At 52.3% G+C, this 121,896-nt stretch overlaps 7 protein-coding genes, 1 long non-coding RNA gene and 1 other non-coding gene across 19 annotated transcripts in view; 4 read left to right on the top strand and 5 right to left on the bottom strand.

The window, feature by feature from the left end:
• The first annotated feature begins 10,267 nt into the window (after positions 1–10,267).
• GPR61 (G protein-coupled receptor 61) lies at positions 10,268–16,760 on the top strand. 2 transcript variants are annotated; one of them, XM_036344990.1, is made up of 4 exons: positions 10,268–10,364; positions 13,552–15,702; positions 16,334–16,409; positions 16,529–16,760. In XM_036344990.1, the coding sequence occupies exon 2, from the start codon at positions 14,163–14,165 to the stop codon at positions 15,516–15,518; it is 1,356 nt and encodes a 451-aa protein (XP_036200883.1). In that variant the 5' UTR covers positions 10,268–10,364; positions 13,552–14,162; the 3' UTR covers positions 15,519–15,702; positions 16,334–16,409; positions 16,529–16,760. The 2 variants fall into 2 exon arrangements, with proteins under 2 accessions (XP_036200883.1, XP_036200882.1); XM_036344989.1 differs by having other exon boundaries at positions 16,334–16,760.
• A 2,994-nt stretch (positions 16,761–19,754) lies between these two features.
• Positions 19,755–67,445, top strand: GNAI3 (G protein subunit alpha i3). Of its 2 annotated transcripts, XM_036344380.1 has the most exons (9): positions 19,760–20,002; positions 41,055–41,097; positions 41,213–41,354; positions 43,528–43,685; positions 46,247–46,375; positions 50,130–50,259; positions 50,684–50,837; positions 56,236–56,449; positions 56,539–58,604. In XM_036344380.1, the coding sequence occupies exons 1-8, from the start codon at positions 19,885–19,887 to the stop codon at positions 56,424–56,426; spliced, it is 1,065 nt and encodes a 354-aa protein (XP_036200273.1). In that variant the 5' UTR covers positions 19,760–19,884; the 3' UTR covers positions 56,427–56,449; positions 56,539–58,604. The 2 variants fall into 2 exon arrangements, with proteins under 2 accessions (XP_036200272.1, XP_036200273.1); XM_036344379.1 differs by lacking the exons at positions 56,236–56,449; positions 56,539–58,604 and adding an exon at positions 65,015–67,445 and having other exon boundaries at positions 19,755–20,002.
• Positions 62,789–62,922, bottom strand: LOC118673825. Its single transcript, XR_004973497.1, has one exon. It is a non-coding gene; the product is annotated as a U11 spliceosomal RNA (small nuclear RNA).
• GNAT2 (G protein subunit alpha transducin 2) lies at positions 63,555–72,416 on the bottom strand. Its single transcript, XM_036344381.1, has 8 exons — positions 72,299–72,416; positions 70,837–70,879; positions 69,292–69,433; positions 68,228–68,385; positions 66,838–66,966; positions 66,517–66,646; positions 65,268–65,421; positions 63,555–64,622 (listed from the first exon to the last, which is right to left on the bottom strand). Exons 1-8 carry the CDS (start codon positions 72,414–72,416, stop codon positions 64,432–64,434), a joined length of 1,065 nt encoding a protein of 354 aa, XP_036200274.1. The 3' UTR covers positions 63,555–64,431.
• Positions 72,417–75,270: 2,854 nt separating this feature from the next.
• Positions 75,271–79,281, bottom strand: LOC118672654. 3 transcript variants are annotated; one of them, XR_004973165.1, is made up of 5 exons: positions 78,960–79,281; positions 77,550–77,739; positions 77,249–77,327; positions 76,145–76,266; positions 75,271–75,902 (listed from the first exon to the last, which is right to left on the bottom strand). It is a non-coding gene; the product is annotated as an uncharacterized LOC118672654 (long non-coding RNA). The 3 variants fall into 3 exon arrangements; XR_004973166.1 differs by having other exon boundaries at positions 75,271–76,266; positions 77,537–77,739; XR_004973164.1 differs by having other exon boundaries at positions 75,271–76,266.
• A 3,216-nt stretch (positions 79,282–82,497) lies between these two features.
• On the top strand, positions 82,498–96,767 carry AMPD2 (adenosine monophosphate deaminase 2). Of its 3 annotated transcripts, none has more exons than XM_036343851.1 (18): positions 82,498–82,920; positions 87,511–87,641; positions 87,827–87,957; positions 88,643–88,711; positions 88,800–88,911; positions 89,065–89,311; positions 89,535–89,676; positions 89,794–89,883; positions 90,044–90,173; positions 90,312–90,506; positions 90,587–90,718; positions 90,919–91,082; positions 91,347–91,473; positions 91,561–91,724; positions 91,950–92,070; positions 92,301–92,474; positions 92,632–92,742; positions 92,842–96,767. In XM_036343851.1, the coding sequence occupies exons 1-18, from the start codon at positions 82,911–82,913 to the stop codon at positions 93,049–93,051; spliced, it is 2,460 nt and encodes an 819-aa protein (XP_036199744.1). In that variant the 5' UTR covers positions 82,498–82,910; the 3' UTR covers positions 93,052–96,767. The 3 variants fall into 3 exon arrangements, with proteins under 3 accessions (XP_036199744.1, XP_036199742.1, XP_036199743.1); XM_036343849.1 differs by lacking the exon at positions 82,498–82,920 and adding an exon at positions 83,590–83,859; XM_036343850.1 differs by lacking the exon at positions 82,498–82,920 and adding an exon at positions 83,591–83,859 and having other exon boundaries at positions 89,125–89,311.
• Positions 96,768–99,011: 2,244 nt separating this feature from the next.
• On the top strand, positions 99,012–111,671 carry LOC118673261 (glutathione S-transferase Mu 1). 5 transcript variants are annotated; one of them, XM_036343857.1, is made up of 9 exons: positions 99,014–99,146; positions 99,445–99,520; positions 106,890–106,954; positions 107,243–107,326; positions 107,419–107,517; positions 108,563–108,658; positions 108,743–108,853; positions 111,038–111,132; positions 111,454–111,671. In XM_036343857.1, exons 1-8 carry the CDS (start codon positions 99,111–99,113, stop codon positions 111,125–111,127), a joined length of 657 nt encoding a protein of 218 aa, XP_036199750.1. In that variant the 5' UTR covers positions 99,014–99,110; the 3' UTR covers positions 111,128–111,132; positions 111,454–111,671. The 5 variants fall into 5 exon arrangements, with proteins under 5 accessions (XP_036199751.1, XP_036199750.1, XP_036199749.1 ...); XM_036343856.1 differs by lacking the exons at positions 106,890–106,954; positions 107,243–107,326 and adding exons at positions 99,933–99,997; positions 100,285–100,366; positions 100,461–100,510 and having other exon boundaries at positions 107,467–107,517; positions 111,038–111,671; XM_036343858.1 differs by lacking the exons at positions 106,890–106,954; positions 107,243–107,326; positions 107,419–107,517; ... (2 more) ...; positions 111,038–111,132; positions 111,454–111,671 and adding exons at positions 99,933–99,997; positions 100,285–100,366; positions 100,461–100,561; ... (1 more) ...; positions 101,529–101,639; positions 104,253–105,316 and having other exon boundaries at positions 99,012–99,146.
• Positions 111,672–117,594: 5,923 nt separating this feature from the next.
• On the bottom strand, positions 117,595–121,393 carry LOC118673259 (U4/U6 small nuclear ribonucleoprotein Prp3-like). The gene is given in 3 exon segments (XM_036343852.1): positions 117,595–119,776; positions 119,778–120,216; positions 120,219–121,393. Coding segments are annotated over 3 exon segments (1,965 nt in total). The 5' UTR covers positions 120,565–121,393; the 3' UTR covers positions 117,595–118,596.
• Positions 121,394–121,496: 103 nt separating this feature from the next.
• The window catches only part of PRPF31 (pre-mRNA processing factor 31), a 2,128-nt gene continuing 1,728 nt past the window's right edge, over positions 121,497–121,896 (bottom strand). The window contains 1 exon segment of the mRNA XM_036343853.1: positions 121,497–121,896. This exon segment is cut by the window's right edge and continues 813 nt beyond it. The gene's annotated coding sequence lies outside the window, so the exon portion shown is untranslated.

The following is a 121,896-nucleotide window of genomic DNA, read 5'->3' as shown; positions in this document are numbered from 1 at the left end:
CTGCAGGGGGGTCTGGGGGGTCTCATCGGGGAGGAAGGCCCTTCATCCATCCCTCCTGGAGCAATACTGTGTGCGCGGCGGCACAAACCGTGGGGTCCTCGCGCCACAGAGCGCAGCCGAGCTGATCGCCAGACGGCAGGGCGAGGTCATCAAAGCCATCACTGCTGCTTACACCCTTTCCGAAGCCTCTCGCCGACATGCCCTCCCGGGAGCCTTAACACCACAGCAACTCCTGCTCCTGGCACCTTCTCACAGCTCAGAACAGCCCAGTTGCCAGGGAGACAGGCCGGGACCCCCATCCCGGAGGCTAACTGCACTCCCATGGGAGATGGTCTGTCTTGGGCACCTCGCTCTTCCCTTTCCTGCCTCCAGGGGTCGCTGCTCCCGGTGCCCTGGCTTCTCAAGGGCATCCCTGCTGAAGCCCCCTCTGCTGGGCTCCCTCTCCCGGCAGCCTGGCGACCACGCTCCCCCCACACTCTGCCCACACCCCCAGGGGGTCAGCACCTGAGCCCCTGCTGCTCCAGGCTGCTCTGGAGCCAAGAGAGGGGACCGTGAGGGTGAGGCCTCCCACCCACGGCCTGGAGGAGCTGGCCCAGGAACCATGCACAGCGTCTCTGATTCCCAGGCCTGCTGCCGTGTCACCTTGTCCATGTGCACATTTCTTCTTTTGTTTTTGTCTTTTTAATATATTTTGGTTGATTTCAGAGAGGGAGAGAGAGAGAGAAACATCAATGATAAGAGAGAATCATGGATGGGCTGCCTCCTGACATCCCACCCTGGGGATCAAGCCTGCAACCCAGGCATGTGCCCTGACCGGGAATGGAACCGTGACCTCCTGGTTTATAGGTCGATGCTCAACCACTGAGCCACGAGCCCATTCATCCGTTAGCTCTGCCAGGGGGCCTCCTGGGGTCAGCCGCAGGGACAGCTTTCCCTGCCTCAGGTGCTGCTAGCTGACCTGCTTCCTGGGCCAGGGAAAGGGAGAAAGAGAGTGAGAACTGTTGTCTCTTTCCTCCCTCCTTCCACCATTGGCCATGCCCCCAAGGGTAGGAGCATCCCCTCCCATCTCCCTACCCTCAGGAAACCAAACCGCCTGCAGCAGGGGGCAGAGCCAGGGGGCAGAGCGTGGGCTGGGGGCCAGCAGAGCAGCTGCTGTCGTGTCATCTTGCTGTGGGGGTGGGAGGAGCCGGCCTTGCAAGGTCTCAGCTGAGACCAGGGGGGTAACCTGAACCTCCCTGCCGTCCTAGTTCCCTGAGGGAGAGGGTTCCTAGGGTCTGAGTGGGCCAGGTCAGGGTCGGCCTGGGAGCCAGGGGTCCGAGTCGGGCTGCCCGGGCTGCAGAACTGAAGGAGCTGAGCTCTCCTGTGTGAACTCCAGGCGGCTGAGCACAGGGCATCCCCGGAGAGGAGGGGAGCACAGCCCACAGCCAAAGGCGGCAGCCGCCAGCCTGCCCCACAGACAGGCATTGATCCCTGCACGCCCCTCCCTCTCTCCACTTCATGGCGCAGCTAATGGCCTGGAAAAAACTGGCCAGCTGTTCCTCAGCTGTGACATAACGAGCTCAGGACGATCAATGCCCCTTCCGGTCTCTAATTAGGCCTGGGAGCTGGCTGGGGCGAGTGTGGCCTGTTCCCAGAGGGCGCCGCTTCCACTCGGTCCCCAGCTGCTGTCTGCTGGCAGCCACCTGGGCCCTGCATCTGCGCCCTGGAGGAGGGGACAGGCCCGGAGAGCGGCCCTGGGGAGTCTTCTGACGCAGGGCCCGTCTCAGGCAGCAGAAGTAGGGACTCCGTAACCATGTCACGTGGGGGCAGACAGGCTGGTGGGGAGCACCGGGCCTGCATGCGGAGCTCTGTACCCCCAGCTTGCGGCCACCTCCTCTCTCTGCCTGGGTCTGTCACTCTGCACAGTGGCCTTCAGTCCCAAGCCTCAACTCCCGGCCCCTGAGACCCTGCCAGAACCCTCCCACCACTGGTCCTGGAGGCCCCAGTCCCAGGCTGCAGGGAAGGGGCTGGTAGCGCGCCTTTGGCGCCCAGCCCGGCCTCCCTCTGCTATTTTTACCCTCAGTCCAGGGAGGGATGGATCGGATTCTCTATGTGCTCACTGCAGAGGAGGAAGTGAGGGTGGAGAGAGATGGAGAGGGGAAGGTGCGCACTGAGCAGAGAGACAGAGGGGCCAGGGAGCAGAGGCCCCGGCAAGGAGGCTGAGACTCGGGAGTTCTGAGACCAGGACAGGAGAGCAGATGAGAGATCAAAGGAGCGACGCCAACTAAGAGACAGGAAAAGCAAGAAATGGGGCCATCAGGGAAGAAAGAGGAGATGGGACGCAAGGAGCAGGACACGCCCGGTGCTGGGTGGGGTCAGGCCCCAGGTGCCCGATCAGATGCCCCAGTGGGGAAGCTGAGGTGCTGGGCAGTGTCCAGAGTTCTGGGTGAGATGACAGGAGTCAGGGCAGGACGCTGCGTCACAGGCACAGGGGCTGGAGCTGTGTGGAGGGACAAGGGGGTGGGGTGGGGGCGTGTGGAGTTTAGAGATGGGAGGCCCGGCAGGGACCCTCCCTGGAATCAAGCCTCTGGGTCTGCTTTCCGGGGAGAGGGTGCCGGCTGGGAGCCGGAAGCAGGAGCCAGGGCGATGCGGGGAGAAGAGGAGGTGACTGCTGGGGGTGCTGGAGGGAAAGGCCAGCAAGAGGGGTCTAGGCTTTCTGCAGCCTCCAACCTCGGGCAGCCCGGCCTGGCCCTGGGCCTGAAGGGGACATTCTTCCTCCAGCCTCCCGTCCTGTTACCTGGCACATGGCCACACACAAGCCAAGCAGACAGAGCCCCTTGAAGGGGTCTTTCTGGGGCCCCTCCGACCCTGGTCATCCTTCCTGGTCCTAAGCCTGGATTTCTTCCTGATTGTGGTTCCCAGAGGAAAGGCCTGGTTTGTGGCGAGCAGAGGTGCCCACCGCTGTTTCCTGCCCCCATGCCCTGCCCCCCGGGCCTGAAACGGTCAAGCTGTCAGCACCCTGGAGAGAGAAGCCACTCAAGGTGTGGCTGACTCGGACTCCAGAGCCAGAGCCGCAGAGGACCTGAGCGAGCGTCCTCGGCCTCGTCCAGCCCTCCTTGGAGCTGGGCTCCAGGTGCTCTGCTCACATAGGCGGACGCAGCCTCTGGACTCCGAGCTCAGCGCTCCTTCCGGGACAGCTGCCTGCCCCTCTCTTCCCAACCACCTCCTACGAGTAGGAGGGACCTTCTCTTGGGAGCCTTGGCCCTGTTGCCCGGCCCTCCCAGCAGGAATGGTGGGGGACCAGAAGGTGAAATGTTGGGGCCCACAGGACAGCAAGTCCCCCAGGAGGGACAAAGCCTGTGGATTTGGAAAGAGAAGCATCCCCCTGCCCTGCCCCCCGCAGGTGACTCTTTGGTGCTCATTGGCCAACACTGCCCTCTTGTGGCTGCTGGTTGTCAGGGCCGCCCAGGGGCCCTGAAATGGAGCCGTTGGTTGGCTCCGCTTTCTCACCAGGTCCTCACCATCCAGGGACCCGCCTCTGCGCAGGGCTGATGTAGACCCTCCAGGGCTGCCCTTCCAGGCCAGGCCGTCCCAGAGACCCAGCCTCCATTCACCGTTCTCCAGTACGTCCTCAGGCACATGGGCGAGGGCTGGCCATCGCCCGCTCTGCAGGGCCACTCACGAGCCATCTCTCCGTCCCTAAGGAGCACTGGTCTGGGAGTCTGGCCCTTCCTGAGACAGAGGAGCATGAGAGTTGAATGGGGGGAGAGGGGAGTGTCCTGTTTTTAGGTGGGTCAGGAAACGAGGGGGGGGGCGGCTGTGGAGGACAGGACTGTCTGGGAGAGAGGCCACAGGCCCAGATCCCTGTGTCCAGGATACGGAAGGAAGGAGGGTCAGGCTGCCCAAGGGCGCAGAGGCTGGCCGGGCTGAGGACGGGTCATTTTGAGGGGACCGTCCCAGAGATGCAGAGCAGGGGTTTCCCCTAGAGTCAGAGACCAGCCATGCGGGGAGCGCCCGGGCAGGGAAAGCCAGCCCAGCTTGGCTCAGCTCACAGGCTGGAGCGGGGACCAGCGGGAGCTGGTGGCCGGTGCTGGAATGAGACGCTGGGTGGTCCAGGGTGCCATGTGCCTACAGATCAGGCTGGGCAACTTCTTGTGACCCCATGAATCTAGAGGGGAGAATTCCCAGACGCTCAAATTACCACTCCACCCTTGGCCTCCTCCCCACAGGATGGACGTGCGGGTCACTCTTGGGGACCTGAGCTGGTGCTCCGGGAGCCCCACCCCTCTGAGGGCCCCCCTTGGGGCCCCCCCTCCTTTGATCTCTATGTCTGTCATCCTGGCCTCCCCTTGCCTCTGAGTCCCTCTGACCGACGTGTGTTCAGAGGCACCATCTCCGTGATGGCCCATATGTTTGCTCCCCTCGCTCTGGGCCTGAGGGGCAAGGAGCACTCCCAGCCTCGCGTTCACCCCCTCACTCTGGAGCTTGTGGGTTCAGTAAATATTTATTGAAAGACAGGAGGTGAACACATCTGTGGCCCTACATTTCCCTGCTCAAAACACGGTACTGTGCTGACCTATCAGGCTGGCTTACCAGGCCTTCCACAGTCCAGCCAGTCTACCTCTCTGTCCTCGAGTCTGCCCTACACACAGATAATTTCTCAGTCAAACGGGACAGCTCACGGTGCCCTGATATTCTGTGAGCTTGCCTGTCTGTCTCCATGTGTTTGCTAGGCCTGCTCCTTCCACCTGGGCCACTCTCCTTCAAAGTCTCACTGACAGCCCTACCCTTCCTTTAAGACCTAGGACGCCTCCTTCATGAAGCCTGCCCAGATTTCCTGAGGGGGTGGGCTCACTTTTTCCTTTGAATCGCCACAGCACAGTGACTCTCCTTTGAAGATTATAACCCACGTCGTCTCTCTTCTAGATTATAAGCACCAAAAGGGCAAGGTTTGCATTGGTTTCATCTACGTATCCCTCCCTCTTACCCCCTGTACAGAGCTTTGCATATAGCAGGTGCTCAATAAACATATCTGGAATGGGGTGGCATGGGGCCTGCAGTCTGGGCTGCTGGGAGCTGAAGAAGGTGGGGAGGGGGTGCCCCGAGGAGTGTGCTCAGAATGGGGAGGCCAGTCATACTCAGGGAGATGAGCGGGGCGTCTGGGTCTCCTCGGAGCCTTGGCAGGAGGAGGAGCACTTTGCTGAAGAGAAGAGGCAGCCGGGAGGACCTTGGAGATGTGGGGGTTGAAGAAGGGCACCAGCCCTGGCCGGTGTGGCTCAGTAGATAGAGCGTCGGCCTGCGGACTGAAGGGTCCTGGGTTCGATTCCAGTCAAGGGCACATGCCCAGGTTGCCGGCTCGATCCCCCAGAGGGGGGCGTGCAAGAGGCAGCCAATCAATGGTCCTCTCTCATCATTGATGTTTCTATCTCTTGCTCTCCCTCTCCCTTCCTCTCTGAAAGGCAATAAATATATATATATGTGTATATATATATATGTGTGTGTGTGTGTGTATATATATATATATATATATATATATATATAAAAAGAAGGGCACCAGGTGTTGGGGGACTACAGGTGGGCTTCAGTGTCAAGTATGATGCACCCCAACAGCCTGCTTCCTTAGTGACAGGCAAAAAATGGGTAGGGATCCGGAGGCTTGGATTCTGGTCACATCCGCTTCACCCTCTAGCTGTGTAGCCTTGGGCCAGTTACTCTCCCTCTCTGGGCCTATTCATTTGTAATATAAGTATCTGACCTCCTATGACTCTTTCAGCTCTGCTCTCCTGACTCCATTTTGGGGTTCAGAAGTAGAGGGGTAAAGCTCCCTGGGGATTTCACCCCCCGCCCCAGGCCTGAGCACCTGGAATTACACCACCTAGGTCCTGGAGGTGACAGAGTTCAAGGCCATGATGGGACACGTGGCTGAGTCAGCTGTGGCTGGGCTCAGGGGATGAGGAGGGGGCTGGCAGGGGGAGACAGCACCTCCAATGCAGAGCAAGTAAAGCGCCCAGTTCTCAGGCTCCAGGAAAGGGTTTCGGGGGCCCCCTTTCCTTTGCCGTTTCTTGTCCTCTTCCTTGTCCCATTCCCAGACTCAGTAAACATAGACCTGGGATTTGATCCCCACCGATCGGCTGTGTGTCTCTGAGAAAGTCACTTAACCTCTCTGAGCCTCAGCTGTAAATAAAGTTACTGAAACGGACTCAGAAGACCCTTTTAAAACTACTCATGTGAAAGTGCCCTGTCCTGTGCCTACGGCGAGGTCTCCCTGCTGAGTGGGGAGGAAGACGGTGGGGACAGACCGCCTGGCAGGCCGCAGGACATGTGGCTCATGGTGCCTGGAGGTGGGGTGGGCATTCAGAAGGGCAGGCCGATGGGAGGGCGGTTGGATGCGAGGATGGGCAGAGGGCATTGTCCCAGCAGCCCCTGCCGCCAGGGAGGAAGGGCCGCTCTGCTGCAGCCTCTCCACTCTGTAGCTCTCAAGGACCCAGGAGCTGCCTGGGAGTTTTTCTTTGGGGTCCAGCCTTGAGCCCCCGCTGATGGATGGGGGCGGGCGGGCTGGGGAAGGCTCCCTGGTCGCATAGCGGCCTGGCCTGCACATGCACGGTGGGTGTTCCTGCCACTCTTCTGAGCCCGGTTCATCTGAGGCCCCCAGTTTCTAATCTGGTTGGGAAGGTTTATTTTTGGGTCCCTGTAACCTAGCAATGGGCTCACATGACCAGTGGCAGCTGCAGGCTGAATATACCGTTGGATCTTGGCTCCTGGCAGGGGGTGTCGGCCAGACTGTGGGGGAATAAAGGGGAAGAAACGGCTCTCACCTCTGCTTTCCTCATCTCCCCTCCTCCTCAGCCCGGCCCCCAGGTGGCGGGTGGCAGGGTGGCGCCTGGGCAGCTGGGGGCTGAGCTGCAGGGGGGCGGTCCCAGCTGCGAGCCTGCTCTTGGCCGGGAGGGCTGGGTGTCCGTGGAGATGGAGTGGGTGCAGGGAGGAGCCGACGTTGGCATCCTGGGGGGAGGCCGGGCTGGGAGGAGGCGTTTGAACAGACAGTCTGGGCCGTGGAGCGTCAGGAACCCTAGTCGGGGCCGGGATCCCAGCATCCGCTCCTCCCCTCTGCCCCCTGATAAATGGTTGATATTAAATTGTTAATATTCCTGGGAGAGAGGACACCTTAGGCTGCTCAGTGTGGACGGATGTGTCAGCCTCCTTCCTGGGAGCAGGCTCTGGCTGTGGCCGAGAGAGCGGAGGGGGGCGTGGGTGCCTCCAGCTAGCGAGGGCAGGAGGGAGGGGCTGTGGGCACACAAAGGGCGTTCCATAGGTATTTACTGAACAAATGGACATGGAAGGATGAACTTGGTCCACTTCAGGGTCTCATCTGAGGAGACGGGAAAGGGTGGGGTGTGTGGGGCGGGTGGACATAGCCCTGTTAGGAGGTGCTGCTGGGCAGGGGCGGGCAGGGCTGGCCAGGAGGAAGTCTGGGGTGGAGAGAGCAGACCTCAGCCGAGGGCTGCCACCGCCAGGGCCTGTGACGGGCGCCCACTCCCCGGCATGCATGCAGTGCGGGCCATGGGTCTCTGGGTGGTTCTCTGCCTTGGTCTTTCCCCCTCCTCCCTGGCGAGGCTCTGAAAGGACCGGCAGGGTGGGGCGGCGGGTTGTAATTTCAGTAGCTCTCCAGATTGAGGTAATTTAATGAGATACAGTAGGAGGGCCTCCCCAGATTGGGCCTTCAGTGACTCGTGTCACCATCATCATCACCATCATCCTCATCCTCATCGGCACCAGCTGCCTCCAGGCCAGGATGGGCAGTGTTTCCTCCCGCCAACCCCCACTCTTGAGCCACTGAGAGGATGCTCGAGGTCAGTGGTTCTCAACCTTCCTAACGCCGCGACCCTTTAATACAGTTCCTCATGTGGTGGTGACCCCAATGTCATTGTTACAAATTGAACATAATTAAAGCATAGTGATTAACCACAAAAACAATATGTAATTATATATGTGTTTTCCAATGGTCTTAGGTGACCCCTGTGAAAGGGTCGTTCAACCCCCAAAGGGGTCGCGACCCACAGGTTGAGAACCGCTGCTCTAGGTGGCCTCCTGGAGCCACCTGCCTTCCCGAAGACTCGCTGGGAGGGACCTCAGGACCTGGAGGCTTCCGCTGGCCAGGGTGCCTGTCCGACCTCCCCAAGGCCACCTTTGTATTGCAGGGTCCCTACCCCTATTAGATTAGCTGGAGAGCCAAGACCTTTGACCATTTTATAGAGAGAAAAACTAAGACACAGATGGCCACCCACCGAGAGAGGAGAGCGCGATCAGAACCAAGGTGTTTTTGTTTGTTGGTTTACTTTTTAAATACATTTCTATTGATTTCAGAGAAGAAGGGAGAGGGAGAGAGGGATGGAAACATCAGTGGTGAGAGAGAATCATTGATCAGCTGCCCCCTACTGGGGATCATGTGCCCTGTCCAGAATTGAACCATGACCTCCATGTTCATAGGTCAACACTCAACCACTGAGCCACACCGGCCGGGTCAGAAGCAAGGTGTTCTGACTGGCCCAGTGCTCTTCCTCTAATCCTGTTCCGATGAGCCTGAGTCCACTCTGGTCCTGCTGGACCCTTGGGAGGGGCCCTGCCAGTCCGGCTGGGCTCTGGGGGCAGATAGATGGTGCTGATCCGTGACAGGCTTTCCATGACCCCAAAGGGTTTGATTGACACCGAGATGATCCTGCCAGAATGACCGCACAGGGTTTGATGAAAGTCTCTGCTGTCTGCAGGGTTTAACTGGACATTTCGATTGGATTTCCCCGCACTCAGGCATCTCCAGTTCTGGCGGAGGCTGTGCCCTGGACAGCAGCGGCCACCACAGGGCTTCAGCCGGAGCCTCAGTCAGGCCCCCCGAGAGGCCTGGGGTGCGGGGGAAGGAGCAAATGCTTTGGCTTCAAACAGACCTGGGTTCAAATCCTGACTCTGGCATCTACCGCCGTGTGATGGGGGGAAGTCTCATACCTCAGAGACTCTTCTGGAAAACAAGGCGAGGAATGGCCGCTCATGGAACCGGCATGATCACTGGATGAACCGCATGGCAAGGGCCTGGCGCTTGGGAGGGCTCAGAAAGCACGCTGGGCACGAGATCACGGTGCAGGTCGGGCTGACAGCGGCCGCTTTGCTGTTGGCCGGGCGCCTGGGCAGCTGCCTTGCCCCCCTGAGCTCCTGAATGATGTGTTGTTCTCTGGCCCTGTGGGTTGGTCTGAGAAGTCATTCCGATTCCCCTCCTTTTCTGTTAGAGACGGGAGGAGGCTCTGGGTGGGCATGTCGAGGGCAGAGGGCTCCGGAGTGGGCATCGTGCCCAATTCCTGTCTCAGCTCATGGCTCTGCCTGTGTGGCTCTGAGCAATCTCTTCGCCTCTCCGGCCTCAGAGACATGGCTGCGTTGGCCGGAGGATGTCCGGGGGGTCAGTCCTGTATTAGGGGCGCTGACCCTTTTCTTCACAGCTGGGGGAGCCACACCCCTTCCTCTCGCCTCCAAAGGCTCCTCACTGGGCCTGGGACCCTCCAGTCCTACAGACCTAGACCCCTCGGAGCCTCCTGCCTGCGTGCCTGGCTCTGCCTTCAGGGAGCGGCTGGCCGGCACCACAGGGGGCTCCCAGGATGTCAGGCCCCCTATCCGTCAGCTCTCGCAGCCCCGCACCAAGTAACATACATCCCGAGAAAGCCATGATGACGTGCTGGTGAGGGGCAAGTGCAGAGCTAGGATGAGGCCTTGACACCCCCTCCAAGCTGCCCGCCACGCGGACCCCTGCCCTCTCCACCTATTCTGCAGCTTCCGAAGGAGCCAGCCCTGGGCCACCCCTGGAGCCTGGGCCCTGCCAGGCCTGGGCCGGGCTCTGCGCTGGCACCTGCACTGACTGGCTGGCTTACTCAGAACCACGCCAACCCAGCCTTCAGGAGCCTCGGGGAGCATCGCTCCTGCATCTCTTTGACCAGGCAGGAGACGCAGGCCCAGAGTGGGAGAGGCCCAAGGTCACAGCGCCGGTCAGTGCCGGCACCAGGCCTTCCACGCAGCTTTTCCGATGTCAGGTCCTCTCTTCACCTCGTCTGGCTGCCCGGGGCGGTCTCCCCTGCCTCCCATCACGCGCCCCACTGGGCTTTTGAGGTGCCACCCCAGCAGCCCGAGAGAGGTGGGCAGGGCAGGGCCGGCTCCTGGGTGCCCTGCGGGGGGCACTGGCGCCTGAGTGGCTCTGAGGGGCTGGGTGGGAAGTGGGAGGCCATTAGGACCCAGAAGCTCTGGGAGCATCCTCCCTGCCGCTGCCTCTCACGCTCACTGCAGTGGCTCCGGCGGCAGCAGCCTGGGAGCAGCCGGGAGGAGCTATCACATGGGACCGGAGCTGCCGGGCAAAGGTAGGAGTTGCCGACGAGGCCAGGAACAGGGGCAGACGGGGGCCTGGGGCTGGTGCCGAGGGTTCCGACGGGAGGCGGCTCTGTGTCCTGGGGACCAGCCCACCCTACCTCATGCCAGGGCTGGCTCCCAGGTATCCCGAAGGCAGCACTGGGGGTGGGCATCTCTGAAGCCTAGAGATGGGGCTGACCTCCTGCCAACAGGAGTGCCCACAGTCCGCAGGCAGAGAGGGTTCCCCATCTCTCTCCCCCCGGGTCACAGAGACGGGTCCCCACGTCCCAGGAATGGGTCCCTGGGCATCCAGGCCGATGGGCAACTCTGCATCCTGGGTGTGGGCAGCTGTGCCAGGGAGAGGGCTTGTGGGTCCCCGGAAAGGCCGGTGGCCCAGGCGGGCGTGCCTGTCTGAAGGAAGGCCGGGCTCGGTGCTGGGAAGGGCAGCCTGGGCTGGGAGACAGGTGCCTGTGAAGCCCACGGTGCCCTGTGGCCTCGGGCTGGGCACTGCTGGGCGTCTTGCACCCAGAAATGAGGATGTCTGTGACTTGACCATGTCCTTGCTTGAGGCCCAGACCTCGGCCCCGGGGGTGGCAGAGCCCTCAGGTCCTGAGGTGAGGGCGGGGGTGGGAAGGGAGCGGTGGATGAGAGCCTCCGAGAGGCAGAATGATGTGAGCGAGGAGGGGACGGAGGCCGGCTTGCCTCCCACACCGGTGCCCCCCAGCCCGCTGCTCCCATCAGCATCAGCGAGCGATGCCGGGCAGGTCCATCGCTCCATCTGTCAGGAGGGGGACCCCTGGGACTTAGGAGTCGGTGTGGAGACCCTGGCGAGGCCGAGGGAGCTGTGGCAAAGAGAGATGCCCAAAGCTTTCTTGTCTAGGGCTCCATTATGTCTGCACGGCGCCCACCCCCTGCCCCCATCTCCACGTGGCAACCATGTCTGCTTCCCTCCGTCCGGGATCCAGGGGGGCCCTGCTGGCAGCCCTGATGTCCATCAGCCCCGGGGGGCCTCTCCCCCTTCTGCTCCCAGGGCCTGGGAGCCACGTCTCCTGGGCCCCTCTCCCAGGTGGAAGGGCTGGGAGTCATGGCCTGGGAGGAAGGGGCAAGGATGCCCTCTATCTTTCCTTCTGCATTTTTCCCGGGAGACTGTCTTACGAGAAGCTGATGTCTCCACTTCGGGGCCCTCTCTCCCCCTTCTCTGCAGCCTCGGAATCTCTGTGGCCATTTTAGCTGTGAAGTGAGCTTCCGGAGGCCCCCGGGGACAGGCGCGTCTGCAGGCAGTTGTCCAAAGTTGGGGCTGCCTTGCGTCCAGGAGCCCAGGGCACCCTTTCCCGGAGCGGCTCCTGGCTGCCACACAGCTCACTGAGCCTTCTTGGAGGAGGCACTGGCGGCAGGGATTCAGACGATCGATTTGAGTTTGATTCCATCCACAGATTGCACTGAGCACCTGGTGCCTGCACGGTGTGCTAGCCGTCGAAGGGGTGCAAGGTTGGCGGTGATGCCCCGAACCAGGGGTGGTGTTGGCTGTAACTAGGCAGGGGGGTGGGGACCCATCTGTCCCAGGTGGTCCTCTTTACTACAGTCAGAGAAATGATGGTGCTGGTGGTGTTTTTTAAATGTTTGCAATCCTCACCCCAGGATATGTTTTTATTGAGGTTAGAGAGGATGGGAGAGAGATTGAGAAACATGGATGTGAGAGAGAGACATTGATCAATTGCCTCCCGTACACGCCCCGACCTGGAAGCGAACCTGCGGCCCTCCAATGTATGGGACAATCCTCCAACCACTGAGCCACCGGCCAGGGCCCAAATGACGGTGTTTTCACACTGAGCAACACCAGGCCCTCAGTAGCCCAGGAGCTCACAGTCATCACAGTTGTCACATGTGGAAACCTGGGAGGCCGGCTAGTCCAGTCCTCCCTTTTCACAGACGAGGAAAGTGGGACCCGGGCGACTGGTGACTTGTCCACAGAAAGCCCACGGGCTGCCTCTCGGCTGCACACTCAACACACTAGACAGAGGGGTCTGGACTGCGGGAATAGCATCTGGGGAGGAAAACAATGAAACTTACATCGGGCAACTATCCCAATTGTGTGCAAACACAGCAGGGCAAGGAGCACATGGAACCGCTCTGAGCTGCCATTGGATCCGGAGGCAGGGGAGATGCTGAAACCCCAGACTCCCTCTCCCAGTTTCTTCTCTGCTTCATGCTCACCGACCTTCACCATCTAAGTCATCTGCCCACTCTCACACCTACCCCCTTACCCAGATGCCCTGCTCCCCCTTGTCCCCCCAGTTCTGTGATGTGGTAACAGTCCCGGAACAAGAGGGCTTTGGGCTGGGGTCCTCCGGTGGCCATCTCCAGTGACCAGAGACCTGGGGCCCCGGGGGTTGGGCGGTTAGGGACAGCGCCCCTCCCACCTGCAGGGACACAGTGGCCGTGGGAAGTGACCGAGTGGGTGGGGAGGACAGCTTCCTAGTGACTTCGGCCCTTCCAGCTTTGGGGGTGACTCAAAGGGCTGAACGCCCAGCTTTGTTTTCTTCTTTTTTTTAATGTATTGATTTTAGACGGAGAATAATGGGGGGGGGGCGGAGAGAGGTTTGTTGCTCCACCATTTCTGCATTCTCTGGTTGACTCTCATATGTGCCCTGACTGGAGATCAAACCTGCAACCTTGGCGTATGGGGACGATGCTCCAACCAGCTGAGCTGCCCGGCCAGGGCCTGCTGTTCCTCCTTACCCTCCCCCAGTATCAGCCCTTTGTCTTGGGGACGGTGCATTAGAGCCGTTAGAGCCGTCTGTCCCCTTCGGGGATCTCCTTCCAGCCCCAGAGCAGGGAGAGACGTCTTTAGAGACGGTTCCCATTCGACAGCTACTCACTGAATGCCCACACGTTCCGGCCGCCCTGGAGGCACCACTGAATTCGGCGTGGCGCCTGGCCTTGCCGCGTGCTCGCTGTGTGACCTTCGGTAAGTCACCGGCCCTCTCGGGGCCTCCACGCCAGCGACGGCGGAACGGAGATCAGAATGACCCCTCCCGGACAGGGCTGCGTGAGGAGCCACTCCACAGCGTGCTCCGCACAGGGCCTGGCGGGCGGAAAGCCTCTCAGAACGTCGCTGCTCATTATCAGTCTCCTTATTACCGAACCTCAGGGCCCCCGACATGGTTGTGAAGTCGGTGTGATTCCCTTCCTTTGCAGATGCCTTGACGGGGAAACCGAAGTTCGGAAGAGTCACTGCGTTAGCCATTCCCAGACCTCGTGTTCTTTCTGCCCCCAACTGCACCTGCCGCTGCGAGGAGACGAGAAATCAGGAAACGTATGTGAACGGCCTTAAACCCGGGGCACTGTCCCGGCGCCCAGCAGGACCCTGGGAACGGGCACGGATCCAGACTCTCGGGATAAGGCGTCCTAGAGAGGGGAGAAGGGTATGGACCCCAGAGGAAAGAAGGTGGTGACGCAGGAGCCGGAGGCCAGTCAGCGGGTGGAGTGTTGAGTGGGCGAGGCCCCCCCATCCCTCCCGTCTGTCTCCTCCGAGGTCATGGTCACCGAGGCAGACCCTGAGCGACCTCCTGGCGGAGAGATGAGCTCCTGAGCCTGTTCCCGGCCCGGGCTCCGCACAGCCGCCCGCCTCCCTCCAAGGCTGGCCCCCGGAGCGTGTCTGAGAGACTCCAGCAGGGGGTGCCCTCTCCCGCCACCCCCGCTCACAGCGCTGGGAAGCCGGGGCCTGGGCCGGCCATCCCAGGGTCACTGGACTAGGATGGGGGATGGGCCTGTGACAGGAGGTGCCCTGGGTGTCCTCTTCCGGCCCCATGGAGTCCTCACCCATCCCCCAGTCATCAGGGAACTCTTCCACTCTGGGGAGGGCCCCCCAGCCCCCGGGTCCCTCTACCGCCAGCGGGGCCCCGGAGGTGGGGCTGCAGGACGTGGCCTCGGAGTCCGTGGCCCTCTTCTTCATGCTCCTGCTGGACCTGACCGCCGTGGCCGGCAATGCCGCTGTGATGGCCGTCATCGCCAAGACCCCCGCCCTCCGGAAATTCGTCTTCGTCTTCCACCTCTGCCTGGTGGACCTGCTGGCCGCCCTGACCCTCATGCCCCTGGCCATGCTCTCCAGCTCCGCCCTCTTTGACCATGACCTCTTCGGGGAGGTCGCCTGCCGCCTCTACGTGTTCCTGAGCGTGTGCTTTGTCAGCCTGGCCATCCTCTCCGTGTCGGCCATCAACGTGGAGCGCTACTATTACGTGGTCCACCCCATGCGCTACGAGGTGCGCATGACGCTGGGGCTGGTGGCCTCCGTGCTGGTGGGGGTGTGGGTGAAGGCCTTGGCCATGGCCGCCATGCCCGTGCTGGGGAGGGTCTCCCTGGAGGAGGGGGTGCCCAGCATCCCGCCAGGCTGCTCACTCCAATGGAGCCGCAGTGCCTACTGCCAGCTGTTCGTGGTGGTCTTTGCCATCCTCTACTTCCTGCTGCCCCTGCTCCTCATCCTGGTGGTCTACTGCAGCATGTTCCGGGTGGCCCGCGTGGCCGCCATGCAGCGCGGGCCGCTGCCCACGTGGATGGAGACGCCCCGGCAGCGCTCGGAGTCCCTCAGCAGCCGCTCCACCATGGTCACCAGCTCGGGGGCCCACCAGACCACCCCCCACCGGACGTTCGGGGGCGGGAAGGCGGCCGTGGTCCTCCTGGCCGTGGGGGGCCAGTTCCTGCTCTGCTGGTTGCCCTACTTTTCTTTCCACCTCTACGCGGCCCTGAGTGCTCAGCCCACGTCCACGCGGCAGGTGGAGAACGTGGTGACTTGGATCGGCTACTTCTGCTTCACTTCCAACCCCTTCTTCTATGGATGTCTCAACCGGCAGATCCGGGGGGAGCTCAGCAAGCAGTTCGTCTGCTTCTTCAAGCAGGCCCCCGAGGAGGAGCTGAGGCTGCCCAGCCGCGAGGGCTCCATCGAGGAGAACTTCCTGCAGTTCCTGCAGGGGACCGGCTGCTCCACGGAGTCCTGGGTGGCCCGGCCCCTCCCCAGCCCCAAGCAGGAGGCCGCGGCTGTGGACTTTCGAATCCCAGGCCAGATAGCTGAGGAGACCTCTGAGTTCCTGGAGCAACAACTCACCAGCGACATCATCATGTCAGACAGCTACCTCCGCCCGGCCCCCTCGCCTCGGCCTGAATCCTGACGGGCCGCTGGACTTGCGGAGGGAGGTGGGGCCGGGCCGGTCAGGGCTGCAAGGAGCGTTAGTGTTTTCTGGTTTGGGAACAGAGCCAACAGGATGGACATGTCTGCTTTGGACATGGCTGTGATCCTTGACTACTGGGGGAGGGGACCTGGTGAGATGGTGACGAGAGTCAAGGGTCACGAAGGTGAGAAGATTGATGTCTCTCCACCAGTGAACTTTCCCCGCCTGAGGAAGCGGGGGTGCTGTGAGGGTAGGAGCGGGAGGAGGGGGGGCAGCAGGCCGGGTTTGGAGTAGTCCTGGGGACCCTTTAGGATATTTCATTTTTCAGGGTAACTGTCCAGGGCAGTAACTGTCCAAGCAAGGTAAGAAATGACACACGTGGTCTCCTCTCCTGGCTAGGTTTAAAAAGAACTGTCTCAGCCCCGTGTTTCGATGTGAGTAAATAGACCTTTTTCTAGTTTTAGGCCTGCGGTTTCCTTAAGGTGAGAGGACCAGCTGGGCTTGATCCTTCCCTGAGTTCGGCCAGAAGCAAAGGGAAACAGCAGTCAGGGTGCTGCTCTCTCCTGCCCTCTGGGAACAGCCCTTCTGTCCTATTGCTCCGTCTCTCTCCCGCCCCGTGGGGCATCAAGCTGGGGCTTATCCCTGCAGAGGCAAGAACAGGACAGGATGGCTCTTCCTCCTTGTCTTTTAGGATGAAGAAGTGGAAAGATTGGGGGTTAGATGGCTGAAGGTGGGGGTTAGTATTTGAATTGCTAAGGTGGTTGGGTACAGAGGAGCTAGGTAATCTAATACCATAATTTTTTTTCCCCCCCTAGGACTGGCCTCCCTGATCTCTCTCCTCATGGCCGTGACCCACCTCCAGCCCCTGGACCATCGGGTACAGAGACCAAGGTTGGGAATGGGTTGGTCGGGTGGGGTTTCCGTGGTCCATTAAATGCCTCCCTGCTCCCATTCATCGCTCTCAAAATTAGCTTCAGTAACAAAGACTTAAATCTCTCTCCTATCGGCAGCCCTGGGTTGGAGAGAGGGCACAGGAGTGGGGCTCAGCTGTTCACTGGTTGAGACTGTAGGAACTGTGTTGGTTGGCATTGGTGGCGGTATTCTCACGGGCGGGGGACATCATTGCAGACTGGACAGGGCATCCACCTGGGACTACTTGTCCATCCACTTCCCTCAGCCGAATCAGGTAACATGACAGGGTGGAGGCAGGACCAAGGGGGTGGTGTGGTCTGTATTTGAACAAATGCCTGGCTCACTGAGCATCAAAGGGGAAGGTGGCCTGGTGGGAGTGGGATAGTTTCCCCTTTGAACAGCCAATAAATACTTTTTATTATAAAAGTTATACTGATATCAACATTGACTCCTTCGGTTCGATTCAGTGCATCAGAGTTGAATACCCACAGAGAGGATGTAAAGACACTGTCTTCAAGAAGTTCACAGTCTAATTTGACCAAGTACCTTGTATTTTTTTTTTAAATATATTTTATTGATGTTTTACAGAGAGGAAGGGAGAGAGAGTTAGAAACATCAATGAGAGAGAAACATCGATCAGCTGTCTCCTGCACAGGCCCTACTGGGGATGTGCCTGCAACCAAGGTACATGCCCTTGACTGGAATCAAACCTGGGACCCTTCAGTCCACAGGCCGACGCTCTATTCACTGAGCCAAACCGGTTAGGGCAGTACCTTGTATTTTTACAGACCATTTACCATCTGGTAAAGCCTTATAGAGTTCTGTGAAAAATATACTGGAGGCTAGATGAACATGGTTCTAACTTCTGAAAGTTCTGTCCGTTGCAGCAAGATACTGGCACAGAGGTTTCCTGCCGATTATGGAAAGTGTGTGGGTTGTAAATGAAAACTTAGTTGAAAAAAAAAATAATTGATTAAATGAAAATGGGCAAACAGCTTTCCCCCTTTAGATCTAGGAAAATTTCCAGGTTTTTGTCTTCCTAGTCTAACGCCTATTACATTGAAGAAATCCCTTAGATACTATATACACCCAGGAGTCTTTTGTGATTGCAACATATCCTCCCCTCCCTTCCCTTTTAAGATAAACTCCTAAGGGTGGAATCTCGTTCCTAGGTGAGGAAAAATCTCTTCCAACATCACGATCTGCAGTAGGCCCTGAGCACTGCCAGCAGGTGGCAGTGTGAGCCAGTGGAAATAGAAAAGGTGCCTCTGTGTATGGGGGTGGGGGGTGAGGGGGGTGTGCAGGGCAGAGGAAGGGGGCATTAAACATTGTCTGGGAGCCATCTTGTTAAATTATTTTGCCTTTTTCTTTGACTTTGCCCAGCAACCCTTCTTCCCCATACATCAAAGGAGAAAATTTTAAGTGCAAGGATAACTCTAATTCAGGTTGAAATTTTCTGACACCTGTGATCTCACTGGCGTTTATTACAGACTTTGACATCCGCTGGTTCGTTTGCCTTTGATTTTTCCCCAAGAGAATCATGAAGGAGATAAACATTTCTCTTCTCTTATGCTAAGAACTTTCCCAACAGTTTCTGCCCTGACCACCTTCCAGGAGTTTTCTCGACACCAGAATTGCTTGGTCTAGTTCGATATGTAATCCTTAGCTGGGAAGGCTGTTCCTGGAAACATTTGGCCCCTAATCCCCTGAAGAATCAGCAGGTTGAGACAACCCATCTGTCGCTGCTTTTTCCTGCACCCTGGTGGTGCTGGGCTAGCTCTCAAGCCTAGATGAAGACCTTCTGTTGTCAGGTCTCCCCAGGTAACACCTTACAGCGGCGAGAGAGAAAAGGGGTGAATCTGGGAGTCACACAGACCTACGTACTCACTGTGTGAACTAGGGAAAGATGCTTAACTTCTCTGAGCCTATTTCCTCATCTGCAAAAGTGGGGACAACATTACCTACCTCACAGGGTTGTTGTGAGATGACATAGGGAAGCACCTAGCCATACCTGGCAAGTAGGTCCTCAATAAACACTGGTTTTTCTTCCCTTTCCTCTTGCCCTTTCCCCCCATCAGTCCTGATTATAGGAAAACATGTCCCTTTTATTCTAACAGTCATTAGGGAATGAATAGGAGTCTTGTCAAACTTTGAAAAAGCTGGTATAAAGCTATGGGGGTGGAGGCTGTGTAAGGTGGCTCTCATGGAACCTTTCTAATTATTGAATCATCACCATAAAAACCTTTCTTATATTCTAAGGCTTAGGTTATATTAGGGAAATAACTTTTAACCACAGGGAAAAGCTTTTGGGGCTACAAGAGTTCCCCTCCCCAGACTGTATGGTGGAGAGTAGGTGTGGGGCTCTTGGGAGAAGAGGTAATGTCGGGTCACCTTCGAGGTAGTACCCAGATTATGAGTGGAAAAGGCTCTCAGCCTGGGACTTTCATGGGGGATTTATTAATTTTCAAGTGATCCTAGAACTGAAAGGCCAGTTTTACTAGAACTTCCCTTTTTGTGTGGCACCGCAACAGGAAATTTTAGGAGATTCACAGGGTGCACTGGTTTGTTTCGGGTGTGGGGCTGAGGTTGACTAGTCCGGGTAGAAGAGCTAAGGCCCCTAGCTGCGGGGCGACGACGGGCTCATCCCGGGAAAGGCAGCGAGGACATGCTATGGAGGAACTACCCGCTTACCTTCCAGGGAGAGTCTGCCAGCGACTTCAAGGAGCCCTTTGCCAACAGCGCAGTAACTGGACAGTTCTCAGGTCCACACAAACCTGCACGCAACGGCCCAAGGACCAGGAGCAGGAGGCGGCGGCCGGAGGGGGAGAAAGGGATCGCTCAGGTCCCAGGCACGGTCGGCCTGACAGATCGCAGCGGTGAAGCGTGGCCAGGACCCGGCTCTGAAGTCTGCTCCCATCCCACAGACCTGGCTGCGCAGACCCGGGTGGAGAACGCGTCCTACACTTGGCCAGGGACCCCGGGTTTGGCCAGTGAGAAATCCCCAGGCGGGTTGTGGGTTCTTAACAGGAGTCCACCCCCCCAACCCTCATCCAAAGCGGGGCTGTGCCCTGGGGAGGGCGCCATGAACTGAAGCCAGTCCCCGGTTTTTCTGCATTTATTTAAAAATGACAACCGAAAACATGCAAAGGGACTAAGGCGAGTTCCACGGGACCGGGGCAGCCCGCAGAACCACCGCCAGGAATCGCCATCCCCCACCCCGGTACTTCCGCTTCCGGTTGCTCCTCCAGTTTCCCCAGCAGGAACAGTTCTAGCCGTAACGGCCGCGGGGCGTTTCCGGAAGTGTCGTAAACGCCGGATATCCGGTTTCTCCGGGCGCTCCAGGAGCTGACCGAGAGGGCCGCCGCCCAGCAGCAGACGCCGACTCGGCCGGCCGACCCGCAGTCTCCGCGGTGCGTGAGTGAGCCCGGGCCTGGTCCCCTCTCCCGCCGCCGCCATGGGCTGCACGTTGAGCGCCGAGGACAAGGCGGCGGTGGAGCGGAGCAAGATGATCGACCGCAACTTGCGTGAGGACGGGGAGAAAGCGGCGAAAGAAGTGAAGCTGCTGCTCCTCGGTGAGGGCCTGTGGGCGGGGCCGGCGGGGAGGCCTGGGCACTTGGGGGCCGTGAGGGGCGTCCGGCCGGCTGGCGGGGAGGACCCCGAAGCGGGCGGAGGGCGTGGCGGGCAGGGGCTCGGGGGTGGGGTCGGCGGCTGGTCTCCGCCGGGCGGGGTGCGGGAATCGGGCTGGCGAGGGTGTGACTCCGAGCTGGGCTGCCTTTGGCGGAGAGAGTTGGGAGCGCGGGGGAATGGGACCGTGTTGGGTGCAGAGGAAAGGCTCCTACCGGAAGGGAAGGGGCTGGGGAAAGCTTGGCACGGGGGTTGGAGGGTGTGGGTAGCCAGGAGGACGGGGCACGGTGTGGGGGGCTTGCATATGGCTTGAGATTTCGGAGCGAGGTGATACTTGATGGCGGGGCAGAGCCTGGGGGCTTGAGTGGTGAGTGTAAATGGAAGGAGGGGCTGGGCCAGAGCGGTCGCAGCTGGCCCCGCGGGTGACGGAGAGGGGGCCTCTGAACAGCAGGGAAGGTGGAAGGCTTACCCAGTCACGCGAAGGTGTGCGGTCGAGCTAACTGACAAGTTCTCGGTACAAAGGAAGAGTTCGGTTGCAGAGGCTGTCTATGTTTTCCCACCCTTTTTACCCTCCTAAGGTTTTATCACCCCTTCCCTTGGTTTTGCAAAGGGGAGATGGTGTGAGCCGAGGAAATGTAAGGGCTGCCTGGCTTGAGGTTGGTGTCCACAGACGTGGTGGACCGTCCAGCCCGCGTTGGCGGCCGCTGAGTAGTGAGTGGGTAGGGATGTGGGTAGGGATGATGTGCGGTGGGAACGGGGTTACCTTAGGGTCCATTCAGGAGCCAGACACATTTACTGTCCAGACTGGGACAGGCTTCTGGCGAGCCGTTTTCTCTCTCTCTCTCTCTCTTTTGGTTCCTTCAAACTGAAAACATTGATTTCAGGACTTGCTGTTTATTTTACCCCACATTCGTTTTAAGTGGCTTTTAGGTGCAGTCAGATGCATTTTACTCAGCGTGATTAGTTTAAAAAATGTCTGAGAGGCTGGCTTCTAGAGGCTCAGTAAACGCTATAAAGAACCCTAGCGTCAGCTTGTCAATAAATCAAGCCAGTTGTTTCCATATAAGTATTTTCTAGGGATTTGTTGGAGAAGAAGTAGGAGTCATGGTTTCTGTAAGTGGTAGAACTTTATTTTTTAAAACAATTGATTTTTGAGGAAAAGACGTTGCTTTAAGAGAGGTGCTCCACCATCACCTAATTCTGTACTCCAGGCTGTGCTGGGTGCCCCGTTCCTCTCCTCCTGTCAACCTGTTGGTGGTTTGTAGGTTGAGAAGCTCTGGTAACAGCTTTCTGGATGGAGGGCGCAAGTTACACATGAGAGCTTGAGCTTCCAGACTGCTTACCTGATCTTTCAGGAAGCATGAATTCACATTGTAGTTCTAGACTGCCGCTCTCTGTGTAACAAGTATCATTGGGGAATGAGCATGGCCCCTGGCACATGCTCTTTAAATACTATTAATCCTGGGCAGACGTTCCTCCGTGGGGCTTTTCAGGTGTTTGATATAAATCACAATACTCAGGACATGGTCTGTATTGATCAGCTGGTTGTAAAATTAAAGGTGTCTCTCGTCTTCTGTGTGTGTTTTGATTTATATTGCCCATCCGAGATCCCCTCAGGGCATTAGCCTATTGCAGTGGTCGGCAAACTCATTAGTCAACAGAGCCAAATATCAACAGTACAACGATTGAAATTTCTTTTGAGAGCCAAATTTTTTAAACTTAAACTATATAGGTAGGTACATTGTTATTAACTTAATTAGGGTACTCCTAAGGCTTAGGAAGAGCCACACTCTAGGGGCCAAAGAGCCGCATGTGGCTCGTGAGCCTATTATAATACAGTTGCAAACTGGGAGGCTTTCCTCCAAGTGGCTGGAGTTGACAGGTGGAACTTGTCCAAATGTCTACAGAAATCTTTATTCAGGACTTTTAAATAGTGCATTTAATTAAGAACAAAATGAAACCTATGATGACTTAGGGAACCTCAAAAGCTGTAAGTAAAAATCGAAGTACTAAAGCATTTGCTTTCAATTTTTATCAATTTCATTGTTTTATGTGAGATTTTTTAATATTCTTGAGCAAGTTTAATCAACCACTTCAAGTAGGTGACAGATACAGATGCTCTTGCTGGAACCATATCATAATGCACATATGAAATGCTGTTTTCTTCCTTGCTGTTTCTATAAGCAAAATGCACCCATCACAGTATACAAAGAAAGGATTTTCCTTTTGCTGTAGAATACCTCCTGGATGTCCATGTAAGTCGTTTTTACTTCATCACTGTGAAGCTGTCAAGTGTAGTCTAAGTTGCGCTCTATTTACTTGCCCTTGTCTCTCCTGGCACATAATAGGTGCTCATTAAATATTACTGTATTTTCTTCCTCACAGGGATATAGTTTAGCACAGTGATTAACAACATGGGCTCTGCAGTCAGGCTGTTTCATGTTCTAATTGTCATTCACCAGCTCTAACCTTGGGAAAGTTATTTACGCAATTCTCTCTCAGCTTCCTCATCTTTTCAAATGGAGAAAATAGAGGTATTTCATAGCATTGCTGTGAGGATTAAATATCGTAATAATGTGAAGTAGAACACAGCTTGGTACACTGTATTAGCTCAGTGAATATTAGTTATTTTTGTTATTAAATCAAAATGAATGTTACAGATTACAGGTAGTATGAAATTCAGACTAAGAAACTAGTGTGGGCTGAATTAGTTAAGGAACACTTCTGTGTTATAATTTTTTATTACCTTTTATTTGAATTTCCTTTAGATATGTTATTGGAAGGATCTTGATATTCCGGATTAGTGTTTAATCATAATACTCTATAGAAAGACAAAATTATATTTTGCAAAGCTTTCCAATCAGAGTGCAGTGCATAGGATGGCAAACAGGTGTGCTGTTTGCAAACTTTTAAAATAGTTTTGAAATTTTAAATCATTTTTATAATTTTTCATTACAACCGTTGAAATGGTAATTTTGGTATGATTTCCTCTGTAAATTTTCTGAATTTGGTATTGAAAATATTTCATTTGGAAGATTTATACTAATTAGTATTTAATATCATCTGTAATACTTTGTGTTTGATTTTTCATGTCATAATTTTATGATATATAAAAAACATACCCAGCTTACCTCAATAAGCCTCACAAATATTATCATTTTCAGTGTGTGCCATGAGGTGGCACAGTTGGGACGCACTGGTATAATGGACAAGAGCACTGCTTTTGGAGTCACATAAAACCAAACTCAATTCCCACCTCCATTTATTAGCTGTGAGACCCAGATCATGTAACTTAACCATGTGTGTCTTAATTTTCACACATATAAAGTGGGAATGATGATGCCTATTTCATAATATGAAATGAGATGATGTATGTAAAATACTCAGCAAACAAATTTCAGTAAATGGTGACCTGTTATTACAATGTGAAGCTTATCATTTTAGCTACTTTTTTCAAAGGTGTTTCAGGCAGATATCGAATTATTTTTCAAATATTAATATACCCTTTTTAAAGATCTCCAAGGAAATTTAGTAAATATCAATCCTTTATGGTGAAGAAATTAAATATTATCACTTAGTTTTGTAAGTTCTTGCCTGATCTATTCCTGTGCTATCTCCAGATTTTCATTTCTTGTAGTTCCTCTTAGCAGATCTTGAGCAAACATACAAAAGAGGGTGATGCTTTATTCTTTAGGATTCTGCCAGTGGTGGCGTGGCAGAAATTAAGTTACATGCAGATAGTTGGAATCATCTAATTCACTTAAATCCCGTGTTATACAATCGATGATTCACATTTAAATATCGGCGTATCACTGACTGAATCTGCTCATTAAAACTTAGGCAGTCCTTTGATAAGTACCATATTACATTATGTCCTCATAGGATGATATCCTTTGCAGTGTTTGCCATTTTTTGGCATAAGATTCATAGACAGTTGTTAAATTTCTTGTGAGGATGCATCTTGTTTCTGAGAAAGAAAAAAAAACTGGCATAAAAAGTAGAAATTCACATTATAAAAATAGGTTTGTTTTTTTATAAGCACTTACTGTTCTTTGTGACTTTTATTTAAATGCACTCATCATTCTGCAGTCTGACAATGTGGTCCTTTTTAGGAATTACAAGATTGTAATCTTCCCTGAATAGGCTAATTCTGTAGTGATGACAGAGAGAGTAGGGTGCTTAGTACTTATTAGAATTTATAGGGTATGTAACCTTTTAATCAGGGCTGCATCGGTGTTGTTTTAAAAAGAATTTTTAGCCTATTAAACTTATTTGCAGTATTACCAAGAAGTCTTGTAGTTCTGTGGCAGTTGTCTCTATGAAAGTGGTTCCTCTTTTGGAGAAGGTTGTTGAAACCCGAAGACCTGTGTTCCTTACCCAGTTCCTCCCCATGGTGCTGAGCCTCATCCCCAGTTGCTGGGAAAGGAAAAGGGAGTGGATGGGTCTTGGCAGGTACTTCCTCTTTTCCCCCAACCCTCTCTTTTCCTTTCTGGTTTCTTCCATGGCATGCTTTAACTAACAAACAAACAAACAAACAAACAAACCTGGGGTTATGTGATTTTCCTGGGGAGAGGAGCCATGGATTCGATCACGTTCTTTTCCCACGATACTGTCTGCCCTCCATTCTTTAAAGTCCCTCATTGGGACCAGGAGAATCAGTAGCCGTGCAAAAATGGAAAGTTGAAAATGCAAAAGAAGAAACCTAGACACTGCGAAGAGTCTTTAGTTCCTCTTTTAGAGGACAGTTTTTTACTTGGAATTTTGAGAAATCTCTTTCCTGTACCTCAGATGGCTTGTCTTTCTCCTGTTTCCCCAATGAATTCGTTACCTACAGGCCCCCGCTTCCCTCAGGTGGATAAAACCCATATAGAACTTACCTCCCCATGCCCCTTATCTCCCCAAGTCCACCTGTCGGGAACTTGCCTGTTCTGGCATCATCGTTCTCAAGTCTTCTTGGCTGAAAACAGATCTAGATTTTTAACTCTTCTCTTGCTCTCATCCTTATAACCAGTCAGTCACCAAGTCCTATGACTCATTTGTTAACCAGATATTGGAGTTACTGGACCTGTAAAATTTTGTTGTTATTGACTGACTTAGGGTCCCATCATTTTCTTTTTCTTAGTAAATGCATTTTAAAAATATCCCAAAGTTCCATCTGTTGTCATTACTATGCAGTTCCCTTTCCTCCATGAAACCTTTTTGATGTTCTGTCCATCTCTTTGAAATATCATAGTACTTTTAAAGTCTCTTACAGTCTGTCTACCTTATATTATGATTATTTTTATACTTACCTGCTCCTAAGTACATGGTCCTTGAGAGCCAACAGGACTAGGTATTTCTCATCTTTATATTATAAATAATGCTAAGGTGTTTTGCCTGTAAGGAACAGGAACTTTCTCACACTTGTCCCAATCAAGGAGGAGTTTATTGAAAGGATACAGTGGGCAACTTCATAGGCATGAGACATCCAAAGACAGACAAGAAATGAATAGAGCCAGGTCCCGTGTGTAAGGATTGTGATGCGTGCTCTCTCCCCGATTCCTCCTAGGACAGAATAGTCATTTGTTCTGTTTTGTTGGTAAGTCACCTCTTCAGATCAGCTTTCTCTGCTCACTTATGACTTCTTTGGCCCTGCCCATCCCCACCCCCAATTTTCAGCTTTGGCTTACTCTGACACCTCTGGCTCACACACTGCCTGACCTGGTGGTTAAGTGCTTCATGTCATCCGAGTCAGGTTCCCATGATCCCCATTTCAGGTTCCTGGGAAAGAATGTCAGATTGGCTCAGCCATGTCAGGTGCCCACCACTATCTAGCCAGCTGTAGTGGGAATATGGCAGGATTGATGAAGTATTATGAGTTCCGTAAGTCTTACCCTTTTCAAGACTGGGGGGGTCAAATTCTCTATTAAAAAGGCACTAGGGGCCCAGCGCAAAATTGCGCGAGATCCAGGACCCTGAGTCCTGCAGCTTGGTGGGACCCAGAAACCCGCCCGCTGCCCTGGCGGGACCCAGAAACCCACCCTCGCCTCCGATCAAGTCCTTTAGAGTCGAGTCCCCGCCCACCTGTGCCCACCCCGCGCGCACAGCCTCCTGCTGACTGGTCCTTATGGTGTGATGACCACAGGCTTTTTATATAATAGATGGATAGAGAGTTAATGATTAATAGATGACAATCCTACGATGTAGTGGACACTCATTAAATACAAGTTGGAATGAGATGAAATATTGAAGAACTAACTGTATCCCTGCTTTAGCCCTAGCTGGTTGCTGAGTGGTTAGAGCGTCGGCCCACAGACTAAAGGGTCGTGGGTTTGATTCTGGTCTAGGGCACATACCTCGATTGCAGGCTTGATCCCTGGCCTTGGTCGGGGCGTGTCCAGAAGGCAACCAGTTGATGTTTCTCTCTATCTCTACTCCTCCCTTCCACTCTCTCCCAAAATCAATGGAAAAAATATCCTGTTTTTCATTAGTTCACAAGAACATGCCTGCTAATTCCCAATATTAAGTTGTCATTGTGTATGGTTGGCAGATGTAATTAAATTCAAACTTGAGGTAGGGTGCAGGATGTTAAACTCCCATTATCAACACATCCAACTCAGAATAGTTATTTAATTACTGTTAAATAACCGAATTCACCTGAATTTAATTACTTTCTATTTTAATTCAGGAGCTAATTTTTTAGTGCGTATAATCAGTACAGGACCTGTGCTTCATCATCCCCGCTTTTTCCTGACTTTTTTCCCTACTATTTTTATGAGCACCAGAAAATTGTCCAAAACTAAGGGAAGTGGTAAAACAGACGATTTTGCTCCTTGTTAATAATCTTGCTTATAGGTTTTTTGTTTGTTTGTTTGTTTGTTTAGGGAGCAGGTAAAAACATGGCAGGGCAGATTGCTCATAGATTTGAGCTGTCATGCTCTGTCTTATGTTTTGTTGGCTTAGTGTAGTTTTGTTTTATTAGGGATGGGGACTTGTCGGGGAAAGTGGGGAAGGGAAGAAGAGATAGATGCTTTAAGTACCCAGGAGCGAGAATGTTAGCACAGAGACAGATGTCTAGAGCAGTGGACTCTAAATTTGTTCAGATCACCAGAGCTTGTTTTAAAATTTAAACAGAATACAGAAATAAAGAGACTGAAAATTGGGAGATCAGTCCTAATCGCTGAGCTTCATTTTCCTTGTTCTGCATGAGGTCTGATCTCAGGGTCCTTTGTCTGTGGAGTTAATATTATCAGCCAGAGGGGGTATTTTAGCAAATTATAAAGAGGGCTGTTTTTGCGTTGCTAGTTCTCTTATTCTTGAGTTTGATCAAACTTAGTTTAACATAAAGCTGTTTAGGAAGATAGTTAAAAACTGAGGTTAAAAACCTGAAAGACATAAATTACATAAAGTGCCCATAGTGTAAATGTTCAAGAGAATGTAGAGAAAAGAAATTGTTCTAGTATTTCATTTTAACCTTCAGTTTTTAAACTGTCTTACTTTTTGGTATATTTCTTTTTCAGTGTTTAGCAAGTTAGAGTTATCTTTAAGCATTTATCTATCCAGGCTATCCTGTTACCTGCTTAGCAATCATCTATCATTTCTGTAATTCAAGCTACTTGAACTGAGTAGCATTGTGTTAGGATCCCTGTTTAATCATTCTAGTTTTGATACAGTGCTCTGTGTAAATGAAATATCCTATTTTCCATGATTTGCTATTAAGTTGTAACAGAAATGAATATATCTATTATGAACTAATCAAAGAAGGATTCCAAAAAGACCAAGTTTGTTTGACATGTATATGAAAAATGGCCTAATGATCTTAGACAAGTTTCAGGAGGATGTAGACTTCAGACATGAATTCCCTTTGATTTCCAAGTTAGACTTGGAAGATACTTAAAAGTTTAAGAAAGATTGTTCAAGATTAGCTGAGGTATTAGTGTTTATTGTTTGCTTTTTTTTGTCACCAAGTCTATTCAAATAGTTAATGTTTTTAATATTCATACGAAAGTCTTAGGTGTTTGTTTTTTTTTTAAGTGATGGTATTATTTTACATCTCAGAATTGCTTAACTTAAAAGTAGACAGTGCTCTAAATTTTTTCTAGCTGCTCATGGAAACCTACAGCTGTAGAGTCAGGCATGTCTCACCATGATCAAAACATATACTCTATTTATATATTTAAATTGTGCTTGTATCTTCTGTTTTGTGTAGGTGGCCTGAGGTTGACACTTACTATACTGGTGATATAGGAACCTTTACATCAGAGTTCTTTAAAATTAGTGGGGTAGCTTGATTCTTGTCATCTTATAATGAATCTTTCTGTAATGGTTGGGTTTTAAAACTAAAACAGTATCCCATTGAATTCCAAAAACTTATGATGGAATGTTGCACTGTCCGTGGCTTTCGTTTTAGTCATGTATTGATATCCCTAGTTTTAAATTTTTTTTCTTATTAAATGGATAGTGTTGTATGGAAATGGATTTTGCTGGGACCTTGGAAATTACATTTTACAAATTACTGTAAGTTATAGAAAGATGGTTTCAGAGTAACATACTTTTAGTGGAGCATGTTCTCTCTGTTTCCTAAAGTTAAAACATGGGAATCATTAACTTCAAAACAGGGCTCTGTTTGAGGCAATGCTGTAATTGCTACCACGACTTAGATAGTTAATGTAGTTCTGATGTCTGCGATTGATAGTGCAGCCTTAAACACTCTGTGGAAGTGATTTCAATGTTGAGGTACGCATTTTGGGAAATAAAATATTGAACTCCTTCAGTTTAATGATGGAAATCTCTTTTACCATTTTGCTGCATTAATATAGCCTCACATATTTTAGTTCATTTCGGGTTGTTAAAAAATAATTCCGTTTCTTCCTCTACTTCTAAGAGAAGTATATTTCTTATTCTTTTAGTATTTGTGTTATTATGGTTGTAATTAAAATCCACATTCATGCCCTAACCGGTTTGGCTCAGTGGATAGAGCGTCGGCCTGCGGACTCAAGGGTCCCAGGTTCGATTCCGGTCAAGGGCATGTGCCTTGGTTGTGGGCACATCCCCAGTAGGGGGTATGCAGGAGGCAGCTGATCGATGTCTCTCTCTCATCAATGTTTCCAACTCTCTATTCCTCTCCCTTCCTCTCTATAAAAAATCAATAAAATATATTTAAAAAAATAAAATAAAATAAAATCCACATTCATGTCCTCATCAATAATTGTAGTTCTTTCAACTTTTTCTAGACTACTTAAAAGTTTTTTTTAATACACTTTTTATTTTGGAATAATTTTAGATTTATAGAAAAGCCACAAGATGGTGCATAGAGTTCCCGTAGACTGTTCACCTGGTTTCCCTTAATGTTGACATCTTAACACAGCAATGGTACATTTGTCAACACTGAACTTCACACTTCATTGGGACTTTAGCAGTTTTCCACTAATGGTTTTTTTTCTGCTCCAGGATCCAGTCCAGGGCACCGCATCCCACTTGTCAGGGCTGCTTTCAGCTGAGCTTTCTGGCTTTTGGTGTGGCGCTGTCCAAAGGAGGCTTGTTTATTAGCTACCATGGTCAGCTATCTCTGATCGCCTTATACGTGCTCAGGTGCTTTCCTAGCCAGGAGATTACAAATAACTGAGAAATAGAGCTCTGAAGCAATTCGAGCTGTGGAGATACACGAGTAAACAGTGATAATATATGTGGAATGTGGTTACAGAAGGAGGAGCCAAGTTCTGGAAGGAGGTGGGGAAGAGACATATCGGGGAAGTCCTCCCAGAGGAGGCGATGTTCGAGATGGGCCTTGAAGGGTAAATAGGAGCTCTTAAGGCAGAGACTGGAGAGAAGCACACCCAGACAGAGGGGTAATAGTGCGCACAAAAGCTCAGTGATATCTGTGAGCCAATGACTAGGTTTGCCTGGAATGAAGGGTTGGTGTAAGAATGGAGGAGGTGGGGGCTGGAGAGGTATGCAGAGATTAAAAGGGTGCTCATTTGAGTATTTTACTGCCCTATCTCACAAGAAAATTTTGAGGTGGGGCGAGTAAGAAATGTACCTTTGCAAAATTCATTTTCAGTGGTGTATGTGTACAAACCATATAATTTAGGGTTAACATCAAATGGCTTTTTGTTGACCTGCTTTCAAAGAAGTGAAAGGAAACTTACTCACCAGAAGCCAAAATTAGAATACTGAGGCAGCCAGAGGCTAATCCCCTCCTTGCTCACAGGCGCCTGCTCCCTCAAGCATTCTCTTTATATTCCACAGAAGTGAGGAGGAACCCACACTTGTCCCACTCACATGGCCAGTTGCCCAAGGAGAACACCGGATCTTTAGCAGCACTCAAGTTACTCGTTCATGTTCTCAAGTGATAGTGTTTTGAGGAGAGCTATTCAGCTAAGTGAGCTGCCTCTTTTTCTCTCTTAAACCAACATCTTCCTTAGGTGATTTATGAACGTTAAAGTGGCCGTTAGCTTTCTGCTTTATAGTTTACTAGTGGCCTGGTGCACGGATTTGTGCACATTAAAAGGAAACTAATTAGAAGGTGGCCAGCGGGGGGCCAGGCTAGCCGGGGCCAGACACGCCCTGGAGCCAACCTCCCGCGGTCCCTCCCTCACCAGATTTGGGCGATGGTGCCCAGTAACAACATAACTCATGACCGAAGGTGGAATCATGCGGCCCTGCGAGGAATCGGGCTCCCTCCTCTCTGGTTCCGGGGTGCGTCACCACCACAGCTGCCAAGTCACTGCAGCTCGGCAGCTCCTGCGTTGAGCATCTGCCCCCTGGTGGTCGTGTGCGTCATACCTACCGGACAGTTGGACAGTCCTTTAGTCTTTTATATATATACTAGAGGCCTGGTGTATGAAATTCATGCACAGGTATGGTCCCTAGACCTAGCCAGTGAACGAAGTGCAAGCATCTGCCATGAAAGGGCAGGTCCCAGCTGACCTCTGGGCCTTGGGCAACACCTGGGCCCCTGAGCCCCTGCGTGCCCCCGTCCGCCTGAGTCCCCACACGGAGATCCAGTAAGCACGGTTGGACGCTGCGGGCTGGGGCGCAATGTGGGCCTCTGGGTGCCGCACAGAAGCTGGGCAGGCAGCGCGCTCTCTCCCAGCCAGCCTCAGCAGACCGGCTCCTGCGTGAACCCACAGGGAGCTTACTGGTCCCAGTGGTCCCGGCAGCTGTGGCCCTGCTCACCCGGAAGCCCACTGGGGCCAGCAGCACCTCCACTGCCGCCCGCTGCCAGTGTCTTGTCGCCGATGCCCGTCATGCTTTGCACAGTCCCCTGGTGGTTAGCACACATCATAGCAAGAGGTCAAACTCCCAGTCGAACTCCTGGTTGAGGGGACAATTTGCATATTAGGCTTTTATTATATAGGATAAATAAGGCTTGTAAAATGATAGGATTGCCCATGTAATTGGAGAAAGATGTGAAACTGTACAAACCATATACTGTTGTGTAAGGCAGACATATTTTGGTTGTTAGGGTTTTGGTTTTTTTTAATGCCCTCCCCTCCCTTATTGCATATTCACCTTCTAGAAATATTTCATGGAAAAATAATTGATGATAGGAAGAGACTCAGGTGACTTCAAAGATGACTGGGCATCTTTAATGTTTTATGCTGGGTGATAGCTGCACGGATGTTTGTTTTGTTACACATATGTCACAATTACTCCCTTTTATGTATTCAATATTTAATCAAACCAACTTAAGATTTTTTTTAAAGGCCAAAAAAAAGGTAATTGATTCTAATTAACTTAAAGCTACTTCCATTCAGTTTTTATTTTTATGTTTTGTTTTGCTCACAAGAAATAGAAAACAGGTTGAAGCCAGCTCAGAGAGTTGGAAGGGAACTGTTAGACTGGAGAGAGGTTTTCCGGGAAAGCAGGAGGAACGGAAGAGTCGGGCCATGGGAACTGAGGCTGCGCTGGCATTGGCCAGGCTCCTGTTGTCTTCCCTCTTTCGGCTTCCTGTTGCTTTCTTGTCTCTTCCTCTCCCTTCTGTCTCCTTGGTCCCATCCATTCTCTTTCCCCACCTTCTGTCCCTTCTCTTGTGTGCGCTCTCTCCTCTCTCATGGCGCCTGTACGGCTCTCTGCACATCTGTCTGTTCGCTGTTCTCTAGGCCAGCTTCCCGAGGCCCTTCCCTTTCTGATGTTGATGTGCATGAAGGCCCCCTGATGGCAGCCTGGGTTTCACACATTGCAGCCTAGTAGTTCAGGATTCCTTTTTCTCCATTTCCTTGTACAGCGTCCTCAGTTAATCTGATTGGGGGTCCTGCTCATCTTTTGGAGCGAGGTCGAGCAGGGTGCCGGTCCTTTGTCAGCCTTGCCTGGGTGACTCCTGCTTCAGGTATTCACTTCCTGATCAATCACAGGGAGGGAGTGGCCCACAACATGTCGGCCATTGCAAGTTTTATCAGAAATTTCTTATATACACTTCAAACCTTTTGGGCAATTGTTTCCTAGAAAAATCTTTTCAGAGAAGAGACCGTTTTCTCTGCCCCAGTCACACTCACTGCCATCTTTTACCCTTAAGTATTCATTCATTTACTCATTCACTGCACAGATAGTTCATGAGGACTCACTGTGTTTCGTGCCCTCTCTTGGGTGTTGGGATACGGGGTGGACAGGACAGATTCATAGCAGCTTCACTGAAGTGGATGGTGGGTGCGCGGGAGCTGGGATAGGCCTAGTGAGATGTGGAGGGAAATAGGGGGAATAGGAGAGGTTTGTGAGTGAGTCCAAATTTATTGTCAGGTATAATTGTGGGTGAGAGGTGAGGGCATAGCCAGGAATGGGTGGGGCTGAGTAAAAATAGCAGAGGAATGGAAATCTGTTTCTGTTACCTGCCCACATTGAAAATTCCATCCATTGCAACTGGCATTTGCAAAGTGTGATTAGGTAACCATTGAATTTCATGGAAACTCAAGCCACTCATCATGCCTGCAGTTACGTGCCTACCTGTCCTAGATGGAGGCTAGATACAGGGGGCGGGGCGGGGCGGGGGCGGGGGCGGGGGCGTGCGGGGACACACAAAAAGAAGGCACTCAGTTGTGCTTTGTAAGAGCGCTTCTGAGCACAGGACTACTGGAGACCTAAATAAGTACAAACCCAATTCATTACATTAATTTGACCAAATAATTAGTGTGACAATGTTTGACACAAGCCTGTAGGATCAGGTTGGGCCTGGTCAGAGTGCCCTTGAGGGAGCAGTACAGTGTGGAAGAGTGTTCAGGTGGTACCGAAAAGAGTTTCATTGCCATTTCATCAAGGCCGAGGAAACCAGTTGGCAGCTTAGGAAAAGTGAGGAGAGTAGGAGCTGGGAGATAGTCGGCTTTTTAGAGGAGCCAAGAGCTGGCTAGAGATCAAGATAAGGTGAGGTGGCTGGGAGGGAGAGTTTGGAACTGAATTTTGGAAACTAACCTCTGGGACGGGCACTGAAAGGCAATGAACAGTCTAGATCAGCCACCAGAGTGGGAGTAATAATGTGCAGAGAGGATGGCGTGGGCTTCAGCAGAGAGTGGAAGTTTGAACTAAGTAGGGTTTGCAAGGATTTTTTTTTTATAATATATTTTTATTGATTTTTTACAGAGAGGAAGGGAGAGGGATAGAGAGTTAGAAACATCGATGAGAGAGAAACATTGACCAGCTGCCTCTTGCACACCTCCTACTGGGGATGTGCCCACAACCAACGTACATGCCCTTGACCGGAATCGAACCTGGGACCTTTCAGTCCACAAGCCAACGCTCTGTCCACTGAGCCAAACCAGTTTGGCTACAAGGATATTTATGTGCAGAGGATGGGCAGGCTTAGAGGGACAGTGGGTTGGGTGGAACAAGGCATTCTGACACTTTAGGCCAGTGATGGCGAACCTATGACATGTGTGTCAGAGGTGACACACGAACTCATTTTTTTGGTTGATTTTTCTTTGTTAAATGGCATTTAAATATGTAAAATCTCAAAAATATAAGTCTTTGTTTTACTATGGTTGCAAATATAAAAAAAATTTCTATATGTGACACGGCACCAGAGTTAAGTTAGGGTTTTTCAAAATGCTGACACACCGAGCTCAAAAGGTTCGCCATCACTGCTTTAGGCTAAGGAAACTTGCTAATTTCACACGAAAAGCAGTTTCTAACTTCTCCCACGAGATCGTAAGTTCCTAAGCTTATCTGTATTTGAAGTCTCTGTCCAGCAGTTTCTGACACATACAAGAAATGCTTGTGAGGGGGAAAAAGACTGAGAAACAACTTTTATTTGCTCTGTGACATTTTTCGCATCTGTAATTCTGCTAACCTTTTCTTTTACTGAATTAGGAAGTGACTGGTTGTTGTATTAAGAATGGTACCTTGAAAAGCGTTCTGAATGAAATGTCATTTTCACCTTAATCTGAATTTTTACTGTTAGCTACTCTATGCCTGTCAATAGAAAGGAATCAGTGGGAGCCATCGAACATCTTGTGATTGGAACGAGCATGGCCTGTGGTCCTGAGATCCTTAGTTAAGGACATTCATTCTTTAAAGAGCAGCAGCTAACTTGAATATTCTGCCAGTTGGAGATTATGTCATAACAGAGCCCCCTTGAGCATGAATAGAGGTTTGCTGCCAGACACCCTTTCCTCCATGTTCTGCACTGTCTAATGCTTTCTGTTCTCTGTCCCTTCTTGATCAGGAGTGCCTGTTGGAGACATGCTGATCACTGGATTATGGTCACTATTGTAAATGGTTGGGTTAATAGGATGATGTGACCCATGGTCTGATTTCAAGCCTACGTGTGTCAGAATTAGAGATTGAGTCTGCTGTTAGCTTTATCGAGTCATTATAACTATAGTGTTAGAGTGCAACCACGGAGCACCTAGGCACAGCCCTTCACAGTTGCTATATAAGGAGACAGTGAGGCCAGGTGGCTTGCCAAAGGTCCTGCAGTTAGTCATGGCCGAGCTAGGACCGAAGTCTACTCTTCCACAGCGTTTATTATGCCATGGTATCGTTCACTAAAAAAAAATATTTTTAAGTGCCTGAGTTGTAAATGAAAGGTGAGGATAAGTTAGAAAAATCAAATTTATTTGCTGGTCAAATTTTCAACCTTCCGTGGTACAGAAGTCAGGTGTTCCCATTTGTCTGATAATGGGGCCTGTAGGGACCCAGAGAGTGTCTTGGTCCAGCACGGGCTGGTCATCCACACCTAGTGCCCTGCGGGACTTAGCTACAGACCTCCAGAAGGGGGGCAGTGCTCTAGCTATAATCCGGGCTTTTAGACACTTCAAGATTTCTCCATGGAAACAGATACTTAAAAGGAAGGAGACAGAGATGTTTCAGGTGCCACAAGAATCGCCGCTAGTACACGAGGTAGTGGTACAAGGACAAAACACAAGGAAACGCCGGAGAGGTACTGGTGGGTGAGAGGTGTGGGAGAGAAGGTTGTAGGCGTATCTAGAGCCGAAAGTGTATTTAAGGAAGAGAGGTTTTTTGTTGTTGTTGTTGTTCCTCTGGGTGGGGTGGAGAAAATGACTCATGCTTTGACATAGTTTGCTGTAGTTTTTAGGTTATAAGCTGCTGTTTAAGACTGTGAGTCCATGTTCCATCTAGGATTTGATTGTTGGGAAACAGCTGCTACTGGGATTTTGAGCCAACATCAGTGTCGAAGGAGTTTTTATTAAATTATATTCTTTGGGCCCTAACGTTACTTGGTGGTATTCTGACAGTGGAAACAGCATTCACAATGATGGCTGGTTAATGTTTACTGAATACTATCGTGTGTCAGGCTCTGTTCTAAGCATCATCAGTTGACCGTTCCACAGGTAAGTAAATCTTACCCCTGAGGGCACAGCAGTGTAAAGGAGCAGAATACATATTGCTCATGCTCCCTCTGTGGACTGGCTTGATGTTTCCTTCTATTCAAAATGAAAGAGGAAAAAAGAGAGGCGTCAGGTGACACTGTTTTTCGAGGATCAGCCCTCTTTCAGGGTTTAAAATCAGTGTGTATATAAGCTAAACATGTTTATTTATGTGATAATTATTTATATATGTTAGCAATTCCCTGGACTTAAAAAAAATCGTGCAAAGAAATCACGTGGGGAGGGGACAGGAGTGGGGAGGAGGGGAGTCATTGGTGGGGGAAGGAGACATCTGTAATACTTCAAACCATAAAGATAAATAAAAGAAAAAAGAGAAATCATCAGCATTTCTTATCTTCCATCCCCATAATGTAGTGTGTGTTGTGGGAAGAAGTGGGTGGGGCGTGTAATATGGTGTCTCCTCTCAAGGAGCTCCTTAAAAACAAAACTTAGAATGCATTTAGGTAAATACGATGATTCTAGAACAGAGCTGGTAAGTTGTTTTTCATCTAACTGTTGGTGATTATGCTAACCTGTACACACACTGCTTGTTCTGTTTGATTGTTTCTAAGCTGATTTTCTAAACCAATTCCACCCCTTTATTTGCTGCACATTGCCTTGCTTCTTGTATTGAGAGCAAGACCATCTAACTTAGCTTCTTCTGCTCTTTTTCTTTCAGAAATCCCTTAGCTTTAGCCCTCATCCTTTCTTCCTATTGATATAAGATGACATTTAGCTATATATCTTTTCAAGTCTAAATCTTCTAAGTCAGACTGATCCCATTCTCTCCTGTTTCTGGGACCTTTTGGACTTTGCTCTCCTATACACCCTACCCCCTGCCCAGTTCCATCCCTTCTGCTACAGAGTCATCTTCAGTTCTTCTCTCTAGGCCTTGGATTCGGTCATTGCACTCCCTTTGTGTGGATCCCATTCTTTACATTCTTATGATTACTGCCCTGGTAGATTGAAAATGGGCAGATGAGTCTCCCCTTAAATTTGGTGAATTTTGAAGGAAGGTAGGTAAAAGGATGTAGATAAAATTAGGAAGTTCCGCCAAAACCGGTTTGGCTCAGTGGATAGAGCGTCGGCCTGCGGACTGAAGGGTCCCGGGTTCGGTTCTGGTCAAGGGCATGTACCTGGGTTGCGGGCACATCCCCAGTAGGAGATGTGCAGGAGGCAGCTGATCGATGTTTCTCTCTCATCGATGTTTCTAACTCTCTATCTCTCTCCCTTCCTCTCTGTAAAAAATCAATAAAATATATTTAAAAAAAAAAAATTAGGAAGTTCCAAACACCATATCTGTATTGGGAGGGGAAGGTGAGACATGGGAAACGTGTGGGGAAAACCTAAGAGAGATGTTACTAGAAGGGGACTCACTACTGCAGCAGCAGAGCACAGAGGATTGAGGTAAAAATGAAGAGTCCAGCCCAAATAAAGGGTTACAGAAGATGTTAGAATTTGGATAATTATTAGATAAACTGGTGCCTTTTTAGTGGTGTCATTTGGAAAGAATGAGAAGGAAGGGGGGCTTTGAGCTAGAAGTTTCAGAAAGTTACAGCAATATAATAGGTGTAGTGTCAGGCTGAGATGTGAGGAGTAGAAAGGATTAACTTGAGAAATGCATAAGGAGGAAGAAGATTTGGTTACAGCCTGATGTAAGGAGAGAAGAGTGAGTGAGTTCCAGGTGACTCTTAGATTTCATACTTGGAAGAAAGGTATGCTGGTGGCACTTTTCATGGTGATCTAGAAGCCGAATAGGTCCAAGCCTTTCGGTAGAAAGCAAATCAGTCTGTATTTGTATAAAATGCCCTGAAACGCCCACTCAATTCTGTGGTCAGTAAGAGGTGCCTTCTTTTAAGAGATGGAACTGGGTACCTAATAAAAGCTTGGTTGAGCACTGGCTGGTTTGGTTCAGCGGATAGAGCGTCGGCCTGCAGGCTCAAGGGTCCCAGGTTCGGTTCCGATCAAGGGCATGTACCTGGGTTGCGGGCGCATCCCCAGTGGGGGGCGTGCAGGAGGCAGCTGAATCTATGTTTCTCTCTCATCGATGTTTCTGACTCGCTATCCCTCTCCCTCTCCCTTCCTCTCTGTAAAGGAATCGATGAAGTATATTAAAAAAAAAAAAAAAAAAAAAAGCTTGGGTGAAAAAAAATACATATACAAATACATACATTTATATATAGTGTCATAATGAAGAGAAGGACAAACTGACATTTTATCAGGTAGCCTTGGAAAAGCATAGAGGTAGGGCAACATATAGCTGGTATGCTTTTTTATTTTCTTCCCCAGAATTGAAATCGAATCATTAGGTTGTGTGTGTTTTTTAAGATATGCAAGGGAGAAATCACTTCTTTCTTACAGTGTCCTTAGAAAGTTCTCTGCGTGCTACTTGAATATTAACTATTTTAGTGCTACCCCTGATAATTGATTAGGTGATAAGAACAGAGACAATGTCACAGGTAAAAATCCTGTTTGATTCTGTAAAAATGTAGATGTCTGAAATGTTTAAGTTATTTGAGTTTTATTTTCACTAACATTTTTGGTTGATAGAGTTGAGAAATATTTAGTAAAGGATCATACATAATAAACATTAGTCATTTATCTGTTCAGCAGTATTTATTTGCATGACCGACTTATGTTAGGTTTAGTTTTAGGTCCTGGGAATACAGGGATGCATAAACCATCATAGAGCTTATATTTTAGTGGAGAAGACATAAAGTGAACACATCTGTAATGTGAAGAAGTGACAGGTGCTTCAAGAAAATACAACACAGAGTGAGGGGGGAGAGGGCGAATGGGATGGAGCATTTTAGGTAGATTAGTCAGGGAATGCTGTTCTGAAGGAAGAAGATTTTGTAAAAACTTATTCCAGGCAGAGGGAATAGTGACTGCAGAGACCATGAGTCAGGATCAAGCTCACTGAGAACCTGTTTGGTATGTTTCCTGACTGACAAGAGCAGAGAGAACAAAATGGAGAATGATGGGAGTCAGCAATGAAGAGGTGGACGGGCCAGAGCGCAGTGGGCCTTCCTGCCCCCGGATTTTACTTTGAATGTAATCGGAGGCAGAGGAGAGTTTGAGGTGGAGTTGTGACATGATCTGATTTACATTTTACAGATTTCATTCCTGCCACTGAGGGGAACACTGACCATAGGAAAGGCAAGGTCTGAAGCATTTAGGAAGTCTTTACAGTAATCACCTGTGGTTTCCAGTGTACTCATCATGATCCATTGTGGGGCAAGAAGAACCTGTTAGAACTATGTATTTATTTATTTAAAAATTAGACTTTCCTAATATTTAATATACATATTGGTACTGGCACCCACATTTCATCTGTATGTTAATTATATGTCACCATTTTTAGCTTGAGCAGCTGAGTCAGTGATGGTGTCATTTACTGAGATAAGGAAACGGGATGGGGCGGGCTTTGGTGGGAAGGTAGGGAAGCAGTAACTCAGTTTGGGGCATTTTAAGTTTGTGATGTCTAATAGGAAGCTAATGAGATAGATATACCAGTAGGTAGTTTCCATAGATGAGTCTGGAGCCAAGGTTAGAAGCCAAGATTAAAGATCTAAATTTGGAAATCATTAGCATAGAGGCAGTATACAACTTTGGAGCCAAACTGTGTGAGTGCACATTTTTAGCTCTGCTGCTTACTGGCTGTAATTGTGGACAAGTTAACATCTCTCTGCTGTATGTACGTCATCTGGGGATAATAATATCTACCACACGGGGTATTGTATTCATTGGGTTAACACAAGCAAAGTGCATGGAATTGTGTCTGGCAGTCAGTACTCACTAGCTGTTAACTATTATTATCACTTTATGACTGGTGTTTAAAACACCAGTTAGATGAGGTGGCCTAGAGAATGAATGCAGACAGAGAAAAGGGCCAAGGAAATAACCTTTAGAATTCAGACAGGAGGATGTGGGCTCCAGAAAATATTTCAAGGGGAGAAGTTATCAATGTGGACAAGTTCTGTTTAAGAGGTTGAGTAAGATGAGGAACAAGAATTGGCCATTGGCTTTGTTAACATGGAAGTTGTGAGACCTGGGGAAGTGGTTTCAGTCGAGTGGTGGGCATGGCCATCTGCCTGGAGTGGGTTAGGAGAGAATGGGAGGCACAGAATTGGAGAACATGAGTATAGACAACTCAAGTGTTTTGGTATAAAGAGGAAGAAAAAATGAAGAGGTGGCTAGAGGAAGATACGTGGAGTCGGAAGGTAGGAGGCGGGGTATGTGTTGATTTTAGGATGGAAGATAATCGAGTAACTTTGTATACTGATGAGAGTGGCCCAGTAGGAAGAGAAGCCTCGATATTTGAGTGACATGGGATAATTATAGCAGCCAAGACCTTGAGTCGGTACAATGCAGTGGATAAGTGCACAATTGAAGAGATTAGTCTCAGACATTGGCAGAGACAGTTCATTGATGAAGGTAGAGAGTATTCATGGAGGTACACGTAGATTGGTAGATTTGGTTATGGGAAAATGTGTGCATGTTTTTCTTTTAGTTCTTTAATCTTTCCAGTAAAAGAGAGGCTGAGAGTCAAAAGAGGGGTCAGTGTTAAACAGGCATCCTGGAAGGTGGGAAAATGCATTGGCTGGGGAAATGCAGGTGGAATGAATCTCAAGGAGTTCAGCGGGCCCCCCTGACACTTGTGGTCATTAAAGTGGTTCTCGCTGGATGAGGAAGGGACCGTGGGGGTGGGGTATAGAGTGGAAAAGTGCTGGGGACAGTGCCTCCTCTGCTTCTATTTTGAACTCTAGTCCCATGGCTGAGAGGATTGCTCTTGGAACATTCCTCAGGTCCCTGGGGGTTGACAGAGGAATTAATCAACATGATTAGGCCAACCATGAATCATTTCATTTTTGCCTGTGTTCAGTGTCTGTATCCTGTTTCTTGTAGAGGGTGAGTTCCTAGAGGTGTTGGCTTGTCTCCTGGAGAAGGCCTGCTTTTCACAAGTGGTATGCAGTAGGCCCTGGGACACTCTCAATGAATTTTACTTGGTTGCTGAGTTATGTAAAGAAAGTATAAAAAAACTCTAATGGAGAAGCTCACTGGTTTTTCCTGATAGAAAGCCTGACCAAAGTTTTCCCCAGGACCTGTGGTTTCCATTAATCTGGAATTACTACTCTTGTTGATTTCATGCTTTTGTGTTTGATTCCCGATGAGTTCAACATTTGGTTTCCCTTTCTTTCAGGTGCTGGAGAATCTGGTAAAAGCACCATTGTGAAACAGATGAAGTAAGTTGAGACATGGCCTTTTGTAAGACTGCATTTCCTCACAATGCATGAAAGTTCACAGGGTCTTTCCATCTCAGGTCCATCGTAATGGTTTGTGGTTTTCTTCTTTTCCAAGAATCATTCATGAGGACGGCTATTCGGAGGAAGAATGCAAACAGTATAGAGTAGTTGTCTACAGCAACACGATACAGTCCATTATTGCCATCATACGGGCCATGGGACGGCTGAAGATTGACTTTGGGGAAGCAGCCAGAGCAGTAAGTGCCTTTCATTTCCTCTCCCCCTTGCTCTTTTTCAGTAGGTGCAGTTAAGCAAAATTTGCTTCGCATTTTAGGGAAATGAATTTAAGCAACAAGGTAAGATGTAGCAAAGTACTATGTGCTCATTTGAGAAGTGTTAGCAATCTGTTCGGGAGGTATTAGCTTGTCAGGTCTTTAGGAAACGGGATATACTAGGGTTCTGGGGTAACTTTTATCACCTCTTTTACAGCATTGTGTATTTTCTTATAGTAGCAAGAGAGAGTCAGTTGATGGGATGTAAAAGAGGCTGCCTGGACATGTAGCTCTGCTTTCTGAGGTATAGAGACCTAAGGCAGATATCGCTCCCCCAGAATATACTTAATAGGGACTGAAAACCATGTCTAAATTTTAGAGGCAGTTTTCGGTATTCAAGAATACTGTGACCCTGTACTACATTGAACTATAAAATCAAAGTTTCTCTTTTTTATGTGTAAGAATTTATATTTATAGCTCCTCTACTGTCCTTCTAGTTATTTATGGTTGGTTAGAGGGTGAATGGGAAAGAATAGAGCTGGGTGTGGGGCAGGTTGTTTTTCATGTCTGCTTAGGGTGAAGGTATGAAGTTCATTGCAGAGAGGGGCCTCTTTACAGACCTTCATTAAGAAGGTCTATTGTGGAGAAGCAGGATGGGTCAGTGGAAGAGATTAAGTGGTAGGAAAGTGTTTCCTCCTGGAACAGTGTTTACAAAGTCAGGACAGCAAAATTATGATACAGTAGCTCGCTCTCTTTTCAAGTTTCTAAAATTAGAACCATAGTATTAAATTTACAAAGTAATGCTTATTGAGGTGTTTTTAATATCTGCATGAGTATGGGTCAGATTTCAGAACCAGGGGACTATAAAGCCTTCAAATGTCAAATAAAGACTACCATCTCTGTAGAGGGGCCTGCTCACTGTTGGGTATTTGCCAGTTCATGTCATTTTGCAGCTTTTCTCAGTCATTCACTCCTTTATGTTAAATACTTATCTCTGGAAAGAAAGGAGGGCAATGCAGATGTTAGGTAGAGTTTCGTAGAAAGGGTTGGGCCTAAAAAAACAGTAAGGAAACAGGAAAGGCTCTTACAGGAGGAGGAGTACTCGGCAAACACCATGAAGGCCGAAGACCTCGAGTTAGGCAGAATAATGGGATGCACTCGGGTTAGTTTTGTGTTGCTTCGCTTGCGCAGGTGGATTCACACATCTTTGGAGGTTTGGGCTGTGGTTGCCCCTGTGGTTGGAAATGCTCTCTGCTGGCCACTGTGATACAATTGATTGCTACCCTCCCCCCTTTTTCTTTACCAAGAATATGCTTCTTTCGTTTCTGTGTTTGTAGAGTCATTTGGAAATCTCCTGAGGCAGGTATTAGATTTGAGTGGGGAATCGTCCCATGAGACTGGTGTTCTTTTTTATACCATCTGACAACTGGGGCTGAGAAGAATAAAGCAGAACAGTCACAGTTCTCCTAGCCCCTTTCGGTCCTCTCCCCCCACTCCCGCATTTGAGGGTTAAAAACTCTGCTTGTAAGCTAGGTCCCTGACTCAGGAAGTTTTGATCAAATCTCTCTTTGTAGCTACTTTTCCTTTTGCTGCCTTTCCCCTTGTCTTATTAGAGGGTAATACTGTGCTGGGCAAATACAGATACTGCATTTGCCCTGGGGGATTTGTGTCTCCCACTAGGCTTCCAGACTTCCAAAATGCCTCCTGCTCCTGTCTGACCTGAAGGGGGAAGAAGAGAACACTTTCTCCTTAAACTGATTCTACTTCCTTGGACGTGTGCAGGCTTCACCTCTTACATGCTAGTCTTCATTTCTATTTTTATTGGAGACTTCCTTGAACAGAATGCAAATGAGTTACATATGTCTGTCTCACAGGCCAGTTTTTTTCCTGCCAAAATGTATGCGTAACCAGGATGGAGATTAGTAGGACAGTCAGAAGGAGATATTTGCAGGGGATGGTGGTCTGTGGAGGGAGTGGGGTAGGGGTAGGGGCGTGAAGCCATTCCTCAGTTCAGCTCTGCACTTGGGACTGTAGTGGAGAAGGGGTGAGACTCAGTGCCTCTTTAGAAATAATGTAACACATGATGCTCGTGTGTGTGTGAAAGTAAGAGACTCTTGTCACGCCTTTAAGAACTGGAGGACCATCTGTCTCTCTTCAGGATGATGCCCGGCAGTTATTTGTCTTAGCTGGCAGTGCCGAGGAAGGAGTCATGACCCCAGAACTGGCAGGAGTGATTAGACGGCTGTGGCGAGATGGTGGCGTGCAGGCTTGCTTCTGCAGATCCAGGGAGTACCAGCTCAACGATTCTGCCTCATAGTAAGTCATTTCCCTCTCTCACAGAAAATAGCTCAGTTCATTGCCCATCCTTACGGAAATGGGGAAGTAGCAGACACTCTTGAAGTCTATGGATTCCTTATAGAGATGGTTTCAGTTCAGTTGGAAACCCTTGGTCATTTTGTATAACCTGGAGAAAAACGTTTCCTCTTGGAATGTAAGTGGGAGACTTGGCACCATGAAAGGAGCTCTATGGTAGTTGGTAATCAGCAGGGGAAAGTGGTGAGACATCTCCTGCAGCTGGCTCCTGGTTCTCTCCCAGCTCAGGAATCCCTCTGTGCACCAGGGCTTTGCATCGATTGCCAGCAAGCGAGGGAGTTTAGGATTGTGACTCCCTTTCTATGCATCCACCTCTGTGGCTGGGTTGCAGCATGGATTTCCCGGGGACTAGTCACCACTGATAAATCTTTTGCCAGATAACGCAATAGCAGACTTTACATAGAAGGAGATGTTGAGTCTTGGAACGAAATTGAAGCATCTGTTTGTCAAGGAAATTCTCTTGGTTTATGTGCTTTTAGGAAATTTGTAATGAATACTTATATTAAGCTATAATGTGCTATCCTGTTTTGCTTCTTTTACATTTTTACTTATCATACCTACATTCAGAATGATGTTTTTTTTAAAATGCATTTTGGGTGCTTGGTGAGTTCTTGTTACTTGTATTCATTTTTTTACTAAATGAAGACACTTTTAAACATTAAGGTATTTTCTCCAGTATTATATTGTCCTACTTTCCCCATTCTCATTCCAATGTAAGTTGTTATAGAAGAAATTAAATATTTGAAAAACTTATTCTTCAAGAGAAAATTTGACTTGTGAACCATCTCAAGATTCTTGCCCATCTTTTTTTAATATTTTTAAATTGCAGCTATTGGTAATTTAAATAATTCTCCCAGTAGTCATCAAAGCTAGATTGTAGTTGTTTCTTCCATCATACATTTAATAATCTCTAAATCCTCCAGCTACACCTGAAGACATGTGATTTATGGAGGTGCTGTTTTTGTGGGGTTTTTTTCCATAATTGTTGATCTAAGCTTGACTGGCTCCTAATTAATGACTAGGGGCCCAATGCATGAATTCGTGCACCTTGAAAGGAACTGTGGGCTGCCAGGCTGTAGTGGGCACAGGGGTGGGTCTTGGCCCATCCTGTGCACCCCCGCCTGGCCCCTCCCACCATGCCTGGGTCCCCTCTCTGCTGGCAGCCCCACCGCCACTCCCGTGCGCTGATGCTGATGGTGCGAGTAGCGGCTGCTGCCCCATCACCCCTCAAGATTAGGGGGAGCGGGAAGGCCGGGGAGGGTTGGGGGGCAGGAGGTAGGGGGGTAAGAGATCAACTAAAGGACTTGTATGCATGCATATAAGCATAACCAGTGGACATAAGACATTGGGGGATAGGGGAGGCTAGGGGACTGTCTAGGGCGGGGGGATAAAATGGACACATATGTAATACCCTTTGTAATACTTTAAGCAATAAAAAAAAAAAAAGATTAGGGGGAGGTGGAGAAGCCCTTGGGTGATTGGGGCCAGCAGCCGTCACTCGCACCCGCTGACGGCTCCAAGTGATTGGGACCAGCGCCAAGCACCGGCAGTGGGTGCGAGCGGGGCCATCACTGGCAGCTGGTGCGAGAGGCAGCTGCTGGTCCCGATCGCCCCTCAGGAGAAGGGGGAGGTGGAAAAGCCTTGAGGGGCGATCGAGGCTGGCAGGCACCGCTCGCACCTGCTGACAGCGCTGAGCGATGGGGGCTGACGCCAGGCGCCGGCAGCGGGGACAAGTGGCGGCTCCAGTGCTGGCAGCAGGTATGAGTGGGGCCAGCGCACAGCAGCAAAGAATTTTCAGTAACCACCAGAGTTTCGCCCCAATGACAGTGACCCGTGCCCCGCTTGGTCTGGTGCCCCCACTCACCTGCTCCACCATCCCGCCATGGCCAACTCCCGCCATGTTCCATGTTCTGCTGCCTGCTGCCGACGTCCGCCATGGGCTGTGCGCGCCCCCTGGTGGTCAGCGCACGTCATAGCAACCGGTTGTTCGGTTGTTCCGCCATTTGGTCTATTTGCATATTAGCCTTTTATTAAATAAGATTCTCTTACAATGGTGCCACCTGTTCTTCATGTCAGGCCACAAATCTTTAGAAACCCTGAAATGAAAAATTTAATTTAGCTGTGAATCAGTCTTTTAATTATTGTATGACAAATTAAATTTGTTTGAAGGTATTTATAGTTTGTTTTGGCTTAGATTTTTAAAAAAACCCACAACTTTCAGTTTCATAAATAAAAACAGGAACTACTTGTTCTTATTGAGCATAGTTCTCTTTTTAGTAATTCAAACACTGTTCTTTAAAGTCCTATCAGTTTTATGTGGTGTTTACAGAGCCTACTCTGTCCTCTGCTAGGCTCACATTTTCTTATTTCTGTGATAGGAAGATGTGATTCTGTTCGGCCACTTTAGCTCAGGATCTACTTTTGGCAGGAACTAGTTTAGTCTGTTGACTTGCTGTGCACATGGTTGGCCTCACCAGGTAAACATAAACGTGTATTTTATTTAGTTACCTAAATGATTTGGAAAGAATATCCCAAGCCAACTACATTCCAACTCAGCAAGATGTCCTGCGGACAAGAGTGAAGACCACAGGCATTGTGGAAACGCATTTCACCTTCAAAGAACTGTACTTCAAGTAAGTCACCAACACAAACATTCTTCACTTAGTCTCTCTCAACCAGAGTGAAAGTTCTCTAGGCAGGAGCTCTTGGTTTAGAAACTTACCGTATTCATCAGCCTGTATTTGAATGTTTCAACTGTAAGAGTCCAAGCATTTCTTTTTTCTCCAAGTAGCATAAATACTTTGTCCATTTTGAGGAACTAAAATCAAAATTAAATTATAACTTGGGTGTCAATAGAAGTAATCATATGGCTACTACTGTGTTTTATTTTTTATTTTTATTGATTTCAGAGAGGAAGAGAGAGATAGAAACATCAATGAGGAGAGAGAATCATTGATCGGCTGCCTCCTGCATGCCCCCTACTGGGGATCAAACCCACAACCCGGGCATGTGCCCTGACCAGGAATCGAACCAGTGACCTCCTGGTTCATAGGTCAGTGCTCAACCATCGAGCCATGCCGGCTGGGTGCGATGTGTTTTGTTTTTAATTTTATTCTTTTCAGCTGCTTTTTGTTGGAACCACCAAAACAGGTATTGGGTGTTTATTGTTTAGAAGGGTAACAACAATTCTAAAAGGGCAGGAAACCAGTTATGTGGCTTTGTTCGGCCATTTTGGCATTAAAATGAAAATGCTTTTCTCACCAGTGTCAGTCCTCTCTTCCTGGTTGTATATCCCTTTAAGTTTAGTGGAATGGAGCTAATGTAGTCAGGACTCTTGGACTGATCTGTGCACAGTATACGCACAACTGAGTTTTTAATCCAGTGCAGAGTGGAAAATATTTCTGGGGATAAAGATACTTGGAGAGGTACGATGACATATAAACAGTGGTTGTTTTAGAGAAAATTCGAGTATTTCAATACAAAGGATTTTCTCATCAGCATTAGTAATTCTAAAATAGGCTTCAGCTCATCTCTGTGTTACTGGTCTTTTGTAAACATTAGAACTGTCTTTGGTTTCTGTTTTCTGCTTTTGTGACCTTTGAGATTAGAAGTAGACTTTCCCCCTTCAACTCTGATGTTCTTTTTAGCTACCTCTTTATGCTTGTATGCAGGATGTAATAGTGAGCATTGTTGCATACAAATGTAACTTTTAGATCAAAACTTCTGTTTTCTTTTCTCTGAAAAAAAAAAAAGTAATTTAGAGGATTTGTGAAATCCACAGTTTAAGTATTGGATTCCAGTTGAGGCCTTGAAATTTTAGTATACCTATTTGTAACCTGGAAATATAGGAAATAGCAGTCCAGCTGAATATTTATAGAAGAGTTCTTATCTTTAGAACTGGTGAACTTATTTAACAAGAGTGTCAGAGGCCCTGGCCAGTGTTGCTCAGTGAGTTGGATCATAGTGTCATGCACTGAAGGGTCACAGGTTTGATTCCCAGTCAGGGTCGTTGCCCAGGTTGCAGGTTCGATCCCCGGTTAGGGCACATATGGGAGGCAACCGATTGATGTTTCTGTTTTTCCCTCCCTCTCCCCCTCTCCCTCCCTCTCTCCCTTTCCCTTTCTCTCTTTATAAAAAATAAATAAAAACACATCCTCAGGTGAGAGTAAAAAAAAAGAGTAACAGAGGCCACTTGGATTATCACCCATGAAACCATGTCTCTTTGTGTACTATAAGATTAGTAATCCATTTATAATTAAATGTCATGACCTTTATTTATTTATTTATTAAATATATTTCTTTATTGATTTCAGAGAGGAAGGGAGAAAGAGAGAGATAGAAACATCAATGATGAGAAAGAATCATTGATCGGCTGCTTCCTACACGCCCCCTACTGGGGATCGAGCCTGCAACCAAGGCATGTGCCCTTGGCAGGAATTGAACCTAGGACCCATTGGTCCGCAGGCTGACGCTCTATCCACTGAGCCAAGCCGACTAGGGCTCATGACTTTTATTTATTTAGTGTGGGAACTTTCTTGTTGATGTTGGCATAGACTGTTCTCTCGTTAGGTAAATCCTACTGGTCTTCCAATGTCAGGATCAGTAGCCAGATCTAATTAAGGTGCTGTACCCACTGTATTGTTGGCATGTAGACATCTTGTTATGAAGTACTATCATTTCTTCCTTTTCCTCTTCTCTCTAGGCAAAACCACTATCCATTTATTCAAACATTTATTGAACATCTACTCTATGCAAGGCATTGTGTAATTGCTAACTTGCCTCTCAGTTATGAGGTAATGTTTATAAAATGTCAATCTGTTAGTGAATGATATTGTAAATGTTAACATGTGCTAAAAGTCCACATTGGGAGCGTCATAGTGTTACACTAGTTTTATGAACTTTTTAGAAGAAAATGGAGGAGTATACCAAAATTATTGGGGTACCAGTGTATGTCTCCCCTTGAAAGATGTCCTTGGTGAAATATATGTTGTTAGCGCTCCTAAAACCTATAGTATGACCTGTATTAAAGCCAACTTGTGATTGCGTCATTATCGGCAGCATGACCAAAGTTCGGAAAAAACCACTATGAGATCAATCAGAAGAAAAAGTTGGTCATGAAGAGATAAATGACCGTTTTCTTCAAAACGCACATTGAGAAATTACTCAACTGCCTCAGTGTCTTCAGGGAAAAAATCTCTGGAACTAGGTCCCTAGCCACTGTAGATCTGATAAACTAAACCAGCTTGGCAGAGTTTTAACCTCTGAACATTTTGTCGCCATCATCAAACATACATCTTCAGGATGTCTGACCTTTTTTCTGCCGACCTCCTCCGACCCTAGTACCAGCTGAGACACCGCTGTGCGGCTGCTTCCTGTACTGTCGGAGGTGGATGAGGACATTGTTGACAGGAGTTCAGCAGGTGGCCTAGGATATCAAGTGAGCCCCAGAAGGGAGCAGTGGACTGAAACTAACCGGGATGGAACATGAAGTGTGTCAACACCTGAGGCTTTGTTAGTATTAAATAGGTTCAAATAAGACTGGGGTCGAGAAGCATTAGTTTTGTTTTTAGATACTGACTTGTTAAGCGTCCTACCAAAAAAACATAATTCCCTTTTTTCCATAATTAATCTCTAAAATATTTTTCTTTAAGAAAAATGTATCTCAATTATACCTAAACTTTTTTTAAAAGAAAACAAACTTTTGAATCAGTAGGGAGAGGTTATGGAGAGAATGCAAGTTGGGGATTTATATTTATTAAGTTCTCAAAAGAGGTAAACCATTTGAGAGGTTGCAGTGTTTGTGGATAAGAGCCTGGGTGCTGGGGTCAGAGTGCCCGGGTTCAGATCCTCGGTCCCCATTTGTTAGCTGTGTGTCGTTGGGCAAATTAGTTAACATATCTGTGCCTCAGTTTCTTCATCTGTAAAATGGGGATACTTGTAGGAGTCAGGAGTGCTATGAGGGTTAAATCAGTTAATGCACTTAAGATGATTAGGATGGTGTCTGGCATCATGGTAAACACTCAGTAAATATTAGGTATAGTTATTATCTTAAGTTGTATTATTCAGCTCTTTATTTTCCCTGTCCTTTTTCTTCCCCTTTTATCCATTTCAGTGCTTACTCTGCTGGCTTGGCACATCTGGTACAAGCTGATAGAGAGGAGGCTCACTATCTCTAAAATGAGAATTTTTATTATTCCAGAGATTTATTTTCTCATGTTTTGTTTTAATTTAACCACAGATAATTATTTTGACTACACTTTATCTGCTCCTTTGTTTTTTTCCATTACACATGGGGTTTGGAATATGCAATAGTGGGAAATCCCTCATCATTTCAGTTTAGGGAGGGGTGTGTGATCTTGCTGAATTTGTGCTTTCCCCCTTCCTCAGGATGTTTGATGTAGGCGGCCAAAGATCAGAACGAAAAAAGTGGATTCACTGTTTTGAAGGAGTGACAGCAATCATCTTCTGTGTGGCCCTCAGTGACTATGACCTTGTTCTGGCTGAGGATGAGGAGATGGTATGTTGGAGCCTCCATAAAAAGCCTGTCTTGTGCATCCAGGAAATGGAAACTAACTTTTAGGAAGACTTTGTGCATCCATGTGCTCATTGAATCAAAACTCACATCCCTAACTTTTTTCCTTGTCAGTGAAATTCGATTTTCAAAATATTCATTCATGCCCTATTGACTCTTAAGAGAGATGACCATGCAGCACATTGAGTATGTGCCAGGATCAAGTCCTCTTATCAGCCAGTCCTTCTTCCCACCTCCTAATCTTCCAAGAATTACAAAAATGAGGACTGGCCCAGACTCTTTGTTATCAGTGTCTGACTTAATTCCACGGTTGCCATTCAGTGCTTTTAAAACTTGGTCTGTTTTTTCATGAACAGTTGTCCACCTTTGCTTTTTGTGACTGACCTATCATCCTTTATTTCTTTCTTAGAACCGAATGCATGAGAGCATGAAACTGTTTGACAGCATTTGTAACAACAAATGGTTTACAGACACTTCAATCATTCTCTTCCTCAACAAGAAAGATCTTTTTGAGGAAAAAATAAAGAGGAGTCCGTTAACTATCTGTTATCCAGAATACACAGGTAAGTGGTCATGAAAGATCTTGTTGGAAGCACCCGCCTGAGATCAACACGTAGTGACATTCCTACAACTGCCTTTTGTTTGGAACAAAGCCTGTTAGCCTTATGGGGAGTGTTTGCTGGTTGTGGAATCAACATAAGTATGTGATTAGACCCCTCGAGTCTAAAGTGCTGTTCCAGACACAGATGAGTTTACAAGTGTGTTTTATATTTCTGTTCTTATTTTCTGAGGGATATAGAGAAAGAAAAAAATCAAAATTTGGCATAAATACATTCAAGAAAGTGCAAGGATAAGGTGCAATCTTTGCACTCAAGAAACTGACAGTCTTCGTAGCGAGAGATACACATGCCCACAGGAAGGATTTCATTGCAGTATGAAATGTTGATGAAAGAAGAACAGAAGCAGTGGTTACCTCGATGGGGTCAGTGCAGTCTTTGTCTCGAGGAAATGACACTTAGGGTGAGACAGGAAGAGGAGGAATTAGATACCACCAAGCGGACGGGGAATTTTAGGAAGAGGGAGTAGCATATAGGGAGGTAAAAAGGGACATGATTTGTTCCGGAACCTGGGAGGAATTTGTTATGGCTGAGCGTTAAGTGGGGGAAGGACTGGTTGGAGAGATGGGATGCTCCTGCCCCTAGGGCCTGGTTTCTCATGCTGAGACCGTGGGGAAGGAACTATTAAAGGATTTTCATCGGGAACATGAAATCGTAGGATCTGTGCTTCAAAATGGCAATAAAGATAGGTAGTAGGGGAGTTGAATTAGTAAGGACTCTCTTTGGGTGCAAATAAAAACTTTTGGTGAAGATAGGGGGAAATACCATAAACGTCAAGGGCAAGAGTGCAGGCATGTCTTAACAGTGCAGTTAGAACGAGGAATAGAAAGCTGCCACGAATCCCTGTGTCTTTTCTCGCCTCTCTGTTTCCCACCCCGCCCCGTGTGCTTTCTTTATTCTTCTCTCTTTACCAGCTTCTGCTGCTGCTCAATTTATGTGATCAAAGATGGTTCTGCCACTGTTTCTGTATTTCCTCCATTTAAAAGACCAGGCTAGACTGGGTTCAAATTCCCCAGGTTCACATTCCTAGGAGAGACATGGCTGCCAGGGCTGCACCACTATGACTTTTAGATCAGAGTCGGGCATTTCTGGGGAAGGGGACTCTTCGCTGAGCAGACACTGTAAATGCCTTCTATGACGAGGCGAGGGTAGGGACGTGGGAAGAAGCAGAGCTACTCCCCAAATTCTGTCTTGATTGGGTGCGGGTGATGTGCTCTGAATTCGTATTTAGGAATGTTGGTTTTGAAGTGTCTGGAACACCCAGATGGAGATATCTAATAGGCAGTTATTATGTTTGTCCTCTGAGCTTGGGGAGAGGTTGAGGGTTAAGGTATGTTGATTGGGGATACAGTGTGGAAATGAAAATGATGACTCAGTGGATATTACACAAAGAGGAGAGAAAAGGACCGTGGATGAGATAGGAGAGTATCAGCTTCTCTTGGCAGGAGAGAAAGAAGGGTTTGTAGAGGATCCAAAAGGAAGAACCAGAAGAGCCAAAATATCACAAACTAAGAGGAGCGCTTAAGAATGAGGAGTGGGCAACAGTGTTGTATGCAGAACAATAAGATAACATTGGAGTGACCTCTAGTGTTGGCCGTAACTGAGAGCAGTGAGAGGAGTGATAAAAGTGGAGGATGGCCCTGGCCCGTTTGGCTCAGTGGATAGAGCGTCGGCCTGCGGACTCGGGTCCCGGGTTTGGTTCCGGTCAACCGTACCTTGGTTGCGGGCACATCCCCAGTGGGGAGTGTGCAGGAGGCAGCTGATTGATGTTTCTCTCTCGTCGATGTTTCTGACTCTCTATCCTTCTCCCTTCCTCTCTGTGAAAGGTCAATAAAATATATTTTTTTAAAAATAAATAAATAAAAATTAAAAAAGAGGGGAGGATGTTTGTAGGCATAAAGGTAAGAGCCTACAGCAAAAGAAAAGTTATAAAGAGTGGATGTGATGGATGGAGCGAGATTTGCAAGTGGGCAGGAAAAAAAGAAATCAAGAGTCTAGGTAGGGCCCTGGCCGATGTGGCTCAGTTGGTTGAGCGTTCCCATGCACCAAAGAATCGCTGGTTCAGTACCCAGTCAGGGCGCATATCCAGGTTGTGGGTTTGCTCACTAGTCGGGATGTATGTGGGGAGGCAAACGATTGATGTTTCTCACATCGATGTGTCTCTCTCTCTCTCTCTCCCCCTCTCCCCCTCTCCTCCTCTCCTCCTCTTCCCCTCTCCTCCCCCTTGCTCCCTTCCTTCTTCTCTCCCACCCTCCCTCTCTCCCTTCCTCTGTCTCTCTAAAATTAATAAAAAACATAAAAGAGTCTAGATAGGATGAGTGGATGAACAAAGAATGGCATGTTCATGGAGCATTATTCAGCCATAAAAAGGATGCTAGCCCTGACCGGTTTGGCTCAGTGGATAGAGCGTGGGCCTGCGAACTCTAGGGTCCCGGGCTCGATTCTGGTCAAGGGCATGTACCTTGGTTGTGGGCACATCCCCAGTAGGGAGTGTGCAGGAGGCAGCTGATCGATGTTTCTCTCTCATCGATGTTTCTAACTCTCTATCCCTCTCTCTTCCTCTCTGTAAAAAAATAAATTAAAAAAAAAATTAAAAAAAGCAATCACTCTCAAAATTAATTTAAAAAAAAAAAAAAAGGATGCTATTGCTGGGATGAGCTCCATAAACATTATGCTAAGTCATTGATGGCGAACCTATGACACGGGTGTCAGAGGTGACACGTGAACTCATTTTTTGGGTTGATTTTTCTTTGTTAAATGGCATTTAAATATATAAAATAAATATCAAAAATATAAGTCTTTGTTTTACTATGGTTGCAAATATCAAAAAATTTCTATATGTGACACGGCACCAGAGTTAAGTTAGGGTTTTTCAAAATGCTGACACGCCGAGCTCAAAAGGTTCACCATCACTGTGCTAAGTGAAAGAAGCCAAATACAAAAGGTCACAATTGTGTGGTTCCTTTTATATGTTACATCCAAAGAGGGCATATCCACAGAGACGGAAAGCAGATGGGTGGGCGGCTATCAGGAGATGGGTGGGGGAGTGGGATGTTTCCTGGGGTTAACAGGCTTTGAAACTAGAGAGCGGTGGTGGTGGCCTCACGTTGTGAACACAGGAAACGCCACGTACTGCACACTTTGAAATGGTTGGTTACATGGTATGTGAATTTTACCTCAACTTTATAAAAGGAGTTTAGGTAGAGCAATTGAATTTGGAACCAGAGAGAAGACATCTCTAAGACCAAAGGTACAAAAATAAGTGCAGATAGCAGTAACTTTTTAAGCGAGGTGTTGAGCTAAAAGGTTAAGATAATAGTTTAAGCCCCATGGCCTCTGTTTCTCAGGGAAGTTGGAAATGTGGTCCTCTGTTCAGAGTGAGGCGGGAGGTGAGAGCTGGGTGAATCTATATAGAAAGTAGAAGGTTGGGGCGGGGAGAAATCTTTCTTAAAGTTTCTTAGTACGTATTTTTATTGATTTCAGAGAGGAAGAGAGAGGGGGAGAGAAACATCAATGATGAGAGAGAATCATTGATGGCTGCCTCCCGCACGCTCCCTACTGGGGATCGAGCCTGCAACCCAGGCATGTGCCCTGACCTGGAATTGAACCATGACCTCCTGGTTCATAGCTTGGCGCTCAACCACTGAGCCATGCTGGCTGGAAATCTTCCTTAAGACAAGTAAAAGGATTGACACTAATGTTCAGTTGGGAGTCTTCTTCACAATAGCAAAGAGCCCTGGATGTCACCGCTGTGTGTGTGTGTGTGTGTGTGAACTTCCAAGCCTTTTTTCTCTTTATTGTATCCTTCTGAAGGATTCCCAGTCCTGCTTTCCCAAGTACCAATATCTGTTCCTACCACACAGACATGTTTTTCAGTCCTCTATCACCTTTAAATTACACAAGCCCACGATCTGTGGGAACCATTTCAAGCCCCTACCAAGCTATCTTCCTTCAGTTCTTTAAACATTCTGTTGAAATAACACCCTTTTCTTTGCTATTTCATGTTTATGTGCTCACTGCTGGTATTTTTTGTTTTTCTTGATGTCGGTGACAGTAGCCGCTGGTTCACAGGAATCAGTTTCTGTTGCCTTTCTCTGGCTCTGCAGCCATTTCCGAGGCTACTCTAAAGGCTCACAGGTAGAGAAGACGTGTAGGAAGCAGGTGATTAAGGGTGTTAATTACAAATGTTGACAATGGGATTTGGTCCTCCCTCCCCCACCCACCTCCACCTTTAAAAAAATTACAGCATTATTGAGGTATAATTCACATACCATAAAATTGACTACTTAAAGGTGTACAATTCAGGGCCCTTTCCATTTGCATCTGTTAGTGTACCTTTGGTTCTTTAAATTATTGCATCAAGGGTCTGAGACTAAGCCCCTTAACACTGGAATGATTTTGAAAAGAAGCGTGACTTACCCCTTTGAATTATTTCACATTAGAGGCCTGGTGCACAACATTCGTGCACTCGGTGGTAGTGGGGTCCTCAGCCCAGCCTGTGCCCTTTCACAGTCTGGGAGCCCTTGGGGGAAGTCCAACTGACGGCGTAGGCTGCTGCGGAGGCGGGAGAGGCTCCCACCACTGCCACTATACTTGCCAGCCGTCAGCCCGGCTTCTGGCTGAGCAGCGTTCCCCTTGTGAAAGTGCACGGACCACCAGGGGCAGCTCCTGCATTGAACATCTGCCTCCTGGTGGTCAGTGTGCATCATAGCGACTGGTCATTCCGTCCATATTACCCTTTTATTATATAGGATCTCCTCAAGGAGTACAGGCTTTGTGACCTAAACCAGTGGTTCTCAACCTGTGGGTCGCGACCCCTTTGGGGGTCGAATGACCCTTTCACAGAGGTCACCTATGACCATCGGAAAACACATATATAATTATATATTGTTTTTGTGATTAATCACTATGCTTTAATTATGTTCAATTTGTAACAATGAAATTGGGGGCCACTACAACATGAGGAACTATATTAAAGGGTCGCGGCATTAGGAAGGTTGAGAACCACTGTTCTAAACAATTGTGTTCTAGAAATATATGCTCCTACTCTCCTCGTTTCCTTTTATACTTCTTAGGGTTTTTTTAGCCAAAAAGTCTAAATGAAAGGAGAAAGAGAAACTTTCAGTTTGTTTTTCTGGATCTTTGTGTGTGATGATTTTGTTCAGTTTATAATGATATGAGTCCGCTCTGAAGAAAAACCTAATGGTGATGATAGAAATACCAAAATGTGTCTGTATGCCATTGGCCCGCGTGCCCTCTCTTCGTCGGTAAATGAGGAGGCTCGACGTAGCAGAGTTCGGGCAGCTACTTAATTTGAACTGAGGATGTGGGGTGTCTGCCTCAGGTTCCAACACGTACGAAGAGGCAGCTGCTTACATCCAGTGCCAGTTTGAAGACCTGAACAGAAGGAAGGACACCAAGGAGATCTACACCCACTTCACCTGTGCCACCGACACCAAGAACGTGCAGTTTGTTTTTGACGCCGTCACGGATGTCATCATTAAGCACAACTTGAAGGAGTGTGGGCTTTACTGAAGCGAGTGCGCGTGGAACCAAAGGTAAAACTTGGGGCAGTGGTTCCCAGCGCTGCGGCCATGTCTCTCGACTCAGTAAACGTTCTCTAATGGAGAATGTTCTTCTTTTCCAGTTATTACATGTGGAGTGTTGAGACCAGACCTCTCCTGCTGTCTCCTTGGCAGCAGCGAGCATGACCGGGACCAGGGAAGGCGGCAGCATGCAGAACTCTGGCGCTCTTTAGCACAATCTTCTGTAGTAGGGACTCTTAATTGACACGAGATGCTCAAGTCACACATGGAATTGGACAGCCGTAAAGTATGAATCAAGACATCACTTGGATTTCAAAATCTCAGATGTTAGAGCAGATGTGAAGTTGAGGTGCTGCATTCCAGAACTTCAATATGTAGCTTTTTTTTTCCTTGTTAACAGACCATCAGTTTATTTTTTAAGGTTTTTTTTTCCCCCATCAAGAATACAAAATTTTATTTCTTTGTTTGCAAAAGAATCTTTATTAAAACACACACAGTCTTAACTATGCACAAGATATGAGCAGATCATCTTGAAAATATTCCTCTTAGTAGGAACTCTTTGTTTTTTAACTCTTGGTATGGTCAGAATATAATATTTCTGTAATTGTGTAATTCTTCAGTTATCGGGACTATAACTACAGCTTTTTTGGATGAAATGTGTGTTACTATTCTGTTGAAAGTACCATAATGATTTCTAAATGGTAATTACAGTGGAGAGTTCTGTCTAGCTCTTTTTTTTTTTTTTTTAAGCTTAGGGTGAGGGTTTACCGGGTTTATGCTGATTACCAAATTACTAAATAAATGCTTCTGTAGTATGATAAAGTCAACTTCTTGGATACAGACATACCCAGGGTAGCTGCCAATCAAATGCAAATTGCTAAATTTTATCTCTTTTTTTTTTAATTGCTAAATTTTAAACAGAACCAGTGACTTTGCTGCTGCGTCCCTACTAAATTGACCGCTCCGATCCTTGCTTGTCTGTCTCGGTCAAAGGGAGTTTTGTCAACGATGCCCCTTGTTTTTCATCTCCTATGGCCTTTTTTTCTGTTGGGAAACATCTAAAGTGTATGAACAGTGCATGCTTTTACTTTGTAAATGTGGTGCCAAAGCCGTTTGCCATTGTTTTTATTGTAGCAATGTTAATTGTAATAATCCTTAGGACGTTCTTTTGCCGAAACCATTGCATTTGGGGACCTTTTTCCACGCTGTCATGTGTACAGATTTTAATCTGTTACAGTGGCAGCAGTATTAAAATGATGAGTAAAGAGTCCAGGTCTGTTCCTGTTTGTCACTAGTCCTTTCTGGAAGTATTTTCTTTTGTTTCTTTTTGCCCCTGCTGAGTGTGCTTTGGCCTTTGTCTGAGTGGGTTTAGGTAAGGAGGTTCCCTGAAGGCTAGTCTTTTGGTGTAATTGTGTTGTTGAATCCTGGCCAGCCTGAGGGGCTTATGTCCCTGTGTAAGTGACAGGCCGTCACAGTCCATTTCCCAGATTGACATTTTGGTCATGTGGGGAACTGTAGTTGCCTCTGCCTGCAGGTCCTTTTGTACAATGTACAGCAAATGTCATTAAATAGTGAACGGTCCATTGCAGAGGCAGATGAAGAGAATGCATTTTGAGCAGTCCATGTCACTGGTTTAAGCAGTGCCTTTTGGGGTCCAATCTTTTAGGATTGGATTCTGTTTCATCTTTTGATGTGATCTTTCACTAGTTTAAAAAGAAAAAATAAAGGTTTGGTGGTCATCGAAGCTGGTTCCAAAAGTAAGCCACAGTAGTTCAGTGCCTTTATTGGTAGTTTTTGTTGTTTTTTTTTCTTTCTTATTCTTTTTGGAAAAGTATTACTATGTGGATGGTGAACTGTGTTATCTAACAATTTTATTTTAGTGTTGTGAAAACGACCTAAAAGAAAGAAAATTATCAGCTTTAATTGGTGATTGACTTATGCCCACAATGTAAATAGGGATGATAGTTCTTGTTTGTTTTGAATATATCTTTTCCTTATTGTATTTTGTAAATAGAATCATCTGGAAATGAGAATTGCTCCAGTGTTATTTTAACTGTAGTGTTTCTATAGTCTGGGCTGATGGGATGGTGTTGTTGATAGCCCGTAATAACAGATAACCCCAAAAAGTTCATTATACTTTGAAATGCATTTTGTATTTTCATTTGAATATGTCTGTGTTCATTTTTAGTCCTTCTGTTAGTGAAAAGTAGTAGTTCTCCACTTTTCTGCCTCTCACACCATTTATACATGTTCTGTGTTTACATGAAGATCAACCCCCACCCCCTCCCCCATCCCAAATAACTTACCTGAATGTACATTCCTTGGCAGACACAGGGACACAGTTGAATTCAGTGGTTTTCAAATATGCCTTAAGCCCAAATCACCTGGATCCATCTCAGAGATTGACTCCTGGCCAGCTGGCTGGCAATCCATAACTTTAAAAGGGTTATTCTGATCACCAGGCTTGCAGATCACTATTGTATCTTGAAATACAAGATTTTTTTCTTATAGCTAGAATGTAGGGATGAAACATCCTATCTACTAGCCTGGAGAAAAGATTTGATATTTGTAATTAAAGAAACAAAAAGTTGCCTGTGTCTGGCTGTGAAGAATGCTGGAAGTTGTGATGGATCATGTTTCACAATTCAGGTTGCCAGGCTCTGGACCATCCAAGAAATCAGCACATCTAAGAGAATTAAATTGTAATAAATAAAGAACAGTATTTACTAGACCGTAGCAGGAAGGACTGCAGTAGTAGCTTCTTTTTGTTGACAGTCATATCTTTCTCGCCTGATTAAACCTTAGACTCTATATAAAGAGGAAGCATTCTGCTTCCTGGCCAGTCTCCTCTACCTTATTAATTCAGCCTTGCAACAGATTTCACCTCCTGGCATGAAAATTCCGAAGACATTTACAGGTTTTGTAAGTGGATCTTGAGATGCCATTTTTATTTTGGACAGTTAGATTTCTAAGTGTAGTTCAGTGTATTGTTTTATTATTTCCACTAATGGATTGTTCTTTTTCACAAAGTGCTGCATTCTAAGAATAGATGGACCACATTTTTAAAAACTGCTCTCTTGTCTTATTTATTTCTTCTTCTATCTATTGGTTTTATTACATGCGTATTTTAGAGTATTTAAAAATAATCGCAGGTTCTTCCAATTCTTTTGCTCACCTTAATTGTGTCCATCCATCCTTGCCATGGCTCTCCTTGTGGTGGCCGTGACTTGCTGTGGACACTGGTTGCCTGGCCTGGCTAAGCACTCCATCTGCTTACCTATCTGCTCAGCACAGCTCTGGAGTTTCCTGTTGCGGAGCTCCTTGCGGGCTGGCAGTCACGTAGAAGCTAAAGTTAGTCTCATGCCAGTTAAACCCTGCCTTCGGTTGATTTTTCCCTTCCAGATGCTCAAAAAATCACAGTGAGTCCTCTGCTCATTTATAAAACCTAAAACAGCACTTACTCCCTTCCCTCTTATCACTTGTGAAACTTTTTAGATGTGATACTGATGTGACTTAGTTGGGTTTTTTTTTTTTAATGTTTTTATTGACTTTTAGAGAGAAGGGAGAGGAAGAGAGATAGAAATATCGATGAGAGAGAAACATCATGGATCAGCTGCCTCTTGTATGCCCCCTACTGGGGATCAGGCTAACCCGGGCATGTGCCCTGACGGGAATCAAACTATGACCTCTTGGTTCCTGGGTCAATGTCCACCACTGAACCACACCGGCTGGGTGTGGCACCGGCTTTACCAACAGAGTTGTCTCAGTTTCCCAGTACTCTTCTCCAGGCTTCACAGTAAAGTGAGAGATGTGAGCTTGACCAACCACAGTTCTCGGCGTGGCTTCATGGCCATCCCCACACAAGAGAAAGCCAGCTGTGATCTTGCTGTCTGAGCTACTGGGAAGTAAAGGAAGATTCGAGGCCCTGAGGAACTGCCTTCCAGGATGGTCAGGATCTTTGTTCGGTGCCTTTGTTTAGGTTTTAACCCCCTGTCCCCACCCCCACCCCCACCCCACACACACCTGCAATTTTCTCATAACCTTTTATGAGTTACTTCTACTGAGGAACACGTACTTCTGAACAAGTCCGGGCAGGACAGGGCAGTTTTCCTGGTTCTGCGTCAAGCCTGGGTCAGGCCTGTCTTCTCAGGAATAAGGTAGTGAGGAATGTCACACAGGAGCAGGTAGCGGGGAGGCACGGTGAAGATGGGGACATTCCTTGGCCAGGCTACTTTTTATTTGCCAGTAAGAAACACTTTTTGTACATGACTGAGAGTCTCTAGTTTTTACACAAAATTAAGACAAAACAAGAAACTGGGACTTGTAAACATTTATCTCACTGCATTTATTTATGCGTTGGAAATGGAAAGATTCACACACCACACTAAAAATAAAATCCTGTGACAAAGCTAACTGTAAATGTAATGCCATGAATCTACCGTTCATGGATGAAGAGCGCAGCTAGCCTAAGCTGGAGTGAAAGTCTTTTCTGAGGCGCCTGGGACAGGGTGGGTAAGGGGAGTGAGGGAGGGTCCGGTAGTAAAGGCTGTGTGTGCCCGGTGCTGATGTTTGCCTGAAGTCTAGTGGGAATCAGCAAGGTGGCAGCGATCATAAAACAATTAGCAAGGACACAGCGGGGACACACCATCTCCGTGTACGAGCATTCGCTAAGCTGTGAGGTTTGAGAGCTGGAATATTAAATTTTGTACAATTGGATTTTTCTATCTCCTAACTTCTATTATCCTCTGTGTGTGCCCATATTCCATGTATGAGAGATTCCCCCAGGAGACATAACAAATCACAAGAAATTACCTCTTCTAATTGTTCATTCTTGCTCATGTAGGATGAAGGTCCTGAGGCCCCAGAATCTTAGGAGGTTGGAGAGTTGTTTTGTGTGCTGGATTCTGTTTTCCCCCCGTTTCCAACCAGCTACGAAATCTTTTGGTCTTATATCCCTATTCTGTGAACTAAAAGTGGGCTTAGTTATATCTCCCAACTCTGATGTTCCATGGTTCTCATCACATAGAAATGACATTTAAAGGTGCTTTGTAAATATTCGTGATACTCAAGACTACACTGCAGAGTCCGTAGCTGCTCATCTTGTCTCAGCATCTCAATGTCCCATATTCATTTTAAAGACCTGAAATGAAGTTCAACTCTATGCGGAGCAGGTGAAAGGCCTGTTTTTGTGTGTGTTAGTTTAAAATATATTTTTTTTGTTTTCAGAGAGGAAGGGAGAGGGAGAGAAAGATAGAAACATCAATGATGAGAGGGAATCATCGACCGGCTGCCTCCTGCACCCAGGCATGTGCCCTGACCGGGAATTGAACCATGACCTCCTTGTTGTAGGTTGATGTTCAATGAAAGGTCTTTGTTTTATTTTCTGTTCACACCATTGCTTACTTTTTCGTGACCAGAGGGCACCAAAAGGTTGTCAGTTGATTCTTGGTCAGGATACGTGCCAGGGTTGCAGGCTCAGTCCCCAGTGCGGGGAGCGTGCAGGAGGCGGCTGATGGATGTTTTGCTCTCACAGTGATGTTTCTGTCTCACTCACTCTTTCAAAAAAATCAGTAAAAAATCTTTTTTAAAAAAAATTCCACAATGTGGTATGATTGGGGGGAAGTGGATTAAGTGGGATACATTTGCATGGGAGGCCTGTGTGACAGGTCACAGCTGCAGCGAGGATTCTAACCCTGTGCTTCGGAGCTGCAAAGACAGACCTGTACTCAGTGTGTTGGCTTCCTTTGTAAATCTCCGAACTTAATGCCATTTAAATATCCTGAGAAGGGCCCATAGGACTCATTAGACTGCCAGAGGGATCCATAGCCTATATAATAAAGAGCTAATATGCTAGTTAGACTGGACGGTGGGCCGACCTTCTGGAACAACCACTGGGCAGGGCCGCGAGGCAGCCGCGCTGCAAGGGCCGAGCCCCGTGCACAAATTTCGTGCATTGGGCCTCTAGTACAAAAAATCAAAAACCCAAAAACCACAACAAAAACCTCAGAACCCCTGCATGTAGAATTAAAGCAAACAGGTAAGTCATGGTTGGAGCAAGCCATTTAGAAAAGTCCCTGAACAGCTCTTGGATACAAGAAGTCTTACCCCAGATTTTTTCTTTAACTTGAGTTTCGGTTTGTTTCCTTTTTAAAAAATACTTTTTTGTTGATTTGGGAGAGAGAGAGAGAGACAGAAACATCAATGATGAGAATCTTTGATTGGCTGCCAGTGTCGGGGATCGAGCCTGCACCTGGGCATGTGCTCTGACCTGGAATCAAACCTTGACCTCAGCCACTGAGCCACGCCGGCCAGGCTTTGGCTTAAGTTTTTTTTGTGAGTGTGGTTTTTTTTGCGGGCGCCAGGACCAACGATCACCAGCTGCCCAAGTACCAAAAAATTATGCTTCCGAAATCTCTCGATGTTGATACCGCACGGAGAGCAATCAGGCTGCTCTGCATGTGCCACTCACGACAAAAGCCCTTTTTTTGGCTTAAGTTTTTAAGTGGCAGTAGGCAGAGTAGTTTTCCTTCATTCTCCCAAGTTGGTTTCTTTTCAAGGATTCAGACTAGTGAATGAATCCAATTTTAACAGCTGCAGTGTCGTCTTCAGGGTGTTTCAAGCTCATATGGTTCCCTAGTATCAACACTGCTGGTAGCAGCCTCGGTGTGAATGTGTGCTTCTGGCAAAGAGTGTATTTTCATTTTAATTGACACGTTCTTCGAGATACTAAATCTTGCTGCCAAGAGCCTTCCTCACTGGTAGCTGTAAAAATGCTAAATCCACCCTTCACCGCTCCTGTCAAGATAAATGCAAGCTGCGTCTCCCCTCGAAGGCGTTGAGAGGAATAATTTGCTTAGTGGTCTGTTTGGGAAGATGTTTCCAGCCAGACGTTACAGGGACCCACCCAACTGCAAAGATGTTTATTGTCTAAAACAAGATCCGCTGCCTTTTTTTTTTTTCTTTTAATATAGTTTATTGATTTTTTTTACAGAGAAGAAGGGAGGGGGACAGAGAGCCAGAAACATCAATGAGAGAGATCGATCAGCTGCCTCCTGCATGCCCCCCAGTGGGGATGTGCCCACAACCAAGGTACATGCCCTTGACCGGAATCGAACCTGGGACCCCTGAGTCCGCAGGCCGACGCTCTATCCACTGAGCCAAACCGGTTCGGCTCGCTGCCTTTTTTATTATGAAACAAATAGCAGTTGAAATGAGAATTTTAGGATTGCTCACTTGTTCTAGATTCTATGGTAGAGGAGTAGCAGCAATAAAATCATTAATACTCCAAGCTTACTTAGAAAGTATCCTGTATAGCTGAGAAACAGTTACCTATAGATAAAGGGAACTCGGTCTTTTGGGGGGCAGAGGGGTAGTCTGCTTAATAAAATGATTGTTCTTCTATATGTGCCTTCAAAACTAACACCTCTATTCAGTGATCTGGATGTCTGAGCTAAGGCACATAGAGGGAGGTCTGTTAGTAAAAAGGGGTGGTAGGGTTATCAAGGTTTTGTTTTTAATTGATTTTTGCTGTTTTGCTTGGGCTAGTTCATCAAAAAACCTGGTATTGCTTGTCATAAATGGCAGCATTTACATAGGATTTCTTTCTGTGACTCTAACCACAGAGCCTTTCTGTGCCTTCCCTGCAGTTAGGTTTGTGATCATCAGAAGAGCCCCGTGAAGTAGTAGAGGAGTTCCCTTCACTTTACAGGGGAGGGACTCGAGGCCCGAGAAATGAAATGTTTAAGTTTTGCCGTGAGTTGCAGAACCGGTCCTGGAGCCTGGGTCTTCTGGCTCCTGGCCTCGGGCTCTTTAAACTCACTGGCTACGCTGCTTTGAAAAGAATGTGAGAGAGACCGTCCAGGCATGTATACCTCGCCGCCAAGGGAGCACGCATTCATTCCCCATCTCACGGTGTCGTGACCGGACATTTTCTGCTCAAAATCGCCCAGATTCCAAGCCCGCTCGTGGAAGATGCACGTGGGAAGTGATGGAGATTAGAAGAGCCCGCAGTCCTTGAGGTTTTCTTTGATGATAATGTCTGTAACTGCGTCAAAGACAAATTTGACGTTTTGCGTGTCCGTAGCGCAGGTCATGTGACTGTAGATTTCTTTGACATCTTTTCGCATGTTGAGGTCAAGGAACTGGCTCTTGATATAGTTCCCTGCATCCTCATAAGAGTTGTTCCCTGGTTTTCCAGAAAAATAGTGAAGAAATGGGGTAAATTAACCCTTAGTTGCTCACTTACTTTTTAGGTGACTGACTTGACCCTCAAAGCGTTACAAGTCAAAACAAACGCTGTTTTGAAGGGAAGGCCCCTCCTGTATTGCACTCCAGAGTTTCTCGCTTGAGTTGAGCAAAGTAATCGAGGTGAGAGCTGCCTATGTCTCCACCCTTGGTTTCTGGTAGATTCTGTTGGAATAGGCAGTCGGTGGCTCTCCTGCATCTGACATCTGCTCTGTTCCAGAGACACCTGAATGTAAACCTAGCTCTATCCACTGAGCTAACCAGCTAGGGCGACGATTCTTTCTCATCATTGGTGTTTCTAACTCTCCCTCCCTCTCCCTTCCTCTCTCAAAGCAGTAAAAATAAACTTGAACAACCTGGAACTGGAAGCCCAGGTTTCTCAGCTGAGGCAGCCAAGTGTCACTTGGACATCACAGAGCTCCCGAGAGGAAGGAGAGCTAAGGGAGAAGGAGTCATCAACTTGGCACAGACGGGGGTTACTGAGTGCTCCTCAGAGACAAGTCCCTTCCTGTCTCCTTGCTGTGGGGAATGGCACCACCAGTCATCACTAAGAAAGCCTTACCTTGTCCCCAGCCCTGACACTTACCATCATACTCTGGGAAGCAAATGCTGAGATGCACCTTCTTGATTTTTTCCTCAAAGAGGTCCTTCTTGTTGAGAAAGAGGACAATGGACGTGGCCGCGAAGAACTTGTGGTTGCAGATGCTGTTGAACAGGTGCAAGGACTCATGCATACGATTCTAGGGGAGGAAAGACAGCAGAGACACCAGGCTGGGCTTATGGGATGGGTGTTTACCCCCTGCTCTGGGAGACACGAGTGCCAAATGCCAAAAGCAAGATAAGGAACAGCTTCTCTCTCTAGAACAGCCAACAGACTCTGGCTTCCTCCTGCTCTTCCTATCCTGGCCGTGTGACGGGGAGGATCATCGCGCTTTTCTGGGTCTGTCTCCCTATCTCGTATGGTTATTACACAGGTTAAATGAGGTCATGTATGGAACGTGCCCGTGATCGTAAAGGCCATGAATGTCACGCAGGTCTTTGGGAGCCAGGGCACACTAAGGATTGTGACATCCACACGCGCTACTGACCCAGGATTGAGACTGGGCCTTTGTTAGCATGTGCCCATTTGCGTCTCCAGGATGGGTTTTCGGGTTTTTTTTGTTTTTTAATATATTTTATTGATTTTTTACAGAGAGGAAGGGAGAGAGATAGAGTCAGAAACATCGATCAGCTGCCTCCTGCACATCTCCTACTGGGGATGTTCCTGCAACCCAGGTACATGCCCTTGACCAGAATCGAACCTGGGACCCTTCAGTCCGCAGGCTGACGCTCTATCCACTGAGCCAAACCGGTTTCGGCTCCAGGATGGTTTTGATGGGCTTCTGTGATGGGGTCCCAGGTCTCAGTTTGGGCAGGAATGTAAATGGTGCCGAACAGTGAGGGCGGGAGAGCCCGGTGCTACACCACAAGCACTTCTGCCACTTCCTTCTCTGAGCGCCACTGAGCGAGGAGAACGGGGGCTGTGTGTCTGCAGAGCCCAGAGGGGCCCGGGCCAGCCTGGTCTCGGGGAGCAGGCCACTGGGGTCTTGAAGGATGCTCTTAGCTAACTTGGCTCCATCTTTTCATCTAATGAGAAAGAAAACAAACGTAACGTGCAGCCTTTTGTCATTGCTAAGACTCCTGCAAAACCCTGTCAGACCTCGTAGACTTGAAGAGGTCTTGGGAAATGAGCGGCCCTGTGAGACGTTTCGCCAGAAGGTATCTAGGGTGCCCGGATGGAACGTGATCTAAGGAGACGGGAGAGAACCTGGAGCAGGGGCTAGGAGGCCACTCACCACCTCGTCGTCTTCCACCAGCACCATGTCGTAGGCGCTGAGGGCCGCACAGAAAATGATGCACGTGACTCCCTCAAAGCAGTGGATCCACTTCTTCCTCTCCGACCTCTGCCCTCCCACATCGAACATCCTGAGGGCGGAAAGCTGTCCTCCAGGCATGTGCAGGGATGGCCCCCAGGTCTGGTGTCCACCCCCAGGGAGGCAGCAGGTGGCAGTGAGAGGGACAGGGCAGGACACTGATTTAGGTGGGCTTTAGTGAAGGTCAGGACGCACACCGTGCCCTCTGATGTCAGAGGTGCTTTCAGGGTACCACGTTCTCACCTGAAGTTCAAGTCTTTGACGGAAAACTTGGTCTCGATGATGCCTGTGGTTTTGACTCTGGATCGTAGCACGTCTTGCTCATTGGGGAGGTAGTCGGGGGCCGCAATCCGGTCTAATTGGTTCAGGTAGCTAGAGAGCAGTGGTTGGCATCGGTGACATTAAATTTTCACAGCGAAGGCCAAGAAAGGTCAAGAACCTTACCCAAAGGCATACAACTAACTTGGCGGTAGAACCAGGACTAGAATCCAGATTGTTAAAGCCCTTCAGGTCCTTGGGTCTCCTCACCAGAGACAGTGTGGCGTGGGCTGGGGGCCACGTCCGTTTGAGGCAGCGGTTCCGCCCCATTGAAGTCACGTCAGGTAACTTCCATGCATTTCCCCTGGCTAAAGGGTTTTCTAGACTCTCGAATGAGGTGTGGTGGTTTTAAAGGTGCCAGGAGTTCCATCAAAAACATAGGAGTGGGTTAGGAAACTAGCACACATGAGACGCGAGTCACTGCAACATTTATATCCTGAATCTTGAATGAGTTGGAACCGTTGACATATTGGGGAAACTTGAATGAACACTGACTTGGCTACTTGATGACATTAAAGAATTTTAAATATTTAGTTGTAGTGATTATGTTGTGATTTATTTTTAAAAAGAGCCCTTATTTTTAGAGATACATAATGAAATGTTTAGGATGAAATGATAGGATATCTGGGAGTTACTTCAGTATAATCCAGTGGGGGGATGAAGATAAAATGAAATAAGAGTGGCCATGAGTTGATAACAGTGAAAGCCTGGTGATGCGTTGTATTATTCTACTTTTGTATATGTTTGCCAGTTACCATTTTTTTAAAAGTTCAGAAAAGAAGGTGGTGGCAGGAGGAAGGCAGATGTGAAGTGAAGGGACCGAGAGAAAGAGAGAAGGAAGGTTAACACCGGTTCCTACTGTATGCCAGGAATTTCACGTTTACATTCTCATTTGAACCTGGCTGGCGTGGCTCAGTAGTTGAGTGTTGACCTGTGAACCAGGAAATCACGGTTTGATTCCTGGTCAGGACACATGCCCAGGTTGGGGGTTTGATCCCCAGTGTGGGGCGTGCAGGAGGCAGCCGATCCATGCTTCTCTCTCATCATTGATGTTCTATCTCTCCCTCTGCCTTCCTCTCTGACATGTAATAAATAAATAAATTAAGCAGTAGGGAGCGTGGGAGCTGTGGCCCATGTCCTGACCTAAAGGCATTCCGTTCCGAGCACAAGTAAAATACCACTGAGGCCCAACAGGCAACAGGCCAAGTTCAGTCCCTGGGTCTCCCAGCTTTCAGTGCCTGGAACTTCAGGCCAGTGTGATGTCTCCTAGGAGGTGACAGACGCCTCATCCCGCCCCGTCCCCAGCGAGCCTTACTAGGCCGCCGAGTCATTGAGCTGGTACTCCGCCGCTCTGTCGAAGCAGGCCTGCACCCCGCCGTCCTGCCACAGCCTCCTGATCACCTCCACCAGCTCGGGGGGCATGGTGCCCTCCTCCAGGGAGTCGGCCAGGTTGTTGAGCTGCCGCCCGTCATCCTGTAAGGCAGAACCCTGGCTGAGAACCACAGGGAGTCCTGGCTTCCCAGGAGGCCTCTGGGAATTCTGCTGGAAGGGCAGCACTTTGCGTCGCTCCCAAAGCCTCCTGAGCCGGAGGCAGTGTCCAGGGCAGAGTCCACCTAAGAAAACACTAATTTCTGAGTGGGCTTCTGAGATGCAGAGGGTGGCCACGCATCCAGTCCTGGGGTGCTCGGCAGAGGGCCCAGGGGCTTCCTCTGGGTGTCTCCATCCTCCACCCTTAGGCCAGAGCATGCGCCCCAGCACGTGCCCTCTGCTTCGTGGAGACCGCGCATTCGCAGGGCAGACTGACGGAGAGGTGGGCACGAGGGAAGGCAGCAGCCTGTCACCTTTGTGAGGTGTAGGAAAAGGCCAACCCTGGAACGAGGGGTTGAGCTTGTCACAGTCCCATGGCCGGGCGAGGAGCCCAAGGAGCTATTTAAATGGTAAAGTAAGGCAAAGAACATTTACGGTAAAGGTAGGGAGTGCAGCCCAGCTGGCGTGGCTCAGGGGTTGAACATTGACCTAGGAACCAGGAGGTCATGGTTCGATTCCCAGTCAGGGCACATGCCCGGGTGGTGGGCTCGATCCCCAGTGTGAGGCCTATAGGAGGCAGCCAATCAATCATTCTCATCATGGATGTTTCTCTCTCTCTCTCCCTTACCCTCTGAAATCATTAAAAACACATTTTTTAAAAAGGTAGGAATTGCATGCTTCTCCAGATGTGCACTCGCCTTCCGAACTAAAAAGATTGGAAACTCAGCAGGTGGGATTCTAGTTACACCAACTTTTCGGACCTGTGGTTCCTCCCAGCCTGTTGGCCGCTGGTCTGCTCCTTGTTAGCCTACCTCTCCCTCCAGGCTCACCCCCATCCCGTCGGGCACCCACCGCACAGCTCAGCTGGGCATAGTCGATGCCCAAGGTGGACATGGCGCGGACGATGGCCAGGATGGACTGCAGCACGTTGCCGTAGATGACGGACTTGTACTCCAGGCATTCCTCCGGCGAGTAGCCGTCCTGGTGAATGATCCTGCGGGAGTGCACCCAGCCCTCAGCGGGGCCTGAGCAGCCAGGCCTAGGGGCTGCAGATCTGGGGGGCTCTACAGCAGTGCTTCCCAGTGTGGGCACACGCCCCACAGGGGGGCAATTCGAGAATGGGGTATTCACAGTGCATTTTTTTCATTTCTTATGGTTCTAGGGGCCTCATGTACAGTATATAAATATATATATTGTGCCCTGGCCGGTTTGGCCCAGTGGATAGAGTGTCAGCCTGCAGACTGAAGGGTCCCAGGTTTGATTCTGGTCAAGGCACATGCCTGGGTTGCGGGCTCGATCCCCAGTAAGGGGCGTGCAGGAGGCAGCCAATCAGTGATTCTCTCTCATCATTGATGTTTCTATCTCTCTCCCTTTCTCTCTAAAATCAATAAAAATATATAAAATATATGTATATATAGTATTGTGATATATTTATGCATTTCAGTTCTCTGTTATATGTTTTGAAACTTTGCTATTTTTTCATATCACTTCATATTTTTTTAAACAATTTTCTAGGGTTTTCTTCCTCAGTACTTCAGCTGTCCTTTTGTTCTTTTTTTTTTTTTTTTTTTTTAAATATATATTTTATTGATTTTTTACAGAGAGGAAGGGAGAGAGATAGAGAGTTAGAAACATCGATGAGAGAGAAACATCGATCAGCTGCCTCCTGCACATCTCCCACTGGGGATGTGCCCGCAACCCAGGTACATGCCCCCGACCGGAATCGAACCCGGGACCCTTCAGTCCACAGGCCGATGCTCTATCCACTGAGCCAAACCGGTTTCGGCCTTTTGTTCTTTTATTTTTGTCTTTCACGGGTGTCATGTTCTTTGGAAGCTTGTTTAGACCAAGTGAATGGCCTTTTAAGCTTCCTCCACGTGAGTAGGATTCACTTTTTGAATAGTAAGAATTCTAGCCCTGACCGGTTTGGCTCAGTGGATAGAGCGTCGGCCTGCAGACTGAAGGGTCCCAGGTTCGATTCCGGTCAAGGGCATGTACCTTGGTTGCGGTCACATCCCCGGTTGGGGGTGTGCAGGAGGCAGCTGATCGATGTTTCTCTCTCTCATTGATGTTTCTAACTCTCTATCCCTTTCCCTTCCTCTCTGTGAAAAATAAATAAAAAAACATATATTTAAAAAGAAAAAAAAGAATTCTGTCGGGAGGGTGGGGGGGCATCAGGGTTTTAGAGATGATTAGGTGGGGCGTGGCCTGAAAGGCTTGGAACCACTGCTCTAAAGGTTCATAAGAACCTGATCTCTGTTCCAGAGTGGAGAGTTAGAGGGGCTTGGGTCCCTTCTATTGACATCAGGGTTCCTTAAGGCCCAGGCGCCCCTCCCCCCCTCTGCCGGCCCTGCCACTCCCGCGCCCACCCCGTCCTCTGGGGCTTCGCTCACTCACTTCATCTGCTTGACGATGGTGCTCTTCCCCGACTCCCCGGCCCCTGTGGGAGAAGTGCTCTTGCTCCAGATGTGCACCAGCCTCCCCCCAACCCCTACCCCTGTCCGCCCCTCCCCCCTACAGGGCACAGCACGGGGAGGAGGGCCTGCCAGCCTGAGCTCAGGCCATGGACAGCAGGGTCCTCGCTGTGGGCGTCTGGGTGGGCGTCTGGGCTGGCGCTTCTTGGTTGGGGAGGGGTCTCCCGCGCATTGAGAGTGTCCAGCAGGGTTCCGGGCCACCACCCACTGGCCGTCAGTGGCACTCCATGCTGGCAGTCGTGACAGCCACACGTGCCATCAGACATTTCCAGATGTCCCCATGGGCGGGGGCGGGGCAGCCTCCTTGGAACCCCGGTAGTCGGGAATTCCTTGACCACCCCCTTCTCTCCGACCCTTTCACTCAGGAGCGAGAACTCGGACAGGATTGGAGGGAGCTGGATCCCTTCACTGAAATGCTGTTTTTTTCCATCGTGGTGTTTCCTTTATTGACAAAAATGCGCTAATATCCTCCTTCACGCTCCGCTCTCCCTCCATCGACACCCACAGCCCTCCGGCCCTCCCCCCGCCTGGGCTGCTCGCTCTAGTCTGAGCGGCTTATCCTGAAGGTGGAAGAAACTGATTAGGCTTAAAAGATCCCAGCTGGCCATGCTCTTCCCCTGCCTCCCTCCTCGGGGCCCAGGGACAGAGGTGTGCTCCTCCAGGGCGTCCCCAGGGCCGGGCCACACGCCCGCAGGGTGGGGCGGGCCTGGGCTTGCACACCTGCCCAGCTGCCCTCCGCACGGCCCCACCCACCCGGCGGCCACTGTGGTTTTCCTGAGCCAGGTGGCCGAGCTCTACTGTCTTGGCTCTATTTACAGCCGCGACTAGTGTCTGCCTGACCACCCAGGTGCTGGTCTCTCTTCAGCCCAAACCCCTCATCTGCTTAGGAGCTCCTCAGGGTAGCAGCCTCCAGCTGAAGGCCCGGCCTCCCCTGGGGCGCCTGCTCCTGCTGTTTCTACTGAGAGCGAGGAGCCGGGCCTGGCAAGTGGGCCCGTCCCTGCACCTACATGACACCGACGGTACACAAGGCAGGCCTTGCACGTCCGCCATCCTCCGGAGTCCTGGGCTCCGAGTCCTCTGGCTGCGTGTGGGGCCCCGTCCGCAAGCCCCGAGGTGTTGGGTTGGGTTAGGTTCAGAGATGGGCGGGGCCATCCTGGCCCTGGTTCTGCTCCTGGTCCAAAGACTAGCAGAACCATCCCAGCGGAGCTTTGGCACCTGCATCTAGAGCTCCTGACCCCCCAGCCCGAGACTGGAATGGGAGAGGGACAGTGACCTGCCTGTCCTCCCGCCTGTGGGGTGGGCTGGAGCCCATCTCCGCCCGGACTCCGGCTAAGCTGGACGGAGCGGGCCTTGTCCTTCCCCGGCTCATCTCCCCACCGCCTCACCCAGCAGCAGCAGCTTGACGGTCTTGGCCTCCTTGTCTGCGTCCTCCTGCAGCTTCCGTTCTAGCTCCTTGGACCGCTTGGCCAGCTGTCTGTCCTCAGCACTGACTCCGCTCCCCATCGCCCCCTGTCTCCTCTGGCAGCTTCTCCTCTGGGGTCTCCGGGTCTGGGAGGAGGAAGGTAAGGGAGCAGTAAACTGGGGTGGAGTGTCAGATCCGCAGGCCTGAGAGGCGGGTCTGCAGGGGCCTGGAGAGGGAGGTCTCGTCCCTGCCCCAGCTGGAGAGCTGCTTAGGCTGGGGATTGCGGCCTTTACATCCAGCGCTGTGATGGCCAAGCCAATTAAGAGCTCAGTATGGCAAAGGGCAAAGACTCCGTGTTTCTGTGACCAGGGAGGTAGCCCGCTGGGTTCGGACACGAGAACAGGGTGCGGGTGCCCCTCCTTTTCAGGGGCTGACCCCCTAAAAGTCTCTTTCACAGAGATTCTGGGGTCTTGTTTCAGGCACCGAAGCACACCCCTCCATCTTCCATCACCGCAGGCGGCCCTGGCGAGGGCTTTTTGTTTGGGGAGCTGCCCTTCCTTGGGAAGATTAGAAATGTTTTTTCCAGCCCGGCTGGCGCGGCTCAGTGGTTGAGCCTTGATCTATGAACCAGGAGGTCAAGGTTGGGTTCGAGTCCCGGTCAGGGCACATGCCCGGGTTATGAGCTCAATCCCCAGTGGGAGGCATGTAGGAGGCAGCCGATCAATGTTTCTCTCTCATCATTGATGTTTCTCTCTCTCTCCCTCTCCCTTCCTCTCTGTAATCAATAAAAATACATTAAAAATAAAAAAGAAATGCAGACACTGAGGCCTTACCCCAGACCTTCTCAGAAGCTCCCTTTTTGGCAGGATCGCAAGTGATTTCAAGGACAGGGAAGTGCCGCCGGGGAGGCCAGGGCCTTGGTGTTCCCTCGCACCTGCCTAATGATGAGACTCACCTGAGTGCTTGTATTTCATCAGAACCCCGGTGCCACCGATGGGAAGGAGATCATCTGATTTAAAAGATGTTCAAATGGCCAAAACCGGTTTGGCTCAGTGGATAGAGCGTCGGCCTGCAGACTGAAAGGTCCCAGGTTCGATTTCGGTCAAGGGCATGTACCTGGGTTGCGGGCACATCCCCAGTGGGAGATGTGCAGGAGGCAGCTGATCGATGTTTCTCTCTCATCGATGTTTCTAACTCTCTATCTCTCTCCCTTCCTCTCTGTAAAAAATCAATAAAATATATTAAAAAAAAAAAAAAAAAAGATGTTCAAATGTTATACGTTTTTTAAAAGGGTGTGCTTTAGGATCCATAAGTTCCAGTAATAATGCCAATTCCAGAGCCTGAGCAACTGTATTTTACACTAATATAAAGAGTTATCGTCACATGGCAAGTTTGAAAAGCCCTGACCCAGAACAGTGGTTCTCAACTTTTGGTATGCATTGGAGTTGACGTAAAGAGCTTTAAAAAAAAAAAAATACTGATTTAATTGGTCTGGAGTGCAGTCCAGACATGAAGATTTTTCTTTCCTTTTTGAAATAAATATTTTTTTATGGATTTCAGAGAGGAAGGGAGAGGGAGAGAGAGAGATTGAAGAGAATCATTGATCAGCTGCATTCTGCATGCCCACCCCCCCCTTCCCCCCCACCACCACCATTCTCCCCACTGGGGATCCAGCCCACAATCTGGGCATGTGCCCTGACCGGAAATTGAGCCTTTACCTCCTGGTTCATAGGTTGACGCTCAACCACTGAGCCACGCCGGCTGGGCCAGGCATGAAGATTTTTAAATTTTCTCTATGATTCTAATGTGCAGCCAAAGCAGGGAACCATTGAGCTCAAAGGATTTCACTTTCTCTGTCCTTTTAGAGCTGGGACAGTGCAGCGGTGGCCTGTGGGACTGAGAGGGGGAGGTAGGACCTCGGTCTCCCACCTGCCAGGAACCCTGAGCACCTGCCGCCCCGCAGCTGCGTATCTGGGGATCTGAGAAGCACTGGGCCTGGGCCCAGACTCTCGGGGCTGATGGAGAACTAGGCAGCCACCAAGGTGCCGCCACAGTGACCGTGTTTTCCCAGCCAAAAATGGACACGTGCTCAGCGACAAGGGAAAACAGGAGAGTGCCCTTGAAATGGTGACTGTCCTGGAATCTTGGCTGTAAGGTTTCAGTAATACCTGCCCTAGCCCACCAACAGTGTTGGCAACTTACACCGGGGCCAGAGCTGTGCTGTGCCCTGCACTATCCACAGCAAGGAGCAGCCAGGGCCTGTACTAAACAGTTTGTGGGGCTCAGATCAATTCATTCTCACAGTAACTTCAAGCTGAGTGCTCTTGTCCCCATTTTACAGGCCGGATAACTGAGACTTGGGGGTTAAGTCACTTGTTCAAGGTCACAAAGCTTAGTAAACAGACATACCACCTTCTCTTTCTATTGCCCTCGAATAAGCGGCCAAAGAAAGAACACTTGGGGGGGAAAAAAAAGACCACGGCAAAACAGGCAAACGCAGGATCTTAATCACAGCTGTCCGTGCCTTGTTAAAGGAACCTGACTTGTTTCACAACCGGGGAAAATGCTTAGCTTGTTCCTTTTTCAGCTGCCACCTCTGCAAACTTCCGTGCTGCTTCTGCATGCTTCCTGCTTGCTGGCTCCCCTTCCCCACGACTAAGCTGAGCAGGGGAACTCCTGATCCTCACCTGGTCTGCTTGCACAGACCCGCTACTGCGCTTGCACCACGCGGACGCCGGTGGCCTGCCTCGGCCTCCAGCTCCTGTGCCTTCCCTGTGGCAGCTCTCCGTTATCATCGCATTTGGGTTCAGTGCCCTGGTGGAGTCAGTAGAGCATGTAGGTGCCATTCCCATTTCAGAGGGGAGTGAACAGAAGCAGAGAAAGGTGATCCTCATAGTGCTAATGGCATTGGGGTTTGGGGGTTCCCCAAGATAGAAATCGAGAGGAAACCCCAGAGAAATTTCCAGACAGATTTTATTAAGCTTACACTTGAGCACAAGGAAAGCAGTACGGAGCTGGCTTCATGGCTGGCTCTGTTTGGCCGCTTTTATAAGCTGGGGACAAAGCGGGCTTGTGCAAAAAGAAAGATGGGCTTGCTGGGAAAGGCGGCTTGTGAAGGGTTCAGGGGGTGGAATTTAACGTGTCAGGGTGGGGTTACTTCCTCCTTCTTTTGGGTTGCTTGGCAACTATCTCCGGCCTGTGCTGTGCGGGCAAGATGGTGGCATTGCTCATTATCGCCACTGCTGGAAGGTTGCATAGCGGACAGACCTTGATCAACTGAGCATGCCCCAGATGTGGTTTCGACATCGTCTGGCCACCTGGTTTTAACTTGTCTTCCTGGCCATCTGGTATTTTTTCATTCCTGGGCCCAAGTCCTTATCCTGCCTCATTTCCCCCGGGAGGTTTTATCCTCCTTATTCTGAAGGGATTAGGGTCAGAGGTCTCCGGTGACTGCTTCCTGCTGAGGGAGGACTACAATTCTCTCGCTGTCTCATTTGAAGAGCAGCAAGGGCTCGGGTCTTCCTTGTCCGGGATGGGCTGGCGGCCTGGCATGACCATCAGCTTCATGAACATGGAACTGTTGCCATCTGGAGGAGACAAACTACGAGAAGGTTAAAGAGACCAGGCCCAAATACCAGTGGGAGTAGAAGGACCATTGGGGCACAGAGGGGAAAGCCAGGAAAGTGAAGGCAGGTCACCATGAATGGATTCCCAGATTTGATTTGGGTTGTGCTTTTTTTTCTTCTCTTTTTTTTTAGCAAGATTTTGCATTTATTTTTCAGTTTTGAGTGGTTGCTTGCAACCAAATGAACAAATGTTTTCAAAATACCAAGAGCTTTATGTTGGGCAGGTCCTCAGCGTTCACAGCATTTATCTCAGCTCTGGAGTCCTCTCAGCAGCCGATACAGCAGCATTGTGTTCTGACTGAGTGCTGGTGTTCAGGGTATACTCCTTTAAAAAAGAAACATTTTCATTGACTTCAGAGGGGAAGGGAAGGGACAGAAAGATAGAAACAGTAATGATGAGAGAGAATCATTGATAGGCTGCCTCCTGCACGCCCCCCTACTAGGGATCGAGACTACAACCCCGGCATGTGGTCCCGACCGGGAATCGAACCAGAGATCCAGAGTCTATGTGTGTCTCTTTTAAACATGACATTCCAGTCAAAGCCTCTTCAAAACTTTCCAATTGTGTCCCATTATAAAGAGAACAGATTCCTATAGGATTTATGCCAGTAGCCATATTCCCATGAAAATAATGATACTCATTCAGAATTTCCGAACTTCTGTGGGATTAGGTAGAGAGAAAAATATAAATGTTTCACTATTATCTACAGAGATATAATTTACCAAACTGTTGTAAGTCATAGGTAGTTTAAGAGAAAACAAGCTTTCTTATACCCGGAAAGCAAAAAGGTTAAAAATCAATATTTCCAACAAAAAGTTATAAAAATTACAATCATTTTCAGTTCATTCAGCCCCATAGAGTTAATTCTTGTTTATTTGGTCACCTGCCAGTGTTCCCTAGCATTCTATAGATCCTCATCCAGTGTAAAGATCTGATCCAAAAATTCTTAGAAACCTGAATTTTAAAATAAGCCAGAGTCCTCTCCATGTATCTTCCTGGAGATGAAATATATTTGCAAAAGCATCAGACTCAACAATGACTGTCATTAAAGGACAAACATGTTAATGAGGTGGTAACAGAACCCAGGGAGGTGTGGGTTGAACTCTGACCCTTTGCCATGTGGATTCCTCTCAGGCACTGACAGAGGCGACCCCCACAGGCTCCCATGGCCAGCTGTCTGCCATGTCCCATGAAAGCCCCCCCCCCCCACCCCCGCAGGAGTGTGTGAAATCCCCACGTCCCTGGGAACTTGCTCCAGGGACGCCAGGGAGAGAGCTCGGGGTCAGAAGGAGTGTGCTGTGCTCACCAAGAAGCGTAAAAGTCAAACCATTTAAAACAAATAACAGCGTGGGACGAGGTGGCCGAGTGGTTAAGGCGATGGACTTCTAAAACAAATAACAGAAACAAACAACATATTTCACTTACATGCCTACCTGCATTCACACCCCCCCCCCCCCAAACAGTCAATACTTTCAGGTTTCATTTGCCAGCTTTAGATCAAATCTAAAACCAGTTTCAAGTTAAAAACAAAAGTCTACAGCCTGGTTGAGACACAGACTTAACAAATAACAGATACAGTTCCAGGATCAATTACCTCATTTTCTCACCGTAAAATGAAAGCCCTGTTGGTCAGCCTGCAGGGTCAGCGGGGAGCACGCAGGTCCGGCTCTGGCACAGCCAGCTCAGGAGAACCTTGGCGATCGCCACTGGCCAGGGTCACTCCACTGCGGGCCGAGCGCTCACTCAGGACGACGTCCCTTCATAGTTACCATTTAAAAAAATTTCTTTAAAATATATCTTTATTGATTTCAGAGAAGAAGGGGGAGAGAGAGAGAGAGAGAGAGAGAGAGAGAACATCACTGATGAGAGAATCATTGACCAGGCCTCCCACAATTCCCACTGGGGATCAAGCCCACAACCTGGGCACGGGCTCTCAACGGGAATCAAACCTGGGACCCTTCAGTCTGCAGGCTGATGCTCTGTCCACTGAGCCAAACCAGCTAGGGCCATCGTTACCATTCTTTTTGATCCCCAAGAGAATATTGGGGCCAGACCACATTGCAAAGGAAAACCAATATTGAATTTTTTTAGTGTTGAAGAGAGTAGCCCAGCAAGTAGCCAGGGTGTCAGTAAGTCCATCTCCTTGTGTGGAAACAGGTACACAAACAGAACACAAACCAATGTCTGGGACTCTAACCTGAGACCCTGTGGACGGACAGAGGGAAACAATCTGTCTGCCCAACAGTATAACTACAGGGGGACTTGAACCCACTTTCAGGAACGCAAGGACAAGGCAAAACAGTCGCCGGGGAAGAGAAAAGGACAAACTGGCCAGAGGAGAGGCCTAGGAGCATCGGAGACAGACTCAAAGGCCCAGGTTTGACCCCTCGTGACGTGTGCTCTGGCTCTGTCCTGCTGCTGTAGGGACACGAGGGGTCCCGCTGAGTTGCCACGAAATGTTACCAGTGTTGAGGTTCTCAGATTCCCCAAGACAGAAATTGGGAGGAAACCCCAGAGAAATGTTCCGACAGATTTTATTAAGATCGTGCTCGAGCACAGGGGAGGCAGCACAGAGGAAAGGGAGGCCCTCTGACCTGGCTCCAGGCTGGCTCTTCGTGGCCCAACCTGACCAGCTGTGCAGGAGGAACAGTGGTTTTCACATCTTCTGACCACGGTCTCCACGTGGCTTCCGGGACACTGGGTATTTTTCCATTCCCAGGCCCACGTCCCTGTACTGCCTCAATATCAATAAACGACTTAGCATCAGAATCAGCTAGCCCTCAGGTGCCCTAGTTCACAGCCCTTATAACCAAATCCTTTTCAGTGAAAAAAAGAACCACCATTTCCGAATGAATTTGACCCTGTTTCCTGAGCTGAGGGGCGATCTCAGGATCTTCTTACACCCCGTGGTGGGGACTTGAGTACAGCTTTGTCCCAGTTGGAGTGGGACAGGGGAGAGAGAGATGAAGAACGGGGAACTGCCTTCAGGTCCACAGGCAGAGGTGGGGTAAACTCACAGAGAAACAACTTGATTGAAGGAAAACTGTGCAAGTGCTGGAGAATTCAGAGCTGCTGCAAGCTAGTCTCCACCCCGGGAGGAAAGGCAGCAATTCACACGGCGGACTGTCCGACTGCTCAATTCTACAGCAGGAGGAAGGAGGGAGTGACGGTAAATGAACAGACTTTCGCCAAAGAAGCAGAACACAGTGGAAATGGGGGACAGGCATTTCCGGGAGAGGAGAGAGCGTGAGAAAAGGAAGGCATGAGGCCCAGGGTACACAGTGTGCTCAGAGAAGCCTGGGAAAGCCCTCGCCGGTCTGGCTCAGTGGATAGTGTTGGCCTGCAGACTGAAGGGTCCTGGGTTCGGTTGATCCCTAGTCGGGGCTGTGCAGAGGCAGCTGATCATCACTGATGTTTCTATCTTTCTCCCTCTCCCTTCCTCTCTGAAAGCAATAAAAAAAGTATTTTTTTTTTTTTTTTTTTATAAAGAGAGAAGCCTAGGAGGTCTGATGTGACTGGATGGAGGAAAAGAGTGAGGTGGAGGGGAGGCCGGGAGCTTCGGACAGGAAAGGGAAATTGGGGCTAGCCGGTGAGGGCCTTGAAGGACAAAGTGTTTGGCGAAAACTCGCGGGAGACTTATAAACAAGCACAAATGGACACAGCTGCGAGGTGCCATAAACAACGCTGGGTGCCTGGGATGGGGGTGGGCAGCTGCTGGGACAAGCCGGGAAACTGGAGCTGAATAGCTTGGTTCCAGAAGGATCTAGGCATGGAGTATGGTTTGAGAGATGGTGCTGGCCCAGGATCTTCTTGAGGCCGAACGTGTTCTCTACTGAGTCTCCTATCTGCAGAGGGTGGTCTGGCCCAGAGGGAAGGCTGACGCCACACATGAGCTCAGGCCAGACGGAGCTCAGAGAAGCAGATCTTGGGGAATGAAGAAGCGCACCGTCGGGGGCCTGGGCGCGGGGGAGCCATGTAAGGGCCATGTGGTGAACGGGCTAGGAGGGGAGGAAGCTGTGTTTAGAGCTGGGGTGGGATCCCAGAGGCGCCAAGACAACATTGACACCCCAACATGAAAAAAGCCCAGGCCATAGGGGATGGCTCACTCCTTCATTTCCCTAACTCTGTTCCACGCAGACAGGGACACCCCACGGAGATTCTTGCTGGTGTGTGTAGGTGGGGAGATTGATGCTTAGCTGTAATCAGGGCAGACTTCCTAGCAGAGACAGCTCACCAGATGGCCTGGAAATGGGGAGGGTGACAGGGTGAAGGGTGTGTTGCACGTGGGACTAGGGAGGAGCGTGAAGGAACTAGTGAACCGGTTTGCCTGGGTAGGATGGAGGCAGGGATTGCAAACTATGGGCTGCTTAGGTAGGTAAATAGGTAGGTAGGTCTGGATTAAGGGGGAATCCTAAAGAGACCTGGCCCAATGCAAGGTACCACCCCTTAAAACTATGTCGAAATTTGCATTTTATCAGAATATAGTTGGCATTCTACGGGGTTACCTGGTGCTTGATTTTTAATTCTAAAACGTATTGTACTATTTATTGTTGGGAGCCCAACAGCCTTGAAATGCCTAAGGGCTCCAAGACCAGTTCAGTCTGGGGTTGAGACTCAGGAGGGTCAGTTGGGAGCGGGGGATGGAGGCTGTTAAAGATTGTTACAGACTTGGTTTTTATTCCCTTTCCCTTGATTATACACGTAATGAATATGGTCATTTTTAAATGCAGATAAGTATAAAGAAGAAAATAAATACAAGCCATAATTCTGCCACTCACAGGTAATCATTTGTGAATGTTTTGGTGTGTTTATTTCTTATGTCACGCAATTAGGGCCATACCATGTGCACCGATTTTAACATCCATTTTTTCATTTCACTTTACATTGCAAACATTTCCACCTGGGTAAGACATTCTCTGAGGATCATTTGTAATGGCTGTGTTTCACTGTGTGTCTGTGACCTATCTGAACATCCCCTTACTGTCCCGCCTTTAAGCGGCCAGCCCTTCGTGTGATAACCATCGCAGAGACTAACAACTTCATGCATGTTTTTTATTTTTATTATTTTTAAAAATATATATATATATATTTTGTTAATTTCAGAGAGGGATAGAGAGACAGAGGCATCAATGATGCCTTCTACTGGGGCATGTGCCCTGCCTGGAAACCCGATCTGTGGGTTCATAGGTCGATGCTCAACCCTCAACCACTGAGCCACACCGGCCAGGCACTGGCAGCTCTTTTTAGAAGCACAATCCCCTGGAAAAGGAGATTACTGGGTCAAACAAATGAATTTTTAAAAGGTTCTTGATCTTACATTACGCAATGGCTTTCAGAAGATTCCGTCAATGTTTATGCCCCCAGCAGTGTATGTGTGTCTCTCAGCTCACTAACTACTCTTGCCTATGTCAGGACTCCCCCCTCAACCTTTCCTGATTCAGTGGGTGAGTGCTCTCTCCTGGTCCTATTTTTACTCGTATTGATTCTTTGTGAGGTGAGCTTTCTCCCCCATGTGTACTGAGGCCTTTGTTTTTTTCCGTTTGTCCAGCGTGGGGAGCAGTAGGCAGGGGTCAGCGGAAGTGAGGCCCGTCGCAGGCAGGCTCGGCTCAGTGTCCAGCCTGCAGCCCGCAGAGAGATGGGGGCGGCAGAGTTCGGGAAGGAATTGGCTGTGGGGGTGGTGAGAACTGGGAGGAGCTGGACAAGCAGCTTTAGTACAACTGGGTGTGGGGGGCAAAGGGCTCCCACAAGGTGAAGAAATCGGAAAAAGATGAATTGCCTCTAATACACTTAATTACGTCCAGTGACGTCCTGGGGAATTCCCCAGCAAGTCCCTTTGGGTAGGATTCTGGGCCACTTGGGAGTGAGGGTGCTGGTTGGGGGGGAGGGGGTGTCTGTAGTCCCCCAAACAGCCCAAGTCTACTTGCGTGTGGGCTGCGAGGTGAATCAACCCGTGGGAGTGTTAACAGGGAACCAACGCCAAGGCCAAAGCCATAAAACACAAATATTAACGGGGTAGTAACTGCAGGCCAGGCCCTGTGCTAGGCGCTCACATCAGCTCGTTTATCCCAACCACCAGCCTGGAAAGCGGGGTCTCTTCCACTCGCTCTACAGACGAAAATAGTTCAGCTAAGTTAAGTAACTTTCCCGAAGGCGGCCAGGAAGCAGGCGGGGGAGTCCGGAATGGAGCCCGGGCGTGCTGGCCACACAGCCCAGCTCGTAACCTACAAATATAGAACCAAATGTGGGAAGGGGAGCCAGGACGCAGGCACACCCTGCCCGCCTCCGCCTGCCAGGAGGAAACAGACACCGGGGAGAACGCCGGGGGCAGGGCTCCTGCTCGCCGCGGGCCCCGGCACCGGAGGGCGGCCCGTCTCGCGCTGGGTGTGGACTTGGTGCCATCGCGCCTCGAGTGAGGTCGTGCGATTGCTCCATCCCGGTGCGCGGCGCGGAGCTGACGCACGGAACTCGCACTGAGCCCCGCGGGCGGACGGCGGGGCCGCGGCCCACGTGGTGCTGGGAGCGGAGCCGATGGCGGGGGCGGGGCCGGCCGCGCGGGGGCGGGGCCGGGGCTGCGGGACGCGGGCCGGCGGGCCGGGTGTCGGTGGGGTCGCACCTGTTGCGTCAGTCCCCGGCGGGCCGCTGCGGGGGGCCGCCCCCCGGACACCCGGAGAGCGCGCCGAGCAGCCCAGCCGAGCCCCGCCCCGCCCCGCCGGGAGCACGTGGCCGGCCCGCCTCTGCCGCGGGGCCGGGGGTCTCCCAGCCAGTGCAGCCGCCCGGGTCCGCCCCCTGCCAGCTGGCAATTTTGAAAGACCAGCCTTCCTGCCCCCATCTCGGTGCCAGGGCCGGGGCTCCTGGAGCGACTGGGCCGGGGTCTGGGCTCCGGCTGCCGTCCCCTCCCTCGCGACCCGCGCTTCCCGGCGGTGCAGACCCCGGCTGGCGGCCTCCGGGTCCCCCCCGGGCGCGGCAGCATGGCCTCGGGTGAGTGTGTGTCGGTGCTGGGGGAGGGTCTCCGGGATGGAGCCGTGCCGGGGCCGGGGCGACGCGAGGATGGGGACCCGGGGAAGGCGGCCAGCGCCCCGCGGGGCCGGCCCGGAGCGCCGAGCCTGGTGCGCAGAGACGGAGGGAGAACGAGGGGAGATACCGCGTCTCCTTCCCAGGCGCCCGGGAGCCCGCCCCCGCCTCCCCGCCTTCCAGAAGGTGGCGGGGCCGGGCAGTGGAATTTCCCCAGGACGGCCCCTCCCCACCGGACCCGGTTCTGGGTTCTACCCCTTCCTCCCCGAGCTGGCGGCCCCGGGGCTGGGGTTCAGGGAGAGAAGGAAAACCCGGGACTCTGGCCCGGAGGGCTGCGGGTTCCGGACCGCGCCTGCCCTGAGCCAAATGCGCTCTGAGCGCGGACTGGGTTCTTGTTTATTTTTAATTTTTTCTCTCCAGGGCGGGCTGGACCAGCTCGCTGGACTTTGAGTCCTGGCCCCGGAGCCCTGGCCGGGGACGCGGGCTCCGGAGGGGGTTGGCGGCGTGCTGGGGGCCGGCCCTTCCCGGTCGTGTTCTCACCTCCACACCCCGGGCCCACGTCACCCCAGGGATGAGGAGGGGAGGGGAGGGGAGCGGAGGGGGGAGGCGGGATCGCGGGCGGGATGGCGGCCCCCCTGCGGAGGTTGCCTAGACAACACGAGGAATCGTGGCCGGGGCCTCTTCCGCCGGCGGGGCCGCGGCTTCCTGCCTCAGTCACTCCCGCTGGGGGCGGGGCGGAGGAAGGGGTTGGATGTGGCCGGGGCTGGCCCAGCTGGTGCGGCTCTGACTCCCCCGCCATCACCGCGGCCAGAGCCATGGCATCCTATCCATCCGGCCCGGGCAAACCCAAGGCCAGATATCCCTTCAGGAAGCGTGCCAACCCGCAGGCCGCCCCTGCAGGACCAGGTGAGTGCGCATCCTGGCCCGGGCGCCGGCCCCGCTCCACCACCTCGCGCCCGGCCCCTGGCCCCTCGGAGGGAGGAGGCCCCCCTGCACCCTCTCTGCGGGGATGCGCCTTGTCCTCAGCCCCAGCTGGCGTGGGCGGGGTGTGGGGAGAGGTGGGGTGGCGGGCCGCCGGTTCCCGTGCCAGGGACGCCGGACTCTACAGGGAGTGGGTGTGGGTGTGGGTGCAGCAAGAGGTGTATTTGCACACGTGTCAGCATGGACAGTGCCGGGACTGTTTGCATGTGGAGTGTGTGAGCGGAGGGGGGGCGGGCGGTGTGGACTGGCCAAGCTGCTGGCGGCTGGGCCTTTGCCAGGCAGGCTCAGGCTGTCTTCCTGAGGCTCGGCCCTCTTGCCAGGACCCCAGATCTCAGCCCCCCTCCCTGGGGGGCTGGCATTAGGGCACACACATTGCTGCCGGGAGTCCCAGGGCTGGGGCTCCACGGTATGGATCGTTGATCGTGTGCTCATTCTTGGTCCGTCTTGTGAGCTTCCTCAGAAGTGTGGGGTGTCCTTGGGTCCAGCCGTGGGGGGCTCAGGCCGGCTGTTGCCCAACCGCTGCGCTCCGCACCCTTTGGTTCGGCTCCCGCTCTGGTAGGCGTCTCTGCACCATTTGGAGCAGGCAGTGGTGCGGCTGCCTGGGCTGTGCTTGCTGAGGGATACCTGCCTGCTCTTTGCTGTCCCCAGGCCTTGTGGCTAAGGAAAGACCACCCCCACTTTGTGACCAGGTCAAGCCAGCCAGCCCCCCCCCTCCCCCAGCAGCTGTCTGTATCTGTAGCCTGGCCATCCACCTTCCGTGTTTTCTTAGACATGGAGGATGCTGGCCCAGTCTGTCCTGAGGGTCTGTGTTCTCTGTGCTCAGGTCTCTGCAATCGGAGGGTGACCCCGGGGGGGGGGGGGGGTCTGTATACTCTGGGGTGGTCACACAGGGGACCATCTGCTACGTGTAGGTCAAAGCCTCTGGCACCTTTCTGCCCACGGAGGCAGTCCTTGCAGTGAGTGAGGGCCTCCCAGTTAAGAGGGTGGGCGGGATGCCAAGGCCCTTGGAGTTGGAGTGGCTGGCTTTTGGTTGACCCCCAGCCCCGTGAGAGGGTATGTGACATATGGTGCCGTGGCTCGGACGCTGGGAGAAGGGAGTGCGGAGGTCACTGTCTGTCTGTCACCTCCAGTGCGGTGGCCTGGCAGGAACCGGTCCGGTTACCCCCAGCATTTCTGTGGAGGCCTGGGCCACCCCGCTAGGAGAGGAGGGTGAGATTGGCGCCTGTGACTCACTCTGCTGACCCCTCACAGACCACGCCCAGGCCTGTGGTTGGCCTCCCTGGAGGGGTTAGAGGTGGGGAGCTGTGTAAGGTCAGAGTTCATGGGCAGGCAAGGACCTTCGGCTCTTACATCTGGGGGCGGGATAGGTGCCTGTCTTCCCTCCTCTTCCTGCCCTGCTCCCTTCCAAGTTAGAGGTAATGTCTCTCCCCCTCTCACCACTCCCCCCGCATCTCCACCCCTGGCAAGTGTGTCCCCTGCTGTCATTCACTGCTCGGCTGCCTTGGCCTGTGCTGGGCCCAAGAACCCCCACCCTCCCCAGTGGGTGGGACTGCGTGTGGGATGTGTTTGGAGGGTCCCAGGGGTTGCTAATCGCAGATTAGGGTGCAGCGTATCTCTGCGAGCCTTATGGCAGCTGTGGCCGGCAGGACGTGACCTGCTATCACCCCCCATAGACAGGACTGAAGCCTGCGCGAGGTAGAGACTTGTGAATAAGCGGGAGCAGTCAGACTCAGGTTCTCCAAACCCTAACCCCTAACCTCCCGACCCCCTCTCCCGTCCCGGGCAGTTGTCCCCAACAGTAGGCTTGGCACAGGGGGTAGGAGGTCTCGGAGGTCTGCTGGGCATCGGGGAGGCTCAGCGACTTTCCTGCCTGGACCGAGCTGCTTCCCCGGCAGCCGCTCCTTCCCCAGGCCAGGCCTGTCTCCCCGGAGGGACCCCATAGCTGGGCCCCAGAGGACAGTGGTTAGGAAAACGGCCACTGGGCAGAGGAGGCTGGATGTGGAGATGGAGGCTGCTTGCCCCCTTTCTCCCCCACCCCCCCTTCCTTGGGGCAGCCAGGTCCCACCCACTCACTCACTTTACCCCAGGGCAGTGCATTTTAAGGAGGCTTGGCCCCTCCCTGCCAGCCTCTCCTGCCCGTATCAGCCCACAGTGCTCCTCCCCTTGGGGGCCCCACTTTGGGCTGGGCCCTGTGAAGGGCCTGTTTGGTTCTAAGGTTCCTCTTAGCCCCAAACTTTGATGATGCTCCTTCCCTTGATTCTCGGGCTCCCCTGAGCTCCCCAGCCCCTGCTCACCGGCATCCCAGGGTCTCCCCTGCCTGCAGCTGCACTTGGTACAGCCCGTGCCGGCCCCTGAGCCGTCCTGGGGGACTGGCTGCAGCTCCACTCAGCAAACAGGCCGGCAAGGGGCACAGGGCTGCTGGCCAGTCAGCAAACAGGCTGGCACGGGGCGCAGGGCTGCTGCCTGCCCGGCCTGGACTCTGCAGGTAGGACCCAGGCAGGCGTGAGGCTGAGTGGGGGCTGGGTCCTGGATCGGGCAGGCACCTCCTCTTCCCTTTGTCCAGTCCTGGGACTCTGGGGCATCGGGGAGGGGCCTGGAGCCTGGAAGGCGCTCTACCTGGGCAGAGCCTCCAGGCTGCCCCTCAGCCACCGGGCAGGGGGGAGGGGAGTGCTGGAGAGGATGACCCTGGGCTGGGGGAGCCCACTTGGTGTGGAGAGCTTCCTTCTGGGAGGGTGGGGCTGGGGAGCCCAGGAGGTGGGCCGGGGTGGGCTGGGAGCTCGGGCAGCCCCTCTGGACCAGGCAGCTCGAGGCCTTCCTTGTAGCCTCCTCGTGTGCAGCTGAGTTCTGCCTCGGGGAGAGACCCTGCTCTCTGGCTCTCTCTTCCCGGCCCTTCCCGGGGCCTCCCGCCCAGATCCCGGCCTCTGAGTGGCGCAGACTGTTTGTGGCAGCTCCCTTTAGAGGGGCAGCCAGCAGTGGGAGGGGCAGGCGGGGCCAGGCCTCGTCTTGGCAGCCCTGGGGTCCTGGGGGAGAGGGCAGGCCTCCGGGGAGGCAGTAGGGTTCCTGCTGCAACCAGGTCCAACCGCCTGCACCTCCTCTTCCCTGGAGGGCTGGTCCCAGGTGGGAGCTGAGTGGCGGCTCCGTAGGTCCGGGACATCGGGTGTGGGCCCTGCCCTCCGAGAGGACGTGCCGTCCAGAGGCAGGTCTGATCCCCACCTCGGCCCTGGGAGCTGCGGGCTGGGGATCGCCATGTTGGCCCCCAGGTCCTTCTGAGCTGCTGGGGCGTGTGCACGCGTGTGTGCATGTGTGTGTGCAGACACACTTGTGCCTGTCTGTAGGAGGTTCATGGGGAGGTTCTCATGGCCCCTAGTCTAGGACTAGATTCTGATTCCTGGAGAGAATGAGTCACTTGGTCTAGGGGCAGACTGGGGTGGGTGAGGGGTCCCCGTGCTCGACTGAAGGTGAGGTCCTTTGGGAGCCTCACGCAGGCTCACCCGCTCCTCAGCCTCTGACACTGGGGAGTGGGGCTGGCCCCGGGCTTCCAGTGCACCCCATGACCCTGGTGTCCTGTCTCCACAGAGGCTCGGGGTGGGCTGGGGGCCCCTCCGCTGCAGTCTGCCCGGTCCCTGCCAGGCCCCGCCCCCTGCCTCAAGCACTTCCCGCTGGACCTGCGCACGTCTATGGATGGCAAATGCAAGGAGATAGCCGAGGTACCCTCTGCCTGGCACCTCACCCTCTGTCCCCATGCTGTCCCCAGGCTGTCCCGTGCCCGGCCCCTAGCCTCTTCCTGGTACCCTGGCTCCTGCCGCCCTCACCTCCTCCCAGACTCTGCCAGGGAGGGCCCCAGGCTGAGGGCCAGGCCTCGCTGATGCTGATCCGTCCTTCCTGCCACCAGGAGCTGTTCAGTCGCTCCCTGGCTGAGAGCGAGCTCCGCAGCGCCCCCTACGAGTTCCCCGAGGAGAGCCCCATCGAGCAGCTGGAGGAGCGGAGGCAGCGCCTGGAGCGGCAGATCAGCCAGGATGTCAAGTGAGCCCGGGCCCAGCCCTGCAGCCAGGCAGCCCGGGGTGGGGGGCTCAGCCAGGCAGCCCGGGTGGGGGGCTCAGCCAGGCAGGTGTGTGTGTAGGGGGCGCAGGCAGGAAGCTGTGTGTGTGTGTGTGTGTGTGTGTGTGTGTGTAGGGGGGCTCAGCCAGGCAGCTGTGTGGGTGGGTGGGGAGGGGCTCAGCCAGGCAGCTGTGGGGGGGGGGGGGGCTCAGCCAGCAGCTGTGTGTGTGTGTGGGGGGCACAGGCAGGAAGCTGTGTGTGTGTGGGGGGGGGGGGTGCAGCCAGGCAGCTGTGTGTGTGTGGGGGGCACAGGCAGGAAGCTGTGTGTGTGGGGGGGATGCAGCCAGGCAGCTGTGTGTGTTTGGGGGGCATGCTCTCTGAGCTCCGTCTCTGTCCCTTTCCCACTCCATCCCCGTTTGGGGCCCACGGGGAGGCAGCACAGGGCTGTGGGGTGAAGCACAGGCCTTGGGGTCAGGCTGCGGGTGCTGGTCTGCCTTCTGCCGTCAGCGTGGCCTGGAAGTCGGTGCCTAACTGGGTGGGTGTGCGTTCTCGTCCCAACCTGGGGCCCGGACAGCACGTGCAGCACGGCGACAGCACACGCACAGCACCTCGCTGGGGCAGGGACCCGGGAGCCAGGGCCGTCACCTGACCTCTCACCCCTCACCTCCAGGCTGGAGCCGGACATCCTGCTTCGGGCCAAGCAAGATTTCCTGAAGACGGACAGTGAATCGGACCTCCAGTGAGGAGGGCAGAGGGCGGGCGCACGGGGGCAGGGGCTGGGCCTGTCCCACTGCTGCTCCAACCCCTTCCTGTCGCCCTCCCTGCAGACTCTACAAGGAGCAGGCTGAGGGGCAGGGAGACTGGGGCCTGCGGGAGCGCGACGCGGTGCTGGAGCGGGAATTCCAGCGCGTCTCCATCTCCGGGGAGGAGAAGTGTGGGGTGAGTGGGCCGGGCTGGGGGCCAGGGGCTCCGCAGTTTGGGGAGCTGGGGGTGAGGCTAGAGAGGGTGCTTCTCTCTCCGGAAGCTGCAGGGGCGGAAGGTCTGGGAGAGCAGCAAGGGCTCCGCGTTTCAAGGTCAGGCCTCCGGGAACAGGTGGGAGTGAGCCTGGCGAGTGTGAGCCGGAGGGCAGTGCCCGCACGTCCTGGTCTGCAGGTGCCCTTCACAGACCTGCTGGACGCGGCCAAGAGCGTGGTGCGGGCGCTCTTCATCCGGGAGAAGTACATGGCGCTGGCGCTGCAAAGCTTCTGCCCCACCACCCGCCGGCACCTGCAGCAGCTGGCGGAGAAGCCTCTGGAGACGCGGACCTACGAGCCGGGCCCCGACACCCCTGTGTCCGCCGGTGGGACCCCCAACCCTGCCCAGGGCCCTGGTGTCCCCAGCTCCCTGAGCTCAGAGCCCAGGAACCTCTGCCCCGCCTGCTCCTTCCCACACCCAGCCTCTCGGCATGGGGGGCGGAGGCAGGGGCGGGATCCATCCTGCTGGGGCCTTGCCGTCTCCCCTCTGCGGGCCCCTGGGCTGGGCGGTGCGTGGTGGCCCTGACTCTGTTCTCCCCCTTCCCCCAGATGCCCCGGTGCACCCCCCGGCGCTGGAGCAGCACCCGTACGAGCACTGTGAGCCGAGCACCATGCCCGGGGACCTGGGCCTGGGCCTGCGCATGGTGCGGGGCGTGGTGCATGTCTACACCCGCAGGGAGCCTGATGAACAGTAAGAGGGGGTGGGGAGGGCTGGGAAACGGGGTGGAGGGGGGCGCTGCATTGGCTGGGGGGGCCTGCAGGGCCCGCTTGGCTTGCTCTCCTCACCCAAGCTCCCCCCATGTGCCAGGTGCTCAGAGGTGGAGCTTCCGTACCCTGACCTGCAGGAGTTTGTGGCTGACGTCAATGTGCTGATGGCCCTGATTATCAACGGCCCCATGTGAGTCCCGCGGTCCCCTCCCAGCCCTGCCCCAACACCTGTCGCCGAGTCCTAGACTCCCGCCGTGTGCTGCCCCCTTGGCAGCCTCTGCCCTGCACCCTCCCAGGTGCCTCCCGCAGGCCCTGAGCCGCGCCCCCGCCCCCCCCCCCCCATCCTGCAGAAAGTCGTTCTGCTACCGCCGGCTGCAGTACCTCAGCTCCAAGTTCCAGATGCACGTGCTGCTCAACGAGATGAAGGAGCTGGCCGCCCAGAAGAAGGTGCCGCACCGAGATTTCTACAACATCCGAAAGGTGGGTCCTCACTGCGGCCGGGCCCGCGCTCTGCCCAGCCTCCCCCATCCAGTACCAGGTAGGAGAGGCCTCTCCATCCCGCCGCCCGGGCCCTCGGCCCTCCCGGCCTCCCGGACCAGCAGCCCCCGCTCCCCCCAGGTGGACACGCACATCCACGCCTCGTCCTGCATGAACCAGAAGCACCTGCTGCGCTTCATCAAGCGGGCGATGAAGCGGCACCTGGAGGAGATTGTGCACGTGGAGCAGGGCCGCGAGCAGACGCTGCGCGAGGTCTTCCAGAGCATGAACCTCACGGCCTACGACCTGAGCGTGGACACCCTCGACATGCACGCGGTCTGTCCCAGCGGCGGGGGCCGGGGGGCTGGGGCGGCATGCAGGCGAGGGGCCAGGGGTGACCTGCCCGTCTCCCCCAGGACAGGAATACCTTCCATCGCTTTGACAAGTTCAATGCCAAATACAACCCCATCGGGGAGTCTGTCCTCCGAGAGATCTTCATCAAGACGGACAACAGGGTTTCTGGGAAGTACTTCGCTCACATCATCAAGGTGAGGCTCTTGGCTGCGAGGGCCCAGCCTTGGGGGCGGCCCTCCCCCTGCCTGAGCGAGAGCCTGGGTATCTGGTGCTTCTGGTGGGTGAGGCGGGTGGGTCAGGGGCTTGAGGAGGCCTGAGTGAGCACACGTGGTAGTGGGTGCGGACGGGGCACCTGGAAGCCCGAGGGTGACAGCTGCCCCACGCGTGTCTCTAGGAGGTGATGTCGGACCTGGAGGAGAGCAAATACCAGAACGCGGAGCTGCGGCTCTCCATCTACGGGCGCTCGAGGGACGAGTGGGACAAGCTGGCACGCTGGGCCGTCACGCACCGCGTGCACTCCCCCAACGTGCGCTGGCTCGTGCAGGTGCCCCGTCTCTTGTGAGTGCCTTGGAAGTGGGCGGGAAGATGGGGCAGAGACCAAGGGCGAGGGCCTGCCTCCTGGGATGGCGGACGGTCTCCTGTACCTCCTGGGCCCTCTCAGTAGGAGGCCCTTCCTGCGTCTGTTCACGGTCTGCCCAGCCTGGCCCACCCCGTAGGTCCACATGTGCTTCTGTGGTCTCGGGCCGGGCTCCGGCCCTTCCTGGCTGCTGGTGCCTCACCGGACCTGACCTGCCCGCGCCTGTGCGCCCGTCTCGCCTGCAGTGACGTTTACCGTACAAAGGGCCAGCTGGCCAACTTCCAGGAGATGCTGGAGAACATCTTCCTTCCGCTGTTCGAGGCCACCGTGCACCCCGCCAGCCACCCGGAGCTGCACCTCTTCTTGGAGCATGTGAGGGGGCGCACGGTTGGGTGTCTGGGGAGATGGCCTGCCCCAGGCCCGGGGCAGCTCAGGCCTGACCCCGGGGTCCCGTGCCAGGTGGACGGCTTTGACAGCGTGGACGACGAGTCCAAGCCCGAGAACCACGTCTTCAACCTGGAGAGCCCCCTCCCCGAGGCGTGGGTGGAGGAGGACAACCCGCCCTACGCCTACTACCTGTACTACACCTTCGCCAACATGGCCACGCTGAACCACCTGCGCAGGTGCGCTCCGCGGGGCCTCCCCCCGCTCACCCCTCGAACGCTGACCCACCTCTGGGCCCACACATGGACCTGCGGCTGCCTCCCTGCCCTCGGGGCTCCATGGCTGTCGCCCGGCAGCAGGAATCTAGCCCCTGGTCCCAGGCCCTCGGTCTCGGGTGGGGGCTGGGAGCCCAGCGAGCTCGGGGCACAGGGAGCTGGGAGCTGACTCTGTCCTCATGCCCCCAGGCAGAGGGGCTTCCACACGTTCGTGCTGCGGCCGCACTGCGGGGAGGCCGGGCCCATCCACCACCTGGTGTCCGCCTTCATGCTGGCCGAGAACATCTCGCACGGGCTGCTGCTGCGCAAGGTCCGGGCTGCACCCCAGCCTCCCTCCCAGGGGCCCCCTTCCCCGACCCTTTGGGCCCCCTCCCCTCCGCAGCCTCCGCACTGAGGCCCCAGCCTGGATCCTGGCAGTAACTGACCCTCCACTGACCAGGCTCCGCCGGGATTCCCCCAACACACCTGCAGCCTGTGTCCCCAGAACCTGGTGCCCCCCAACCCTGAGGCATCTGACCGGCCTCGCTCCCTGTCGCCCAGGCCCCGGTCCTGCAGTACCTGTACTACCTGGCCCAGATCGGCATCGCCATGTCGCCGCTGAGCAACAACAGCCTCTTCCTCAGCTACCACCGCAACCCGCTGCCCGAGTACCTGTCCCGCGGCCTCATGGTCTCACTGTCCACCGACGACCCCCTGCAGTTCCACTTCACCAAGGTCAGACCCCAGGGCGGCAGGCAGGGACACCAGCTCTGGGCTCTCAGGGCTGGTGCTGCCCCCTGCTGGGGGAGCGCAGCAGGCCAGGGCGAGTTCCAGGGGAGGGCTGGCGCCGCAGGGCCTGGGGCCACCGATCTGAGGGAGCCTGCCTGTGCAGGAGCCGCTGATGGAGGAATACAGCATCGCCACCCAGGTGTGGAAGCTCAGCTCCTGCGACATGTGTGAGCTGGCCCGCAACAGCGTGCTCATGAGCGGCTTCTCCCACAAGGTACCACCCCCCTCCCCGCCTCCGCTGGGAAGTCCCAGGGTCCTGGGGCATGGCCCCCCAGAGCCGGCTGCAGCTGCCGCTCCCCCCTACCCCCCGCAGGTGAAGAGCCACTGGCTGGGACCCAACTACACCAAAGAGGGCCCCGAGGGCAACGACATCCGCCGCACCAATGTGCCCGACATCCGCGTGGGCTACCGGCACGAGACCCTGTGCCAGGAGTTGGCACTCATCACGCAGGCCGTGCAGAGTGAGATGCTGGAGACCATCCCGGAGGAGCCAGGCCTCACCATGAGCCCGGGGCCTCAGTGAGCCCGGTCACGGGTGCCCGCATCCCAGCGCCTTGACCATGTTTTGTCCTCGGACCCCCCCCCACCTGTCGTGGCCTCTGCATGTGTTGTTCTCCTCTGTTGCCCTGCATGTCTCCGTCCTCTGTCTCCGTGCCCCCCCCGGAAGCGGGGCCCAGGATGCGCTCCGCCTTTTCTTGGCTCAGGTGGCACCCCATGGCCCAAGTTTGAAGGCCGCCCTATTGGAGGCCCTGTTCCAAGATCCTCCGAAGCCTGGCTAGGGCTGGTTGTGGGGGGCTGGCCCCTCCGGCCTTTGGAGTCCTGCCTGGGCAAGTCTGAGCTTTGGCCGGGGGTGGAGTTGAGCTCCCGTCTTGTTTACGCGGCTGAAGTCCAAGGTGGGGCCTGTGCACATCTGCTGTGGGCACGGGGCTGCCAGGCCTGGGGGCTCGGGCGGGGGTTAGGTAGCTCTGGGCGGAGAGCAGGCGGAGCCCTGGCATCCTGGGCTTGGGCCTGGCAGCGTGGGACCACCACCTCTGCCCAGTCGGTGCCCGGCAGCCTTCTCCGTCCTTCCCCCGGGCCCTGTGCTCCCCTGTCCGCTTCCTGGGCCATGTGTGGGGCCAGTGCCGCTGGAGGCTCCTGGATCTGCCACAGGCCTGGGGGTGGCCTCTCCAATGTGGTTCCTAGAGTTCTGACCAGACCTGAGTCCTGGCTGGTCCCCTGTGCTGTTGTGTGGACTGAGGCCTTCGCTGTGAAATGCAGTGTTTCGTACAATCCCGTCCCACCTAGTGCATGAGAAATAAAGAGTATTTAAGTAAAGAGGCAGGTGGGGTCTCTGTGGGGAGAGGGGCAGCCGGGTCCGTGGCTGAGGTCAAGCCAGGAGCACTGTGGAGGGAAGGACGGGATTTTTAGGGGAGCGACGGGGCCTGGCTGATGTGTGTGCTTGTGCACACGGAAACTGGGAGGGAGAAGAGGCCCATGGGGGGACCCGCCTGCCATCACAAGCCTCGTCCAGCCTGGCCCCTCTGAAGGGGACACTGGACATCTGCTGCAGCCCCATGGCACCGCCTGGGAGATGTGCGCCTGTGCACTGACAAGCAGACCTAGGCCGTGGGCCTCACACTCTGACGCCTGCACGTTCGGGGAGCTTGTTGAAAATGCCACTTCCAGGCCCCACCCTCCGATCCCCAAGCAGCGAGCTGAAGGTGCAGGTGGAAATTGAACCAGCTCGGCTTCTGTCCCGTGTTTAACACACAACATCTGGAGCACCTGCAGGGAGGGAAGTGAGTGTGCCCTGTGCCGGGCAGGGTCCCGGGTTGGCGCCGAGAAGCCTGTCCCTGCTGCTGAGTGGGGCGGATGACGGGCTGGCTGTTTCAGAAGCCATTAGCCCGAGAACAGCGCGATCCGAGTAATTGAAGGCCTGGTGAAAGCTGGCTTCCTCCTCCCCTCTTGTCAGCTTGCTTGGCCCAGCCTGCGGCATCTGTGCCAGCCACCTCCTGGCATGACACTCGCCCAGTGTCCCCGGGCAGAAGCTCTCCTCGTGCCCTTGCCTCCGGAGGTCCCCTGGAGGCCAGGCCTGCCCCTGGCCAAGACCCAGGTCCTCCAGTCGCCAGAAGGCTCTTGTCGGTTTCCTGTCGCCGCGTCAGGGCTGGCTGAGGAGCTAGAGGCTGGACAGCTCTGGCTCATTTCTGTTGGGGAAACAGCAGGTGCAAGTGGCCTGTGGTAGAACCAGGACTGGAGGCCCGGGGAGCTCAGCACCCAGGCTCCTCCACCCCATGCTGGGTCCCCTCTGCCTGAAGGACGCTGCTGTTCCAGGGTGAGGGGAGCTCCTTTCCAAGGCGTTCCATCCATTTAATAATAAAAACGTGCTCGGTCTTCTCTTTGCCAAACAAGGGAGCAGGATTGGAGGATCTTTCTAGGTTCCTTGGAAGGAAGAATTGCCTGCTTCGTGTGCCAGCATCAGGACAGCAAGGACTCCATGTTTACTCACTGGGTTTGTCGTGTGATAGAAGCCTTCATGCCACTTTCTCGTCCTCTGTACAGTCTTCTCGTGTGTGCGGAGTCCCAGCCCCGAGAACACTACCAATTCCAAGCGTTTCTTTGCAAGCTATTTTTTTTTTAAACAACTTGCTTCTGGATTTTTTTGGTTCTTTGAAATCTCTTTCAAACATTTATTGAGAGAAAATATTTTTAAAACAGTCAGGCCTTAATACTTTTTCCTACTTGGAAAGGAAATAATTTTCATCCCAGAAATTTAGAAAATATACAAAAATTGGAACAACAACAGCAAAAAGCCCACTGGTTGACTTAATAGCAACAAATATTTGCTGATCATCTGCATGCCTGCAATCTACGTTTTAAAATATATTTATACATATCTTTCAGTTATTTTTAAAGAAGGTATTTTTGAGTTGCGATATATGTATAATTTTGTGGTTTTCAAATACTTTAACAGATCTTTCCATATTTCATTCAAGTATTTATATAAATCTTAATTCCTGTTCACTGGCCTACAGTGAGCCTCACCATCCCTTGCCATCATAGCTCTTGGTTGAGAACAACTATGGCCCAATGCTGTGAGTGACTTCACTCTGGAGCCACACACTGCTTTCTGGCTGTGTGCCCTTGGGCAAGTTACTTTCCCTCTGTGCCTCCAGGGGGCAGGGCGTACATCAAAGGCCTGGGAAATGGTGAAGACCTGAAAGAAAAACTTTGGGGCTGCAAAATATGAAAAGGACAGTGTCACAATTGATAAGTGTTTAAATGCCTTCCGAACGCTGAGCTGCACGTCAACTTTAATCTTTGTTAAGTTTGGTATCCACAGAAATGTCATTATATTTGAAAACAGTTGTAAATTGGGTTTTTGGCAAGAGTTCCAGACTATGCAGGATGATTGAAGAGAAATCATAAGGCCAAAAAAGAAAAATAAATCCTAGCCAATGGTAAACTAAGTGAGTTACTCATCGTCAAGTAATTTCAAAAGCAAATTCATAAAAGTCCTTGTACATTGAAAGCCAAGAAGAGCTCTATTTGATGAGGGAATGTGGGTGCATTTTAACTTCTGTTCCAAGGAGGGTGGGGCCGTGGGGCATCCGAGGTGGGGTGTGTGGAGGGCTGAAAATGGTCTGGCCATCAGCTCCGCCTGTGGTCTAGCCAGGCTCCTTTCTCCTGCCTGCCTCCCTAACGTTGGGCGGGTTCAGAGCACCTAGGCAGGGGTCTGTGCAACCCTCATGTGGTTGGAGGTTCTGGCTCCAGTTAGAGAAGAAGCTGACCTGGATTTGAAACCTGAGTGTTTCCCGGGGCAAGCCCCCTCTCCTTGACTTCCCAGGTTCGGGGTGCTGTGCACAGGAGAGAGAGTGCAGCCCATTTCCAGCCTTGTATGCAGAGCTAGGGTTCAAATCTAAGTCCACTGGACTCCAGATTCCAAGCGGACGCACAGGCGTGCGGATCTGGAGGACCGGCAAACGCCAGAATCTTGAAAGACCACGCTGTCTGGGAGATCCGAATCCCACATCATCCGAGATGCAGTGAGCGCCACCCTCGGAGATGACAGGCCTTTTGGTCTCGTCAAAGGGAAGAGAGCCGAAATCTGCCAACAGGCTGCCGGTGTCAGTCCTGGGTGGCCTGCAGGACCAATAACCAGCATGTTCTCTTCTGCTGGGAGAGCAGGGCCACCCCGTGTATAGCACCACCCACTGATGGGGGGTGAACCTGAAGAACCGTCTAATAAAGTCATGTGCACTCTCCTGGCCTCTTTGTCCTTACCAGGCTGCTCCCCTGCCCCCGCCCGCCCTCCGGAGTCTCCCAGATCGTCCCCACTGGTCTCTCCTTCCAAGGCCAGTTCTCTGTGTTCTCTGATATTTCAGAGGCCCGTCAACTGCTCCTGTTTCCGGAAAATCTCTTGCCTCCGCGTGGGTCGACCCCACTCCCACTGGTCCTATTTCCTTGCTGTCTCCATCTCCCCCCTCCCCCACACTCATGGGGCCCAATGACAGCTGCTGCTCTGCTCACAGCCCAGAGTCAGGGAGGATTTGGGGACAGGGGCCTGTGCAGGGCAGAGGTGGGGGAGAGGAGAGGAGGGGAAGCTCCTTTGCGGTTCTCCCTGGGCCTCAGTGGGTAAACGGATTAGCAGAGGTCAAGCTGCGGATGGAGACAGTGCTCACTGGCTGCTGGGGGAGGAGGCGGCCCTGCAGGCCACAGCCATCATCTGTCACCGCAGCCAGCAAAGACCCGGCAGTGAAACTGACCCCCTCCGACCCACTCACAGGAGATGCTACTTTCAAGCCTACATCAGGGAATCAAAACTCCAAGCACAGGATTTTCCCAAAGGCCCCCAGCAGTGGCTTGGGAGCGGGGAGTTAGAACAAGTGCCCTAACCCTACCCCTAGCCCTAAACCTACCTCTGTCCCTATCCCTAACCCTAATCTTGTGCCTTTGCCCCAACCACCCTAGGGCTGGGGAGCACAGCTTGGCAAGCAGAGTTCCGGCTGGCATTCAGTCCCTGATCACCTGGGGGCTGTTGTCAGTGCACACCTGCCTAATGTAGGTGACGGCCTGGCCCTGGGGCCCTGGGCACCTGCAGCCTAAGGGGGCACGTGCAGCTGCATTATCACCGATGTACTGGTTCTCCCAGCTGGGAGGTCTTGGCGGCATCCTACAGGCCCATATACATCAGATGAAGCCACAGTCACCCCTGCTCCGTCCCTGGCCTGTCCGGTAGCTGAACAAGGCTCCGTGCCCACAGAGCTGCCCGAGCGCCTCAGGGCTGTTGGGGGTGGTGGTGTAGGTGTTCATGCCTAGGTATCCTGTGTGTCTTGGGTGCTGGAGCCCCCACTGTGAAGCATCCAGATGCGTGGCTCTCTCCTTCCCGCCCTGCCACATCCTGTCTTTGTGCACAGGTACCTGGCCGGGCTGCGTGGGCGCCCGGGTCATGTATAAACCCAAGACTGATGCTCATCGGCGTGCCGCCTTTGTGAGTTAGGAAAAGGTGGGCCCTCTGAGCAGACACAGCCCTGTTAACTCACAGAACCGATGGCATCGTTGGGGAGAGAAAAGTGTGTCCCTCCCTCCAGGTGGCTGCCGCTGTGCGAGATCAAGTTCCTGGGTGCAGGCTGCATTTCAGCTTCCACTTGCCCCTGGACTGGTAGCCTTTTGCAGTTCCCAACGTGTCCATTGGGTGGCGGTACTGAGACAGACTTCTGCCTCAGCTGCTGGCTGGGCTGATGGGGTACCCTCTCCAGGCATCCATGCTCACCTTTCATCCAGTCCCCTCCTCCTCTCTCCCCTCTGACCTCTGTCAGTGTGTTCCATGTTCTAAAACTTGAATTGTCTTATTTCATGCCTATGAAATGGTATCCCATGCCTATACCACAAATATTGTTTAAGGTTAGCTTTAAAAAATACGTTTTCTCAGTGGACTCCAGGAATGTGTCTGTTCCAAGCTCAAGATGTGTAAAACTCAGAGTGGAAAATCCTAATGTATTATGACAAATATTAGAGGGCTATTTAGAAGGCCAGCACTTGTGTGTGTGCATGGCCAACATGGAGTCAGGATTCTAAAGTCTTGGAGGAGCTTTCAGACAGGCTGGTCTACCAGCGACAGGTGCCCACTGAAACTCGATTTGAGGGGCGCCACTCTGGGTGTAATTGCAGTCTGAGCCTCCCTGGGCCTTGGGGACTCTGCAGCCGATGCCTGCAGGGGAAGGGAAGGAAGGGGAGAGGAGCCTCTTTTTTTTGCGACTCAGATTTGTTTCCCGAGCGCACTGTCCACTCCCTCTGACCGGCCGAGGTCTGAACGCGGACGGGGAGCCAGGCGAGCCCAGCCCGGCGTTCGGCGTCCTGGCGCCCAGACCTCGGCACCGCAATCCCCGCGGCTCGGGGCGGAAATGCGCCCTGCCAGTCGCTCGCCGCGCTTCAGCCTCCCGGCGCCGCGTCATCAGGAGACCGCGGGGATTGGGTAATTGGTGGGGCGAGGGCGGGGCGCCGAGGGCGAGGGGGCGGAGCCTCCATCAGGCCCCACCCCCGACCCCGGCCCACCAACTTGCAGCCCAGCTCTGCTTGAGTGTCCTGGAGGCAGGAACGCTGACCATGGCCATGACTCTGGGTTACTGGGACATCCGAGGGGTGAGCGAGGAGCCCCCGGCGGGTGGGGTGGAGCCGGCGGCCGGCGGGCGGGCGGGCGGGGAGGTGCTGAGCAGCAGGAGTCGGTTCCACCTGAAGGTTGCCCGGGGCTGCCTGGAGCCCAGCACCCCCGCACCCTCCCCTCGTCACCACCTGTCCTCTGGCGGGTCAGGGCCAGGGCTAGGGCGCCGGCAGCGCCGGGATGTCTGTGTGTGGGGGGAGAGGATGGGGTTGGAGTTGGGGCAGAGCGAGTCCCGAGTCGGGCCCTGGGCCCCTGACCTCCGTTCCTCCGTCCGTCCAGCTGGCTCACGCCATCCGCCTGCTCCTGGAGTACACAGACTCCAACTACGAGGAGAAGAAGTACACGATGGGGGACGGTAATGGCATCCCGTCGCGTTCTGACTTCAGCCCAACTCCTGCTGATTTGGTCTGGAGAACCCGTGCCCGGCCACCTGTGGCTTTCCGCTGCCGCCCTCCACTGGCCGGAGCACGCCCTGCCCTTCCTTCACCCTCTGAGGGTGGACCTTGGCTCAGGCAGGGCAGGAGGGGGCGGCTGGGCCCCTGTGTCAGTAAGGGCGATGCCCCCTGGGTTTGCCGCACTCATGGAAGCCTGGTCCATGGGGCGCCAGGGACTTCTCAGCGTTCTTTCCCCCAAACCCGGGAGAGAGACTCTGTGCTCAGCTTCCAGACTCTCCTGCTCAGGGGCAGGGCCACTGACTCCCTGGTGGGTCCCCGGGACAGAGGGCTGGGCTGGGGGGTGGTCCCTTCACTCCGTCTTCTCCACCACAGCTCCCAACTTTGACAGAAGCCAGTGGCTGAATGAAAAGTTCAAGCTGGGCCTGGACTTCCCCAATGTAGGTGCAGGAGTTGTGGTCGGTGGTGGGCTAGGGAACTACCTCCCTTGAGGCTCCTTTTCCCGGCTTGATTCAGAGGCTTTTGGACCCAGGGCTCTGCTCATCCCAGGCTCCCTGGTTCTTGTCGCTGCTCCCCACGATGCTGTGTGTGCAGCTCATTCCCTCATGTGACAGTACCTCTGCTCAGTGGGCCAGACCCTGGGCCCAGGTTTCATGTCTGCCCCCGATGCAGGGAGGGGCTTCAGGGTGGCCCATGGCCTCCTGACCTGCCTCTGTCCCCCCTGCAGCTGCCCTACCTGATTGACGGTGCTCACAGGCTCACCCAGAGCAATGCCATCCTTCGCTACCTTGCCCGCAAGCACAACCTCTGTGAGTGCGGCTGGGGTGGATGCAGGGGGACGGGCAGCCCTGGGCCTGGGCTGGTGGGGTGGAGGCTGAGGGGGAGCCCCTGTTGTGTCAACAGGTGGGGAGACGGAAGAGGAGAAGATCCGCGTGGACATGTTGGAGAACGAGGCGATGGACACGGCCAATCTGCTGGCAAGGCTCTGCTACAGCCCTGACTTTGTGAGTCGCCTCGTGCTGAACGGGGTGGGCCGGCTTTGATAGGAGCTTCGACACTTTTGTCACATCTGCATGGTTCTACTTGCCATTGAACTCCTTGGAGCTTCGGATCCTCCACGCTGGTCCCTGTCCTGTCAGCAGAGTGGCCCTCAGGACCCCTAGTGCCTCTAATGAAATCTCTGACTCGTTCCCCTCAATCTCTGCACAGCGTGCAGACTCCCGCGGTCGAGGTTTACTTCCGAACAGTGTGTGCAGCTTGTTAGCCCTGCCCCGCCTTCTTGGCACCTTTGGACGTCAGCACACTTTCCCAGGAGGCGGCATGGGGCACCCACAGGGCCTGCGTGCCCCTCACTCCTTGCTTTCAGTCTCTCAGATTCTCCCCGTCTGTCCAGAAAGTGCTCACGTGTCCTTCTGTCACCCACCAGCTGGGATGCCCTTCCCTGGGCCATTTTAGCTCTTTGCTTCTTTCAATCTGCCTGTCATCTGGGTCCAGGCTCTGCAGGTTCCCCGGTGCCTGGGTCTGGCCCATGCAGGGTGTGGAGATGAGTGGAGACAGGGTCAGGCACAGGCTGGTATCGCTCTGTGCTTCCCATCTGCCTGTCCCAGCGGGAGGTGGTACCCAGGAGGAGTGCAATGACCACAGGTTGGATTAAATTATAACCTGGGCACTGACCCAGGTGCAGCTGGGGACATGGGTGCCCACTGTGGCAGCTGGGGCACAGCCCTGGGAGGCCTACGCTCTGCCCAGGGAGTCCCTGGCGTGGGTGGTGACCGCTGTTTTGTGCCTCAGGAGAAACTGAAGCCTGAGTACTTGAAGGTGATCCCTGAAAAGATGAAGCTCTTCTCAGAGTTCCTGGGCAAGGAGTCTTGGTTTGCAGGGGACAAGGTACGGGGAAGGCTTTGGGGTGGGGGAGGGGACACGCTCCCTGTTTCAGAGCTGGGCGCCCATTCACCCTGTGCCTGCCCGCAGCTCACCTACGTGGACTTCCTGGCCTACAACGTTCTAGACCTGCACCGCACGTTTGAGCCCAAGTGCCTGGACGCGTTCCCGAACCTGAAGGACTTCGTCGCCCGCATAGAGGTGACCCCACTGATCCTCTTACTATGTTACCTCTTTTGTCTCCTCTGATTCTTTTTTAAAAATACATTTGTATTAATTTCACAGACGAAGCGGGAGGGAGAAAGAGAGAGAAAAACATCAATGATGAGAGAGAATCATTGGTCAGCCGCCTCCTGCACACCCCACACTGAGGATCGAGCCCACAACCCAGGCATGTGCCCTGACCCGGAATTGAACTGTGACCTCCTGGTTCATAGGTGGATGCTCAACCAGTGAGCCACGCCGGCCCAGCTCCCCCTTATTCTTGATGCTTCTCTCGTCCTGCAGCTAAAAGGAAGCATAACTAGCATTCATTGAGGACTTGCTTTATGCCAGGATCTGTGCACAGCGTGTTTATTGAGTTTAACCTTTGGAACATGCCTACATGGTAGAAGATTTATTACCTCCCTTTAACAGATAATGACATGAAGTGAGGCTGAAAGGGTGGGTCGTTTGCTCAAGGTCACAGAGCCAGTCCACTGGGTCACAGCCCCGGCACTGGTGCGGGACCCGCAGTTGGCGGGGGCTTCCATGGGCAGCAGGCAGAGGCCCCCCTTTCCTGTGCCAGGAAGGCAAGCTCAGGCCCTCCTCCAGCCTGCGTGTCACAGCTCCGGACTTTGTGGAGGAAGCAGGGTGTTCCAGAGTGTGTATGTAGGAAATGAGTAGAGCTGGGATGTGTTAGGGATGACATGAAGTACCAAAGACACAGTGTTTCCTCCCTGTCTCCAGACAGCTCTGCAGCCTGGGGTGCCCTCTGGGCAGTGCTGAGACCTCCGGGCTGTCGCCAGCGCTGGGGTCTGCAGTGTGGTTGCCGCTGCAGAAGGATTTTACCTTGGCACCTGTGGTGGGCACTTTCCTTCCCTGCCCTCTCCCCGTCTCTGCAGTTACACAAAGAACTGTCTCAGAGATGAGGTGGTTCATTTATTCTCGGTTGGATTCACTGACGTGCCTCTCTCCTCTGTATGAGGCACTGTGACAGGCTCAGCGAGGATGCAGAGGTGACTTAGCCCTACCCCCTGTTTCCCCCCGCACCCCGTGCCTCCTGGGTCTCAGGAGGAAGTGCAGGAGGAGTCCCCGCTGTGTGGTCCTGCGGTTCCACCCAGGTGTTGGAGGTGCATGTCCTAAATCTCATCTCACAGCTCATCATTGGTTCCCTTAGTGAACTCACAGATGATCAATGAAGTCCGCTTTGCCCGGCGGCGTGGCTCAGTGGTTGAGCGTTGACCTAGGAACCTGGAGGTGCTGGTTTGATTTCCAGTCAGGGCACATGTCCAGGTTGTGTGCTGGGTCTCCAGTGGGCAGTATGTGGGGGGCAGCCCATTGCTGATTCTCTCTCATCATCGATGTTTCTCTCTCTCCCTCTCCCTTCCTCTCTGAAATCAATACAAATATATTAAAAACAAAGTGGGCTTTATCACAGATGTGGGAACTTGAGGCATCCCGAGGCCCAGACTTTTCAGCTCACAGTCTGTTTCCCTTTCCCCTCCCCATCAAGAGATCTGCTTTGTCAGCCAGTTCCCATCGACTCTGGTTCGGGTCCAGGGCCATCAGCCTTGGATATTATGCAAGAGCCGGCGGACTGACTGGCTGGGAGGGAAGGGGCACAGCTGTGGGCTGCAGCCGCGGCCTGTGGGGGCCAGGCCTTGGTCACAGGCAGTCCCAGGCCCTTCGCATCCTGTAGAAGTGACTGGACACGCTCTGTCGTGGGAACATGGCGCTCACACACACCGTGTGTCCCAGGCCTGGTTGGCTGCAGGTGGACCGGTGAGGCAGGTCGGGGCCCATTGAGATTGGGCTCAGGAACCAGGCCAAGCAGGCAGTGGACTTTCTCCTTTGAGGGGACCGGTAGGGCCTGGCTCTGCTGCTCCACACCCTCCTATCAGCTTTCACCCCCGTTTTGCTGAGTCATGGGTGAGCCCTGGCCTGCTCTGCAAGCTGCACAGGCACATCCTGAGCCCTTTGTTCTGTCTGGGTCCCTCCTGAGCAGCCCCTGGGCTGCGGGAGCCTCCCTGTGAGAAAGGAGACAGTCTGTACAGAAGGGGAGGGCCAAGGCCTCCTGTGTGGGCGGGAGGAAGGGAGGAAGGGAGGGCAGCAGAGCACAGGGTGGGAGGGAGAGCCAGGCTGCCTTCCAGCCCTCCCCTCCCCCCCGCCCAGCTGTGAGCGTTTGGCAGGGGCTTCAGCGCTGTGTGCCTCAGTTTCCCTCCTGATAAACAGTGATAGCAGAACCTATCCTGTAGGCTAAGAATGTCAAACTTGCAGCCTGCAGGCCGCATGCCATGTTTATTTAGCCCTGGCGTTTGACATGCTTGCTGTAGGCAGTTGTGTGGAATGTTGTACACCTGTTTCACCGTCACTAATGGCTCTGAGGCCCCTGCCACAGTGTGGTCTCATATGTGGGAACTGTGACTAAGATATCACACCAGTCACAGGAAACGGCAAGAGTTAACTCAGCGGAACTGGGACCCCAGGAAGACTGTCTTATGCCAGGATCCTGAACTTGGAGTGTCTGGAGTGAGGCTGTGTGAGCCCCGGGGGCGGGGGGCAGCAGACCCTGAGGTCTGGCCTCTCTCCCTTCCCCACCCCGCACCCCTCCAGGGCCTGGAGAAGATCGCCGCCTACATGAAGTCCAGCCGCTTCCTCCCAGCACCTATTTACACCAAGGTCGCCGTGTGGGGCAACAAGTAGTGCCCGGAAGTGCAGGGCAGGGCCCGGGAGCGAGGAGCACACCGGGACTGGAGAGCAGCTGGGCCTCCCTGAACCCGCGGAACCCGCTGTCTTGTTCTTTTCTCCTTTTCTTTCCTTCACCCCCACTCAGGACCCCCAATCCCAGGTCACCAGGACTTTAGAGCTCGCCAGCACCCCTTGTTCCGTGAAGGCTTCCTGCACAAAGCCAATCGGACTGACCGTCCTTTCGGTGATCGCTCCCGACTGGACCCCTGGCCTGTGGAGCTCAGCCCTGAGCTCCCACCTCTGCTCTGCAGACCAGGACGGCCTGGGGGTGTGCAGGCCCTGAACCCCCCGCATTGACCCTGCCCAGCTGCTGAGCCTGATCACACCTGCTGTGTCCTGTCTTAATCCCTCCTGGCCACCGAGCTCACTCTCCAACAGGCCCTGCTGCGTCCCAGCGTCAGTGGCGGGTCCTTGGGGATCCTGGGTGAGACGTGTTGTTCCCATTTCTGACACCGTTGGAGCAGGACACGTCATGGCTCTCTCTTGTGGAGGCGGTACTACAGGCCACGGATCACAGAGGGACTTCAAAAGCCGCCTGAGCACTCATACCCCGAAGCACATGTGTGTCAGGATCCAGGTCGGGGCTGGAATCCGTGGGCCCGGACAGCTGGGGGTCTGCAAGGCCCACACTGCGGCCCTGCGGGGAGTCCCCAGGCTCCTGGCGGAGCTCCCACCCCCGCTCTGATGCCTCTGCAGCAGCACAGGCGGCTGGTCCCTCAGAGGCCACCTCTTCCCGCTGCACTCCGCCACTGCCCTCAACCCCACGCCCTGTGTGACCACTGTGCTCCCCGTTCTGTTCTCGGCAGCATCGGGGACACCTCGCAGGTGGGCAGGCCATTTCTGGGGCTGCGCTCAATACTCTGCCTCTTTGCAGGGGCTGGTTCTGGATTTTAACAACTGCGACCATAAAGCCAATTGATTAATTTTCATTTGATTCTTGTTCAGTTTTTTAAATTCCAAAGGGAGGACGGGAGAGGGAGAGAGAGAAACATCAGTGATGAGAGGGAATCACTGATCGGCTGCCTCCTGCACACCCCCCTACTGGGGAAGAGCCTGAAACCCAGGCATGTGCCCTGATGGGGAATCCAACCTTGACCTCCTGGTTCACAGGTCGCTGCTCAACCACTGAGCCACACCAGCTGGGCTTCATTGGATTTTTATCTCTTAGACACAAGACTTAAGAGCTGGGTCCTCCCAATTGCAAGATAGGGAACACGGAGGCCCCATCTCCTCCCCTGTCCTTACCCTGGGTGTTCCCACCCCCTGAGAGTGAGGTCTGCAAGACGCAGGGCGCCCGGGGTTCCGAGGCCCTGGAGGTGCTGCAGCAGCCCAGGGGGAGGCGCGCGGTGCCTGGAGGGGAACGGGGGGGGGGGGGGGGGGGGGGGGCGGGCGAAGGGGGACGCGCCTTGTGTTTTTGCGATCAGGGATCGGTCTCCCTGGCGCACTGCCCACTCCCTCTGGCCCGGCCGGCGGGCGAGGTCTGAACGAGGGCGCGGAGCCCTTCCGTGTCCTGGCGCCCAGGCTGTGTCCCCCAACTTCCACGGCTGGGTTATGGGCATGTTGTGTTTCACTGCGTCTCGGGGTTGGGGGTGGGGTGTGGGCGGGGCTGGGGGGCGGGGCCCAGGGACGGAAACTCGGGGGCTGTGTGCACCGCAGGCCCCGCCCGCCCCTCCTCCCGGACTGAGCTTAAAACGCGAGTCCCTCTTCCCAACAGCCCCGCCGCTCAGAGCGCGAGAACCAGCACCATGGCCATGACTCTGGGTTACTGGGACATCCGAGGGGTGAGCGAGGGGTCCCCCGCGGGGTGGGGCGGGGGGTGATGTGGAGCCGGGGGCGGGCGGGGAGGTGCCGAACCGCCGGGGCCCGCTCTACCCGAAGGCCGCCTGGTGCCCAGCCCCCGCCCGCCGCCTGTCCCCGGGTGGGCGCGCCCGGGTGTCTGTGTGTTGGGGGGAGAGGATGGGGTTGGAGTTGGGGCAGAGCGAGCCCCGAGTCGGGCCCTGGGTCCCTGACCTCCGTCCCTCCGTCCGTCCAGCTGCTACGCATCCGCCTGTCCGGAGTACCCAGACTCAACTACGAGGAGAAGAAGACCCGTTGGGGGGGTTGGGTAATGCATCCGTTGCGTTCTGACTTCGGCCCAACTTCTGCTTATTTGGTCTGGAGAACCGGCCGGCCACTGTGGCTTCCGCTGCCGCCTTCCACTGGCCGGAGACGCCTGCCTTCCTCACCCTCTGAGGGTGGGACCTTTGCTCAGGGCGGGCAGGAGGGGCGGCTGGGCCCCTGTGTCCGTAAGGGCTCTGCCCCCTGGGTTGCCGCATCCTGGACGCGGGTCCATGGGGCGCCTGGGACTTCTCAGCGTTCTTTCCCCCAAACCCGGGAGAGAGACTCTGTGCTCAGCTTCCAGACTCTCCTGCTCAGGGGCAGGGCCACTCACTCCCTGGTGGGTCCTGGGGAGAGGGGGATGGGCTGGGGGGTGGTCCCTTCACTCCGTCTTCTCCACCACAGCTCCCAACTTTGACAGAAGCCAGTGGCTGAATGAAAAGTTCAAGCTGGGCCTGGACTTCCCCAATGTAGGTGCAGGGAGTGGGGGGCGGTGGGCGTAGGGAACCTGCCTCTCCTCTGAGGCTCCTTTCCCGGCTGAGACAGAGGCTTTGGGACCCAGGGCCTCTGCTCAGCCCCCAGCTCCCTGGTTCTTGTCGCTGCTCCCCACGATGCTGTGTGTGCAGCTCATTCCCTCATGTGACAGTACCTCTGCTCAGTGGGCCAGACCCTGGGCCCAGGTTTCATGTCTGCCCCCGATGCAGGGAGGGGCTTCAGGGTGGCCCATGGCCTCCTGACCTGCCTCTGTCCCCCTGCAGCTGCCCTACCTGATTGACGGGGCTCACAGGCTCACCCAGAGCAACGCCATCCTTCGCTACCTTGCCCGCAAGCACAACCTCTGTGAGTGCGGCTGGGGTGGGTGCAGGGGGACGGGCAGCCCTGGGCCTGGGCTGGTGGGTGGGGCTGAGGAGAGCCCTTTTTGTTCAAACAGGTGGGGGAGACGGAAGAGGAGAAGATCCGCGTGGACATGTTGGAGAACGAGGTGATGGACCTCCGGATGTTCCACATCAGGACCTGCTACAGCCCTGACTTTGTGAGTCCCTCCCGGGGGGCAGGGCTGCGTCGGTGTTGGTCGGAGGCTGGACTTTTGCGTCCCCTCCGTGCATGTCCTGCTTGCCATTGAACTCCTTGGAGCTTCGGATCCTCCACGCTGGTCCCTGTCCTGTCAGCAGAGTGGCCCTCAGGACCCCTAGTGCCTCTAATGAAATCTCTGACTCAGTTCCCCTCAATCTCTGCACAGAGTGCAGACTCGCGTGGTCGAGGTTTAGTTCCTAACGGTGTGTGCAGCTCATTATCCCAGCCACGCCTCCTTGGCACCTTTGGGCGTCAGCACTTTCCCAGGAGGCGGCGTGGGGCACCCACAGGGCCTGCGTGCCCCTCACTCCTTGCTTTCAGTCTCTCAGATTCTCCCTGTCTGTCCTAAAAGTGCTCGGGTGTCCTTCTGTCACCCACCAGCTGGCACTTTTTATTTATTTCTTTATCCTCACCGGGGATATTTTTCCATTTATTTTTAGAGAGAGTTGAAGGGAGAGGGAGAGACAGAGAAACCCAGACGTGAGAGTGGCCCATCCATTGGTTGCCTCCCGCATGCCCTGACCAGGGCCGGCAGCCTACAACCAAGGTACGTGCTCTTGACCGGAATCGAAGCCAGACCCTTCAGTCCCCAGGTGGATGCTCTATCTACTGAGCCAAATTGGTTGGGGCACCAGTTGGAATGTATCGTTCCTGCCCCTGGGCCATTTTAGCTCTTTGCTTTCATTCTGCCTGCCGTCTGAGTCCAGGCCCTGCAGGTTCCCCGGCGCCTGGGTCTGGCCCATGCAGAGTGTGGCAATGAGTGGAGACAGGGTCAGGCACAGGCTGGTATCGCTCTGTGCTTCCCATCTGCCTGTCCCAGCAGGAGGTGGTACCCTGGAGGAGTGTAGTGACCACAGGTTGGATTAAATTTTAACCTGGGCACTGACCTGGGTGCAGCTGGGGACATGGCTGCCCACCGTGGCAGCTGGGGCACACCCCTGGGAGGCCTGCCCTCTGCCCAGGGAGTCCCTGGCGTGGGTGGTGACCGCTGTTTTGTGCCTCAGGAGAAGCAGAAACCTGAGTTTTTGAAGGTGCTCCCTGAAAAGCTGAAGCTCTTCTCCGAGTTCCTGGGGAAGAAGTCTTGGTTTGCAGGGGACAAGGTACGGGGAAGGCTTTGGGGTGGGGGAGGGGACACGCTCCCTGTTTCAGAGTTTGGCGCCCATTCACCCTCGGCCTGCCCGCAGCTCACCTACGTGGACTTCCTGGCCTACGACCTGCTGGGCGTGCTTCGCATGTTTGAACCCAAGTGCCTGGACGCGTTCCCGAACCTGAAGGACTTCTTGGGTCGCTTTGAGGTGAACCCCCTGATCCTCCTACTGTTTTGTGTGTTTTGTCTCCTTCGTTTCCCTGACACTTCTCTCGTCCTGGAGCTCAAATGAGGCTTAATCAGCATTCATGGGGGACTAGCTTAATGCCAGGATCTGTGCTCAGCGTGATGCTAACAGTTGGTGAAATGTAATCTTTAAGACATTCCTACATGGGAACATTTTTCACGTCCATGTTAGGAAATGGAACTGAAAGGGTGGGTCGTTTGCTCAAGGTCACAGAGCCAGTCCACTGGGTCACAGCCCCAGCACTGGTGTGGGACCCGCAGTTGGCGGGGGCTCCCATGGGCAGCAGGCAGAGGCCCCCCTTTCCTGTGCCAGGAAGGCGAGCTCAGGCCCTCCTCCAGCCTGCGTGTCACAGCTCCGGACTTTGTGGAGGAAGCAGGGCGTTCCAGAGTGTGTATGTAGGAAATGAGTAGAGCTGGGAGGCAGTAGGGATGACATGAAGTACCAAAGACACAGCAATTCCTCCTTGTCTCCAGACAGCTCTGCAGCCTGGGGTGCCCTCAGGGCAGTGCTGAGATCTCCGGGCTGTCGGTGCTGGGATCTGAGTACACATGTGGTGGCCCCTGCAGAAGCATGTTTTTGTTGTTAACCCTCACCCTAGGATAGTTTTTCCATTGAATTTTAGAGAGGGTGGGAGGGAGAGAGAGAAACATTCATGTGAGAGAGACACATTGATTGGTTGCACCCTGACCGGGGCTGGGGATCAAACCTGCAACCCAGGTACATGCCCTTGACTGGGAATGGAATCTGAGACCCTTCAGGATGTGGGCCAACACCCTAACCACTGAGTGCACCAGCCAGCCAGCCAGATTTCATCCTCACATCTTCTGTGGGCCCTTCCTTAACTGTCTCCTTTTCCTTCTTTCCTATTACCCAGGACACTGTCTCGGGGATGAGGTGGTACATTTACTTTCAGTCGTATTCACGGACGTGCCCCTCTCCTCTGTGTGAGGCTCAGGGAGGATGCAGAGGTGGCCCAGCCCCGGAGTCCCCCCCCTCCTGGGTGCAGGAGTCCCCGATGTGTGGTCCTGCGTTCCCACATGGGCGGTGGGGGTGCACGACCTGAACTTCACCTCACAGCTCATCAGCGGTGACCTTAGCCAACAGATGTGGGAACTTGAGGCATCCTGAGGCCCAGACTTTTCAGCTCACAGTCTGTTTCCCTTTCCCCTCCCCATCAAGAGATCTGCTTTGTCAGCCAGTTCCCATCGACTCTGGTTCGGGTCCAGGGCCATCAGCCTTGGATATTATGCAAGAGCCGGCGGACTGACTGGCTGGGAGGGAAGGGGCACAGCTGTGGGCTGCAGCCGCAGGCTGTGGGGGCCAGGCCTTGGTCACAGGCAGTCCCAGGCCCTTCGCATCCTGTAGAAGTGACTGGACACGCTCTGTCGTGGGAACATGGCGCTCACACACACCGTGTGTCCCAGGCCTGGTTGGCTGCAGGTGGACAGGGTGAGGCAGGTCGGGGCCCAGTGAGATTGGGCTCAGGAACCAGGCCAAGCAGCTGGACTTTCTCCTTTGAGGGGACTGGTAGGGCCTGGCTCTGCTGCTCCACACCCTCCTCTCAGCTTTCACCCCCGTTTTGCTGAGTCATGGGTGAACCCTGGCCTGCTCTGCAAGCTGCACTGGCACATCCTGAGCCCTTTGTTCTGCCTGGGTCCCTCCTGGGCAGCCCCTGGGCTGCGGGAGCCTCCCTGTGAGAAAGGAGACAGTCTGTAAAGAAGGGGAGGGCCAAGGCCTCCTGTGTGGGCGGGAGGAAGGGAGGAAGGGAGGGCAGCAGAGCACAAGGTGGGAGGGAGAGCCAGGCTGCCTTCCAGCCCTGCCCCCCCCCACAGCTGTGTGAGCGTTTGGCAGGGGCTTCAGCGCTGTGTGCCTCAGTTTCCCTCCTGATAAACGGTGAAAGCAGAACCTATCCTGCAGGCAGTTGTGTGGAGGCTGTAAACCTGTTTCACAATCTGATGCCTATCAGGCCCCTGGCCCAGTGTAGAGTAACTGACTGGGAGAAAACATGTTTACAGGAAATTACAAGCGTTAACTTGGCAGAACTGCCAAGGAAGCCTTGCCAGGATCCTGAACTTAGCGCGTCTGGAGTGGGGCTGGGTGAGCCCAGCAGACCCTGAGGTCTGGCCTTCTTCCCTCCCTCCCCAGGGCCTGAAGAATATCGCCGCCTACATGAAGAGCGGCCGCTTCCTCCCCACACCCGTGTACTCCAAGGCTGCCATGTGGGGCAACAAGTAGTGCCCGTAAGTGCAGGACGCGGGAGCGAGGAGCACCGGGGCCTGGAGGGCAGCTGGGCGCTCTGTATTCTTTCTGCCCCCCCCCACATGCCCATTGGCTCTCCCGCCCTGCCTGCCTGAGCCCCAGCAAAGCCTGGTCATACCTCCTTGTCTTGTCATTCCCTCCTGGCCGCTGGACTCAGGACTGACTGTGCTGGTTTTTTGGGGGTGTCCATTTCTCCTCTGTTGTCCACAATGGCTGGGTTGTAGTGATGTATGTGTGGGGTGATGGCAGGTAGGATTGTAAGGTTTCTGCTCATTTTTGTCTTCATGTTCCATGTGCCTCAGCCTGGGGTCTGCATGTGTGGAATGCCTCCTGTAAGCCTGCAGGACTCTGTGTCACAGTTCGGGGGCCCTTGGGGTGGGGAAGGGGGTTGAGCCGTCCGCTGCTGGTGTGCGATCCTAGTGGCCTACCTTCTGTCACCTTTCCCAGAAGTGTTCCTTGCCCTATACCCTTCCCCGTGCTCTTACAACATATCTCAATAAAACGCACCCCTGCACTGTGATTGCCGTTTTGCTTGCTCTCCGACTCGATTGGAAATTCGTTGAGGATCCACGTCTTATTGGACTTTTTACCTCTGACATTGATCACACTGCCCGAACACTTACTCAACGAAAATTGGAAATTTAATCTCTAATAAGACACTGGCAAACCCTACAACCATTCTTGGGATGAGAGCTCTGGGTATAGTTCACCTCGGCCACCAGGGGCACAGAAGGAAGAACAGAGACTTTAAATGCACGGGCCTAGGAGAAGGCGCCTGAGCTTTCTAACGCTGTGGTTCTCAACCGTGGCTGCACATTAGAATCACCTGGGAATCTTTTTAAAATCCCGATTTCTGGGCCTCATCCTCCGGAAATTCTTTGTTACTAATGTTGTGGCCTCACCCCATAACAAAGAGACAGACTTTCCGGAGGATGAGGCCCAGAAATCAGGATTTTAAAAAGATTCCCAGGTGATTCTAATGGGCAGCCACGATTGAGAACCACTGCTTTAGCTGCTCTTCGAATAACCTGATGTCTGACCTGGGCCCCGTGTGCTGGGCCAGAGGCCGGCAGGTGTGCGTGCTCAGGAGGAAGTGTGGCTTTGACGTTAGGACACCTGCTCAGGTGTAGGGCTTAGGGGGTCTCCGTGGGATCAGCGCGCCCCTCCACCAGTGGCTGGAGAGTGGAGTTGGGCCTTATTAAGTAAGGCACAGCCTAGACTCAGAGACAACTCGAAACTGGAGCTCTGAAGTGTCTTGTTCGGCATCAGTCCTGGTGATCTCTGCCTGCAAGTGTACTTCTTGCAGTTAAGGAAATAAAAAGGGAGCCATGGGAATCACGTGCCAGGTCATGAAGAAGTCAGTGATTAACTTAAAAAGATAAAACTGGTAAGATAAAAGCTCAGCAAAGCTAACCAAAGTTTACGAAATGGGTAAGATACAAGTTAAACCAAAAGCTTGTTAAACTTTACTTAAGCAGGGAGGGGTAAGGATAAAAAAGAGAAAAAAATGGAAATTAGGAGAGACAGTACGATAACAGATAAGCAGATTAAACGAGAAAAGGTTTATTAACATAATAAAAATGTTAAATCCGAGTAAAACCGTTGTACGTCCAGAACAGGGGCTGGCACATGCTCTCTGGAGAGGCGTAGATAGTAAATATGTTTGGCTTTCCGGCTCATGTGGTCTCTGTCAGTTACTCACTCATCACTGTCGTGTGAAAGCCGACATCGCCGATACAGAAGTGAATGGGTGGGCCCGGGTTCCAACACAGATGGCCTGCTTGCCGACTCCTGATCTAGAAGTGTAGATGAAAAGGAATACCTGTATTAAAGCTTAAATATTAGCTCTGAAATGTAACAGAACAAAAGAACTCAATCCTTAACAAAGAGGGAAGAGCCCTGGCCGGTGTGGCTGGACTGAGCATCCTCCCATGCACTGAGGTCACCAGTGGGTTCCTGGTCAGGGCACATGCCCAGGCTCAATCCTTAGTCGGGGGCGTGCAAGAGGCAGCAAATCTATGTTTCACTCTCTCCCTCTCCCGTCCTCTCTAAAAATCAATTTTAAAATCTTAAAAAAAAAAAAGGGAAGATGTAACGAAGGAAACAGTCACAAATGAAAACTATTTGCTAAACATTGGGGTCAAAATGACAAAAACTAAGCATTTTATTTTATTTTTATACATTTTTTATTGATTTTTTTACAGAGAGGAAGGGAGAGAGATAGAGAGTTAGAAACATCGACGAGAGAGAAACATCGATCAGCTGCCTCCTGCACATCTCCCACTGGGGATGTGCCCGCAACCCAGGCACATGCCCTTGACCGGAATCGAACCTGGGACCTTTCAGTCCGCAGGCCGACACTCCATCCACTGAGCCAAGCCGGTTTCGGCAAAAGCTAAGCATTTTAAAGTGTGGGGCAGAAGTAGCAGAATGTATGGACTTTACACTGTGGGACTGCGGGCATGGCACCAGGTGTCAGACCGGATCTGGGTGCAGCAACCTCGGAACTTGAGTTCTGGCTAGGAAATCACTCAGAACCAAGACTCAAACTACAAGAGAATACTTGTTTATAAAATCACAGAGGTGGAAGCAGTAATTCAGAAGAAATGGGCGTAGGAAACAAGTTCCGGAGGCAAAGGAAGGGCGCTTGGGGCTGAGGAGTGGGGAAGGTAAAGGTGACTTGCCTGGAGGAAGGGGAGGAGGAGGGGAGAGGCCCTGGGGTGCTCCTGGGAGGGCGTGCTGGGTCCTGTCCTAAGGTTTTTAGGGTGGAAATTTAAGGAGAGGTCCCAGGGGAAGATCACAATAGAATATTCTGCAGCTTTCCAGGTGGGTCCTTTCAGGGTCTAAGTCTCCACTCATGGATTGGTCCACGCCCTGGCAGGGGGGTCATTATCCAATGCAGCTGGTCCTGAGGTCAGCCCTGGGGTCACTAGTCTGATTTTACTGCTTTTCTGGGGCCGGAGCTGAAATATAACTGAGGCCTAGAGGTTATCTCTAGGGAAGAAAGGTCAGGGGTCCAAACCGCAGGGCCAGCGATGTGCTGGGGAGCAAAGGTCGCCCCCAGAGGTCCCACCTGCAATGGTCCATTGTTGGACACCCGGGGCTTTCGCCCTGGTGGCCTGTGCCTGGTCCATCATCCTTGCTCTCTGCTCACGTCTACCCCGAAACGGAGGCAACTGAAAGGTGATTTGATTGTGGCTGGACCCGGCAGAGGTCTCAGAACTTGGGATTCTTTGGTGCCTGGTGACAGTGCTCAGATGTCGTTGAGGGTGTATGTCCCCTTCTAGAATGGGGACACAAGCCACACTGAGAAGGGGGCACTGGTGTCCCCCGCGTGGGTCTGTAATCTCCTGTGTTAATTACAAGCTCCCTGCCTAGGGTTCCTCAGCTGCTATCGTAGTAGCAGAGAAAGGCAAAGCTGATGGAGACCTCAAGAGAGCAGCTTCTAGAAAAGGAAGTTTATTCTTCTTTCAGGTTCCACGGCAAAGAGTCCGAGTGTTATAGGCGGTGAGCCAGACACGAGCAGAGCAAGGAGAGAACCTCTCCAGGCACAGACCTCGCCAGGGCCGAAAGCCCAGCTGCCTAGCAGGGGGCAAAACTGGAAAAACAAGACTCACACCCCTGGGGTGACCTTTCCTCCCCCAGCACATCGCTTGGACACCCTGACTTTTTCCTCCCTAGAGGTAACATCTGGGCCTCAGTTGTATTCCAGCTCTGGGCCCAGAAAAACAAAAAACCCAAGTAAATGGCTGCCTCAGGCCCAGCTGCATTGACTAATGACCTCTGCCCTGCACCGACCAATCGGGAGACCATGACCCCGAAAGAGCACACCTGCAAAGCTGCTGAATCTTCTCTTAGACCCGCCCCTGGGGCCTCCCCTGAGGTTTCCACCTGCAGGAAAGAGATAAATACCCTCAGGATGAAGGGCCTCTGCCATTCCCCCACAGACGCGTGTCCCCTAACCTCTAAGGGACTCCACGAGACCTGCAACCAGGGGAGCAGTGGGCAGCAGCAGCTCATCCTGGGAAACCCCCCTGAGCCTGTCTCCAAGGCGCCCTTTTCTCTGACTTTCCAGCCAGCCAAAGCGGCCCCACCTCAGCTCCTGTTGCTTCTTCTAAGCCCTTCCTCTGTCAATGTCCTAAGTATAAATTCTTACTTTCCTACACTCTGTCTCTCGATTGAAATCTTTCCTTCAAAAAGACAAAGCCCTACCTGGTTTGGGTCAGAGATAGAGTGTCGGCCTACGGACTGAAGGGTCCCTGGTTTGATTCCAGTCAAGGACACATACCCGGATTGCGGGCTTGATTCCCAATAGGAGGCCTGCAGGAGGCAGCTGATCAATGATTCTCTCTTCTCTCTCATCGTCGATGTTTCTATCTCTCCCTCTCCCTTCCTCTCTGAAATCAGTAAAAATATACATTAAAAAAAAAAAAAAAGACAAGAACAACCCTAGCCAGTTTGGCTCAGTGTTGGTCCGTGGGCTGAAGAGTCCGGGGTTGAGTTCTGTTAAAGGCTTGTACGTTGGTTGCAGGCTTGACCCCCGGCCCTGGTTGGGTGGTGCAGAAGGCAACCAATTGATGGTCTCTCTCATATCAGTAGTTCTCTCTGTGTCTCCCCCTCCCTTCCACTCTCTCTAAAAAAAAATAATGGGGAAAATATCCTCGGGTGAGGATTAAAAAAAAAGAGACAAGAACTAAGATCTCGCAGTCTCCCTGGCAACAAAGGCTGTTGGGCAGCCCTGGTCCCTGAAGTTACACAGGACGAGGCCCCTTCCTTCCTTCTTGTGGCTCCTGCGTCTTGTAGGGTGTTTCCCGTCTCTGATGGAAGCTGTGTCATGAGCCTGGGAAGAAAACTAGAGGAAAAACCCACGGAAACAATGTGCTCTTTGCAAGTGAGGCCAGAGTTGCATAAGTCACAGTCGTTCACAGTCTGTTCGTGAGGTTCCCACGTGTGGCTCTGCTTGGACACGGGTAGACCCACGTTTCAAAAGAATGCATTTAGGTGGCCAGCTGCAGTCCCTCCCACACCCAGATAAGGTATAAAAATTAAGCCCCAGGTTATAGGAGACCTTGGAGTTAAGCCAGCAGCTGAAGCCTGTAGGATAGAGGCGAAGGTATGCAAGATAAGATCTTATTCTCAGGTACACCCCAGGGGAGCGGCATATCACTTCCTTGTTGCTGAAACAGGAAAAGCAGCACCCCTGGGAGGCCAGGGGACTGGCCAGGGAGGCTGGGCAGCCAGGAGGTGGGCCTACCTGCTTGTTGGGAACAGACACCCACCGGAGGTCCTCCCCCTGACACGTGGTATGGGTTGCGAGTGCCTCACCACTGCTGCCTCTGAAATACTGACCCTCACCAGAAAACCAATGCCCAGGGCCTGCTCCTTTAAGACCGAAGTGCAGCACCCTTGTGTGCAATTCAGGAATTCAGAGCCTGCAGGCCTGTGCCTGAGCCAAGGGGAGGGGATTTTAGGTGAATTAGCGAGGATTACGTTCAGCTGGGTGTGGGGACAGCTGAATAATAACAGACGCCTAAATAGGACAGATCTGAAGGTGGACAGTTAGGCACCGGTAATGCGGGCTCTATAGGAGCCTTAAGGACTCGGCTTCGGAACTGCCTGCTACCTGTGGGGAACATTCAGGTCAGGATTTTGAAAACGACAGGCTAAAAGCATACTGCCCCAATTCGATGACCCCCGATTCGTCCGACAGAAGATGCTAAGGGAAGGGGAGTGGAAAAAGGGAAAAGGGTGAGCTCTGGGATGTAGTAGGAAGCAGCCTGCACGCAGACTTGCAGAGAAACTGTCTTGCACTTATTTGCAAAGCTCATGGGGTGCCCTCCTTTGGTGAGATGATTCAGAAGGGATGTGGGGAAATAAGACGCTTCTTTTTATTGACATCAGCCAATCTCTGGGTTGGCTCTTGTCTCCGTCCCTCTGGTGACCGCACTTTCAGGTTGTTAGCCGCTGTCTTTCTAACTCCTGACGGAGAGACCTTTACTGATGACAGTCACAGAGACACCTGCCGGCTGCCACCTGGTAACTCAGGACTTGGAAGCAGAGAAGAGGAGGGGCGGGTCCTGATGGATCCCAACTCCTTCTGTAAATGCCGATGGTCATCCTCCTCCTTTAGCCGATCTGGCTGCTCCCACTTTGTGGGGTAGCCCCAACAGCCCCCCGATAAAGCAGAGTCCTGTCCGAAAGGCCCAGCTTCCGTGGCTTGTCCCGTTTGAAACAAACTTTGGAAATGTTATTCTGCAGAAGATAACAGATCTATTCTCATGTCCTCAGACGTCTACCACAACACACACAGTCCTGTGGATGCATTTCCTTCCCTCCGCACCCTGGGGACTCGCCCTTCTCATGGCTTCCGCTTGGCCCGTTGTCCCCAAGTGGGGCCACACAGCTGCACCTGCTCACCTGAAATTCAATCACACACGCATTCATTTAATCTTTTTTTCTGGATTTATTTTTCCACAAGGAAATAAGATTTAATTCTACAAATTTACAAGCCAAGACAAAATAGAAACAAAATGTGGAAAACGAGGCCAGCAGTTCAACTCGAGGCCACATCACCGCAGCCCGGGCCCCAGCAGCCCGTCATCAGGGCAGGACCGGTTCTGACCCACAGGCTCCCACTGCTGCTGCTCTCGCAGCCTGCACTCCCACTCCCGCTCCTTTCCAGCTGCTCCAGGCGGTCCCTCTCTCTCCGGGGAATGCTCTCTCGCCATCTCCCACTTCTCCTACACCTGGCGAGCTCCGAGCTTCGTCCTGCTCCTCTCGGTGCCGCTTCCAGCACTCATGCTCTTTCTCCTTCCCCTTCACTCTGGCGTGCTGGCCCCTTCTGCTGAATGACTACGATGCCTACGTTTCTCTTTTCTCATCTTCCCTGTGATGAGCTTTCTCTTTCCCTGACATTTGCTGGGGTGGTTTGAAAGCCAAAGAATCATTGTCCTCTCGTCTGTCCTCCATGGAGTCCTCCCTCCTGTAGGGCGAGTTCCTGATGGTGATCTCCATGCGGTGGTCCCTCAGCTCCCCCTCCTCAAGGGAATCCCGCTTGGAGTCAAGGTCATCAGAATTTTTTTTAAAAGTGACTCTTTAATCATATGCACACACGGGGAGTAAAGGGCAGCCGCAGGCTGACAGGGGAAGAGAGCAATGTGTTCTCCCTTCATCCCAATGTCAGCGTGGTGCCGTTCTGAGATCACACGCAAGTGGGCTGGGCTGGGAAGTAGCATAAGGGTGGAGGCAAGGGCTGGCAGTAGTCTCAGTCAGTAGACCAGGGGTGGGCAAACTTTTTGACTCGAGGGCCACAATGGGTTCTTAAACCTGACCGGAGGGCCGGAACAAAAGCATGGATGGAGTGTTTGTGTGAACTAATATAAATTCAAAGTAAACATCATTACATAAAAGGGTACGGTCTTTTTTTTTTTTTAGTTTTATTCATTTCAAACGGGCCGGATCCGGCCCGAGGGCCGTAGTTTGCCCACGGCTGCAGTAGACTCCAACACAGATTCCCTTAGCGCAAGGTCCCAGTAGTGTTCAGCCCCGTGCTTTCTGAAATGCTCCCGAGCCATGTTCTCTGTAGGGCACTGTTTGAACTTCATGTCCCCAAAGCTCCCGTCTTTGGCTGTACCCTCCCGGACTAGTACACATTTGTTGGTTTTCTTCACAGCTTCCTCATCGGATTCCTCCTCATCCTCTCCCTTTGTGGTAGATGTCTGTTCATCCCACTTTATCCGGCGCAGCACAAGATGCTTAAATTTCTTCTGGGACTTGGGGCCCCCTTCCACTACCACCACATTGACATTCTTGTGCAGTAGCACCACCCCTGTCAGGTACAGTTGCCCAGCATTGGCCTCAATCTTGAACTTCTTGGCTGGGTTGCTCAAATTTCGAACTCTATATACAGATATGTGTACCCCCTGTGAAATGTCTTCTTTAAGCTTTTTCATTTTCTTGTCCTTTCTCTGTTCTGCTGTAAGTTTTCGGGCAGCGTTGGCCTCTTCATGCGCCGTCTGTCTTTTTGCCATCTGAGCTCTGACATGGGCTTCTACCTTCCTGGGGTCTTGAACAGCTTCTGTTCCTAATACTCGCATGAGATTAGAAATTCTCACTTTGGGTTCCGGAGGAGGCATCAGGCCCAGCCTGACTTCCTCTTGTAGCTCCTTCTGTGCTTCCCTCCTTGTTTGTCTTCGAAGTTTCTTCTGTTCCTTCTTGGTCAGATATACTCCCAGAGCAACTGGTGCGTCACTGTCGACTGGAGGGTCGAGCTGGGCTGGATGTTCAACAAGATTTGTGATTCCAAAATAATCATCTCTCTCGGGATTTTGCTCTGTAAGGTCAAAGCCATTGGGGATGATATAAGAATCCCACCACTCAGTTTCAGGAATATCTCCGTCCTTTAACTCCTTCTTAGGAGCAATGAGAGCCAGCCTAGTTGAAGTATGGATGCCTGTTTTTCGAGCTGCTTGTGAGATCTCTGCCTGCAGCTTTTCCAGTTGAGCCTTTGTCCGTAACCACTGGGCCATCTTCTCAAATTTGCCCTTGTCATTGAATTTAAAAGTGCGTCTCTGCCGCTGGGAAGGGGCAACTGAAACTCGGGGGTCAAAAAAGGTATTGGATTCCGTCTTCTGATGGCTTTTCTTTAAGCTGCTGCTTGAATTGTTCCCTCTTCACCGCATGATTATTGGCCTTCAGAGTAGGCATTCGGCGTGTCAGCTCAATCTCCTTGCCTGTTGCATTTACAGTGCGACCTTGCTCATCGAGAATCAGTGATGTAGGTTTAGTTTCATCTTTTAATTCAACCTTCGGGCGAGCAATGCCCATGGCATGAAGATTGGCCAGGCCCACCATATTGGCATTGCTAATGAGCCCTGGCTTCAGTGCCAGCTGGGCCTTGATGCGGGCTTGTAGTTCAGCCGCTTTCCTTGCCTTCTCCATGGCATCATTCATGAACATGGCGGCCTGGGAGGGCTGAATAGTGCTGCCAATTGGAAGTCGCTCTGGGTGGGAGGAAGAAGGAGTCTTTGGCTGAGCTGTAGGGGGGCTCACGCAACTCGGTTGTTCTTCCTCTCCTCGACTTGTCGAGTTGCTGCCTCCATCATCTGTTTGACGTGGAGCTTAGTCAGCATGCCAGGGCTCTGTGAAGCAGGCCCAGGGATCACTTCTGGCTCCTCGTCCACCTCCTCAACACGGGGTATCCGTGGCTTCTTTCCTCCTGAGGATTCCTTGGAGATCTCAGAGTCATCACCAAACACTTCCTTCAGCTCTCGTTTTCTGCTCCCGTCACTGCTAGACTTGGAATGTCTAGAGCTTCGGTCTTCCCCTACAGCCCCAAACAGTTTGTCCACGAATCGGAGAGTAGAATCATCAAGAAAAGGCTTCAGATGGTCAGCTGCTTTCTCCTTGTCCATGCCCTTCCCCACACAGTTCAGCGCTGCTGTGACCACCGTGGGCTCTGAGAAACCTAGTACCCTCTTCACCGTCTTCCCTCTCCATGGTGTTAGCTCCTCCAGCTCCCTCTTGGACAGCGCCGTTCTTCCGGAAAAGGAGGACAGCTCAGAGGGAGCTCTATCCCGCACCTCACCAACCTCAGCCCCTGAGACGGAGCCCACGGGTTACCGATCGGAATGTTTTAAGCGCTTTATCTCTGCCTTCTCCTCTTGCTCCTGCCGTCGTTTCTTTTCCTGGAGAATCTCATGGAAGGTCTTCACTTTCCAAGAGCCCTTTTCATCCCGCAGTGGAGTGAAGCCACCCTGCGCCGACACCACCGCCGTCGCTGGTCCGGAGCCTGAAGAGAAACTGCGCCCTGAGTGTGCCCGGAGCCTGGTTTTCTCCTGCGTCGGCGCAGGATGATGACGTATTCTCCAGGTTTTGTGTGTCACTTCCGGCTTTGGCGTTCTGATGACACAGACGGTGGGGCCAGTAGGGGGCGCCCCGCCCAGTTGTCCCTTGCGTCCTGTTCGAGTCTTGCCCCGGGCACTGGTCGCTGGCGCCCCCTGGCGGCTCTTCCCCTGCAGCGCGGACCAGAGCCCGCTGCTCCTTACACAGAGCAAGGCCGCCCAGCCAGGTGGTCAGTGGTTAGAGCGCAGTGCTCTGTCCAGGGGTTGGGCGTGTGGTGATTGCGCGTTGGATTCTGGGTCGGTTGGGGGTGTGCAGGAGGCAGCCAGTGGTTCAGTCCCACATCAATGTTTCTCTCCCTTCCTCTCTTCAAAAATCAATTTAAAAATAGGGTGGGGTGGGGGGGGGCAGCCCTAGCTAGTTTGACTCAGTGGATAGAGCATCGGCCTGTGGACTGAAAGGTCCTGGGTTCGATTCCAGTCAAGGGCACATACCCTGTTGGGGTCCAACCCCAGCAGGTCCAGGGGTTCCCAAAGGTGTGGACAGAGTCAGCGAAGAAGGAATGATACAAAGACAGCAGCTGATCAGCAGCCTAGCAAGTTTCTCTAGCGAGGTTCCAGCTAGGATCTCCAGCCAGGTTCTCTCTCTCTCTCTTTTTTTTTTTTTTTTGACAATGTGCTTTTAATCACACTTTCCCCAAAAGTATCTCCTTTCCCAGTTAAAATAACAAAAACGAGGTATGGTGGGGACCGCTCTGCCCCCAACTGGGGCGGCGATCTTGGTGCGGGGGCCTCCGCACCCCCCTGGACAGTCTGGGCACTGGGCACTGGCGGGCTCCCCCATCGGAGCCCCCAGCCCTGACCCCTTGGGAGCACATGGCCTCCACATCTGCCGTGGGCGGCCAC

This window comes from Myotis myotis, unplaced genomic scaffold (genome assembly GCF_014108235.1).
Source record: "Myotis myotis isolate mMyoMyo1 unplaced genomic scaffold, mMyoMyo1.p scaffold_m19_p_18, whole genome shotgun sequence".
In the NCBI taxonomy this organism is placed as follows: domain Eukaryota; kingdom Metazoa; phylum Chordata; class Mammalia; order Chiroptera; family Vespertilionidae; genus Myotis; species Myotis myotis.
Note: the sequence above shows the minus strand (reverse complement) of the source record. Positions and strands in the feature narration are given on the sequence as shown.

Coding starts and splice junctions, on each gene's coding strand:
- GPR61 (XM_036344990.1), top strand. CDS start 14,163: ATGGAGTCCTCACCCATCCCCCAGTCATCAGGGAACTCTTCCACTCTG.
- GNAI3 (XM_036344379.1), top strand. CDS start 19,885: ATGGGCTGCACGTTGAGCGCCGAGGACAAGGCGGCGGTGGAGCGGAGC. Junction 46,376..50,129: donor TTCAAAGAACTGTACTTCAA/GTAAGTCACCAA, acceptor CCCCTTCCTCAG/GATGTTTGATGTAGGCGGCC. Junction 50,838..65,014: donor CTGTTATCCAGAATACACAG/GTAAGTGGTCAT, acceptor CCTCTCTCAAAG/CAGTAAAAATAAACTTGAAC.
- GNAT2 (XM_036344381.1), bottom strand. CDS start 72,416: ATGGGGAGCGGAGTCAGTGCTGAGGACAGACAGCTGGCCAAGCGGTCC. Junction 70,880..72,298: donor CGTCAAGCTGCTGCTGCTGG/GTGAGGCGGTGG, acceptor CTTCTCCCACAG/GGGCCGGGGAGTCGGGGAAG. Junction 68,386..69,291: donor ATGCCCAGCTGAGCTGTGCG/GTGGGTGCCCGA, acceptor TCTGCCTTACAG/GATGACGGGCGGCAGCTCAA.
- AMPD2 (XM_036343849.1), top strand. CDS start 83,769: ATGGCATCCTATCCATCCGGCCCGGGCAAACCCAAGGCCAGATATCCC. Junction 89,677..89,793: donor CGCAGGGAGCCTGATGAACA/GTAAGAGGGGGT, acceptor CCCATGTGCCAG/GTGCTCAGAGGTGGAGCTTC. Junction 91,725..91,949: donor ACGCTGAACCACCTGCGCAG/GTGCGCTCCGCG, acceptor TCATGCCCCCAG/GCAGAGGGGCTTCCACACGT.
- LOC118673261 (XM_036343857.1), top strand. CDS start 99,111: ATGGCCATGACTCTGGGTTACTGGGACATCCGAGGG. Junction 99,521..106,889: donor GAAGTACACGATGGGGGACG/GTAATGGCATCC, acceptor TCTCCACCACAG/CTCCCAACTTTGACAGAAGC. Junction 108,659..108,742: donor CTTGGTTTGCAGGGGACAAG/GTACGGGGAAGG, acceptor GCCTGCCCGCAG/CTCACCTACGTGGACTTCCT.